This window comes from Artemia sp. Qi Xiang Cuo, chromosome 8 (assembly GCF_049724085.1).
Source record: "Artemia sp. Qi Xiang Cuo chromosome 8, ASM4972408v1, whole genome shotgun sequence".
NCBI lineage: Eukaryota > Metazoa > Arthropoda > Branchiopoda > Anostraca > Artemiidae > Artemia > Artemia sp. Qi Xiang Cuo.
The window spans coordinates 66,413,206-66,535,101 of NC_142801.1; the positions used below are offsets into that span (position 1 = coordinate 66,413,206).

At 35.4% G+C, this 121,896-nt stretch overlaps 3 protein-coding genes across 3 annotated transcripts; 1 reads left to right on the plus strand and 2 right to left on the minus strand.

The window, feature by feature from the left end:
• Positions 1-49,265: 49,265 nt before the first annotated feature.
• On the plus strand, positions 49,266-51,200 carry LOC148949720 (uncharacterized). The gene is made up of 2 exons (XM_089092763.1): positions 49,266-50,977; positions 51,008-51,200. The coding sequence occupies exons 1-2, from the start codon at positions 50,455-50,457 to the stop codon at positions 51,184-51,186; spliced, it is 702 nt and encodes a 233-aa protein (XP_088948889.1). The 5' UTR covers positions 49,266-50,454; the 3' UTR covers positions 51,187-51,200.
• A 12,197-nt stretch (positions 51,201-63,397) lies between these two features.
• Positions 63,398-97,930, minus strand: LOC148949721 (uncharacterized). Its single transcript, XM_089093680.1, has 5 exons — positions 97,913-97,930; positions 87,055-87,138; positions 66,293-66,823; positions 64,358-66,191; positions 63,398-64,294 (listed from the first exon to the last, which is right to left on the minus strand). The coding sequence occupies exons 3-5, from the start codon at positions 66,721-66,723 to the stop codon at positions 64,043-64,045; spliced, it is 2,517 nt and encodes an 838-aa protein (XP_088949806.1). The 5' UTR covers positions 66,724-66,823; positions 87,055-87,138; positions 97,913-97,930; the 3' UTR covers positions 63,398-64,042.
• Positions 97,931-101,099: 3,169 nt separating this feature from the next.
• Positions 101,100-101,483, minus strand: LOC148949722 (uncharacterized). Its single transcript, XM_089092766.1, has one exon. The coding sequence runs from the start codon at positions 101,481-101,483 to the stop codon at positions 101,100-101,102; it is 384 nt and encodes a 127-aa protein (XP_088948892.1).
• Between the last annotated feature and the right edge of the window lie 20,413 nt (positions 101,484-121,896).

Below are 121,896 nucleotides of genomic sequence, written 5' to 3' on the forward strand. Positions count from 1 at the left end.
AAGTAAAGGGAGTTACGACAGACGGCAGCCAAGACAGTAGAACATTAGATTGTCGATGTCGATTTGATAGTTCGAGTCCAAAATTATGTTTTTTTATATGGTTATATTCATTGTTGGGTAAAAGTTGCATTTGTGGAGAAAAAAGCCGACTTGGAATTTTATATTGAGAGGAAGTTCTCCAATCCTCATAAAAGAGTATATGCTAGGTTTTTTTTTTCTTCCGTTGTCGTTCGTCTAACAGGCTTAACCAGTGGCGGATCCAAGATTTTTTTTTGGGGGGGGGGGGAAATAGGTTTATCCAATAAACTTGCGTTAGGGGCAAGTTTAATTAACACAAACTTACTTTAATTAAGTAAATTACACTACTTTAGACTATGTTAGGGGGGCGCCCCCCTCGCCCCTCCCCTAGTTCCACCACTGGGCTTTACTGCTAGTAAATTATTTTGTAATCTTTTTTTCGAACCCCTCCCCCCCCTCCCGAGTGGAGAATGTAATCATTAGACCATGTAGCAGACACAACTAAAACCTCTTAAAGAACTGCTGATGATTTATTGATAACAGATGATAAAAAAAAGACAACAAGATGCAAATAAACCAACAAAATACAAGTAAACCAACTAAAAAAAGCAGCCAAGGACCTGAAGCCCCTCGAAAATGACATCACAACAAAACTAGCGTTATTTTCGAGGGGTTTCTAGCTCTTTTTTCCTACAAATTCCAACAAAATTCCTAACAATTTGTTTTCAAGATAACAATTTACTATTAAAACAAAAAAATAATTAACATTTCTGAATAAGCTAAAAAAGGGAATTATTCTCACTAGCCAATTTTTTTTTTTTTTATTTTTGCACTTATTTAGAATCCGATAAACAAGCGAGAAGTGAACTTTGGTTAATGCTAATGAAATAAAACAAAGTATGATAAAACCAAAATAGTTTTGAAACAAATTTGGGCTATATATTTGCACATTAGGGGGGGGGGCGGGGTGGAGATAATGTATAGCATATATTAAATATGTAACCTAACCTAGGTGCCTTTTTTTGCCCTTTCGACCCCAAAGAATTAATTTAAAAATTTGTCACGGAGTGAGCAATACTTACTAGGCAGCAAAAAACTGTTTTTCATATAGGATAGCAACTTTGAGATTTCGATGCGGTTCGTCTCGCTTGTTTATCGGATACTAAACAAGTACCGTTTTTTTTAAACATGTTTGTAAACCTTTGGTTAACGCACTACGGGCTATTTGGAGCCCTTTTAGCCTTTTTAGGGCACAAAATGTAGTTTCCCCTAAAGCAATTAGCCTATTAAAAAATGGAAGAGAATACAACCCCCTTCCCCTCCTCCAAACTGAATTCTCTTATTTAACTTGCCCATATTTATCAAAATCCCTCTAAATACCTCTTCGTCAAGAACGAATTTACTCACTCGGAAGCAAATACATCTGTTTCTGCCAACGGCTCTAACTCAACTAAGCAACTAACTAATTTTATTACAACATAAGAGAATAGAATAAATCAGCTGTGGACTAAACCATGTTTGTTGTTTATCGAAAGCACATCCAAACTTGCAGCTGAGTAAAATGATATGTATATCATTTCGTTTGTGTCAGTGCTTCCCAATGGGTTATATACTAGGTGCATTGGTGCACAGCAGAAACATGGAGTAAAACATGATCCATAAGCAGGGTTGCCAATTGGACATATTTTGTGTCCAAAGGACATATTCCTATGTGCCGGGACACAATAGGCCCGTTTTTTAGCACTAACATCTTACATCTAAGATCTTACATCTTTCTGCAAAGATTATCGTTTTTTAAACTCATCTTTCTTCTAAGATCTTACAGCTCACTGATGTTAGCAAAAAGTGTGAAGATCGCCACTGTTTTGCCATATAGAACAATGATGAGAGAACTTTGATGATCTACACATCATTGTTCTCAGACCGCTGATCAGAGCAGAATGATGAAAAACGTTTGCACAAAAACGACCAAAGATATAAGATCTTAGTTCAAAGATTTCACTTTTAAGCGTTTTCTGACAAAAGATTAAGATCATAACACATTGATGAGTGAAAAAACAGGCCTAATGACATAATAGGGCAAAAAAGGGACATATTTTGGAAATTTGGGACATAAAAGAGACATATTTTGCAAATTTATGACAAAAAATAGAATATTTCCCTGGTGGATACATATTTTTGTACAAAACGGTGGATACATATTGTGGATACATATTTTTTAACAAAAGAAAAAATTTGAATTCTTGATGATCTGGAATCAATTTTGGTATCAATAGATGCATAAAAAAAATTAGCTTATTGTGCTGATTCCAAACATATAATTTTTATGCAGTTTAATGTTACCCATCCAAGGCTACGGGCCTGAAAAAATTAACCAAATTTTTTAAAAAGGTGAAAAACACCCACTAAAAGTCAAAGGATCTTAATGGAAATCATTCCATCAGATTAAGCATATCAGAGAATCCCACTGTCATGGTTCCAAGCTCCTATCTATAAAAATGTGAAATTTTATAGTGTTTGCCAGAAGAAGGATCACGGATTCGTGTTTATTTGTTGTTGCTTTTTACAGGGGTGATCGTATCGAATCAATGGTACTAGAATATCGCAAGAGGGCTCGTTCAAACAAAAATTAAAAGATCTAGTGTCCTTTTTAAATGTCCTTTTAATTGGAGGACAGCTAGCACCCTTTCCACACCCTTTTTTCCTGAAAGTCGTCTGGTCAAGATTTTGAGATGGCAATTTTGTTCAGTGTAGTTGAAAGGTACAATAGATATGTTTTTGGAGATGACATGACTCCTCAAAACCACCAGAGGAAGGGCTGCAAGTTATGAAATTTGCCCATTGTTTACATATAGTATTTGTTATAGGGAAGTATACCAACATTTTCCAAGGTGGAAAGAACATCTTCTGGGGATGGATTTCTACAGGGAGAATTTCCCATTGGGAAGGGGAAGTTTCTGGGGGTGAACTTTTCAGAGGAAATTTTACATGGGGAGAATTTGCCAGAATTCGTATACAAAATTTGTGTTACTTGTCTTACTTTCTCGTTGTTGATTCCATTGTACATGTTGAAACACTTTGAGGGAATTGTCAGGGGGAAGTTTTCAGCGAAGTTGGAATTCTCTGAAATTCTCTGGGGAGAAACTTTCCAGGGGGGGGGGGTTCTGCAACTTCTCCAATGACCTTAAAAAGGATCAGAAACTAAATGAAAACAAGTCTTCCTTCAAATAAAAGTATGCTAAGGAGTGTTTTTCAGGCGGAATCGTAAGAAAAAAAATATGGAAAGAATTTGCAGCAGGGATGGAAATGTCCGGGGGTAATTTCCTAGTGGAAGAATTTTACATGGGAGGAACTTTATATAGAGGAATTTTTCGAGGGGGGATTTTCCACATAGGGGGTGGACTTCCTGCGATTATCTGAAAAACGATCAGAAATAAATAAAAAATAAATGTCTTTTCTACCGAAAGTTAAAAGCGACATTAAAACTTAAACGAACTGAAATTATAAACAAAAAATCGCGAAGAAAGGAAACGAGGACAATTAACAGCCAGTAAAAAAATTGAAAAATTATGCAAATATTTCGGTCAAGACCTCCGCTTGACCGTCCTCAGTGCAGAATAAAACTGATAAAAATATAAAAACCAAACCTTAAAATAAAAACACCAAACTAAAATTTTAGTACGAAAGGAGCTAGGAATTTTGCAAACTGAAAGACTTATTACTCCACAAATGTATAAATTATTTTACCCTAAAGGTTGTTCAGATCCTAAATTTTACGGGCTCCCAAAAATCCACAAAGATGTAGTCCCTCTACGCCCAATTGTGGCTTCTTATAGCTCTCCGACTGCCAGATTGGGGAAATGGTTGTCAACACTTTTTCGCCCCCTTATGCAAACACAAACTTCATACATAAGAAACTCCGTTCACCTTGTTGAAAAATTAAAAGACATTGAAATAAAAAAAGATACAATTTTGGCCAGTTTCGATGCCATTTCTATGTATACGTCTTGCGACATTAAAAAATGTGAACTAGCTCTTCAAAGGAAATTAGAAGATAATATTGATCAAATAGACTACAAAACACTGGATATAGAGACTATTATGCGTCTCGTCCGTCTTTGCACTAGTTCCTCCTCATATTTCCGATATAATAATCAATTTTTCACCCAAATTAGGGGTTTACCCATGGGTACAAGTCTTTCACCATTATTGGCAACTTTTTATATGGAATTCATAGAAATCTCTGCTCTGGAAAATTTTCCGATAAAACACCGTTTCTGGGGTAGGTTTGTCGATGATGTTATTTCTCTGTGGGAGCACGGAGGAGAGTCACTTAACTCCTTCTTAACTCATCATAACACTTTGGACTCTAACCTTCAGTTCACTTTAGAACTAGAACATAACCACAAACTTCCTTTCCTAGATGTTTTAATTTTCAATAAGTCTCCTGGGCTTGAATTTTCTATTTATAGAAAGCCTACGCATAACGATAGGTATTTGCATTTTTCCTCCAACCACTCTCCCTGCATAAAAAGAGGAGTTGTTATTTCTTTGGTTGACCGAGTAATAAGAATATGCTCAGAGCCTCACATAGACTCAGAATTGAACTATATTAAGGACATTTTATTTTGCAATGGCTACCCTATAAAATTACTTGAGACCATTATAGACAGAAGACGAAAAAAGGCAGAGGGGAGGGCATCATGTCCACAAGCCCCAACAGATACCGTCCCATTGGTGGATGATAAGAAACTTTTCACTGTTCTACCCTACATTCCTAAATTGAGTGACAAATTGAAAAGAATCCTTAAAAAACATAAACTTAGCGTCGCTTTTAAAAATTCAAATATTACACAGAACTTTTTTAACAACGGCAAAGATAAAACCAGCCCCATTCTGGGTAGTGGTGTTTATAGAATTCCTTGTTCTTGTGGCTGTTTTTATGTTGGTAGAACCCAACAGCAATTGGGGGAGAGGTTATCTGAGCACAAGTCCTCACTCGACAAGGCAATGAGGTTACGCCAAAGGCCTGAGGTTTTTGATTCCGCCTTGGCGCAACATGTGTACGAGAATCCACACCATTTCATTTTGTTTGACGAGGTCTCTATCGTTGCCCCCGTTAAAGGTCTCACGCAAGTTTTCAGGGAGGCAGTTGAAATAAAAAAGCACATTCACCAAAAGGTAGCTCTCAATAGAGACACTGGAGAAATTTTTCTAAGTCCCATTTATGACAAAATTATTAATTCTGATCATTTTTACATACATCCACAAAGTTATATTGTGCAATCGAATAGAGTCTCCGATAACAATCAAACTGGAAAGCGATCAGCCTTTAAAAGTGCTTTACGCAAAATAAAATTCTGAAATGCCATTTAGACTTGTGTTTTTTTATTTAATTACCCTTTCACCGTTACTAAGAAAGGGTCGTCCAATTTTAGTTTGGTGTTTTTATTTTAAGGTTTGGTTTTTATATTTTTATCAATTTTATTCTGCACTGAGGATGGTCAAGCGGAGGTCTTGACTGAAATATTTGCATAATTTTTCAATTTTTTCACTGGCTGTTAATTGTCCTCGTTTCCTTTCTTCGCGATTTTTTGTTTATCATGATTAGCCAGTGTGGTCTCAGAAATTATTTAACTGAAATTATTCCGTATATGAAAGGGGCTGTCCCCTCCTTAACGCCTCGCTCTTTACGCTAGAGTTTTTTATTGTTTTAAAAAATAAAGTTGTGAGACAGAGACGGGGATTACTCCCTCCTCAATATCCCTCTCTCTACGCTAATGTTTGACCTTTTGTCTAATTTTTTTTTGAGCAATTCTTGAAACACAAGGGCCGTCAAAACCTTTTTAAAAGCTCTTTTAAAAAAATTTAGCGTGAAGAGAGGGATATTGAGAAAGGGACAGCTCCCCTAATATACGGAATAATTTTTGATTGTTTTAAGTTTTAATGTTGTTTCTTACTTCAAGTAGAAAAAACTTGTTTTTTTATTTAATGAATGAAAAAGCGATAAGGTTACACTTTAATTTTTTACTTCTGAACAAGGCACATCGTGTAGAAAGGGTTGTCGTTGAAACTTCGAAAGCGAACTCGATTGGAAATTCTACGAGCTATACTAGTTCCCCATTATTAACATTTAAGATTTTTATGGAAGGGTTGGTTTTATAAACTTTGGAGGGGACTCATTGGATTGAGAATCAGAAGTTCTGGTGCCATTTTTAAGAGTCAGAAATGGTCAGAAGCAAACAAGCCACCCCCCTCCACCCACGTCTTCTTTTCCCTAGATACATCCAACAAAAACTTTGAGATAGTCATTTTGATGAAAATGGTCTGAAGAACATATAACAATGCCCTCAGCGTTGACAGAACCCCCTAAGAGCCCTGGGAGAAGGGTTGTAAGCTATGCCCCGGGGGCATACAAGGTTTTATGGAATGGATAGTCGCCTATCCCTGAGTTATGTGACCAATAGATGGTTATATATCATGAATGGTGAATTAAGATTTTGTTAAGATTTTTTTTTTTTTTTTTTTTTTTTGTTTTTGTGTTTATGGAAAAAAAATGAAAAGTTGTTCTTTTTTTCTAATTTATTTATTTTTTTTTTTAATTTATAATGGGTAAGTGGTAGACACAGGTAGAGCATTGTGTTTTCTTCAATTATATTTTTCTGGAATTCAGTAATGGAAACAGTAAGCCTGTATTGTGACAGGCTAGTGTTAGTGACAATTTTTTCACCTTTTTTGTATTCGTTTGTTTATTTATACTATTTTGTTAATATGTTTCTTATTATTTTTAGGTTATATTGTGTTTTTACTGGAGCTTCGATTATGTTGGAAACGGGACCACCGACCCTCCGAGTTATAGTAAGTTATTCAGTTGGTTAGGTTTGGTTGCAACTACCCTCCTTTTCTTTTATATATATATATATATATATATATATATATATATATGTATATGTATATATATATGTATGTGTGTATATATATATATAAAAAATGATAATTGTTCGTAATGATCGTTTGGATTGGCTTGAGAATAATCCATTGAGTGTTTCGGATTTAGGATTAGGGATACTTCACAGTGATTTTGATATGGGGGTAGATGATGCTTTTCCGAAGGTTAATTATAAGTGCCCAGTTGATTTACATACTAGACTGGCACCGGATAAACTTGGCATTTTTCATTTGAATTGTCAGGGGTTAAATAGTACATTGGATTATTTGTCGGAGCTGTGTATGCTATCTGATTTTCATATTCTTGCACTTACTGAAACATGGTTAATGAATAATAATTCTGGACTATTGGATATTTTAAATTATAATATGTATGTTAAGAACCGTACTCACCATCAGCATGGAGGACTTGCCCTGTATATTAGAACTGATTTGAATGTGAAGGTTAGGGATGATTTGTGTGTTAATAAAGACATGATTTTTGAGTGTTTTGTTACGGAGGTTGATAAGAATGGTGACCCATTTTTTATTGCTGTTTGTTACCGCCCCCCTTCAGCTAGTGTAGATTGTTTTTTGAAATTATTAGAGCAACAAATGGACCTTCTAACTCGTAAGAACATGCCGTGTTTTGTGTGTGGGGATTTTAACATTGATTTGAAATTGTTAGCATCAAATTTAAAAGCCCAGAATTTTTTGAATTTAATGTTAGGTTATGGGATGCATCCTGCTGTAAATATTTGTACTAGAGTGACGGAGTCATCTTCATCTCTAACTGATAATGTATTTTTGAATGTTCCCCATGATTCGTCAAGTGTTGTGTTAAATGATGTTTCGGATCACTTTGGTTTGGCTATATTAGTTCCGGGTATATTCAAGAATATTAATATTAATTGTGATGCTCGCCCTAAGCCTAAGAAATTATTAGTTGATTCAAATACTATTTCAAGATTTAAGCTTAGGATAGAACAGTTAGACTTTAAATTTTTAAAAGAAGAATTAGATTTAAATTTGAAGTTTGAGCTTTGGTATGGTAAGATTAAGGATACGTTTTTGGAATGTTGTGAAGTGTCAGGAATACAAAAGAGAAGGGTGTCTCCGAAAAAACCTTGGATTACGAAGAGTTTGTTACAGTCAATTAATAGAATACGTTTTTTATATAATTTGTCAACAAGGAGCAATGATCCTCATGATACAGTAATATATAGAGTTTATAATAGTAGGTTAAATGCTGCACTCCGACTGGCTAAGGTAGAATATTATAAGGTTAAATTTAAAAAAGTTGAGGGTAACCCGAGTAAGACTTGGAAATTGATTAAGTCGGTGACTTGCCCTGGTAGCGTCTTGATCCGCCCAGATAATATGGGAATGAATAATAATGTTGCAGATGAGATGTGTAATCACTTCGCTACTATTGGACAGCGTGTGTCATCATCGGTGCCAGTATTTGATCAAGATGGAGATTTTCGTCAGTTCCTACCTGAAGATTGTGATGTGTCTGCGTACCTTAAATCTGTAACTATTGATGAATTATTTGATGTTATAAATAATATGAAAAATGATGCATCAGGAGGCGATTTTATTTCGTTGAAGGTTTTGAAGTCGATATTACCTGTTATATCTAGTAATTTTTTAGGACTGATAAATAATTGTTTAAAAGCTGGAATATTTCCCGATTGTCTAAAGTGTGCGAATGTTATCCCGATATTTAAAGAAGGGGATAATAATTGTTTTAGTGATTATAGACCGATTTCTTTACTGCCATTTATTTCTAGAGTGTTTGAAAAGTTGATTCATAGTAGGATGGTAAGTTTTTTCGAAAAAAGAAAATTTTTTAGTTCTAGTCAGTTTTGGTTTAGGAGTTATCATTCTACAGAGCATGGAGTTTTGTTTTTAACAACTTTTATTAATGATGCTTTAGACAAGGGTCTGAAGATAGCTTCGATATTTTTGGATATTTCTAAAGCATTTGACTCTGTTGATCATGATATACTAGTTCAATAGCTATATAGTAGTGGTATACGTGGTGATTTTTTAAATGTGATAGTTAATTTTCTTAGTGGAAGGACTCAGTGTGTCGTGATGGATGGAGTTACGTCTAAAATTGAATATATTTCGATTGGAGTACCTCAGGGGTCCGTGTTGGGCCCGGTGTTGTTTTTGGTTTATATAAATGAACTTTGTATAGCTTCAAGTAATTTGTCTTGTTCTTTGTACCTTTATAATGAATGTAATAAGGTAATTCTACAATGTTGTGCTGACGATTACTAAATCAATGTATCTGCTAGAACTGAGAATGAGCTGATGACTATGTTGAAACAATGTATTTCTTCGATTGAAAACTGGATGCGATTAAATAAATTGAAACTGAATCATAATACGTCGAATTTTTTGATTTATGGTAGAATTACTGGAAATTATCCATGGATTAATAATATAGAAGTATGGCACCATACTATTGTAAGATCTACTAGTACTAGATACCTTGGTGTTATAATTGATGAAAGCCTTAGTTTTAAAGACCATATTGCATCTGTTAACAGCAAATTGTCTCGTAATATTGGTATTATGCGTAAACTTAGGTATCTTTTTCCGTGTGAAATTCTGAGAATGTTGTATTTTTCTATGGTTCACCCATATCTCATTTACTGTTGTATGGTTTGGTCGAAAACATTCGTAACTCAACTTCATCCGCTCTGCGTAACACAGAATATGGCAATTAGAGTTCTTTATGGTAATCAAATTGACCTATCTGTATCGGTGAGGCATCTTTACAGCGAGTATAAAATTCTACCGTTGGCAGGACTATGTGCATTCTATAATGCTCTGTTTATGTTTAAATATTTAGCTTCGGAGTTACCATCATGTTTTTCAGGAATGTTTAGTCTTGCGTCTACTACTCACGATCATTTGACACGATCTTCTCAGTTGGTGCGAAGACCAGCTATGGTCACGTCTAGGTCTAGGTTTTCAATTCGCCATGTTGTTCCGTTAGTTTGGGAGAGTTTGCCAGAGGATTTGAGGAATGCTGGGGGTTTGCAGGATTTTCGTAAGTCGCTAAAGAACCATTGTTTTGATGTGTATATTTTGAATGGATTATTCCACGCCACCTAAGTTTTGTTTTTGAGGAGGGCTTAGTTGCAGCTGAATATGTTTATAGTTATTATAATTTTGTTGGGTGTTGTTTGGAGGTTCGTTGGTTTTCGGGTCCGGTAAGTTGCGCTCTAATTTTTTTTTTTTTTTTTTTTCTCTATTTGTTTTTTTGTTTTTGTTTTTCTTTTTTTTGTTTTTTTTCTGTGTTTTTTTTTGGTTTCTTGGTTTTTTGATTTATTAGGAGGGTTTTCTCCCGCACAAGCATTGCTTCAGGGAATCGATGATGTATATTTTTTTTTTAAATAAACCCAATGTTACTATAAACTTCAGATTGGGCTCATTTTGTCGAAGTTTAGTGCTATTTATAAGATTCAAAAGTGATTTGAGGACAACCCCCCCCCCACCATGCCTATCATTTCCGAAAATCAGCATCCAATCAAAATATGTAGACTTCTATTTTGTTCAGCATTGTTTACATGCCCCGAGGGCATGTAAAGTTTTTAAGCAATGGGTAGTCTATAAGCTTCAGATGGGGCTCATTTGATTTGAAATTGAAATTTCAATTTCCTTTTAAGATCCATCAGTGATATGAGGACAAATATCCGCACCACCCTGCACCCTCTTGTGAGACAGCCATTTTGATAGAAATCAAACAGTTCGTGGTAACGAACTGTAAGTAAGGAGCGACCCGGCTCAATGGTAACCGAAACTCTAGAAAACGGTATTTTGATACAAATAGATACATCATAAGAATCAGATTTTAATGCTGATTTCAAATATATAAGTTCCATCAAGTTTAATCCTACCCTACCCAAAGTTAGGCGCTAGAGAAAATTTGGCTGATTTTCAAAAAAATGAAGAAAGACGCCCTAAAATGTATAGAACCTTAATGAAAATCACACCATCAGATTCAGCGTATCAGAGAACCCTACTGTAGAGGTTTCAAGCTTCCACAAAAATGTGGAATTTTGCATTTTTTGCCAGAAGAAAGATCACGGGTGTGTGTTTATTTGTTTTTTCCCCAGGGGTGATCGTATCGACCACCCCTATGTGGGAGGATCTTTCCATGAAGGAAGTTTTCATGGGGGAAGGGACATTGCTATGAAGGGGACGCCGGGCTTCCCAGCATTATTTAAAAAAAGATCAGAAGTTTAATATAAAAAAACAAGTATTTCAACTGCAATAGCAGCAACATCGAAACTTCAAACGAACAGAAAATATTACATATATGATTGGGTTCACCCCCTTGTCAATACCTCGCTCTTTAAGCCAAAGATTTTTTAGTACTTTCATAAGAGCTATTTATTCTAATTAACGGCCTTTGTGATTAAGCGGTCATTTTTAAAGAATTGGAACAAAATTCGAACTTTCGCTTAAAGAGCAAGGTATTGACTAGAGGGCGAACCCCCTAATAAACAAATTAAAAATATATGAATATAGAAGTTCGTTACGTAAGTTAATTCGTAAGTTACGTATATTTATTACTAATAAAAACGTTCGTAAATAAAATTACACAAGTTTCGAGAAAGCCATTTAACTAAATAAAAGTAAATTAATATTAAAATTGTGTTTTAATTATTCATGTACGGTGAGCCAAGATCAAAACCTGCATTTATTCAAAAACGTTCAAAAATTAAATAAAAAAAACAAGTTTTTTAAACTGAAAGTAAGGAGCGACAATAAAACTTAAAACGAACAGAAATTATTCCGTATATGAAAGGGACTGTCCCCTCCTCAACACCGTGCTCTTTACGCTATAGTTTGACTCTGTCTCACAACTTCATTTTTTAAAAAAATAAAAAACTTTAGCGTAAAGAGCGAGGCGTTGTGGAGGGGACAGTCCCTTTCATATACGTATATTTATTACTAATAAAAACGTTCGTAAATAAAATTAAACAAGTTTAGAGAAAGCCATTTAACTAAATAAAAGTAAATTAATACGAAATTTGTTTTTTAATTATTCATGTACGCTGAGCCAAGATCAAAACCTTCATTTATTCAAAAACATTCAAAAATTAAATAAAAAAACAAGTTTTTTAAACTGAAAGTAAGGAGCGACATTAAAACTTAAAACGAACAGAAATTATTCCATATATAAAAGGGACTGTCCCCTCCTCAATGCCTCGCTCTTTAAGCTAAAGTTTGACTCTGTCTCACAACTATTTTTTAAAACAATAAAAAACTTTAGCGTAAAGAGCGATGCGCGTTGAGGAGGGGACAGTCCCTTTCATATACGGAATAATTTCTGTTCGTTTTAAGTTTTAATGTCGCTCCTTACTTTCAGTTTAAAAAACTTGTTTTTTTTATTTATAGTCCAAAGAATCCATATAACAATCCAGAGATAAATTCAGCAGATATAAATTCCTATAATGATTAAAACTCAAAACAACCATAAATTATAGGCCGCGCAATAGCACTGCTGAAATGAAGAGCGATGTGGGCACAGTATATTAGTATATTTGTTTTTACAAAGTCGTAAAAAAAACTAGTTTCTGAGATTTGAAGATGGACATAATTATGGACATATTATAGACAACAAATGGACATAATTTAGCTGAAAAGGACACATATTTGGATGTTCAAGGGACATATTCATTAATCAAAAGTTGGCAACCCTGTCCATCAGCCATGAGACGGTAAGAGCAGGTCAAGTGGTGTGATGTGTCTCGGCAGGAGGCTTAAAGCCCCTTTCATGCTTACCAACGTCTATTATTGTTCTTTTTTTAAATATCCGGGAGGGATGATTGAGAGGCGAAATGAAACAAACGAAAATACAAATACGGACCGGTTGCGCAAAAATGGCAAAACTTTGTATCTTGCAGTCGGTAGCTTAAAATTTCAGTTGAGAGGCACTTGGGTATCGAGAATTGGATAAAATTTTCGCCAAGATTGGTTGACTTTCAGGGCGAGGTAACCGGTTTTTGGAATAACACAAATTTACTTATGCTAATTACCTTTAATGAGTTCCTTCAAACTTAGTGCATTTTATGCAAATGAAATTGGTACTCGCTAAATATCCCGAACCCATTTGAGTTCTTGATCTGGGTAAAACCGGCTTCTCTCTGTATTTAAGTATGTACTTGGTAATGATCCTCTTAGCCTGACAGAGATAAACTACAATATAGGTTTGTTTTAATTAAATATTTAATATAAAGAGTTGGTATTTTGGTTAGGTTAGTTATTTAATATAATAAGTTCTAGGAGGTTTGCTTTCCATAATTCTCTGTTGTAGTTTCCATAATTTTTGTTTATGAAGTATTATATTTTCATCATATGTTAGTATATTTCTTCAGGATTAACCTAAATTCACTTCTTGGGTGGGATCAGGGTATTTAACAAGTACCATGAAACCTTCTTTATGGACGCTCTATAAGCTACTGTTCCTAAGTTTCCTAGGGTATAAGCTGAAAGATAATACAAATTGCATTTTGATTTTCCTAAGAATTACCTTATAATTTTTAATCGATAGCATCTTGGCCATCACCGGGCACACTTTTATTTCTTCGGTTAAACTTGGTAGAAACCAACACTATCTACAGAACAATCCCTTTCGCATGCATGCTAAATTTTGATAGTTTAGTTTTCATTGAGACCAACCTTGTTCTTGGACGTTTTTTATTTTTAAAAAATTTATGCAAATTTTCTTACAGTAAAAACTTTGATACTTCCTTGTTAGCTAGTACACACTCAAGAATTTAAGTTAGGTTAATCATAATGAAAGTATGATGAAAATATAATAGTTTAGTAACAATATTATGGAAACTACAACAAAGAATTGCGGAAGAGGGCCCAGACCATATTATATTAAATACGTGACCTAAACTAACCTAACCAAAATATAAAATAAATATTTAATTAAAATATAGCTACAATGTTGTAGTGTCCCACTGAGCCAAAGCTAATTGTCTGGTATAAAGACTGTGAAAACCGGTAAGTTAATAAATTTTATACGTTTAAAATTATCCTTAAAAGGAACTTCTTTTGATGCCAATTATTTTCATAAGAATTTTTTCTGTTTGAATGAGCATCAGCCGGTTTTCTAGGATCATTGGTTTGATACAATTACCTTTTTATAACCATAATTAGTAGAGAGGGGGGCGCTACTCGTGACGGGGCACCATATATGGGCATAGAGTCCCTAGGGAGAACACCTGTGCTGTCAGTCCCAATTTAGTCTAATGCTGACAGTTTCCGAGAACATGATTGCGTAATCGACTGGGAATTTGGAACACCTGTGCTGTCGACCTCAATTCCCCTTTCTTGAATCAACAATTCCTCTTAGAAACAACAAATTAATTCCCCTTTCTTGAAAGATCAATCAACCAATGACATCATCTGTCAGACATTAAAAATTTTCGCCTAGAAACAATTCTCCAGGAATAGATCCAGGTCATTAATGTCTTTGCCTCGGAAACAATTCTACTAGTCGAACTCCAAAAGATATTAATAAACATTGCCATGGAAACAATTCTCCACGAAACATCTTAGCGATGAATAGATTAACACGGGAATCAGGTTAATTTCAAATTTGACAGCGCAGAGATGCCAAAACAAAAGGAACACGCTGAAGTTACGATTAGGGGTTATTTGGGCGAAACCGTTTTAGACATTTTAGGGAATTATTTCGGTGAGAACAGTTAGAGACATTTTAAAAGATGATTTTAGAAGAGGATTTGAGGGTGAAAATCTGTGGTCGTTATACTACACAAGTTCCATTTGAACAGTGTTGTGAGGTCCTCTACCCCCACCCAAAAGGGTCCTCATACCCCACCCCAACCCCGAAGTGTCCTCATACCCCACCCCAACCCCCAAGGAAGCCCCTGGTCCTCAAAGGTCCACCGGGCTCCCAAAGGACCACCCGGACCTCAAGGGCCCCCCAGACCCCCAAAGGCCCTCCCCGGGCCCCCGAAGAGTCCCCGCCCCAGTTTGTTAATACTTTTTTGTGCACTTTATTATATCTTTTCAGAACAAGTTCCTTTCATAATGTCATTCCTTAACCCTTTTTTACAAGTTGAAGTACCAATCCTTTCACCAAAACTTTACTTTATAGCTTTTTGGATACCCCAACATCAAGCAATAGTTTTCAAAAGACATTTCAGAGCAACTTCTTTTCGTAATTTTCATTCTAAACCCATTTTCCAACTTGAAGTATCCTTTTTCTTTATCCCATCCTTTTCACCCACAACTTTACTTTACAGCTTTTTCGGATACCTCAACACCAAGAAATACGTTTCAAAAGACATTTCAGAGCATGTTCTTTTCTTAATGTTCATTCTAAACCCATTTTCCAACTAGAAGTACCCATCCTTTTCACCCACAACTTTACTTTACAGCTTTTTCGGATACCTCAACACCAAGAAATACCTTTCAAAAGACATTTCAGAACCAGTTCTTTTCATAATGTCCCTTCTAAACCCATTTTTTAACTTGAAGTACCCATCCTTTTCACCCACAACTTTACTTTACAGCTTTTTGGATACCTCAACACCAAGAAATACCTTTCAAAAGGCATTTCAGAGCAAGTTCCTTTCTTAATGTCCATTCTAAACCCATTTTCCAACTTGAAGCATCCATCTTTTTCACCCACAACTATACTTTACAGCCTTTTGGATACCTCAACACCAAGAAATACCTTTCAAAAGACATTTCAGAGCAGGTTCCTTTCTTAATGTCCCTTCTAAACCCATTCTCCAACTTGAACTGCTCATCCCTTTCACCCACAACTATACTTTTCAGCTTTTTGGATACCTGAACCCCCAGAAATACCTTTCAAAAGACATTTCAAAACAAGTTCTTTTCTGAATGTTCATTCTAAACCCATTTTCCAACTTGAAGTACCCATCCTTTTCACCACAACTTTACTTTACAGCTTTTGGATATCTCAACACCAAGAAATACTTTTCAAAAGACATTTCAGAGCAAGTTCTTTTCTTAATGTCCCTTCTAAACCTATTTTCCAACTTGAAGCATCCATTCTTTTCACCCACAACTTTACTTTACAGCTTTTTGAATGCTCAAACACCAAGAAATACGTTTCAAAAAGCATTTCAGAGCAAGTTCCTTTCTTAATGACCCTTGTAAGCCCATTTTCCAACTTGAAGTACCCTTCCTTTTCACCCACAACTTTACTTTACAGTATTTTGGATACCTCAACACCAAGAAATACCTTTCAAAAGGCATTTCAGAGCAACTTCTTTTCTTAATGTTCATTCTAAACCCATTTTCCAACTTGAAGTACCCATCCTTTTTACCCACAACTTTACTTTACAGCTTTTTCGGATACCCCAACACCAAGAAATACCTTTCAAAAGACATTTCAGAGCAAGTTCCTTTCTTAATGCCCCTTCTAAAACCATTTTACAAGTTGAAGCATCCATCCTTTTCACCCACAACTATACTTTTCAGCTTTTTGGATACGCCAACACCAAGAAATACCGTTCAAAAGAAATTTCAGAGCAACATCTTTTCCTAATGTCCCTTATAAACCCATTTTCCAACTTGAAGCATCCTTCCTTTTCACCCACAGCTCTACTTTACAGTTTTTTGGATACCACAACTCCAAGCAATACTTTTAAAGAGCCCTTTCAGAGCAAGTTCTTTACGTAATGTCCCTCCTAAACCCATTTTCCAACTTGAAGTATCCACTCATTTCACCCACCATTTTATTTTAAAGCTTTTTGGATACCTCAACACCAAGAAATACCTTTCAAAAAGCATTTCAGAGCAGATTCTTTCCTTAATGTCCCTTCTAAACCCATTTTCCAACTTGAAGCATCCATTCTTTTCACCCACAACAATACTTTACAGCTTTTTTGATACCTCAACACCAAAAAATACCTTTCAAAAAGCATTTTAGAGTAAGCTCCTTTCCTAATGTCCCCTCTAAACCCATTTTCCAACTTGAAGTACCCATCCTTTTCACCCACAACTTTACTTTACAGCTTTTTGGATACCTCAACACCAAGAAATGTCTTTCAAAAGACGTTTCAGAGAAACTTTTTTTCTTAATGTCCCTTCTAAGCACATTTTACAAATTGTAGAAGCCTTCCTGTTCATCCAAAACTTTGCTGTACATATTTTTGGATACCCCAACACAGAAAAATACCATTCAAAAGGCATGTCAGATTAACTTCTTTTTCTATGGTCCATTCTAAACCAATTTTCAACTTAAAGTACCCATCCTTTTCACCTACAACTTTACTTTACAGCTTTTTGGATATCTCAACACCAAGCAATACTTTTCAAAACACATTTCAGAGCAAGTTCCTTTCTTAATGTCCCTTCTAAAACCATTTTACAAGTTGAAGCATCCATCCTTTTCACCCACAACTATACTTTTCAGCTTTTTGGATACCTCAACACCATGAAATACTTATCAAAAGGCATTTCAGAGCAAGTTCCTTTCTTAATGTCCATCCCAAACCCATTTTACAAGTTGAAGCATCCATCCTTTTCACCCACAACTTTACTTTACAGTTTTTGGATACCTCAGCACGGCATTTCAGAGCAAGTTCCTTTCTTAATGTCTCTCCTAAACCCATTTTTCCAACTTGAATTACCCATCCTTTTCACCCACAACTTTACTTAACAACTTTTTGTATACCACAACACCAAGCAATTCCTTTCAAAAGGTATATCAGAACAGATTTCTTGCTTAATAACACTCCGAAACCCATTTTAGAAGTTGAAGCATCTATACTTTTCACCCAAAACTTTATTTTACAGCTTTTTAGATGCCTCAACACCAAGAAATACCTTTCAAAAAGGCATTTCAGAGCAACTTCTTTTCTTAATGTCCCTTCTAAACCCATTTTCCAACTTGAAGTAGCCATCCCTTTCACCCACAACTTTACTTTACAACTTTTTGGATACCTCAACACCAAGCAATACTTCTCAAAGGCATTTCAGAGCAAGCTTCTTTCTTTAAGACCCTCCTATACCCATTTTATAAGTTGAAGCATCCATCCTTTTCATCAACAACTTTACTTTACAGCTTTTTGGTTCTTTTGAATGTGACTATACCATGCAACACTTTTCAAAGACATTTCAGAACAAGTTCTTTTCATAATTTCCATCCTAAACCCTTTTTACAAGTTGAAATACCCATCCTTTTCACCCACAACTTAACTTTACAGCTTTTTGAATGCTCCAACATCAAGCAATACTTTTCAAAGGCATTTCAGAACAAGTTCTTTTCTTAGTGACCGTCTTAAACCTAATGGACAAGTTGAAGTACCCCTCCGTTTCATCCACAACTTTACTATAGAAGTTTTTGAATGCTCAAAGATCAAGCAATACTTTTCAAAGAAGATTTTAGAATAATTTCTATTCTCATTATCCTTCCTAAACCCATTTTACAAGTTGAAGTACCCATCCTTTACAGCCAACACAAAGCAATACTTTTCAAAGGGCATTTCAGAACAAGTTCTTTTCTTAATGTCCCTCCTTAACCCTATTTTACAAGTTGAAGTACTCGTCATTTTCACCCAAAACTTTACTTTACAACTTTTTTCTTAGAGTCCCTCCTAAAGCCATTTTACAAGTTGTAGTACCCATCCTTTTCAACCACAACTTTACTTTACAGCTTTTTGAATGCTCCAACACCAAGCAATACTTTTCAAAGGGCATTTGAAGTAGCCATCCTTTTCACACACAACTTTACTATACTGCTTTTTGAATGCTCCAACACCAAGCAATACTTTTCAAAGGGGATTTCAGAACCTGTTCTTTTCATAATGTCCATCATAAACCAATTTTACAAATTGAAGTACTCATCCTTTACACCCAAAACTTTACTTTAACGCTTTTTGAATGATCCAACACCAAGTAATACTTTTCAAAAGAATATTTGAAGTAGCCATCCTTTTCACCCACAATTTTACTGTACTGCTTTTTTGAATGCTCCAACACCAAGCAATACTTTTCAAAGGCATTTCAGAACCAGTTCTTTTCTTAATGTCCCTCCTAAACCAATTTTACAAATTGAAGCACCCATCCTTTTTACACACATCTTTACTTTACAACTTTTTGAATGCGCCAACACCAAGCAATACTTTTCAAAGAGCATTTCATAGCAAGTTCCTTTCATAATGTCAATCCTAAACCCATTTTAAAAATTGAAGTACCCATCCTTTACACCCACAAATTTAATATATTTCTTTTTTTAATGCTTCAACACCAAGTAATACTTTTCAAATGCATTTTCAGAACCAGTTATTTTCTTAATGTCCTTCCTAAACCCAGTTTACAAATTGAAGTAGCCATCCTTTTTACACACATCTTTACTTTACAGCTTTTTGAATGCGCCAACACCAAGCAATACTTTTCAAAGGGCATTTCAAAACCAGTTCTTTTCATAATGTCAATCCTAAACCCATTTTACAAGTTGAAGTACCCATCCTTTACACCCACAACTTTACTTTACAACTTTTTGAATGCAAAACACCAAGCAATACTTTTCAAAGGTATTTCAGAACAATTTCTTTTCTTAGTGACCGTCCTAAACCCATTTTACAAATTGAAGTACCCATCCTTTTCACCCACAACTTCACTTTACAGCTTTTTGAAAGCACAACACCAAGCAATACTTTTCAAAAGGCATTTCAGAACAATTTCTTTTCTTAAGCTTTTTATTTTTTCTGGTAAAATTAGAAATGAATTGTGTTCTTTGGTAAAATTCAGAAGAGATCTTGAACTTTTCTATCTTCTATGAAAAATTGAGCCTGCTAGTAGTATCTTTATGTCTAAAAATTCTTTTTCTTACATCTCTGACCTTTTTAATAGATATTCTGAATGTTTTACGTTCTATCATACCCTAAAAATAATGAACACTTAACAAAATAATGCATAAGATATTTTTAAAGAAATAATGACATGTAGAATATTAATATAAAAATATGTTAAATACATTATTATACATTATTAGTACACTTGCGCTTCACTTTCCGTCAATTCATCTTTATATTCATTTATGATATTGTCGGCTAGTGTCCTTTTTATTCTGCCTGCGATTTCACTGTCTATTGTCACATTATTTTTACATAGATAGCAGTTTTGACACATTGGCAAGATATGATTTATGATGTTGGTGCAGCTGTATGCATGCCTTCTTTTTCCCTTTGCTTTCATTTGAATGCTAACACCGGAAAGATAGCGATAAGATCTATCAACGGCTAACATGCTACCAGAACCATTAGCTAGAAGTTGTCCCTCTTCATCAACTATTATTTTTACGTTGGCATTCTCTTTGAGTACTACTTTCTCTGGTAATTTTACTCTCGCATATCCACCGTTTGCATGATGGAAATTCTTGGGTACTCCAAAGGAATCTAACTTTTCGCTGTCATGACAACGCATGCATACATTTCCAATAGTGTTACCACTTGCACTCGTTTCATAGTTCAGGTATTTCTCCTTGGCAGCATTCAACACGACGATGATTTTATCATGTGCACATACTTTCGTTGAATAATTCATCTTCACTTTTTACATATATGAATTGTGTGTTTATCCTTCCACTGCGTAAAAAATACTGATTTAATGCACGTATTAAACTAGGTAGTGTCGATAACTTGCCATAGAGTACCCATGGGAAAGCCGCGTCGTGCCTATGAACAAGCACAGAGTACGATTGGTAGAGCCGTAAGCATATTTCATGTCATTTTAAGATACTTTAAAAAGTTAAAAAAATACCATGTTAAAAAAATTCAAATTTATTTTAAGAAATGGGGGGAAGGGGTACCGGTGGTCTTTGGGGGCTCGAGGGACATTAAGGGGACCGAGGGCCTTTGGGGTTGGGGTAGGGGACCTCACGATACTGTTCAAATGGACCTTGTGTGTGAATATTCTTCATGAAGATATGGAGCTCCACTTTAGGTCTGAGTTTTCTCGAAGAAGTGCAAAAGGTACAAGATCTCTACTGAATTTTCTTAGGGGAATGAAAAAAAAATTAGCTCAGTTTTAAAATTTACCAATGAAAATGAAAAAGCTTTCATTTCAGTTCCTAATTTCTCAAAGACATAAGAGATTTAAAGTTCAATTCTAAATTTTTCCATAGAAGATAGGAATGGCTATACTATGATTGTGATTATTTACCATGATGATAAAAAGTTTCACTTTATTTCAGATTTTTCTTAATTTCAGTTTATTTATCTAATCACCAAAACAATAGTCTAGTTTAGTTATAAACAAATATTAATAAATAAATATAAACATTTCTCGATATTTAAGTTAGGTTAGGTTGACTTATCTTTTGAGCTCCGGATAATCTATGCTAAAATCAATTAAATATGGCAAAAAGATTAAATTAGGTTAGGTTAGACTAGATTAAGTTAGGATAGGTTAGGTTAGCCTACGTACGCGCGCGTACGTAGGCTGACCTAACCTAACCTAACTTAACTTAACCTAACTTAATCTAACCTAACCTAGTTTTATTTAACCTAACTAAACTTGCTCTAACATCAACTAACCTAATATAATCTTTTGACCATGTTTAAGTTAGGTTGGATTCGCTGATAAATGGTGCTAAGTATAATCAAAACTAAACTAAAAAAAAAATGGATACAAGTTTATAATTATCTATTAATATTTATTTATACCTAACCTAGCCTATTGTTTTTGGTGGTTAGATGAATGAAATGAATTAAAGAAAAATTAAAAATAAAGTGAAACTTTTTATCTTCATGGTAAATAATCACAATCATAGTATAGCCATTCCTATCTTCTACCATCATATTCAGCGTATCAGAGAACCCTACTGTAAAGTTTTCAAGCTCCTATCTACAAAAATGTGAAATTTTGCATTTTTTGCCAGAAGAAAGATCACGGATGCGTGTTTTTTTGTTTTTTTTCCAGGGGTGATCGTATCGAACCAGAAGTCATAGAAGATCACGAGAGGGCTCATTCGAACGGAAATCAAAAGATCTAGTGCTCTTTTTAAGTGACCAAAAAGAAAGAGGACAACTAGACCCCTCCAACGCATTTTTCCCCCAAAGTCACCCGATCAAAATTTTGAGATATCCATTTTGTTCAGCATAGCCGAAAATATGATAACTATGTCTTTTAGGATGACTTGATCCCCTCAAGTCTCTTGGGGGGATCAAAGGGTTATGTGGGAGGATCTTTCCATGAAGGAAGTTTTCATGGGGGAAGAGACATTGTTATGAAGGGGGCACCGGATTTCCCAGCATTATTAAAAAAAAGACCAGAAATTAAATTAAAAAACAAGTTTTTTAACTGAAAGTAAGGAGCAACATCACAACTTAAAACGAACAGAAAATATTACATATATGAATGGGTTCACTCCCTAGTCAATACCTCCCTCTTTAAGCCAAAGATTTTTTAGTACTTTCAAAAGAGCTATTTATTCTAATTAATGGCCTTTGTGATTAAGGGGTTATTTTTGAAGAATAGGAGCAAAATTAAAACTTTAGCTTAAAGAGCAAGGTATTGACTAGGGGGTGAACCCCCTAATATAGACATTAAAAATATATGAATATAGAAGTTCGTTACGTAAGTTAATTCCTAAGTTACGTACATTTATTACTAATAGAAACGTTCATAAATAAGATTAAACAAGTTTCGAGAAAGCAACTTAATTCGAAATTAAAAATCCTAGTTCCCCATTTAAGATTTTAAAGGGGATCAGAAAGCAACCTGCTACTTTCCCATGCCATTCTTAGCTACCCTATCCCAAAGACATCCAATCACAACTTTGGGTGTACCCATTTTATTAAAATAGTCGAAAGGTCACATTATTATGCCTTTGACGGTGACATAAGCCTCTAGGGTGATCAAACTGGCTTATTAACAATGTCTAATGAACAGCTAAGGGTATAAAATTAAAACTTTCAATTCGTGTAGAGGGGTTTATCAAACAACAACACGACACTATGCATAGTACCACTTCACAGTGGTACTGATAGTATTACTACGCAGTGCTACTGCTACCACAATTTTGATTGCTACTACTACTACCTGCGACTAGTACTAGTTACAACTGCTTCTACTACCTGCAACTAGTACTACAATTACTTGTGACTACAGTAACTACTAATTGCGACTTTCGGGTAGGTCCATATTTCGAACCATCCAGAGAACACAATTGTATGGCCCTGGTACCCCGCTCGAGAATTTTGGGGACACTTGCGTTAACCTTGTGACAAGGGTGTTCCAGAGTCTGAGGATCTGACCCCTGTACACTCTGAGGCCAGTAGCCCCTCCCCTCTGCAACACATTCATATATCCATATAACTGACAGTAAAGTATGTTTTGTATAGTTGGGAATTTTTTTCTTTTTCTCATTTACACAAATGAGGAAGGCTCATTTGATTGCTAGTTTGTATTTCCAGTGGTTTTTAATGGCCAAAACTGATTTGCAGGGTCAATGGCCTGTGCAGTTCCTGAGACAAGGGCCCAAACCTATCGGAATAACAAATATAAAGCATAGGTTTCCGGGAAATAGTTGACAGAATGTTGAACCTTTAACAACTTGTTGAAATAAGATTCATACGAGTTTTCAATCTGCCTTGTTTGAGGACCCAAAATCTGGGTATTATGCTCACAGTCCCTTTGAATGCACCACCCAAAAGTTGCTTTACTCATATTCCAAAATCATTGTTTAGCTACTCTAGAGTCTAGGGGATGTCTAAAGGAAAATTGATGTTCAAATTCGACGAAATAGATTAGTGAGTTGATACGGTCCATATACTAAAGATTTGGACATTTCCGTTAACAAAAAATTAAAATAGATTTTTTTGTATGTTTTGACTGCTTGAGCCCTTGAATTTTTTTTTCCCTCTTGGAATAATGGGCTAGAACAGTGGTTGGTAAAAGGTACGACCCCTGAGGCACATGTGGCTCTTTGGCTCCTTAATCGTAGGCTCTGGTGCAAATTCCCACGAACCGGTGTGCAAGATATTGGTTTGTTGCCACATGCGTGATACCAAGCACGGGGGGAGTCACGGGCTTTCCTAATTTCTGGCTGGTTGTGACTAGAAGAAGTACTTCCAATACAACTGTTCCTACCTTGAAAATAGGGGAGGGGGAGGAATTTAATATTGGAGTCTTTGTAGGACTCACTTTGGGTTACAGTTCTATTTCTCAAGGTTTAATTAACCAAGCAAGACTTGTGCGTTCAGGAGAAGGTAGAGTCGAAAGAAGGATATTTGCTATTGTAAATCCCTTCCTAAAAATTATATTTATCTAGACAAGTGGTTCCTAACTAATTTCAGGCCATTCCCTACCAAAACTTTTCTAAAATCTTGAAACCTTCCTCGTGGTATTTTCTTATTCAAAATTTTACGTGTATTCGCCTGTAGGAAGCTTAAAATGTCATTAACTTGGTATCTTTTTTTGGGGTCGTCCTATAGGCTTTCTTTATATTAGCCGAAAATATTATTTGGACTGCAACTGAACCCTCGTGTGAGTGAACCCCTTTCTACTTTCGCGCATCTAACCCCAGGTGCAATTCCTCCATGTACCTGAGCCCCCATTCGGCTGAACCCTCGTGTAACTGAACCTTCAAGCAATTGCACCCTTTGTAACTGAACCGTCATACAATTCAACCCCCATGCAACATAATCCATTTAACTGAACCCTCTTAGAGCTCAACCCCCGAGTATGAACCTTCGTGCAACTGAACCGTCATGCAACTCAACTCCCGTTTAATTGAGCCCTCGTGCAACTGAACCCCGTAAAATTTAACCCTGTGCAACTCAATCGTCGCTCAACTCAATACCCGTGCAGATCAGCCACATTCAGCTCAACCCTCATTCAACTCAACCTTCGTGTCATTCCAAATTTGGAAAAACCAACCCCCATATATTTCAACTCCTCTTCTATTCACCTTCTCTGCAATTCAACCCTCATTTAACTCAATCCTCATTTAACTCAGCCCTCGTTTACCCCAAACCTGACTGACTCGACCCAATTCAAATCAACCATATTCAGCTCAACCCTCCTAAAATTAATAATATAATTACAAAATGTGATTAAACTCGTTCTGTAAGAAGTGACAAAAGCTGACGAGAATGAAATGGCCTTTATTTCTTGGTTAATTCCTTTCTGTTTTTTCTTTCATCCCGCTTCGATGTAAAACTATTTCCCCTTCTAAAAAACAACAATTTATCCATCTGTACTATATATTTTAAAATTAGAAGAATTTTTCATGCCCAGGGCCCGAACACACTTGACGGTCATGGTTGCAGCAATAGCTGAACCAAAGTACAGAGAAAGCCCATAATGGCCAAAATCTTGAAGATACACTACAAAAATAAACACTATCTAATAAGAAAAAATTGCAGTTAATGCTGATTGAGGAGTGATAGCTATTATTTAAATTAATATTAAAAGTTTTTACGAAAAAAAAAATCTATGAACTTTTAAAAAGAGCCGGAAACACTGATAAGTCTCCCTTTTCTGTTTTATTTCTCCAGTATTTATAGGGCATTGGAATATCGTAATGAGCTATTTAATATTATTTGAAATCTAATATTCACATTTACAGGCTTTTTATGATTTCCTCATGACAACACCATCATGTTATGCCTTGTGCCATTTTATTTTATTTTTAGCGTCATTTCTAGAGTGTAGTGGCTTGAAAGTATAAAAGGTCTACTTCTGACACCTCCATGATCGAAAATCCTCATATTGGTGTCTAACCCCCCCCCCCCCTCTTGAATACTCCCACACCAATCACCTTTGCAACTGGAAGGGAAAAAATGCAAAAAAACTACCAAGAGAAAAAGATTTATCCGAATACGAAGCTGATTCGTTAGTGATAGAAGCTATTTATTTTCATTTCAATACTAAAATTAGTTACGAAAAAAATTCTTGGAATTTACGAAAAAGAGCTTGATACCCGAACGTTTCTTTACTTTCTCCTCTCCCCCAACACTAGCCTATCACCGGAACATCATGGGGGCACTGAAAGAGATAACCTTCTGAAGTTCTAGGTTCTAGAAATTTGTATTTTATTTCCCCCATTCTATAAGGATGTGCATGAACGGGTGGCTGGTTTGATATTACATAACATACTTCACCCGAAATTTCCAATAAAAAGATGATTGATTCTCTATTCAAACCTGCTTACAAGTAGCCTATAATAATCGCTAGTCACAATATTCTTCTTGGATTTTTTCTTTTTTCACAGAGTGAGCAATATCTCAGTAGATAGCGGAAACCTGTTTTTCACTAGGATCTTTGAAGTTCTATATGCGGTTCTTCCCGCGTGTTGCCCGGCTGCTAAAAAAGTACCAACAAGAGTTTAGTTAAATGGGGTTGAGTTGAGTTCCACGGGGGCTAATTCAAACGAGGGTTCGGTGAAATGGGGTTTAGTTGCACGTGGGCTGAGTTGCACGGGGCCCAGCATAAAGGGGGTTCAGTTGCCCGACGGTTCAGTTAAATGGGATTCAATTACACGTTGGTTGAGTTGCACAGGGGTCTAGTTGCACGAGGGCTCAGTTAATAAGGGTCGGGTTGTATGGAAGCTCAGTTACACGTACATCCCTTTTATACAATGTATAACGTCGTTGCAACACTATCATGTTTTTTTTATGCTCCTTACATGCATGAGTACGACGCAGTTCATATCAAAAAAATATTATTGAATAAACGCTGTAAAGTCAGCCGAAGGGTGCACATCCCGCCCACAACCCCCCCCAAATATTGCCAAGCCCCATCGGTGGGGCATGTGCCCCACACTGGGAATCAAGGATCTAGACCAAAAACCTCCCAAGAGGACAAAAAGCCCGTAAAAGGTTTTATCCTAAAATAAATGCACGAAAAAAAAAATACAATTTGATTTTTCCAGGAAGTAATATATTTCGGTACTGGTGCATTATGTGGGCACTGCTACATACTAACGAGAGACGATACCCGCCGAACGGGTTATTTACAAGAGACCGCTATAGAGAAATGGAATGCAAAGCGTGGTTTTCATTGCGTTTACGATATTTAAACTGTTGTATTAAGGGGTTTAGGGAGGGGGAAGGTACCTAGGTTAGGTTAGGTTACGTATTAATAATGCTATGCTCTGCCCCCACCCCTCCTTATGTGCAAGTATATAGCCCAAATTTGTTTGTAAACTATTATACATTCATCCTATTTTATTTCATTTCATTAGCATTAACCAAACTTGACTCCTTTAGCAATGCCCACATAATGCACCAGTACATATATTTCAATGCAAAGCCATTAAAACATTAAACAAAAATATCTACTAGGCCTATATTAAAAGACCGTGACTTGCAAGAACGCCATTGTTGAATACCGCATCATTTAAATGTATAACAAAATTGGCGGAATTCTTAGCTATTTCATTAGTGAGATAATCGGAAAATACACTGAGATTGCACCTTGGTTCCAGCTCTAGGCTGCATAAAATCATCCCAGCGAATCTTTGGTCTTTAAATAAGTAATGGATAGCCAATAAGGAGGTAATATTGTACAGTTAGGCCTAATCAAAACAAAAAACTACAAAATTCTGAAAAATAATTTTTTAAAATCCTAAAATACTCATTCCATTCCCAAAAGCAGTTTATTTTACTTTACCCACCTCCTACAGAGCAAATATATAGCTCAAATAAAAAAATTCCCCATTCATTTGATACACTAGAACTCCAATACCTAAACGCAAAGGTACTTATTCAAATTAGGCTAGCAGTCAAGGTCCCCCTTGGCTTGAGGTTCTAGGTTGCATAAAATCAAGACAAAAACTATTTGCCTGATGTCTGGAAAAGCCTTTATTGCATTTTGATTTTGTGCATGTTCTTATTAGATCCCCTTCCGACTAGAGAATAGCTAAAAATTCAAATTAGCCTATATTCACTCAGACACGAACACTAGATATGGCTGAAAAAGCAGATGGTTGAAAAAGCAGTTGAAAAAAGGTAGATAGCTAAAACAGCAGTTGATAAAAGTTAGATGATTGAAAAAGCTGGAAATAAACAGCTTGAATGACAGAATAAAAGTCAAACAAGAAGCATTTATCCATAATGTCTTGGAAAAATTCAGCTCTAAGTCAATAAGATTAATGCTGAAGCTTATTGATGATTACTTATTAATAAGGATTTCATAGGTATGATAGAATTTGCTGGAAATGTAAGGTTTCGTGAACCACCAATATAACTTCAGCCCCCGCCCTTTATCATAGAATCGGCTGCATCCCCCCCCCCCTGGAGAAGAAGCTACGTACGCCCATGAACACTTTCCATTACGTATATGTACCGTCCCCTCCTCCAAACTAAATTCTGTGAACGTGCCTGTATTTAGTTAAATCTCATTGTAGGCTACACCTCTCCCGCCATAAACGAATTCACTTACTAGGGGATAAATGTATCTTCACTGTCCAACGGCTATAACTCAACTAAGGAAAATTGTAATGAACCCTAACGAAATACAAAAATGTGCTGTGGACTAAACCAAGTTTGTTGTTTATCAAAAGAACATCAAAGCTTGCAGTAGAGTGAAATGATAAGTATATTATTTCGTCTGCATCAGCGGTTCCCGATGGGTGATAAACTAGGCTCGTTGTTGTACACCAGAAAAGACTGAAGGGAGTGAACAGAACATAATTTGCACTTTACTGAAAAAAATACAAATGAATATGCATTGTCAGTTTAATATACATATACTGATATTTAGTAATCAAAATGTTTATATCATTTGATTTATTAATGTTATAAAAGTAAAAACATTTATATTTTTTCACTAAAGTGAAAATTATGTTCTGGCCTTGGGAAGGCATAGGGGTTTTGAGCTCAACTTATGTTAATTTCTGCTCGTTTTGAGTTTGAATCAGTTATTTATTGTAATTTCTGTTCGTTTTGGGTTTCATTTATTTATTGATGCTGATTTGTGCTAGTTTCACGCTTGGTAGATTATCTAGAGCTAGTATAGAAATATATCTATAGAAATGAATTACTATTTTTTTTTTGCTTGGTAGATTATTTTATTTTATTTTGGCTCATTTTTTGTTTAATGGAGTTCTTTACTTTTCGGTGAAAAACTTATTTTGTGGAAAAAGTTTTTTAATTAATTCCTGTTCGTTTTATATTGACATAGTCTTTTCAGGGAAAAAGAAAATAACACTTTAAATCTTTTCGTTTTTTAAGACTTTGTAGTTTGGCCTTCTATTTGTATGCTGGAGAAAAATTTTCAGCAATTTTTAACAACATACACCCTTTTAAAAATCTGGGCACAAATAGTACTGTTTAATTTAGTTTCATACCTCCTCTAGTTGACCGAAAATGGAAAACTTGATACCATTCGCAAAACAATCTGTTTACTTTCTTTGATAGCATTGATACACTTACGCTATTTTAACTTGGTTAAATTTTAAGAGCAGAAGTAGCCACGAAAGTTTGAACTTAATACCCTCAGTCATTCTTGGGATACTGCTGAGATGTATTATTTGGAATTAGCAATATCACAGTGCATTTTGATTTAATCTTATGGCAACATTTAGTTTTTAAACATAATGGGCAAATGGGAGGGTGGGCGTGGGAGGGTGGGAGTGGAATGGGAATTAGTTGCCATCCAATCACTTTCTACTATTAAAAAGGGCATCAGCCCTTTCTATTTTCAATCGAATGAGCCCCTTTTGAAGTTCCCACGACAACTCCTTCGATACGAAGTGCCCTGGTCTAAACGACACCAGCAACAACAATTATCACTAATCACTTTCGACTATTAAAAATGGTACTAGCCCTTTGAATTTCAAATCGAATGAGCCCTTTTTCAAGTTTCCACGACAAAGATTTCAATAAAAACCTTATATACCCCCAGGGCATAACTTATAATCCTTGCCCTGAGGGTTGTGGGGGAGTGTCCTCCTCAAAAACAATTTTTTTATGCAGAAAATATCTACCCTGAAAGAAATAAAAATCTCAAAATTTTGATTGGTTGTGTGGGGGGGAATTCGGGGCGTGGGGGGGGGGGCTATCAGCTGTCCCAACAAGTTCGATTATTAAACTGTGCACTAGCCTGTTAACTCTCAAATTGAAATAGCCTTTTTTTAAGTTTCTACGACAAAGCCATCTGTAAAAACCGTATATGCCCCCAGGGCATAACTTAAAACCCTTGCCCTGAGTGTTGTTGGGGAGTGTCCTCCACAAAAATATATTTTCTATCTGGAAAATCAATTACGCTGAACAAAATGGTTGTCTCAAAATTTTGATTTTATGTGTTTGGGAGAATAATGAGGGCGGGGGCTAGTTGCCCTCCAATCACTTTCGACTATTAATAAGGGCACTAGCTCTTTGAATTTCCAATCAAATGAGCACCTTTTGAAGTTTCTACGACAACGCCTATAAAAACCTTATATACCCCTAGGGCATAACTTAAAACTCTTGCCGTGAGGGTTGTGGGTGAGTGTCCTCCTCAAAACATATTTTCTATCTGGAAATAAACTATGCTTAACAAAATGGCTATCTCAAAATTTAGATTGGATGTGTTTGGGTGAATGATGGGCGTGGGGTTGGGGGGGGGGGCTAGTTGCTCTCCAATCACTTTCGAATATTAAAAAGGGCACTAGCCCTTTGAATTTTCAATGGAATGAGCCTGTTTTGAAGTTTCTATGACAACGCCTTCTATAAAAAACCTTATATGTCCCCAGGGCATAGCTTAAAACCCTTTGCCGGAGGGTTCAGGGGGAGTGTCCTCCTCAAAAACATATTTTATATCTGGAAATCAACTAGTCTACGCTGAACAAACTGGCTATCTCAAAATTTAGATTGGATGTCTTTGGGGGAATGATGGGCGTGGGGGGGGGGGTTAGGTGCCCTCCAGTCACTTTTGACTATTAAAAAGGGCAATAGCCCTTTGAATTTCCAATCGAATGAGCCTGTTTTGAGGTTTCTAAGACAACGCCTTCTATAAAAACCTTATATACCCTCGGGGCATAACTTAAAACCCTTGCCCCGAGGGTTGTGGAGGATTGTCCTACTCAAAAAGATATTTTCTATCTTCAAATCAACTACGCTGAACGAAATGGTTATCTCAAAATTTTGATTGGATGTGTTTGGGGTTATGAGGGGCGTGGGGGGGGGATAGTTGCCCTCCAATCACTTTCAACTATTAAAAAGGGCACTAGCCACCCTAATTTCCAATCGAATGAACCCTTTTCGAAGTTTCTACGACAACTCCTTCGATACGAACTGCCTGTCGAAAAAAGAAGAATGCCCTCAGGGCATAACTTAAAACCCTTGCTCCGAGGGTTGTGGGGGATTGTGCTCCTCAAAAAGATATTTTCTATCTTCAAATCAACTACGCTGAACGAAATGGCTATCTCAAAATTTTGATTGGATGTTTTTGGGGTTATGATGGGCGTGGGGGGGATAGTTGCCCTCCAATCACTTTCAACTATTAAAAAGGGCACTAGCCACCCTAATTTCCAATCGAATGAACCCTTTTCGAAGTTTCTACGACAACTCCTTCGATACGAACTGCCTGTCGAAAAAAGAAGAATGCCCTCAGGGCATAACTTAAAACCCTTGCCCAGAGGATTGTGGGGGAGTGTCCTCCTCAAAAAGATATTTTCTATTTGGAAATCAACTACGTTGAACAAAATGGCTATCTCAAACTTTTGATTGGATGTGTTTGGGGGAATGATGGTCGGGGGGGGGGGCTAGGTGCCCTCCAATCACTTTCAACTATTAAAAAGGGCACTAGCCACCCCAATTTCCAATCGAATGAGCCATTTTCGAAGTTTCTACGACAAATCCTTCGATACGAAGTGCCTGTCGAAGAAAGAAGAAGAACAAAAAAAAACACATAGTGGATACATCGTTCTTTACTTAGGCAGCGCTAGTGCGCTGCGTTTGATTGTTATTTTTCTTTCTACTAGATAATTTGCAAAGAAAACTATGAAGTTATTATTATTATTACTGCTGTTAAGTATGTTGCATGGTGTGGTTTTCACTATTTTAGTATGGACAGCGCAAGCGCTGCTTTTATTATTTACCGCTCCAACGGCCGTCGCCGACCCGTGCCACCACTCGCCACAGTGGTCTTGACCGCCTCAGCTGTTGACCACCACGCCGCCCACCGCAGCGGCGTCGTTCCCGCCAACGAGGTGCCCACCGCAGCGGCGCCATATCCGCCACAGCAGTCTGCCACCAAGCTTCCCACCGCAGTGGCACCGTTCCCACCACTGCGGTTGGCTGCTCGGCGGCGGACCGCTACGGTGGGCACAGCGCCGCTACGGTGGGCGTCTCGGTGGCGGACACAGTGCCGCTGTAGTGGGCTCCTCGGCAGTGGCCGCTGAGGCGAGTTGCGGTCCAGGTCGGGGAATGCCGTTGAGGCGGTAAACAATAAAAGCAGCGCTTGCGCTGTTAATACTCAAATAGTAAAAATCACACCATTCAACATACTTAGTAGCAGCACTATTTAGCAATATAATAGCCATAAATTTGCAATATTCATTATACCTTCATTGTTTTCTTAGCAAATTATCTAGTAGAAAGAAAAATAATAATAATAAATAGAAGCAGCGCTTGCGCTGTCTACACTAAATTATAATGAAAATCACACCATAGTTTCATCTTAATGTACTCAAAATGGAGAGTAATTACCATATGAAAATATTTATCATAAGAAACACCTGTCTCCACCCCTTCTACAATTCATAGGATTTACTGTAGAAAATAAGTTGTTAATCGGACTGGACAAATTAACAGCTTCTTTTCCATGAAATTAATACTAAGCTTATGTGCAAATTTAACCCCGCCAGTGTCACCTCCAAATTTTTCATGCCAAAATTCTCAAACCTTGGCTTATAAGCCTATGGAAATATTAAATACATAAAACTTTATTTCTGAAATCTATAACACAATGTACCTATGATTTCCTTGGAGATATTAGTAAATCTGAAAAGAATTCAAAAACAGTGAATCCCGCTAGTACTAATAGAATTCCAATTTTGTTTGCGAGTCTTCTATGTATAATAGTTTGCTAATAACTATTTCAGAGGGGTGGGGGGTCTTATGCGATTGAAGACCAATATGAAGTTGTTATTGTATTTCTTAAAATACATAGGTTAATTTAATTATTAATGGTTTTTACCGTTGGCTTCATATATTATAACATTGGTGTTTGATAGTTTTTACTTTAGTGCACCATGAAATTAAGATATATGCATATTATCATGAATGGACTATTCGATATGAGTTCCTTTATATTCTATATATGACGCTTAATTGTGCCTATTAGTTAATTAAAATTGACGTCTTTAAACACAGGGTTGTTTTCGTCTTTTCTTTTTTTTTCTTTTTTTTCATACACTTTGCTAACAGATGAAAAATATATATAGGTTCTTAATTTATTGGTCTTGTTATATCGTAATTGGCTATTGACAAAAAAAAACAATAAAAACACTTCATTCTAAACAAATTGTTGATGCAAAAAGATTTATATGGCCTTAATTTAGGTGTATTATAGGTACAAAAAGATATATATGTATATATATATATATATATATATATATATATATATATATATATATATATATATATATATATATATATATATATATATATATATGCCATGAATAGCCCAGTAGAGATTTGATTAAAATATTATATGTTTAAAACATCTTAATACCTTCTTTTTACAATATTGTGAAACCGTTACCCAGATAAGTTTCTCGTACGAAATGATTTTAACTTCACAATAATATAAAACAATTAAGTTTTATATACCGCATTTTGCAAAGTCTGATTTCCATGTCTCTCGGTCGCATTTCCAAGGACTTTATAACAAAAGATTACGTCTTATTGTAACTTATTACATTTTAATTAGGTGAAAACTGATTTCAACCCACCAATAAGTGCACAACAAAACGTAAATATATTTTAATTTCATTTAGGGAATAAAGGTAATTAAGTCTTTATGCCCTATGCCATACTTAGAAAAACTTTAGGTAATATCGCGCTTGATAATAAGTACCTCTACCACGTGGCGATAACTCTGCCCGGAAGAAGAATAAGTCGACACATTAAATGTGGATATGTTTTTTTAACATACTTGAACGGGAAAATTTAATCTCGACTAACAAACCTTTGTATTCCAGGTTGTATGCACAATTCTGAAATACCCTGAAATAAGGAGTTTATTCCTACATATTCTAAAGATATTATTTGAGCAAACATCAAAATACAACTCTTCACTCGATTCAACTTGATGAATAGCCATCAAAACAAGCAATTAAGAAAAAACCGCCCTCAATATAAAACAAATTAACTCCCTATAAATCAGTCGAATGCAAGAAAATAATAGGTATTTTAATAGCAGGTAATCAAAGATGAATAAGATATGACAATAAATAAAAGTGCCTTACAGTCTAATAACTTATTATTGCCCTATAATGAGAATTAAGGCCTTGGTTTCGATAGCCTTAAAAGATAAGTTTATATTTTCAAACTTCGGCCATAATGAAATTTGTTTACGTTGAACCACTGATGCTTAAAAAGATTGTTAAAAAAAATTTGTTAAGTACAGATACTTAAAAGATTGTTGGATATGAGGATTTACCAAGTATAGAGATCGAATGCCCACATTAAATCCTAAATGAAAATTTTAGAACTCCTTCAAACTGATCGCCAGTTCTCGCATTAATTAAAACATGCTAACGTAAAATATGCTACAACCCTTTCTTTAACGATATGAGCTCGAGAACCCACCCGAAACTATGTAAAAATACACTTTTAGCTAAAAATCAGTAGGAATACCCCTCACACTTCGGGAGGTAATGAAATTAATTTTTTTTTCTTCAATGAATAACGAAAGTGCAATATGCATGGCAAATCTGCTCTTTAAGAACAAAATAAATAAATAATCAGCGAACAACCCCATGAAACACTTGGAAAATGATGTAGGAGGAATAATTCAAATAGCCATTGGATACGAGATAGTGAAAATGGATGGACCCCAATCATAAGAGGTCAGAGCCAGGGATAAGCGTGGTATATATTATCCCACAACGCAAGCACTTGACTCTTACCTTCCCTTGAGAAAATATTAAACAAATTACTGAATAATATTCCCAATGAGGGAGACACTGGACGTTGTAAAACCTATTGCTGACTTAGCTCGACTCTTTTTGGCGGGGATTTTAGTGAAATTTGGTTCAATGGCTGGTCGAAACTTGAGTGATGTATTTTCCGTTTGCCTGATGTTCCATTATCGGGTGAACGGAGAATGTATCGTTCTAGTGACTTGATTACGAGACTTGACTACACAACAAGAAATCGCTTGGCAAGTACTATAACTGCCTATTCGTCAAAATTCTTAAACAAATGGACCCTCAATAATGGGAAGCGGTGGCCACAGGTGGATGGTAGTAATGTCATTGTCATCCCATTCCCGTTCCCATTTGGCCCTAGCTCTCTATGAAAAACAACTATACAGATATGAGTTGTGATTACGTAACAAGGAAATAATTAAAGAATGGATGGATCCTCAGTCGTGGGGAGTTGTGGTCATGGCAACGGTGTTGGTGTCTACTATCCCTCTGCCGCCGCCCTGGTCTCTAACTCTCTGCGTGAGACAATTGTACAGTAGAAGAATAAATTACTGAATAATAAGGAGTTATAAAATTACAGTTAAATGAAATGACCCTACAACATGGGGGCCCTTTGGTCAGCTGTTGTGACCTGTGGTACGTTATATCCTATTTGCCATTACGGTCTGACCGGGGAGCTCTCATGAGAAAATCAACTAATCTCTCTATAAAAAGTGATCCGTAAGAATTACCCTACCTCACCCTTACCATTAGAAGAATCGCTTTAACAAAAATGACCATACGGGAATCTGGAATGGAGATGGACAAGAAGTCCGATACGTGTCGAGTACCTTTGCTCGGTGTGTTTTCACGGTTGATTATTTTGTGGGCAGACGCCCTGAAGGAGTATTTCCTTACGAAGAACAACTTGTACCGAGAAAAAAAAAATGTAAAATACTAATAAAAGTAAAATTTTATAAAATTAAGAAGGCCAAGTAAACAACTATAACTTATGATAAACATTATTAGATTGAAAGTGCATAGCTATTACGTAATCATTGTTATACCTTAAACTACTATAACTTAACATAATTAAATTGAAAATATGTTACAATTATGTAATCATTTACTATCCTTTGACTACGGTAACCTAACGCAAACCTTGTTAAATGAAGGGTATGCAGTTATTACGTAAATACTTCTATTCCTCAAAATATTGTGATTGTAGACAATTGTCATTAAACTAAGAGTTCATAGCTAAGCAATCGTCTTCATCATACCAAATGAAAAGATCTGATGAAACGAACTACGGTCTGAAACGTAAATCAAGACGATAACAACATAACTACAATTTGGCCGGTTAAATTTCTCTCCATACTAATAGACCATGGACATATGCTAAGAGATGAAAGCCTTCTTAAGGCCTTATACGTCAATTGTGTAAATAACACGTATCTAAATCCAATAAACCCTTCAACGGGATCCACTATCTTTCAAGTCACCCCAAGGGATTATAAAGACATTAAGAAAATAACACTGAACGTTTTCCAACAAGATGAAAATTTTGGAATCAAAATATTCCCCGGCTTAGATTTATTTGTGCAATAGACACTTTGCTGTTACAAATCAAATGTAAAATTAATTTTTTCCTTATTACAAATAAAACACGACCCTTTGTCATTATCTCAGTTGTGCCAGAAAGTCATTCGGCAAAATATGCGAAGGAATGACATAACTGCCACATTGGAGGGCCTGCACCTTCCAAACCAATTATTAGTGTATTTAATGTACTTAAATACACCTGAAGGCGATAAAACTAACGTAGTGTTTGAACTCAAATTTCTAAGTTCAAATGTATCCTCATGGGAAAAGTATCGACTTGCCAATATGCTGACATCCTCAAGTTCAAAGGCGGCATTACCTGATGATGCACCCATATTAAAATTAAAAGCCGATACCCATGGAAGAAACTGTATATATAAATATTCTCATTAAAACGAGTAAGAGAAAAGCCCTCCAATATTACCTGAAGTGTTGTGTCTAGATTAGTGAGTTACTATTTGAAAAGTGCATTATAGGAATAAACAAGTAGTGTATTAATAGGTTATACTCACAAATTTATATATATTAGTTCAATAAATTGACAAAAAAGGTAGTTTCTTGAAAATATCAGTACTCTTAAACCTGTATAGAACTTCAGGGAATTGAATTACGTTTGAATACACAAATAGCCAAGTGCAAGGTGGCACCGGAGAACAAGTAGTTCAGCCTCGACCTGAAGTTACCTTACATTCCATTCAAAGTATATATTCATTCTTGGTTAATATGGAGCTTTAAGAGCATCGAATTATGTCGAACGAATAAGTACCCGATGTATGAGGAAATACCGGTGAAAAGGTAGTTTGACCTCGACCTAGAGTAAACCATAATTGTAACTAATCTTGAAAAAATTAACTAGACGAAAGTCAATAGAAACTACCTTTCATTTCAGAACAATGGCCAAGGCAATTATTAACCCAGAGCTTATAACTATGAAGCATGCAAAAGAAAATGTGATATACTCAGCAGCAATCCTCATTGTGATTAAATGAGGGGAACAAGTCTTCAGGAAAAAATGGGACGTCAAATACGATTTAAGAAACTATGGCGAAAAATCGTATAGTTTTGGACTACGATTGGCAAATAAACCCAAATATCGATCCGTAACAGGAAAATTGGGAAGAAAATACAATGCGAGAAAGGATTAGTACCTTCAATATATGTAGAAGCCATGTGGTTAATGATGTTAGCTGTTCGCGTAATAATGCAATCTATATTAAAAACCCAAAAGAATAAAATCAAAAACAATATAAGAATAGATTACATTGCAGTATAAATTAACACATATTAATTTCAGAATTAGACAGGAAGGTGCAACTAACAAATTCAATCATAATTTTCATTGTTCACACAGTGGCCCAAGACGTCATAAGGCAGGGAATCATACCTAAGCATGGGAACTACCCCCAAATTAGTCATAATGCATGAGAAATATGAATTCTCCTATTCACAAGGAGACCGAAGATTATCACATACGTGGAACCGATGTGGAGCGTCTTCAGCTCCTTTTAAGGGAATCTTTAGTTATTCACGAGACTGAAGCTCATTGATTCCCCTAACCATGAAAATTTTGTTGATCCAAGTTATGGAAAATTTCTGAGACCACGGGGCCAAAACCCAAAGAAAGATCACACTAAACCAAATGAGACGCAGAACACAAACCCGGAACTCCCTGATAACCCTTAAGCCAAAAAAAAGGGAGGACATGATCAAGCGAATGGGAGTAGAGCTCCTCATTTGTGCCATGTCCAGTCCCAAATCTCTACTTATTCTTTGCGTAAACCCATGCAGCTGCCAAGACGAAATATGTATTTCTTAAGCAGCATGGACAAGCGTAAACAGTAAAGGCTTGAAAATTTATAGAAAATCGAAACCTCTCATAAAACCATGTAACCTACCTCGCATGTAGTTTTATATAATAGAAAAGTAAATGCTAAAGTAATTGAGTTTTGAATAACATTTAAAATATATTGAATATTGAACATGTGCCAAATGCACATATATATATATATATATATATATATATATATATATATATATATATATATATATATATATATATATATATATATATATATATATATATATATATATATATATATATATATATATATATAATCATTAAATCTTGAAAATCTCATATTGTGTTATTTTTCGTATCCACAATCATTTTTCTTATGATTACCGAGCTTACCTCATAGTAATCTAGTGTTGCTGCAATATGCATGTAAAAGCATGAAAATTGCTCTTATTCGTTTTATCTTTAAGTTTAACCTTAACCATATTAAGTTGATATTATTAACACGACCAATCACGACTATTATTTCAAACAATAGTCCCCGTATAATATTGTATAAATTATGTATTATTGCCGTATGTATTTTAACTTACGTAATTATATAGAACATATGATTCTGCCTAGATATTTATACTCCAGGAAGCAGAGTAGTCAGTGCAAATCCATTATTGGTGTACCAGCACGCAACACGGATACAACCCAGTAGCATCTACTCTCATCATTCGTCAACCACCGATAAGTACTCACCAAAGAAACCCCTGAAAACAATACCCTGATGACAATACAAGTCACCCAAGCCTAGTACCAGGTAACACTACCTCAACCATTATCGCCAAACCGAGAACCCCATATATATGTATATATCTAAATTAATGATTACCTAGAGAACCACCCCGACCAGTCATGTCGTAAAACTGCATAAAATCCGTCAATGACTATCCTTAGACGGCAAGGTCCCAAACATTAAATCCTAAGGACCAGGAATAACTCTGGAGTCAATCCCTCAAAGGTTATATATCTTAAGCCCCAAATCAAAGACAATATGTTGAAACTAGATACCAAGTTTAAGTTTTGACGATATCCAATCATAATTAGATGTCGTAAAACCAAACCATCCTCCATTAGAAGTAGAATCAAACGTGAAATACTTTGTGGGAAATATAAACTGTACGTGCAAACTTTCCCAAAATAAAGTGTCAGAGAAGAGACCAAACAGAGTTATCTTAGCCATAATCCCCATGACTAAGCCCTCAATGATGGTGTATCATTGAAACAAGAATCAAAGACAATGCGTCGAACATAGAATCTGAGATCAAGTTTTGATCCAACCACAATTGCCCTTACATATCGCAACACAGCCCTTTATTCAAATAAAAGAAGGACTAAAACGTGAACAATCTACGGGAAACATAGACTGTACGAGTATAAAATTTTCCCGAGGATCGAAGTGCACAAGAAGAGTTACCCAGCCCAGCGATCAAGATACCCATTTCATGTAATCAATTCCCCAAGGGTTATGTACCCAGGAAACAGTTCAACGAATCTATAACATCAACCCCTCGTATTTGACGTGACAGACCACGCACGGACAATTTTGTGCAAGTAGTCATACTTGTGAACAACGTAAACGCTTATCCCAAGGAACAAGTGCCAAAAAGTGAAACACCACGAAGACAAACCATAAACAATTAGCCTACCCAGTAATTAATCGAACGGAAGCGCAAAGTAAGAGTGACAACGTATGTGAGTATTATAGACACGTAAAATGATGAAGCAAGTGTGAAAGTTATGTATTTAACTTGTAACTTCAGTGAATATTGAGAAACTTTTCATAAAATAGATGAAAACAAGTGCAAGCTACATTATCCCAATGTTGCAATCAGACGTTAAGCTTAAACCTATCAATGGGTCAAACTTTTTATTTGCAAATTAATTAATCCATATATATCATTGCTCTTGAAGTCAGTTACTTATCGTATCAATATAGCGTCAGGTGGAAATATAGTATAGTATTAGAAGAGGTAAACGTGTACCATTTCAAGTAGTAAAATAATTGCAAAGGAAGAACTTAATTAATTCAAACCATGTAGAAATATTAGCATATCAGGTGAAGGTAATCTTAGTGTTAGGTGGAAGAAATAATGATTATATACGTAATCATATAACCCAATGTGTTAGTCAATAGAAACTCTTTGGCCCTTTTCGCCAAATAGAGTGAATAGGTGATGGACTTTAAGGTAATGTCTTCATATATGTAGTCTCATAAAGCAATCGGGAATATGAAAAAAATATATATATTTTACCAAAGCTGAGTTAATTCAAGTAATAAGTACCAAGTTAAATTCTTTTTAAAGCGAGATCAAAATTCGAAAAGTAGAAAGAGTAGCGGTAACACAAAGATGAGGACATCGTAAGAATGGGAAGGATGATATGTAATGGGATCAATTTTCAAAAACCTCAAAATTTTCCAATTAAAGTCGCCCAAGTAAAATAAAATCACCCAAAATATGAACCTGAAAATTCAAGTAACCTACAGATCGAGTAAGACTCAAGTGTTCAATTTAAAAATAGCGAAACAAATGTATCGTATTCAAACATACATTTTAAAAATCTTTCCCATAGAAAATGAAATAAATAAATCCGCCTCCGTGTCACCAAAGTATGCAATAAATATCAGTCTGACCAAATCTTATATGACAGGCGGCCAACAATGTAATTCAAATCTTAAGAGCTTGAATTTCCAAACTATAAAGATATGGTAGAATTTATTATACAAAAAAAGAGTCACTCGAGATACAAAATATTTTTGTGTAATCTAATTGCATTGTTCTGAAAACTAAGTTTAGAACTATGTATTACAATGTAATTAAATCGTATTGTCCTTTAATAACTATCACAGAGATAAATTATAAGTCTTCTGGAAACTAAGTGACAGGTCGCTAACAAAAAAATTACAATGTAAAACTTTGTTTTGTTGAGAAAAATTGTAAAGTGATATCTTAAAGTTATAAATCATATTAAAACTCAAGTAGCCAATTGGTATATCCGTATCCAAAAAAAATATAGGACATATTGTCTGAACCAATAGGACCAGTGTAATATACTTTTCAGCAACGCCTGAATGTAACCTCCGGTGAAATCGGAGGGTATAGTTGCTTAGAACTTAGCAATTTTTAGGGAGTCTATTATCAGTTTTATGTGCAGTCTAGAGGGAGTCTAGATGAGACTACCAGCTATCTATTATCAGTTTACAGTGAACCTTTGAAAACAGTCTAATGTAAGTGACTTATCTATTGCATCGTATATGCCCCAGTCTATAACATTGTATTAGTGCCTATTGACTGTGAAGTGATGTACCTATATTCCCGAAGCAACTTTGTACCGCTTATATGAGTAAAAAATAAATACATTAATTTCTTAATTTTATCTCTTTATGTTAGTATTTCTCAGGATAATTTGTCCTTGTGGCTCCAATCGCTCCCTAAGGAATCTGAATCCTTTCAATCTGATTTCGACTCAGCATGGCCATCAATAGATGCTTCCCATTTGAGCCGCTGATTTAATTCCCCGCTACATGAAGTTCCCCCTCTACTATGGAACGATGCTCGCGAATCACCAACCAAAATAATAATCGATAACCCACCTAACAAAATATTAATCGAAAACCCCCCCCCCCATTAATATATATATATATATATATATATATATATATATATATATATATATATATATATATATATATATATATATATATATATATATATATATATATATATACATATATAGAGAATTAACTGGAAACCCCCCCATTAGAATAAGAATAAACTTTTAATCGAAAACCCCCCCATTAGAAAATGTCAAATAATTTATGGGTCCAGGTTTGAACCCCCTCCACTTCTCGGGAAAAAAAATTTGTTAGGGTGATATAAATTATTTCATAAGCGCTAAAACCAAAAAGACTTTTTTTTATCCCGCCCCCGCATATAACCAAAGGGACTAGGCATATGCTTCTCGGAAAAATTCTAGTGAGTGAATAATTTTTTTTAATGTAACCAATCAGGTTTAATTTTTTTACCCTATACCAATTTAGCTCTAAATTAAAATCTATGCTTTATCAAATTATAATTGAACTCAATTTAGGTTTTTTTTAAATTACAGCCAAGGCCGTATCCAGTATTTTTTTTCAAATGAGTTTTTAAAAAGAATTTTCTTGGGGGGGGGGGGGGGTTACAAAAGAAGCCTAAAAAATCATAAAAAATTTGTCTATATTCATTTTTGTCATGTTTTTACGAGTCTAAAAACATTTCGGGAGGAGGGAGGTCAACCCTCTCCCCGTAGATACGGATTATAGCTGCATCATCAGTAAAACTAATAATACTTAATTGTAATTACGTTCATGTTAGAGCGCCTATAGATTTCCTTTCATTTTGTTTGCAGTAGCATAACCCGATAAATGTAAGGCTTTGAGGTGGAATTAGAAGCAAACGTTAGAGTGAACGCAAAAAAAAGAAGAAATTTTGTTTATTCCATGTGCTTTTTTACCTTACAATAGCAAGGACTCTGGCAGAAAATTTTCCCAGGTGGCAGGGCAAACATTGAAATATCACTTGTGGCTGGGTGACAGGGAATATGTTTCAGGAATTTTTTATCATAGGAACAAGTTTATTGTTAAATGCTTTTAGGGAACAACTCTCAAATAAAAAGATCAATTAAATTGCCTGAAAAATAAAACAAAATACAGTAAATTTTGGATTCCTGGCAAAGGGATCAATTTATTTAACCACAATAAATTTAACTATTATGAATTTAATCTTAAAAGGAAATAAAACTCAAACCCAAATTACAGAAAGATTTATTACTTCCGTAGATTATAACATATGTAAACTTGTATTCACAGGTTTCTTTATACTATCGAAAGGTCTGCAAAAAAAGAGGAGATGTCAAGACTTCATTCTCTTAGCGTAAATTCTAAATTTCGATTGTGCTGCGATAGTTTAAAATGTGTTTCTTCCATAGCAGAATAATTCTTCCTCCCTCGAAGTTGAAGCGTTCATTCTTACAGACATTTAAAACAATAGAGTATGGAAAGAAAAACATAATTTAAACTTACTATACAGCTGCCAAATCAACCCTCTTCTTTTTAATGTCCTATTAAACTAAATAAAATGAACAGGTTCAAAAAAATTTCGTCACAAGAGAATCTTATCCAATAGTTTGTGAAAAAAAAACAGAAGTAAAAAGTGACTTGGAAGAATATTCACCAAGACTAAAAATGGAATTCTCATGACAGTTGCTACACCGGCAGTATTGGCTTCTACGCTGCCTCTAAATATATAAAATTCTTTCAGTTTACTGTTACCCACCCAAAACCAAAAATCTGAGAAAATTTGCCTGATTTTTGAAAAAAAGGAGAAACATTCCCCAAAAAGGAAGCGATCTTATTGAAAATCCCTTTATTAGATACACCATATCAGAGAACCTGACCACAGAGGTTTCAAGCTCAAATTTTTAAGATGCGGAATTTCACTTGGATTTCACTACAGATTGGGTCAGAAGAAAGTCTTGTTTTCTTCAATCAATCAACCTCTTATTTCTAAATAAATGAAGAAACAAAATAATTAACATGAAGATTTTAACTCAAAGCATTGCTTGTGCGAGTCACACCTGATATTGGTAATCAAATTTATATCACACTATGAAATGAAAAGAGGAGAGCTGATATCATAAGAGAGGGATAAACAATTAGAAAGGAAAGAATTGAGAAGAGGTGGAGTCAAAGAAAGAAAATGAGAAGATGAGATACAAAAGAAAAATTGAGACATTAACTCATGTACTATCAAATACTGTGTAAGAGAGGTATTGTTTTTGGAGTGAGCCAAATGATTTTATGGATTTAATAGATTCATTAATTGAGTTCCACACAGAAATACTTCTATAAACTGGAGTGTTGAGACCTTGTAAGCCTTCTTCTCGGTAGCATAAAATTGTACTGGTTGCAGCAGAGAGCTCTTCCTCGATGAATTGTGCTACAAAGTTTGAAGTACCTAGAAAGACCTTGAGAAATTCTATTCGATATTGCAGAGTATGCTAAACGCAGATTACTAACATTAATTATCTCTGTTATATCTATTGTTTCAGTGTCTCTGTATAGGTCTGTTGAGGGGTATAGCCTGGGGAGGCAATATGTGGCCTTGACTGCACGGTTTTGTGATCTCTTTAATGATTTTAGATGAAATTTGAATGTTTTACCCGATACAGAACAGCAGTAGCTCAAGTAGGGGAAGACAAAAGCATTATAAAGCATTTCCATCGTGTCAGCACTTAAAACTAACAGAAATTATTCCGTATATGAAAGGGGCTGTCCCCTCCTCAACGCCTCGCTCTTTACGCTAAAGTTATTTATTGTTTTAAAAAATAAAGTTGTGAGACAGAGTCAAAATTTTGCGTAAAGAGGGAGGCATTGAGGAGGGGACAACCCCTTTCATATACGGAATAATTTCTGTTCGTTTAAAGCTTTAATATCGCTCCTTACTTTCAGTTAAAAAAAACTTGTTTTTTTCTATTTAATTAAGGAAAAAGGCAAAATTTATACGATAAGAAATTTTAAATTTGAGCTCATGAACAAGATTAAGCTGCCGCACCTGGTGCAGTTCCACCGCGCTTTGCATAGACCCTAAAACGCTTGGTGATGTTTCTTCACGTTTTCCTATTGCACATGTTTTCTCTCCGAAAGAGTGGCGATGAAAAAATTAACGTTTTCTTTTACATTGCTCTTATTTTACAGCGTTCATTCTTGAACTATTGAGGAAAACGGCGAAATTTATGAAATAAGAAATTTGAAACTTGAGCTCATAAACGAGATTAAGCTCTTTTTATTAAGTTCTTTTATGTTGTTCTTTACTTTCATTAAAAAAAAATATGTTAGCAAAGTGCGCAGAAAAAGACAAAAAGAACCCTGTGTTTAATGTTGTCAATTTTAATTAACTAATAAGTACCATTAATAAGTGCAATAATTAAGCTCTTTTGAAGGCATCCCGAACAGCAAAACATCAAAATGTATTACACTGGTAATTTGAAAATTAGAAGAAATAGTCTAAGTTTAATGGTCTAAATTTTACTATTTGTACGACCGTTTTGTTTATTTTGTATTAAAGATCATAGTTGAAATGAAAAAAAAAATTATCAGAGTCGAAAATCATGCAGTTCCATATTACTTTTGAAGAAAGGGTTAATCTATAATTATTTTGAAGAAAGGGTTAAAAAAAATTATCAGAGTCGAAATTCATGCAGCTCCATATTACTTTTGAAGAAAGGGTCGGTACTTGTCGGTTAGCTGGAACACATGCGAGAAAATAAGTTTGGTTACTACTAATGAAATAAAACAAAAGAGAAATGTATTAATCTACCGCAGTAATTTGAAAATTGGAAGAAATAGTGTAAGTCTAGTGGTTTAACTTTTACTATCTGTATAGCCATGTTGTGTATTTTATACCAAGAATTTATTGCTTGAATAAAAAAAAAATATATCAGAGTTGAAAATCATGCAGCTCAAAGAAAACTTTCAATTTTCAGATGAGCCCTCTTTGAAGTTTATACGAACACTCCTTTCATAAGAACCCTATATTCCCCCAGGGCATAACTTATAACCCTTGCCCTGAAGACTTTGAGAGGGGGGTGTCCTGCTTAAAGATATAATTTCCAGAACTTTCAACTACGTTGAACAAATAAGCGATCTCAAAATTTTGATTGAATATTTTTGGGGAAATGGTGGGCGTGGAAGGGGTGTTAGTTGCCTTCCAATAACTTTTGACTGTTAAAACGGGCACTAGTCATTTAAATTTCCAATCGAATGAGCCCTTTTCGAAGTTTCTACGAAAACACTTTCTATAAAAAGCTTATATGCCCCCAGGGTAGAACTTACCATCATGGCCCGGAGGGCTCGGGGGGGGGGGAGTTTCATCCTCAAAGACTTAATTTCCTGAATTTTCAACTACGTTGAACAAAATGGCTATCTCAAAATTTTGATTGGATGTGTTTGGGGAAAAGATGGCCGTGAGAGTGGGGTAAGTTGAACATCAATTACTTTCGACTTTACTAAGTAACTTTACTAAAGTTACCCTTTCACCTTACTACCCTTTCACTTTACTACCCTTTCACCGTTACTAAGAAAGGGTCGTCCACTTTTAGTTTGGTGTTTTTATTTTAAGGTTTGTTTTTACATTTTTATCAGTTTTATTCTGCACTGAGGATGGTCAAGCGGAGGTCTTTACCGAAATATTTGCATATTTTTTCAATTTTTTCACTGGCTGTTAATTGTCCTCGTTGTCTTCCTTTCTCCGCAAATTTATGTTTTATCATGATTAGCCAGTGTGGTCTCAGAAATTATTTACCTTATATGCCCCCAGGGCATAATTTGCAACCTCTGCCCTGAGGACAGTGTCCTCCTCAAAAACATTCTTTCTATTTGGAAATCAACTATTTAGAACAAAATAGCTGTCTCAAAATTCTTTCAAGGATAGACCATTAAAACTAAACTCTTGGGAAAGTCTAAGCAATAGCTTTGCCTTGGCTGGAAAGAATGTTGATGGTAAGTCTTGTTGTGTCTTTTTTTTTATTTGTATCCCTAGGCTAGGATAAGCTTTGATAAACTTTCAGCACTCTGAAAGCAATGCTATGAAAAATGTACTCAGTTATTTTTCTTCAAAGACCTGAATAAAAACTAGCCTAGCTCAATCTGACCTAGGTATTGTCAGGTATTCTAACCTTTGAATGTCTTGATAAATACTCTTTGGCTCTGCCTTTTCAGCACTAAACCAATTATTGGAACAATGATTCTCAAATGAAAGAGATTTAAGATCATAGAGAAAAAAAAAATGAAGACTTTAAGATAATATGTTTCGTTATGTAGTAGTTTTATAAGGGCTACCTTAGGGATATATCCAGGATCATTAAGGGAAGACAAGTTGCATTGTCAGAAACACAAACATGATATATGAAAAGAACATAAAACAAGGAATCCAAAAATATGTTTTAAGTCTATTAAGCTGTTTTCTCCTATCAAACTACTGATCTATAATGCTAATTTGTATCCTAGGCTTCTGCCATTTTTCATGATTGGATTCAATATGGTCTATTTGAGGCTAAATATTTTTTCTTCAAATGATAAAATTGTACAATATGACCTTAAATTTTGATTGGAAATAAGTACAAAAGCATTACAAGCCAAAATAATCTTTATAGCCTAGGCAATAGGCTATATATTTTAATTTTACAACAACACTTTATTTACATTTCTAACATGTGGAACTTGTATTTAAAAATAGTTTTTAATTTTAGAAGTGGTTTAACTTTTTTGAGGGAATTCACTACAAACAGCATATTAACAGTAGGCTACGGTAATTCTATCTGTTGTATCTAAATACATTTAGATGGATTTGTTGACACAGAAAGATAGGTCTATATCAACTATGAAACTTTAGTAAGAATATAAATAAATGATGAAACCATTTTGTACAAAGATTTGAATGACACAGTTAGATTATCTTTCTTATCAACAAAGTTTTTGAATTATAGGAGGATATGCTGAGAGTAGTAATATATTTTTCCTCTTTCCTTGTATTGTTCCGTGCTCTTTTGCTCTGCCTGTTCAGAACTAAACCAATTATTGGAACAATTATCCTCAAATGTAGTAGATTTAATATCATAGAAAAAAAAACTACTTAATAGAAATTTTATAAGGAATATCTTATGGATATATCCAGGACCATTAAGGGAAGATAAGGGGCATTGTCAGAAACACCAACATGATATATGAAAAGGAAATACAACATGGAATTTCCAAATAATTTTTTTAAGTTTATTAAGCTGTGTTTTCTTGTCAAGCTAGTAATCTATAGTGCTTCCTTGCATCCTACTGCCATTTTTCATGATTGGGTCCAAGATGAGCTATTTAAGGCTAATTGTTTTTTCTTAAAATGATAAAATTGTACATTATGAGCTAAATTTTGATTGGAAATAAGTACAAAAGCATTGCAAGCCAAAATAATCTGCAAAGTTTTGTTTATAGCCTAGGCAATAGACTATATATATTAATTTTACAGCAATACTTTATTTACATTTCGAACATGTGAAACTTGCATTTAAAAATAGTCTTTAATTTTAGCAGTCGTTTAACTATTTTCGGGAGAATTCACTAAAAAGAGCATATTCACAGTAGGCTACAGTAATTCTTTCTGTGGTATCTAAATACATTTAGATGGGTTTGTTGACCCAGATAGCCTATGTCAACTACCAAATTTAGTAAGAACATAAATAAATGATGAAATAATTTAGAAGATTTGAATGTTGCAGTTAGATTATCTTTATTATCAACAAAGTTTTTAAATTATAGCAGGATATAGTATATTCTTTAAAAATTGATAATTTAATTCTCCTATCTATCTCCCTATTTTCAGATATACTGAGAGTAGTAATATCTTTTTCCTCTGTTCTTTTATTTTTCCGCTTGCTGTTGGCATAATTTTTGTGTTTAATATTGTGAAGACAGTAATAAAGGTGCATTTGGTAAAGTATGCAGGGCCTATTGTGACATGTACCTTTGTCTAAGAGCCTAAAAGAGATGTGGATATCCTTGTATCTGCTTTTTTCCCTTTTTCTGTATAAAAACTGAATTTTGACTGAATTAGGATGGCTGGGCTCAAATTTTGAGCCCAGCCACCCCAAGGATAAGTTATCCTCCTGCTTTTAACAAGTTTACTCCCTTTAAATCAGAAACTAACACAGTTACAGAGACTCATCATGCTTCATTTGCTAATATTGTAATTTTTTGATTGCAAAAACATATAATAACTAAAAAACTGATTTATAACACTTTACAAATCTTTTACCAAACACAAACAACATTTTCTCAGTATTTTTCACAAATAAGCTGCAATAAAAATTGGGCTATAAAATGAGTATGTTTAAAGTTTAAAAGTTGAAAAAACTAATATTGTATATTTTGATTGCAAAAACATATAATAACTAAAAAACTGATTTATAACACTTTACAAAGCTTTTACTGAACACAGTACAAAAAAAAAACACGCAGAAACATGCATCTTGCTCTTTTCCCCAAATAATTTTTTTTTTTCCAAAACAAAAAGATTTTTTGTAAGCTACCCCAGTAAGGCTTGGTTTAACTATCTTCAAGGACAGTTGATAGATATTATTTCAGTTAGTACAGTAACAAATGTTTTGTTTTTGAATATAGGCAAAGTGCTTGTTTCAAAAAATTAAATTCAAGACACAGTATGTTTTCCTTCTTTTCTAATTGAGCCTAGACTTTCTATGGTCTAGAATATACTTATTTTGGTGCTCCATAGAATTTATTAGCTATGAAGTTCTTGCTACTGAGGAGAAAAATCAACAACATTTTCTCAGTATTTTTCACAAATAAGCTGCAATAAAAATTGGGCTATAAAATGATTATGTTTAAAGTTTAAAAGTTGAAAAACCTAATATTGTATATTTTGATTAAAAACATATAATAACTAAAAAACTGATTTATAACACTTTACAAATCTTTTACCGAACACAGTACAAAAGAAAAAAACGTAGAAACATGCATCTTGCTCTTTTGCAAAAAAAAATCTTTTTCCAAAACAAAAAGATTTTTTGTAAGCTACCCCAGTAGGGCTTGGTTTAACTATCTTCAGGGACAGTTGGTATAGATATTACTTCAGTACAGTAACAAACGTTTTGTAATTAAATATAGGCAAAGTGCTTGTTTCAATAAATTAAATTTAAGACACAGTAAGTTTTCCTTCTTTTCCAATCAAACCTTGACTTTCTATGGTGTAGAAAATATTTTTTTTTGGTGCTCCATTGAATTTAGGAGAAAAATCAACAACATTTTCTCAGTATTTTTCACAAATAAGTTGCAATAAAAATTGGGCTATAAAATGAGTATGTTTAAAGTTGAAAAAGTTAGTAATAATTGTTATTTTTTCTAGTTGCTGAACTTATGAAAAGATGGGGAGACTTGAGGGACCGCTATGTCCGTCTAAAGAAAAAAGGGAGATCTCCTCCAAGTGGCTCTGGTGCATGTGCAAGCTTAAAGCCAGATGAACTAAAGCTTGTGCAAAGAATGAATTTCCTTTCTGAACGCATAATTGAAAGGAAACGTAAAACAACAGGAAATAGTGACCAAGATCAAAACATTTCAGGGGAGATTTATTCAGAGAATATAGGAAGTGTCTGTAGTGAGAATCCTTCGGACTATACTACAAGTATTTTTGCCACTTCTCCTGATATGGATGTTTCAAAGGCTCCAGTTAGCAGCCAACAAAATAACTTTTATGATGTGAATGACATTAATTTTATTGCATCTAGTGCAGAAAATATTATCAACAATACGGAAACAGATATCCCAAGTTCCGAAACTTCTAGTAGGCAGCAAATATATTCATCTACAAGCCAGAATGAAAATCAGAAAAGAAGAAAAACTGGTCCTGCAGATAAGACAGATCTGAAAGAAGCCCTTGATGGTTATTTTAAACAGTAAACAATTGAAAAAAAATATAAGCCAGGTGAAGATCAGCATGATCCAGAGTGGTACTTTCTTCAATCACTTTTACCCCATCTAAAAAAAGTACCAGAGGACTCAAAGTTAGAGTGCCAGATGGAAATTATGAAAGCAATCAAAAAATTTATTTATCCATTCATTGTATTTCCATTTTTTAGTCAAACTCAATAAAGCTTTTTCTTTTTCTCTTTGGTAAGCATTAAATTGTATGAAAAATTAGCTAGTAGCTCTAAAAAATAACAAATATTCCAGCAATGTAAATAATTATCAATAATAATACTAGTACCACAATAAAAACATGATACGAGAAAATAGTTCTAACATTTTTATGGCTTTGTTTTGAAATGTAGTAACTGTTTTTAGATTTTCTTTGAAAAAAAATAATCTACTAGCTAAATTAGGTATTTTAATTATATTGGAGATGGCAAAAAAACAAGGTAAAGAGGCCCTTTTTAACATAAAGTAAATAAAAATGTGTAAAAAGGCATGCCTGCCATGAAACTGTAGTTAAATAGGAAACCATCAAAAATTTAGAAACTGCCACGCAATGCCCTTTCCCTTTGCCAGGGTACACTTCCAGAAGATGAAACTAAATATCTAGCCAGATTATCTCTAAGGCATTGGGAATTTCTTGAAGCATTATTGCTTCCAAACTGTCTGCCTTCAGATAAGACAGAGCTAGTTAATGTTTCTTGTTGATCAGTCTGAGTTACACGAGTCTGGACTAGAAAATTATGCAAACAGAGACAAGTTGAAACCAGTAATTTTGCATTTTCTGGCTGGAGAACAATCTCAGTCCAAAATATTCTAAATCTTTGTACAAAAATACCAAATGCATTCTCAATTGATTGCCGGGCACTTGAAATTCTATAATTGTAGATTTTTTGCTCTTCTGAAAGCCTATTCCCAGGGTATGGGCGCATTATGTAGTCTTTTAAAGGGAAGGCCTCATCAGCAACAAAGTAATAAGGAAAGTTTTCATTAGTTCCTGGCAATGGGGTGGGGTTTGGAGGTTTAATTTGACCACTCTCTATTTTTTGACCAAATTTGGATCTTGAAAATATCCCACCATTGCTCTCACTCCCATATGCGCCAACATCTATAAACTTAAACTCGCAATTTGCATCGCATGTAGCTAGCATAACTATACTGTGATATTTCTTATAATTGTAAAATTGGGAGCCTGCATTATATGGACACTGAATTCTTATGTGTTTACCATCCATGGCTCCCACACAGTTTGGAAGGGATGTTTTTGTTTTGAATTGTTCACTTATTTTTCCCACATCACTTCTGTCAGGCAGTCTTAAATGTTCATCCTTTAGAGCTTCATAAATAGCATTGAAAACGTCTTTTATTATGCCAGATACTGTAGACAGGCCAACTCTAAAGTCATACTGTAATGATGTCATTGACATACCTGTGGCAATATATCGAAATGTTAATGCCAACTTTATTTCAGGTGGTATTGGCTTCCGAAAGTTGGTATGATTTTTTGTTAGTTTGTCTTTTACTTTTGCTAATATTTCAAAATACTCATATTTTGTAAACCTTGTGTAGTTTAAAAACTTCTCCTCGTCATGAACAAGCAACATATGCTTAACCAAGGCAATCTGGCCCTTCTCCTCTCTTTGATTGGGCGGACCCACATTTTTCTCTTCTTTCTGAAAAAAAAAACAGGGTATTAATGGAGGTAAGTATTATTCCTGCTGCCAACCAGAGGTCTAAATTGATTTGGATAGGAGGAAGTACATTACCCAGACTATTGATTGCTCAACAACTGCTTTGCCTAGTATGAAAGACCCTACTCAAATGAAACGTTATTAAATACCACAATGTTTTACCCTTAATTTTACATCTTCACAAAGCCTCTGACCTCTCAAGATAGCAAAAACATAGCTATTGCTCCTATGAAATAATAGTCTTGACTAGAACAAAATAATGTACTAGAATTTTCCTTGGAAATAAGAATCTGCAATGGATTTCATTGAATATAAAGCCATTATAATATACTAGGCGTGAGAAAGCCTAAGAAATATCCCTGTTCCTACTTGACCTTAATTATTACTATCATCGAGCAATGGCCAGTAAACACAAAAGGAACCCTGTAATTTTTTTTTCAGATTTAGATTATTAAGTGTTACCAAAAGAGTTAGTAATGAAAAATCTTAGTAGTTGGATTAATATAATATAATTAGTTAGGCCTCTTAAATGCTGACTGATGACATTACTTTAGCTTCTTTTAGATGTTAAGACTAATGGTATAATATATTTGAAAAAAGGCACATGTTATTAAAGCATTTATTAAAATCTTTCTGTCATAGAAAACAAATAAGAACTTTGAAAAAATGCAAAATAAGGTTTTGTTAAAATTAAAGCGACTGAAAAAAATGCAAATTATTAATAAATATAAAAGAATGAAATTCGCAATTTACAACATTTACGAAAAAACAAGCAAGAAAAACGGGTAGAAAAATATATATATATATATAAATAAACAACCCACAAAACCAACTTATTATGAGTTGTTTTCTTATTTATTTACCTTAAAATATTTTTTTCTTCCTGTGTTTAGTTGTTCTTTTTTTATGTGTGTTATTTTTCTTAAAATATTTTTTTTTCGTTTTTTCATGGGGCCGAAATATTCGCAATATTTTTTTAATTAAAGTATTGATTTCTTTTTATTCATTTCTGTTTCACTGCTTTATTAAAATTAAAACCCATTTTTTCTTGCTTGTTTTTTCGTAAATGGAAAAGCAGCAGGAAATTATTTAAGTTTACAACATTAGTTAGGATGAATGTTAGGATATATGAGTAGATGCCCTTTTTTATACTCTTTCCTAATCCAGTAATTGCTTGTGGGGAAAATTATATTTCAACCACTTACATGCCTAAAAAAGTTCTAGGCGTTTACCCCCCAGAAAATAATCCTTGTTGAAAGTAATTTATTCCCAAAAATCTACTCCTCATTGAAAACTCACCCTGACGATCACACCCCCCCCCCCTGTCCTGCCGAAAACGCCGCCCAAAATATACCTCTGTTTTCCAATAACGAATACTATATGTAATCAATTGACAAATTACATAACTTCAAAGGCCACTTAAATATCTACAATGTGTTTATCTGATTTTTTGTAGTTTGGGAGGGAGGGAGATACCTCCCTCCCTCGTTTGGGAGGAGATATATCAGATAAATATAGAATTAGTTCTAAGGGAAGGTGAAGGTAGAACTTGTTGTAGTTGTATTTCCCCCAAAGCTGTAATTAATATTTTTCTTGGGGGATGGGTACAAAAGAAACCTTAAAAAACGCATAAAAATGTGATATTGTTATCTACTCCCTTTATGCTTTCATGGAATATTTCTAGTCTACTCTGCTATTATGAAAGTATTGAGTAACATTAAACCCCAAAATGAGCAGAATTCATTCAGAATTTATTTATTCTGCTCATTTTGGGGTAACATTAAACCCCAAAATGAGCAGAATTTATTCAGTATAGGTGGGGACTACCCCTTCCCGCTCCACACCTCAACTTAATGCAGAGGATGATCATTAGATCAGAAATTGAAAGTTCCAGTCCTTTTATTTTAAGTCAAAAGTGATTTTCGAGAAACCAGCAGTAGGGGGGGGGCAGGGTGCTTAATGAAAGAAAATTTTTCGGGGGAGGGGGTAAATGCTGTCCACTGGCTAAAAGGGCTCAAAACAGCCCATAGTAACCAGAAATTTAATATCCTGTTTCTAAAAAATAGTTGCAGGAATTTTGCAGCTGCAAATGGCAACTTTTCTCAACATACAGTTTTTTTTAAAAACATTCTTTTAAACTTTTGGTTAATATGGAATGGTTCACCTTTTAGGGTTCAAAATGAAACTTCCCCCTAAACAATTATTGAATTAGGGAAGACCTGAATTATGTTGAATATTTACAGAAAACTTAAATAAATAGGACAACATACTTTACTTGTTGATTAGATTCTTCAAGGATAGCTACAGCAGCGAGTACCAAATCATCTTCACTGTCACTGGTTATTTGTGCCATGTTGTGGAATTGAAACCTTTTGCGAATTATGATTGTGATGGTTTTGTACGCTGAAGGTGCATTATTCTATAGAAAATTAACGTTGCAGTGTGAAGGGAAGATTTTTGATGTGAAGGAACATAAACGTAAGACCCGTAACAAGAAAATCAGAACTTACTAACATAGGTAAACTTCCATAATCATAGGCAGAACAATAAAGCTGCCAATGTAGAGCGATGTGGGCACAATATATTATTTATTTGTTTAGACCAGGGTACTTCATATCGAAGGATTGTCATAAAAAATTTAAAAAGGGTTCATTCAATTTTAAATTGAAGGGGCTAGTGCCCTGTTTAATAACCGAAAGTGATTGGAGGGGAACTGACACTCCTCCCACGCCCACCACTTCCCCAAACACATCCAATCAAAATTTTTAGATAGCTATTTTGTTCAACGTAGTTGAAAGGTCCAGAAATTATGGCTTTGAGGATGATAATCCCCCACAGCCCTCTGAGCATGGGTTGTAAATTATCCCCTGGGGGCATTTAAGGTATCTTTTGAAAGGGCGATCGTATAAACGTCGGAGAGGGCTCATTGGATTGGTAATCAAAAGTTCTAGTGCACAGTTCTAGTCTGAAAAGAGCTCATTCGATCGGACATTGAAAAGGCTAGTACCCTTTTTAATAGTCAAAACTGATTGGAGGGCAGCTAACCTCCCTCCCACGCCCACCATTTCCCCAAACACACGCAATTAAAACTTTGAGATGGCCATTTTCTTGAATTTAGTTAAAAGGTGCGGAAGCTATATTTGAGAGAATGACCCCCCCCCCCCCCCCTCACCCTAAGAGCAAGGATTGAAAGTTATACCAAGGGGACATATGAGGTACATATGGAAAGGGTAATCGTAAAACTCCAGAGTGAGCTCATTTGATTGAAACTCAGATGTTCTAGTGCCCTCGGTGGATTCCCCCCATCCTTCACCACCTAATTTCCTGAAATGCATCTGATAGAAATTTTGAGATGACCATTTGTTGTCATAAAAAATTCGAAAAAAGCTCATTAGATTGGAAAGTGAAAGGATTAGTGCCCTTTTTAATAGTCAAGTGATTGTAGGGCAACTATACCCCCTCCAAAGCCCACCAGTTCCCCAAACACATCCAATCAAAACTTTAAAATTGCCATTTTATTCAACGTAGTTGATAAGTCCGGAAATAATATCTTTGAGGATGACAAACACCCATCCCCCTCCCCTCCCACACAAAGAGTCCTCAGGGTAATGATTGTAAGTTATGCCCGTTGAGGCATATGAGATATATAGAAATGACGGTCGTATATATTTTTGAGGGGGCTCAATAGATTGGTAATCAGAAGTTCTAGAGCCATTTTTAAGACTCAGAGTGATCAGAGGGTAGATACCCCACACCTCGTATTTTCCCGACATGCATTTGGTAGAAATTTTGACATGGTCATTTATTGTCTTAGAAACTTCGAAAAGAGCTCAATCGATTGGAAATTGAAATGATTAGTGCCCTTTTTAATAGTCAAGTGATTTTCGTCAAGTGAAAGTTATCTCAAAGTTCTTATCGGATGGGTTTGAGGAAAAAATTGTGGAGGGGGGGGGGGCAAGTTGCCCTCCGATATCTTTTGACTCTTTAAAAGGGAACTATAACTTTCAATTTATAATCAGATGAGCCCTCTTTGAGGTTTATAACGCCTGGTCCTGTGCCCTGGGGGTTGTATCGATATCGAATTTTTTTTATCTGACCCTTGAACTATTTTTAACAATATTGCTATCTCAAAATTTTTATCGGATGCTTTTCAGGGAAAAGGGGCTTGAAGGGATGGGGTTGTTGCCCTCTGATCGTTTTGACTCTTAAAAACTGAACTAGAACTTTCATTTTCCAATCAAGTGAGCCTTTTCTGAACACTTCCTTAACAACTATATATGCCCCCCAGGCATAACTTACAACGCCTACTCTGGGCCCTGAAGGATTGTGTCGACCCCGAAGTTTTGTAGTATGATCTTCAAACCAATTTGAAAAAAAATGACTCTCTCAAATTTCTTATCGAATGGGTTTAAGGAAAATAGAGTATAGAGGACTAGGGCTAGTTGCCCTCCGATCTCTTTTGATTCTTAAAAAGTGAAAAAGAACTTTCAATTTCTACGACCAAGTTTATGCGAGCAATCCTTCAATATGAACCATATATACCCCTGAGCATTCCTTACAGCACCTGCCCTGGGCCCAGGGGGGTTGTGTTAATACACGAGTTTTCATTAACTCCCTTCCATAAGGAAGGGAGTTACTTAAATCCCCTACACGTATACCATATACGTTCCCAGGACATAACTTAAAACGCCTACCCTTGGGCCCTGGGGGATGTGTAGACACTGGACTTTTTATTGTATGATTCTTGAACTATTTTTAACAAAATTGTAATCTCAAAATTTTTATCAAATGCATTTGAGAAAAAAATGGCGTGCGGGGCTGGTTACCCTCCGATCTTTTTGAACTCTTAAAAAGGTGAACTAGAACTTTCAATTTCCAGTCAAATGAGCCCTCTCTGAATTTTATAGAATTCCGTCCAAAAGAACCATATTTGCCCCCAGATCATACTCTATATAACCAGCCCCTGGAGGGCTTGTGTCGTTACCGGAGTTTTTATATGATCTTTGAACTACTTTTAATAAAGTGTCTTTCTCAAACTTTCTATCGGTTACATTTGGGAAAAGAAGGGCGTAGGAGGGAGGGGGGCTAGTTAAGACACATAAATTCAGACATGCAAACCAACAAAGACAGGCACTGGGACAAGCATAAGAACCGTATATTTCCCCAGGGCATAACTTGCAACAACTGCTCTCTTGCCCTGGGGGGTTGTGTTGACAAAGGAGCTTTTTATCTGACCTTTGAACTATTTCTAACCAAATGGCTATTTCAAAACTTTTATCGGATGTATTTGGGAGAAGTTAACCATGGAGGGAGGGGGGAAATAGTTGCTCTTTGATCTCGTTTGACTCTTAAAAATTGAACCAAAACTTTTAATTTTCAATCAAATTAGCCCTCTCTGTAGTTTATACTGTAGGCATAAGTTACAACGCCTCTGTAGGCATAATTTACAACGCCTACCTGAGCCCTTTAAGGATTGCGTCAACCCTGGATATGTTATATGATCTTTGAACCATTTTTAAAAAACGTGGCTCTCTCGGAGTTTTTATAGGATGGGTTTGAGAAATATACGGCGTGGAGATGGAGGGAGGCTAGTCTCCCTCCTACATCTTTTAACTCATAAAAGGTGAATGAAAACTTTAAATTTCGAATCAAATGAGCCCTCTCGGAAGTTGATAAGAGCATCCCTTCCATAAGAACCATATATGCCCCCAGAGCATTCATTATAGTGCCTGCCCAGGGCCCAGGGGTGTTGTGTCGACACAGGAGTTTTCCTTATCTGACGTTTGAACTGTTTTTAACATAATGGCTCAAAATTGTCATCGGAGGGGATTTGAAAAGAGGCGTAGGGGAGGAGGGTAGTTGCCCTCGGATCTCTTTTGACTCTTAATAAGTGAATTCCATTTACCATAAAATGAGCCATCTCTGAAGTTTATACGAGCATCCCTTTCATAAGAACCATATATGCCCCCAGAGCATGCCTTACAACGCCTGCCCCGGACCCTGAGGGTTGTGTTGACACCTAAGTTTTTGTTATCTGTTTTTGGAACTGTCTAATAAAATGGTCATCTCAAAATTTTTCTCGGATACAGTTGGGAAGAAAGGAGCGTGGATGGGGCTAGTTGCTCTCCAATCTCTTTTGACTCTCAAAAACTAAACTAGAACTTTCAATTTCCAATCAAATGAACCTTCTCTGAAGTTTTTACGTAAATCTCTTCCACAAAAACTATATATTCCCCTAGGGTATAACTTAAAATCCCTGCCCTCAGCCCCTGGGGGGATGTGTCGACCCCGGAGTTTTCACTATATGATTCTTGAACTTTTTGAAAAAAGTTATCTCAAAGTTCTTATCGGATGGGTTTGAGGAAAAAATTGTGGAGTGGGGGGGGGGGGCAAGTTGCTCTCCGATATCTTTTGACTCTTTAAAAGGGAACTATAACTTTCAATTTCTAATCAGATAAGCCCCCTTTGAGGTTTATAACGCCTGGTCCTGTGCCCTGGGGGTTGTATCGATATCGAATTTTTTTTATCTGACCCTTGAACTATTTTTAACAATATTGCTATCTCAAAATTTTTATCGGATGCTTTTCAGGGAAAAGGGGCTTGAAGGGATGGGGTTGTTGCCCTCTGATCGTTTTGACTCTTAAAAACTGAACTAGAACTTTCATTTTCCAATCAAGTGAGCCTTTTCTGAACACTTCCTTAACAACTATATATGCCCCCCAGGCATAACTTACAACGCCTACTCTGGGCCCTGAAGGATTGTGTCGACCCCGAAGTTTTGTAGTATGATCTTCAAACCAATTTGAAAAAAATGACTCTCTCAAATTTCTTATCGAATGGGTTTAAGGAAAATAGAGTATAGAGGACTAGGGCTAGTTGCCCTCCGATCTCTTTTGATTCTTAAAAAGTGAAAAAGAACTTTCAATTTCTACGACCAAGTTTATGCAATCAATCCTTCAATATGAACCATATATACCCCTGAGCATTCCTTACAGCGCCTGCCCTGGGTCAAGGGGGGTTGTATTAATACACGAGTTTTCATTATCTGACCTTTGAACTATTTTTAAGGTAATGGCTATCTGAAAATTTTTATCGGATGAGATTGGAAAAAAGGGTGTGTGTAGGGGGGACTAGTTGCCCTAGTTGTGTAAGGACAAGTTTTGTAGCAGATAGATCTGGTGAAAAGAGGCAGAGGGGAGGGGCTTATTGCCCTCTGATATCTTGACTCTTAAAAAATGAGCTATAACTTTAAATTTTCAATCAAATGGGCCCTCTATGAACTTTATATGGGCATCCTTTCATAGGAGCCATGCAAGCCCTCAGAGCATAGCTTGGAACGCCTGCCCCTAGACCATGAGGGGTTTTATCGACATGAAAGCTTTTCTTTTCGATCGGTTTGGATCGGTTTGAAATAAAGGGCACAGGGGTGGGGAGGGGGTAGTTTTCGAATTTCAATCAATTGAACCCTCTCTAAGGCTTATACGAGAATCCCATTTATAAGAACCCTGTATGCCCCCAGAACGTAATTTACAACGCCAGCCCTCGTACCCTGTTTTTTTTTTTCGACATTTGAGTTTTTGTTATCTCGTCTTTTGAACTATTTTTAGAAAAATGGCTAGCTAAAAATTTAATTGGAGGTATTTGGGGAAAAACGGGTGTGGGAAAGGGGCTAGTTGCCCTCCAATCTCTTTTTAATCTTAAAAACCGAACTAGAACCTTCAATTTTTAATCAAATGAGCTCTCTCTGAAGTTTGTACGGGTATGTCTTCTATAAGAACCATATATTTCCCCAGGGCATAACTTACAGGGCTCTGGGGGGTTGTGTCGAACCTGGAGTTTCCATTATATGATCTTTGAACTATTAAACAAATGGTTATCTCAAAGTTCTTATCGTATGGGTTTTAGGAAAAAGAGGACGTGGAGGGGGGAAGATAGTTGCCCTCCGACCTCTTTTGACTCTTAAAAGGTGAACTAGAACTTTCAATTTCCAATCAAATGAGCCCTCTTTGAAGTTTATACGAGCCTCCCTTCCATAAGGAAGGGAGTTACTTAAATCACCTACACGTATACCATATACGTACACAGGACATAACTTAAAACGCCTACCCTTGGGCCCTGGGGGATGTGTAGACACTGGACTTTTTATTGTATGATTCTTGAACTATTTTTAACAAAATTGTAATCTCAAAATTTTTATCAAATGCATTTGAGAAAAAAATGGCGTGCGGGGCTGGTTACCCTCCGATCTTTTTGAACTCTTAAAAAAGTGAACTAGAACTTTCAATTTCCAGTCAAATGAGCCCTCTCTGAATTTTATAGGAGAATTCCGTCCAAAAGAACCATATTTGCCCCCAGATCATACCCTATATAACCAGCCCCTGGAGGGCTTGTGTCGTTACCGGAGTTTTTATATGATCTTTGAACTACTTTTAATAAAGTGTCTTTCTCAAACTTTCTATCGGTTACATTTGGGAAAAGAAGGGCGTAGGAGGGAGGGGGGCTAGTTAAAACACATAAATTCAGACATACAAACCAACAAAGACAGGCCCTGAGACAAGCAAACACCCATCAAGATACCAAGGCAAAGAGAGTGAGCCACACACTGGAAAAAGAAAACACCTGACCAGATACACAGGCTAATAGAATGAAAGAGACAAAAACGCATACAAACACATAAATACAGACATAAGAACCAACATAGACAGGCACTGGAAAAACAAACAACCACCCAGACACAGGCAAAAGGAGTGAGAAACATAAAAACATACAGATTCAGAAATACAACCCGACAAAGATAGGCACAGGGACAAGCAAAGACCCTTCCAGAAACACACAGGCCTAGAGAGTGAGAGAGACAAGAACAGATAAAACCACATAAATTCAGACATGCAAATCGACAAAGACAGGCACTGGGACGAGCATACACCCGCCTAGACACACAGGTAAAGAGAGTGAGAGAGACAAAATGCATACAAATATATAGATTCAGACATACAAACAGATAAAGATAGGCACTGGGACAAGCAAACACCTGCCCGGATATATATATATATATATATATATATATATATATATATATATATATATATATATATATATATATATATATATCTAGGAAATGATTCCGTCTGACACTGCTAGGCGCATGGCGATCCCGTATGCTTTGGTGTGCACGTGCTCGTAGCTTCAGTTGGCATCCAGCCATGACAACGAGAATATCTCGGTGCTTTCCGTTTTCCCAATATTCTAATTTAAAATGTGTACTGCAATTTTAAATCCCGACAGTTATAAAGTGTGGTTCGTTATACGTTTTTGTTAGCAAACACCAATAGAAATTCATCGGCAACTGTGCAAAGTGTATGGCAACGACATAATGAATCGGTTTAAAATGGTCAAACTAATGTGCATGATGAAGACAGGAGTGGTTACTATTATGTTAATATGATGCTCAGGAATTTTATCTGTGGCCTCCACTTCACACCTCTTTAATTCATATTTTAATGCTGTCTCCACTTTCTTTACATTCCTTTTGTTTTCTTATAATCTATCACTCACATAATTCTTGTACAAGCCCCTTCTCCTCTCTATTAAACATAAAGCTTTTTCACTACTATTCCTTGGTCTAGTCCTAACTTTTTAATCTAAGACACCATCAGCAACTTCACATATTGTTTTTCTAAAATTATTCCAACCACCATTCACATTGTCAAATTTTATACTCTTAAGTTTAACGTTCAACCGTTCAAGGAAAGTTTCTCTCAAATTCTCATCCTGGAATCTACCAGCATCATAACTTCCCTTGGAGTATTTACCCTTTTGTCATTTCAGGTTTAAATTACACCGGGACACTACTAGATGGTGATCTTTATTTTTAACATCAATAACAGCTCTCCTATATGCCCTAGTATCTTGTATTGATCCTACCAGTCTTCGGTTTACTATAATATAATGAAAAAGGTTTGCTGATTTACCATCACTTGAATAGGGTGTTAACTTATGGGCCATTTTATGACCATATAACGTATTCGTTATAACTAGATTATTATACCAACAAAATTGCGAAATTGCCGTTTAGTTTGTATGAAGTATTCGAAAGTCTTTTACATACTATAGTGTAAAAAGTCTGTTGCACTTCTTATTTACTGTGAAACGCGGCAACTTTGTTAGAGTCAAATAAAAAACAGCCGAATCAAAGTGAAATATATATTGACTGTGGGCAACCCCCTCCCCAGCTAAAGTACCCCGGGTAACTTACCTTGACCGCCTCCCCACCTCCCTGTGAATGGCTCTTTTCACTAATTTTTGCCAATTTTTTTTTTACTTGTATTAGTTACACATAATAGTAACTTAAGAAAATTAAAACACACCTCAGGATTCTTTAAATCAACTGTAATTTCAACTAACATATTTAAAGAGCCATATCTAAATTGTGCTGTCTTTTGACGGGTCATAAAATTTTATTTTAACCTACTTTCAAGTTTTATATTAGCTCTTACAAAATACATTTTTTTTTTTAAATAGAGAATTATTCTAGTGGATATGTTGTCTTTTAAGATACCTGATAGCTTTATTGACAAAAAATAGCCTCCTTTCGTTTCACAAAAGCAATAATTAGTTACTTTTCTTTCTAGTGCTACTTATGTTCTACTCACCTTTCTGGATAGTTAAGTCTCATACTGTGATCTGTCTATTAAATTCTTTTTTCAGCCAAAACATCTTTAAATTTACTATACGATTTAATATATGAAAAATTACAGAACAATTTATATAGGGAAGTACTTTGAACAACATTAATAGCAGTACACATAGTTCTTACAACTCATCTTTTCTTTTCCGCTTTTAATAAGTGATTTTCAATTTCTAAGTCCAAGCTTTTTGCCAATTGTTTATTGAATATTTTCCATATCTGAGTTCACGGTATATACCCCTATGCCTTTAACATGTTACTCGTAATCTTCTAGAAATTGCTCTTGCACATAAATTACTTTAAAATTTCTGAAAGAATAACTTTGTTTGAAGCACTTAATTATGCTTTTCCTCTTTAACTGATAAAATGAGGCACAAAAGCATCTATTAAATTTTTCAAGTCTTCATTACTTAGATAGTTCAATACTTTTTCAGCACATGCATATGGTACCTCAGTAAAGCCATCAAAGAGAGAATCGAAACATCTATTGGCTGGTAAGAAAAGTTATTCCTTAGAGCACAACAATTCGCAGATCTTAACATTCCTCTTAATCAACTGCAAACTCAACTAACATATAGAGAGAGCCATGTGTAAGTTTTGCTCTGATTAAATTTGTGTTGTCTTTCGACTGATTATTGAATTTTATTCTAATTTTATGCTAGTCGTGGCTCAAACTGACGCAATGAGGCTCAAAAGCATCTATCAAATTTTTCAAGTCTTCATGACTTAGATAGCCTAACACTTTTTCAGCACATTCATATGGTAACTCAGTATAGCCGTTAAAGAGAGAATAGAAACATCTATTGGCTGCTTCAAATATTCTATTCCATTCCATACCCTTTCTGAACTGACTTTTCAGCATACTACCATATATTGGAAATTGTATTTCATAGTCTGCTGTTTTATAAACCTCTACATTTTTATTCCTCGTATACGCTGTTAAGGAGCTTGATCCTTGTTCAGTTTTATAAACCTCAATTACATTGTTATTCCTCATGTACGCTGCTACGGAGCTTGTTCCTTTTACCAAAATGTCGTAAAAAGAGATATTAGAATTAACAATATTCTCCCTCTTCATGCTTGCTAGTTCTTCCATACATTCATCCTGAAACATACTTTCATATTCATCATCAGAATCAATTGTCCACCTTATGGTTTTTATCGACTGTATATTTTTTTCACTTACATATAAATTTGCCATTTTCATTTTAACTATGTGGCAAACAATATGTTCAGCAGTTATTTCCCCCGAAAACTTTCCACGATCAGAATCAAAGTAATCAGAAGCATCAGAATCATAGGTGTTAACGCTACTATAAAATGAACTTATCCCAGCAGCATTGTAATCAATAGCTGTAAGACCATATCTACTCGTAATGTTAATGTCACACCCATGTTCCAGAAGCTCTTTAACAGCTTCTATACAACCGTTATAACAAGCGTAGTGAAGTGCTGTTCTTCCATCATTGTCTCTACAGTTAACTCTAGCACCATATTTTAGCAACAGTTTTACGATGTTATCGTGATGATTTTTAGCTGCAATGTGGAGTGCAGAAATTCCACCGTTTTTCTTAACATTTATATCAGCTCCTTTATTCAAAAGCATTGTGCAAATTTCTACATTTCCTATAAGAACAGAGAGAATTAGAGGCGTATCTCCATTTTTTTCGGCTAGGTTGACATTTGCATTATATTCCAAAATAGTTTCAACAACTTTTCCATGTTTGTTTTGAATGGCAAAATGAAGAGCTGTTTCGCCCTTTATAGTTTGAGCGTCAACAATAACACCTCTGCTTAGTAGTATTTTAGCTATAACACCCTTAGTCTTGGCCGTTGCACATTTATTTGAAAATGAATCCCAACCTAAGGGGTTGCAAAATTTACATATATGTCTATCTTGCAACGCAATAAAGTGTAATGCTGTTCTCCCACATTTATCTTTAGCGTTAACGTCAGCGTCACATCTTAAAAGAACTTCAACGATTTTTATGCATCCTGTTTTAACAGCACTGAACAAAACCTCAGGACTATCTTTTAAATTTGCTTTATTAGCTAAGAGAAGCTTGGTAAGGTTTAAATCAGCATTTTCAATAGCATAAAATATTGGTGTTTTCCCAATTTCATCTTTGGCATTCATATCAGCTTCATTGCTTATCAATAAATTAGTCACTTCTTCTTGTTTATTTTTAACTGCAGTATGTAAGGGTGTTAGACCTTTTGTGTGTCCTCTGCAACCAACTAACTTATTAACATTAGCACCATACTTTAAAAGGTCTTTAACGATCTCTACATATCCTTTTTCAACCGCAGCATGCAACAATTCAGTATTATTTGTATCTTCGGGGTTTACAATAAAACCATATTTTAAAAGAGCCTCAACAGCCCTAGACATACAAGGATTACCACAGATAGCAATTTGCAGAGAGTTTCTGTTGCTTTGATTATTCAAATCTGGGCAATACTTTAAAATATCCTCAATAATTAGTAAACTTTCCTTTTCAACAGCGAGATGCAGTGCACTTTTGCCATTTTTATCCTGATTGTCAACTTTAGCTCCATACAGTAAAAGACATTGCACAATGGTTTGATTTTTATTAACAAGAGCAATATGAAGAGGGGTGTTGCTATCTTTATCTCTAGCATCAAACTGTAAAAGGAGTTTGACAACGGTTTGGTTTTGCTTTGCAACGGCCATATGAAGAGGGGTTTTGCTATTTTGCTCTGTAGCATCAACATTAGCACCTCGGTCTAAAAGCAGCTTAACAATTTCTATACTGCCATTTTCAGCAGCGTAGTGCAGGGGTGTATATTGTGTATATAGTTTAGTGCAGTCAACATAGGCTCCATATTTGAAAGAAATTCAACAGTTTGTGAACATCCTCTAGAAGTTGCTAAATGAAGAGGACTTGCACCATAATTTTGTTCTACATTTACATCACTTCCATGCTTTAGCAGTAATTTAGTTGTTTCTACATTTTTATCACTGTTTTTTATCGAGCAGTGAAGTGGAGTTTCTCCAAGCTTATTTTTTGCATTAATCCTAGATCCCTTGTCTAGAAGCATCTCAACAACTTCTGTATCACTACTATCAGCGGCTAAATGAAGTGGCGTTTCAATAGGCTTTTCATTTTTACTATTTACTTTACAGCCATAGTTTAAAAGTAATTTAGCAATTGTTATATGATTGTGTTTTAAAGCATCGCGAAGTAGCACGTATCCTTCTGACCATCCTTTTGAGTAAGATAGCCCAAAGGAACTGATTAGCTCCCTTGCTTTTTCTAGTTCTCCTTCACGAACCGCGTAAATTAAACTGTAGTTAACATCAAGGTTGTCTAGCATGGCTACTTTACTCCTTGTCAACAATTGTTGAAGTATTGATGATTAAAACTGCTGCCCTTGAATTGGATTCTCTTATCAAGATATATTTCCTTTATTTCACCTAAAAAAAAAAAAATTATAGATTAAAATGACTTGTTTGAGGGTGGGCTGCGTAGGTGAGTTGTTCCCTCCGATAATATACAACTCCGGCCGCTGTGTATGTGACCAAAATCCACAAAGCTTTTGTTATTTTTTTCACCCTCAAATAAGTGGATTTCTTCCAATGGGTACTATAGTTTAATGGAACTCTTATTGGTTTGTCATAGAAAGGCTGTATGGTCTTCGAAAATACATTGTTGTTTGTTATCAGTTAAATAACTAGGTGATTAAAATCACTAACAATAAAAATAATTCCCTTATAAATGTTTACAATTAGATGTTTAGGTAACTCTACTTAAATTTAAATTATCTAAGGAATTTTCAATTTTTAAATAGGGACCATCAAAGAGGGGCACCCAAAGAAAGCACTGCCCCACCTACCCTGAAACAAAAGAGGAGATTCAAAGTGTCCTCAAAAAGGTATAGAATAATATGTCTCTCAGATTTATTTCGTATTTTATAAATAACTATAAATCACATAAATACTTCTCCACTTCAATTTGTTCAAAGCTTCATTCTCTGCCCCCTCTCGTGGGGTTCTTATTTCGTTTGAATCCTCTATTACGACTTAATCGTTTAATCTTAGATTAATAACCAAAAGAATACTCAATGAGCAGGGGTTTCGATAGTAACATTAAGTTTTTTGTTGCTTCAAAATTATGATGTTTTTGGAGGATGTGACCCAGCATTGGGGTAGAAATTATTTGTTGTAACATTTAAGGGTGCTCCTTTAATTTGAGACTTAAAGTTCTAACATCCCTCTTTAAAGGACTACAAGGGGTCTAGTGGAACTCAGCATTCCTTCTATGGCCTTTTCTTATTTGTCACTATGAAAACTGATCAAACAATCATTTTATTCTAAAATTTCGAAAGAGCAAATGCATAGGCCATACATCTAAGGTCGACAATCATATCAGAGCCAAATAACATAATGAGCAATAATAAAAATCGATGAATTAAAACGCGAATAAAATGACACAATAGCCTGAATAGCACAATACTGAAAACCAAATATATTTTTAACATTTCCTCTTATAAAATTTTTGCCTGGAAAAGTAAAAGAAAATTGGTGGGATTCCTGAAACTAACGTTTTTATATATTGAACATTCGGTCTATTTTCATTAGTGCTTTCGAGTTATCTTAATTATCATAATTTGTTTTGTTTTTTAACAGAGAGGGAGCTGTAAACCTAAATCGAAAGGGTTTTTATACTTCCCAGCCATTCCATTCTAGAAATAGCTCCGAAAAACAGCATTTTAGGTGACACTTGGCACTTTGCGACGGAGTTAATAAGAACAATTATATAAGTGGCACCTAGGTCGATACAGAAGCTTTTGAATAATGCATTAAACATCATTTTACGATATTTTTGTATCCTTTTAATCCTGGCAGACAAAAGAAATGAACAAGGATAGGCGCATTAACCATGGAAAAAAGCAACTTTCCCTGTTTTTCCGTTATAGACCTTTAAGTCTCCAGTTAAGAATTTTATACCCTACGAAAGAAACTGTCAATTTTGGAATTTGTATTTCTTACCATTTAGACCCCCTTTGGACAAAAATTAATGTTTTTTAGCACGAAATTCCCTTAACTTTGTTTTTAGATGATTAGAATAATTTTGAGGTAGGTAACTCTACTTTAAATTTAAATTATCTAAGGAATTTTAAATTTTTAAATAGTGACCATAAGAGAGGGGCACCCGAAGGAAGCGCTGCCCCCATACCCTGAAACAAGAGAAGACATTCAAAATGTCCTCAAAAAGCTATAGAATAATATGGCTCTTAGGTTTATTTTGTATTTCATAAATAACTATAAATCACATAAATACTTCTACACCTCAATTTGTTCAAAGCTTCATTCTCTACCCCCTCTCGTGGGGTTCTTATTTCGTTTCAATCCTCTATTACGACTTAATCGTTTAATCTTAGATTAATAACCAAAAGAATAATCGACGAGTAGGGGTTTCGATGGTAACATTAAGTTTTTTGTTGCTTCTAAATTATAATGTTTTTGGAGGATGTGACCCAGCATTGGGGCAGAAAGAATTTGTTGTAACATATAAGGGTGCTGAGGATTTGTTTTTTTTAACATATAAGCAGTTGAGGATTTTATACCCTGCGAACGAAACTGTCAATATTGGAATTTGTATTTCTCACAATTTAGAGCCCCTTTAGAATAATTTTGACGTAGGTAACTCTACTTCAAATTTAAATTATCTAAGGAATTAGCAGGAGACTAATTCCTTAAATTATCACAAAATAGCAGGAGACATTACTTTGCTGTGGAATAAATTCTAATGTTACTTTGAAAAGGTGTTAAATGTTGTGATTTTCACTTAAATATAAGCTCTCTTGACATATTACGATCGATATTTTGTTGCAATCATCCATGCTTACGAATAAAAAAAGCAAATGGAACAGCAGACACACCAGCCCTATCTATACTAATATTATTTTACTTGCTTGTCAAGATGGGAGACTGTAATTCAACTGTATTTGAATTCAAACTAAGAGGGTACTAAAGTTCCGATTTTGACCCTGTGGGATCTATGAATAGTTCTTGTACAAAATTCCCTTAACTTTGTTTTTATAATAAAGTAGTTATTGTTATAATTATCATTCTTGAATAAGCTCAAAATAGCAATTTTACTTAGCGAACATTTATTTTCTATTCGTTCTGTTTGTTTCAACTGAACATTTATAACCGAACATACCTACGAAAATTGGTTCATTTTTTCCTTTTTATTTTATGCTTGGTAGTACCTGAATTTGGTTAAAAAAACAAACATGGGTTTGAGCAATTGGAAAATGTAGTTGAGTATCTAAAATGTATTGATAGATAAACGAAATCTTGGACGTATAACAAATATAGTATCGGCAGCATCAAATATCAGTGATGAGTATATTAAACTACAGGATACTATCGGTTTTACTGTCCTGCAGATATCCTGCAGTTTTACTATTGGTTTTAGCATCCTTCATCGGTAGATATGGTGAATAATGGTTGCAGTATTAGCTCCAATGTAAGGGACGCTTCACAGCCCACAGTAACCCAAATTTTAAATGTATTCAAAAAACGAAATTGTCAAGTATACTATAGTAGAGAGGCCTCTTAATCTTCGACACGAAATGACCTCACACCAATTTTAGCATGGATTTACACAATAGGCATATGATGGAAATCGGACGGAGAATTCTATTGTATCATGAGGGGAATTAAGAAACCAAAAGGCTTCTTTTCTTTAGGGTGAGAGACAAATTATTACTTCGAGTCCAAATGTGGAATTATTATTTCGAAGCCTTAATAGTGCAATTATGACATCTTAGATAATTTTCAGAAATTCAAAAAAGATACAATGGGATTAAGAGGGATTGATAGAGATTGAATATATTTAACGCGGGAATTGTTTTCTGGAAATTTTAAATGTGTCAGTGCATAGTTGCCGAAACAAAGCAACCTTCAGAAATTACTAGACGTTTTAGGGGATTATTTAGGCAAAACAGATTGATGGCTTCCTTTTCTTTGAATATTCTCGTTTATTTGATTGAAATAGTTTAATAATAATAAAAAATTAAATAATAACCTCCCGTGATCTAAGTTCCAGTATATTTCAGTTAAATGGCTTCTTTTTCTGGAAATATTTTTGTTTATTTGATTGAAATTGTTAAATGATAAGAAATTAAAATAATGATATTCCGAGATCTAGGCTTCAGTGCGTTTCAGTTAAAATGTCTTCTTTTTCTTTGTTTATTTGATTGAAATTGTTTAATAATAATAGAAAATAGCGTAATGAGCTTCCGTGATCTAGCTTTAGAGGATATTTCAGTTAAATTATTTTATCTTTGAATATTTTCGTTTTCTTGATTGAAATTGTTTAATAATACTAGAAAAGAATGTAATGAGATTCCGAGATCTAGGTTTCAGGATATTACAGTTAAATATCTTCCTTTTCTTTGAATATTTCGTTTATTTGATTGAAACTGTTTAATAATAATAAAAATAGCATAATAAGCTTCTGAGATCTAGGTTTCAGGATATTTAAGTTAAATGGCATCTTTTTCTTTGAATATTCTCGTTTATTTGATTGAGAATATTTAATAATAATACGAAATTAAATAATGACCTTCTGAGATGAAGGTTTCAGTAGGTTTCAGTTAAAATGTCTTCTTTTTCTTTGAATATTCCCGTTAATTTGATTGAAATAGTTTAAAAATAATAGAAAATAATGTAATGAGCTTCCGAGATCTTGGATTCAGGAGACTTCAGTTATTTTTTTTTCTTTGACAATTTTCTTTTACTTGATTGAAATTTTTCAATAATAATAGAAAGGGACGTAATGAGATACCCAGATCTAGTTTTCAGGATATTTCAGTTAAATATCTTCCTTTTCTTTGAATATTCTCGTTTGTTTGATTGAAACTGAATTCAAACGAGATATAAGATGCTGTAACACAGGTCCTATTTTAAACTTAGCTTGGAATTATTATTTCAAAGTCTGAATAGTGTAACTAAAGAATCTTAGACAATTTTCAGAGATTCAAACGAGATGTAAGATGTTGTAACACAGGCGCTGTTTGAAATCTGGCTTAGGACTCTTTATTTCAAGCCAGAATAGCATAACTAAAGAGTCATGGATAATTTTCAAGAATTAAATGGTGATTCAAGATAACTTAGCTTGAAATTATTATTTCGATATCTGAATAGTGTAACTAAAGAATCTTTGATAATTTTCAGAAATTCGAACGAGATACAAGATGTAGTAACACAGGCCCTGTTTGAAACCTAGCTTAGAATTATTATTAAGAAGCCTGAATTGTGTAACTAAAGAATCTTAGATAATTTTCAAGAATTAACAAGGTGATTCAAGATACTGTAACACAGACCCTGTTTAAAACTTAGCTTGGAATTATTGTTTCGATGCCTGAATAGTGTAACTAAAGAGTATAAGATAATTTTCAGAACTTCAAACGAAATACATGATGTTGTAGGAATAGTTTGAAGGTATAAAGAAGGAAAGCTTCAAAGGACAGCAACTTTCACTAAAGATCAACATCATGATTTTTTCTAATTTTTTATTATTTGAATTGTGTTGTTAGTTTCTACTTAATTGGTTCAAACAAACATTGTGGAATTTCACTGTCCTTGGTACTTTGAATCGTTTTGAATAGTTTTAACGCAGAGAGAAGAAAAGCTTTAGAATAAAGATTCTATGGAGATGATTTGTTTATGTCTTCATTTAAGAGACTAGTATCAGTGACTTCAGGTAGAATTACGGTAGAATTTTAGTAAAATCGGGGTTGAATTACATGTAATGATGATTATTTGATGATTCGCTTACATATTCATTTAAGAGACTAGTATCAGTGGCTTTGGATATAATTACAGAACAATTTTGGTCGAATTTGTTAAAATTATGCGCAATGTCAATAATTTCTGAAGAAAAATGGTTTACAAAAAATACGAAAATAGAACTATTACTAACAATTCGCTGCAACATAAGGCCACCCGAGGCCAATACAGGTACGTTTTATCAAGAAAATATTTGAAAATATCTTGCTAGCGAACCGTAAAATAATGTAAAACCAACAAAGTACTGCATAAAATATTTTTATCGAAATAACAACATGTAAAATATTAACATAAAAATATATTACATACATTATTATACATTATTAATATCATTGAACTGGTTTGGACATTTTGATTCTGTTCCTTAAAATAATTCATCATGCTCACTATTGATACTAAAGTTACTCTCTTCTCCTAGTTCATAACCTGTAGAATAATCATCAATCCATTTTGTGTCATGTAAAATTTTTACAAGAGTGTCACACACAGATTCAATATGCATTGCATCTTTGATGTTATTGGGTTCATAGATTTTACGATCAATAGTAGCAACAATGTTAACATGTACTTTATTTTCCGTTAATTGATTTTTATATTCATTAGTAATATCTTCTGCCAATGTCCTTTTTATTTTACCTGTGATATCACTGTCTATTGTCACATTATTTTTACACAGATAATAGTTTTGGTACATATACAAGATATGGTTAATGACATTAGAGCAGGAGTTGTAATAATGTCTAACTTACGCCAATACCATATCTATAGCATTTTCATTTTGTATCTCGAAAAATAATAAATGTGTTTCTTAAGTATATTTCATGTCATTTAAAGATATGTAAAAAAATAAAGTATAGCTGGGAGAGTCACATAGTGTCTGTGAGTAAGCATTTAGTACCACTAATACAGGCGCATAAATAAAAAATAAAAAAGGTTGAATAATTTTTCAAGTCCATGTCTTACATTTCAACGAATAAATTCCAAAATGAACTTTGGAATATCAACCGAATGTAACTGTGTCTTGAAAAACCAGGACTCAGCACTACAAAAATATACCAGGTCTTACATTTCAAGGAATAAATTCCAAAATGAACTTTGAAAAATCAACAGAATATAACTATGACAAGGTAAACCATGAAACAATATTTCAAAAATATTTAAGTCTTACGTTTCAAAATAAAAATTCCAAAATAAACTTCGAAACATCAACAGAATGTAATAGTGATATGGTAAACCATGACAAAACACTACAAAAATGTTCCAAGTCTTACATTTCAACGAATAAATTCCAAATGAACTTTGAAACATAAAAAGAACATAACTATGACAAGGTAAACCAAGACACAATACTTAAAATATATTTAAGTCTTACATTTGAATTAAAAAATTCCAAAGTGAAGTTTGAAAAATCAATTGAATGTAACGGTCACTAGGTAAATCACGACACAACACTACAAAACATGTTCCAAGTCTTACATTTTAGCGAAAAAATTCCAAAATGAATCTTTGAAACATCAAAAGAATGTGACACTGACAAGATAAACCATGACACAACACTAAAACAATATTCCAAGTCTTACATTTCAACAAAAAAATTCAATATGAGCTTTCAAACATCAACAGAATCTAACAGTGACATGGTAAATCACGACGAAACACTATAAAATATTAAATGTCTTACATTTCAACGAAAAATTCCAAATGAACTTTGAAACATCAACAGAATGTAACAGCAACAAGGTAAATCACGACACAACACTATAGAAATATTCCAGTTTTACATTTCAACGAAAAAATTCCAAAATTAACTTTGAAACATCAAGGGAATAAAACAGTTACAAGGTAAATCAGAAGACACTATAAAAATATTCCAAGTCTTATATTTCAACGAAAAAATTTCAAAATGACCTTTGAAACATCAACAGAATATAACAGTGACAGGGTAGACCACGACAGAACACTAAAAAATATTCTATCTTACATTTCAACGAAAAAATTCCAAAATAAACATTGAAACATCAGCAGAATGTAACAGTGACAAGGTAAATCCCGACATATCACAAAAAAAACATTACAAGTCACACATTTCAACGAAAAAATTCCAAAATGAACTTGAAACATCAACAGAATTCTAAAACTGACAAGGTAAAATACGACACAAAACATATTTTTTATAGTAATATTCTACATGTCGTTATTTCATTAAAAATATCTTATGCATTACTTTGTCATGTGTTCATTATTTTCAGGGTACGATAGTACATCAAACGATTAGAATGTCTATTCAAAAGTCAGAGATATAAGACACGGAATTTTCAGAGATAAAGATACTGCTAGCAGACTCATAGGGGATATATGAGAAACTGAGATAGGTTAATAGAACTTATACCAAAGTCTGAGAATGGACCAATACTAAGCAATACTTTTCAAAACACATTCAAATTTTAACTAGAAATAACAGTTTTTTTTCTTAGCAGTAACAAATTTCTTCTAATAGCCCCTGGTTTTCCAACAAAGATAACAAATCTCTCATAGAGGTAACGCTTTTCCGTCAAAGATAAAAAGTTATCTGTAAGAAGTAACGAGTTTTCTGTCAAATATACCAAATTTTTTTTTAGAAATAATAATTTTTTCGTTATGATAACAAGTTTTCTTCTCGAAATATCAACTTTATTTCTTTAATACCAACAAACTTTTACCTAACACTTTCAAATTACTCTTAGAAGTAACATTTTTTCGCCAATGATAACACGTTTTCTGCTTGAACTAGCGAGTTGTCCAGCAAAGACACCACATTTTTCTTTGAAGTAACAATTTTTTCATTTATGATAACAAATTTTCTGTCAGATGTAGCAAGTTTTTCTTAATTCTACCAGAAATAGCATGTTTTCCTTAACACTAAAGAATTTTCTCTTCGAAGTATCAACATTTTTCCTTAATACTAGCAAACTATTGCCTAACACTATCAAATTTATCTTAGAAGTAACATTTTTTGCCAGTGACAACGCATCAAAAGAATGTAACTGTGTCATGGTAAACCACGACACATCACTGCAAAAATATTCGATGTCTTACATTTCAATGAAAAAAAATTCCAAAATTAATTTTGAAACATCAACAGAATGTAGCAGAGACAAGGTAAGAAAAGGAATTTTCAGAGATAAGGATACTGGTAGCAGGCTCATAGGAAATATATTAGAAACTGAGATAGCTTAACAGAACGTATATCAAGGTCTGACAATACCCCAATACTAAGCAACACTTTTCACAAGACACTATTCTTTCGTATCTCTCTTGGGGCTGTCAGATCATCACCTAGAATAGACATTATTTTATTCATTTTTGGGGTCTTCCGCACTTTCTGTCCGCCAACGAGCCGACCGCCACAATAACCGTCCCCCACCCGCACCGAAGAGGTCCATTCTAGACCACTGTGACAGTCAAGGCGGCTATGGCCGAAGGCTTGGCCGGTACGGGTCGGTAGGAAGGGACCGCTGCGGCGGGTACGGCACAGCTGCTGTTCGCGGATCGGCGACGACCGCTGCGGTGGTCAATGCCACTGCAACCGAATGCCAGCCTAGTAGGAAGGACCCTTGGGGTGTCGGTAGGGGACGGCCGTTGCGGTGGTTGTTTCGGTGGCAGCCGGAAAGCGCGGAGGACCTCGACAAATTAATAAAATAATATCTATTCTAAGCGATAATGTGATAGCCCTATGAGAGAAACGATAGAATAATGTCTTTTGAAGAGTATTGCTTAGTGTTGGGGTATACTCAGACTTTGATATAAGTTCTGTTAACCTATCTCAGTTTCTAATATATTCCCTATGAGCTTGCTAGCAGTATATTTATCTCTGAAAATTCCTTTTCTTACCTTGTAGATGCTACATTCTGTTGATGCTTCAAAGTTCATTTTGGAATTTTTTTCATTGAAATATAAGACATTAAATATTTTTGTAGTGTTGTATCGTGGTTTACTATGACACAGTTACATTCTGTTGATGCGTTATACCTGGCAAAAAAATGTTACTTCTAAAAGAAATTTGATAGTTTAAGGTGATAGTTTGTTAGTATTAAAGAAAAAAGTTGATTTCAAAGAACAATTTATTTCAAAGAAAAATTTGCTATCTTTGATGGACAACTTGCTAGTCCAAGCCAAAAACGTGTTATCACTGGCGAAAAAATGTTTCTTTTAAGAAAAATTTGATAGTTTTAGGTAAAAGTTTGTATGTATTGAAGAATAAAAAAATGATACTTTGAAGAGAAAATTTGTTAGTGTTAAGGAAAACTTACTACTTCTGGCAGAAAACTTGTTATCATAACGAAAAATATTTACTTCTAAGAGAAATTTGATAGTGTTAGGTAAAAGTTTGTTGATATGGAAGAATAAACAGTTGATGCTTAGAAGAGAAAATTTGTTAGTGCTAAGGAAAACTTGCTACTTCTGGCAGAAAATATTTTATCATAACGAAATAATTGCTACTTCTAAGACAAATTTAGTATCTTTGACAGAAAAACTTGTTACTTCTAACAGATAACCCGTTATCAATAACGAAATACCTGTTACTTCTAAGAACAATTCGATATCTATGACAGAAAACTTGTTAGTTCCAACAGATAACGTGTCATCATTAACGAAATACCCGTTAATTCTAAGAACAATTTGGTAACTTTGACAAGAAACTTGTTACTTCTAACTAATAACTTGTTGTCACTGACGGAAAATTGTCACTTCTCTGAGAAATTTGTTATCTTCGGTTGAAAACTTAGTGCTATTAGAAGAAACTTGTTGCTGCTAAGAAAAAAAGCTGTTACTTCTAACAGAAATTTGAGTGTGTTTTGAAAAGAATTGCTTTGTATTGCGGCATGCGCGGACTTTGGTATACGTTCTGTTAACCTATCTCAGTTTCTAATATATCCCCTATGAGTCTACTAGCACTATCCTTATCACTGAAAATTCCTTTTCTTATGTCTACGACTTTTTAATGGACATTCGAAGCGTTTGATGTGCTATCATACCCTAGAAATAATGAACACATAACAAAGCAACGCATAAGATATTTTGCCTGAAATAATGACATGTGGAATATGAATTTAAATAAGTTTTGTGTCGGGTTTTACCTTGTCAGTGTTACATTCTGTTGATGTTTCAAAGTTTATTTTGGAATTTGTTTCGTCGAAATGTATGACTTGTAATATTTTTGTAGTGTCGTGTCGTGATTTATCTTGTCACTGTTACATTCTGCTGTTGTTTCAAAGTTCATTTTTGGAATTTTTTAATTCAAACGTAAGACTTGAAATATTTTTGTAGTGATGTGTGGTGATTTACTATGTCACAGTTGCATTCTGTTGATGTTTCAAAGTTCATTTTGGAATTTATTCGTTGAAATATAAGATTTGGAATATTTTTGTAGTGTTTCGTCGTGGTTTACCTTGTCACTGTTACATTCTATTGATGTTTCAAACTTTATTTTGGAATTTTACGTTCAAATGTAAGACTTAAATATTTTTCAGGTGTGAAAATATAAGACAAGGAATATTTTTGTAGTATTGTGTAGTGGTTGACCTTATCATTGTTATATTCTGTTGATGTTTCAAAGTTCATTTTGGATTTTTTTTTGAAATGTAAGACTTGCAATATTTTTTGTATTGTTGTGATGGGGTTTACCTTATCACTGTTGCATTCTCTTGATGTTTCAAAGTTCATTTTGGAATTTTTTCGTTGAAAAGTAAAACTTGGAATCATTTTATACTGTCTCGTGATTTACCTTGTCACTTTTACACACACTTGATGTTTAATAGGTCATTTTGGATTTTTTTTTTTCGTTGAAATGTAAAACTTGGAATATTTTCATAGTGTGGTTACGTGATTTACCTTGTCGCTGTTACATTCTGTTGATATTTTAAAGTTCATTTGGAATTTATTCGTTGAAATGTAAAACATGTAGTATTTTTATAGTGTTGTGTCGTGATTTACCTTGTCAGTGTAACATTCTGTTGATGTTTCAAAGCTCATTTTGGAATTTTTTGTTGAAATGTAAGACTTCGAATATTTTTGTAGTGTTGTGTCGTGGTTTACCTTATCACTCTTCCATTCTGTTAATGATTCAAAGTTCATTTGGAAATTCTGCATTGAAATGTAAAAATTGGAATATTTTTATAGTGTTGTGACGTGATTTATCTCTTCGTTGTTACATTCTGCTAATTTTTCAAAGTTCATTTGGAATTTATATGTTGAAATGTAAGACAAGTAATATTTTTATAGTGTTGTGTCGTGATTTATCATGTCACTGTTACATTCTGTTGATGTTTCAAAGCTCATTTTGGAATTTTTTTAATGAAATGTGAGACTTGCAATATTTTTGTATTGTTATGATGTGGTTTACCTTATCACTGTTGCATTCTCTTGATGTTTCAAAGTTCATTTGGAATTTTTTCGTTGAAAAGTAAAACTTGGAATAATTTTATACTGTCTCCTGATATACCTTGTCACTTTTGCATACCCTTGATGTTTCAAAGGTCATTTTGGATTTGTTTTCGTTGAAATGTAAAACATGGAATATTTTCATAGTGTTGTGACGTGATTTACCTTGTTGCTGTTACATTCTGTTGATGTTTCAATGTTCATTTGGAATTTATTTGTTGAAATGTAAGACATGTAATATTTTTATAGTGTTGTGTCGTGATTTACTTTGTCACTGTAACATTCTGTTGATGTTTCAAAGCTCATTTTGAAATTTTTCGTTGAAATGTAAGACTTGCAACATTTTTATAGTGTTGTGTCGTGGTTTACCTTATCACTGTTACATTCTGTTAACGATTCAAAGTTCATTTGGAAATTCTTCGCTGAAATGTAAAACTCGGAATAGTTTTATAGTGTTGTGATGTGATATACCTTTTCTCTATTACATTATGCTGATTTTTCAAAGTTCGTTAGGAATTTTTTCGTTGAAATGTAAGATATGTAATATTTTTGTAGTGTTGTTTCATGGTTTACCTTATCACTGTTACATTCTGTTAATGATTCAAAGTTCATTTGGAAATTCTTCGTTGAAATTAAAGACTTGAAATATTTTTGTAGTATTGTGTCGTGGTTTACCTTGTCGTTATTACATTCTGTTGATGTTTCAAAGTTCATTTTAAAATTTTTTGGTTGAATTGTAAGACTTGGAATATTTTTGTAGTGTTTCGTCGTGGTTTACCTTGTCACTATTACATTCTATTGATGTTTCAAACTTCATTTTGGAATTTTTAAGTTCAAATGTAAGACTTAAATATTTTTCAGTTGTGATTTCATGGTTTATCTTGTCACAGTTATATTCTGTTGATGTTTCAAAGTTCATTTTTGAAATTATTGGTTGAAATGTAAGACATGGACTTCAAAAATTATTAAATTTTCCTTATTTTTTTTTATTTATACGCCTGTATTAGTTGTGCTCTATGCTTTCTCATAGACAATACGCAACTCTACCAGTGATACTCTATTTTTTACATTAGTTAAAATGACTTGAAAAATACTTTTAAGACATTTATTACTTTTCGAGAAACAAAATGAGAATTCTATAGATATGTTAGTCGTTATTTTTACTAATAGAAAAATAGTGTTCGTAAAAGCACTTTTCTTTTTTTCTGACTTGGTATTTTTGGACTTGGAAAATTATTCAACATTTTTTTTATCATTAGTATTTCTGTTTTGTGGCTGTACCAATGGTACTCTATGCTTGCTCGTAGACACAACGCGGCTATCCCTGTGGTACTCTACAGCCGGTCATTTGCACTACCTAGTTTATTGCATGTATTAAATTAGTAATTTTCACACATTGGAAGGACAAACAGCTGTATCATATTTAAAAAAGTGAAAATGAATTTATTGAGGAAAGTTAGTACACACGACAAAATTATCGTTGCGTTGAATGCTGACAAAGAGAAGTATTTGAACTAATAAAAAACAAGCATTAATGGGAATCTTATAGGAAATTAATGCATGCGTTGTCATGAAAATGAGAAGCTAAATTGCTTTGGACTACCCATAAACTTCCATCATACAAATGATGGATATATGAGAGATTCTTTCACAGAGAAATAAGTGCTCAAAGGGGATACAGACATAAAAATAATTGTCGATGATGGGGGACAACTTCTTGCTTTTGTTAGCGTTAACATTTTACCCGTTGATGAATAATATCGTCATCTTTCTGGTATTAACGTTCTAAAGAAGACAAGAGGAAGAATAACTCCTGCAGGAAGTTATGCAGGAAGAACTCCTGCACTAATGTCATTAATCATATCTTGTCTATGTGCCAAAACTGTTATCTGTGTAAAAATAATGTGACAATAGACAGTGATATCACAGGCAAAATATAAAGGGCATTGGCAGACAATTTAACCAATGAATTTAAAGGTGGATTGACAAAAAATAAAGTGCATTTGAACATGTTGCTACTATTGATCATAAAGTCAATGAACCCAATAATGTCAAAAATACAACACATATTGAAACTGTAAGTGACACTTCTGTAGAAATTGTGTATGACTCAAAATAGATTAATGACTATTCTACTGGTTATGAACTAGGGGAAGAGAGTAAATTTAGCATCAAGAGAGAGTATGAAGAATTATTTCACGGAACAGAATCAAAATTTCCAAAGTTGTTCGATGATATTAATAATGTATAATAATGTATGTAGTATATTTTGGTTAATATTCTACATGTTGTTATTTCAATAAAAATATTTTATTCATTGTTTCATTGTTTCGTTATTTTAGGGCATGCTATCAACTTATTTTCAGATATTTTCTTGATAAAACGTACCTGTATTGGCCTCAGTTGGCCTTATTTTACAGGGAACTGTTAGTAGTAGTTCTATTTTCGTGTTTTTTTTTAACCATTTATCTTTAGAAGTCACTGATACTAGTCTCTTAAATGAAGACAGAAACAAATCAAGTCAAGTCAAGTCTTTAGAAGTTTCTGACATTGTGTATAATTCGAATAAATTCTACCAAAATTGTACCGTAATTATATCGAAAGCCACTGATGCTTGTCTCTTAAATGAATACATAAGCGAATCATCAGAAATTAACGAAATTACTTGTAATTTCACCCCAATTCTACTAAATTTCTACCGTAATTCTACCTAAAGTCACTGATACTAGTCTCTTAAATGAAGACAGAAACAAATTATCTCCTTAGAAGCTTTCTTCTAAAGCTTTTCTTTTTTCTGCCTTAAATATATTCCTATGTAAAATGACTCAGAGTACCAAGGACAGTGAAATTCAACAATGTTAGTTTGAACCAGTTAAATAGAAACTAACAACACAATTCAAATATTAAAAAATTAGAAAGAATCATGATGTTGATCTTTAGTGAAAATAGCTGTCTTCTGAAGCTTTCCTTCTTTCTACCCTCAAACTTCCTACAACATCATATATCACGTTTGAATTTCTGAAAATTATCTAGAATTCTTTAGTTACACTGTTCAGGCATCGAAATAATTATTCCAAGCTATGTTTTAGGCAGGGTCTGTGTTATAGTATCTTGATTCACCTTTTTAATCCTTGAAAATTATCTATGACTCTGTAGTTACGCAATTCAGGCTTCAAAATGAGAGTTCCAAGCTATGTTTCAAACAGTGCCTGTGTTACAACATCTTGTATCTTGTTTGAATTTCTAGAAATTATCTTATATTCTTTAGTTACACTATTCAGGCTTTGTAATATTAATTCCAAGCTAGGTTTCAAACAGGGTTTGTGTTACAACATCTTGTATTTCGTTTGAATTTCTGAAAATTATCTAAGATTCTGTAGTTACACTATTCAGAAATTGAAATAATAATTTCAAGCTAAGTTATTTTGAATCATCTTTTTAATTCTTGAAAATTATCTATGACTCCTTAGTTACGCTATTCAGGCTTTAAAATAAGAGTTCCAAAAAGGACCTGTGTTACAGCATCTTGAATCTCATTTGAATTTAGTTTCAATCAAATAAACGAGAATATTCCAAGAAACAGAAGAAATTTAACTGAAATATCCTGAAACCTAGATCTCAGAAGCTCATTACGTTATTTTCCATTTTTACTAAACAATTTCAATCAAGTAAACCAGAATATTCAAAGAAAAAAAAATTAACCGAAATCTCCAGAAACTTTGATTTCGAAAGCTCATTACGTTATTTCTTATTATTATTAAACTATGTCAATCAACGGGAATATTCAAAGAAAAAGAAGGCATTATAACTGAAACCTCCTGACACCTATATCTCAGAAGGTCATTATTTATTTTATATTATTACTAAACATTTTCAATCAAATAAACGAGAATATTCAAAAAAAAGAAGCCATTCAACTGAAATATCCTGAAACCCAGATCTCAGAAGCTTATTATGTTATTTTTATTTTTATCAAACAGCTTCAATCAAATAAACGAGAATATACAAAAAAAGGAAGATATTTAACTGAAATATCCTGAAATTTAGATCTCGGAAGGTCATTACATTATTTTCTGTTATTATGAAACAATTTCAATCAAGTAAACGAGAATATCCAAAGAAAAAAAATTAATTGAAAACTCCTGAAACATGGAAGCATATTACGCTATTTTCTATTGTTATTAAACAATTTCAATCAAATAAACGGGAATATTCAAAGAAAAAGAAGAGATTTTAACTGAAACCCACTGAAACCTAGATCTAGGAATATCATTATTTTAATATTTATTATTATTGAACAATTTCAATCAAACAAAAGAAAATATTCAAAGAAAAAGAAGCCATTTAACTGCAATCTACAGAAACCTAGATCACAGAAGGCCATAATTTTATGTTTTATTATTATTAAACAATTTCAATCAATTGAACGATAATATTCAAAGAAAAGGAAGCCATCAATCTGATTCGACCAAATAATTCCCTAAAATGTCTAGTAATTTCAGAAGGTTCCTTTGTTTCGGCAACTGTGCACTGACCCATTTAAAATTTCAAGGAAACAATTCCCGCGTTAAATATATTCAATCTCTCTCAATCCCTCTTAATCCCACTGTATCTCGTTTGAATTTCTGGAAATTATCTAAGATGTCCTAGTTATACTGTTAAGGCTCCGAAATAATAATTCTACATTGAGACTTGAAGGAATAATTTATATCTCACCCTAAAGGAAAGAAGCCTTTTAGTTTCTTAATTCTCTTCATGATACAATAGAATTCCCCGTCAGATTTTCATCATATGCCTATTGCGTAAATCCATGGAAACATTTCTTAGAATATGGTGTGACGTCATTTCGTGTCGAATGTTAAGAGGCCTCTCTACTTACTCTTTTGTTTTATACGATGCTATTTACGTTTCATTTCGTTTAAGAAATGGTAACTGTTATTTCCTTTGTTTGGTTTTTCCAATATTTTAGCTTCTATGTCACTGATGTGTTTTTTTTCTCCTGCTTAAGGGAGAGATTGGAATATCATGGAGTTGCTTACTGTGTATTTGAGAGAAGGTACTACGTTTTAAGCGTCTTTCATAATTTTGTCTTAATAACACGACAATGAAGTGCCATTAGGCACCAAAAATGGCACTTCTTGGTGTCCTTTCTCCAGTGAAAAGGCAAGGATAAAGGGTACCATTATAATTTTGACTGTTTAGAAATCCTTAACTAGAGGTTTACAATCCTTCGCGTTCGAAAATTCCCTGCTATCTCGTATAGATAGTGTAAAAGTTTCAAGAAAAATGTCTAATCAAATAAATATTTCGTCCAAATTAATTCTAGACATTAAATTTTTAATTATGAATATTCTAATTGAATTGTAAAAGTGTGAACAAGTATAACTTAAAAAGCACGTAGCAGAGATTAACAAAAAAACATTTACATACACAAAAAATCAACAATAGTAATAAACTGTAATCTATCAAGAAATAAGGAATGGAAAATTGACAAATCAAATATAAATCAACTAAGAATTTGATAACATAAACTATGTATATCTTAACGGTTAGCAGCAATCAGAAAAACAATTTTCTAGGAACTTTGAAATATTTGAACTGGGTCCCAAAATCCAAGACCATTACGTATTTTGCAGGATACATTGTAACCATAGAAACATTTTTAATCACTTTTAAAAAAGGTCCGAAAGAGGTCCTGCAGAAGAGGAGGGGACCCTATACTCTGGTTACTATTTATGTCTTAAAGACTTGTTACGTATTACTTGATGTTTTGAGTAATCTGAAAAAGACTTGCCGGAATTCTCCTGTTGTAGAGACATCTCCCCTAACTTCCAAAAACATATTCCACGTTAGCCTGTATAATATCATTGCAAGGCAAAGATTAACCCTTTCTAGATGACCGTATGTGGTAAATGTTCTAGCTGGTACATTTTCATACAAGAGATTAACATATTGGTCAAACGAGCTTGGAGGGTTGGTTAAAACCCACCTCCTAAACACTAAAAATTATATAAATCATCTCTATATGTCTATTCTCTTTAAATATACAACAGTTAGCCTATAAGAAGTACTTTTCGTGGCAAAAAATAAAGAAAGTTAACCTACTAAAACAATTAGTCAAGGCCATTAACGGCTTGAGAAAAATTACAACTTGGTGAGAAATTCTTAACTAAATACCATCAAAGGACAAGATGTTCAATCCTTAGTGTAATTTTCTAATCCATTAGACTTTACTTCTTATGATATTGGAAGCATTAACCCTAATACTGCAAAGTAGCTAATGTCTTTTGATCCTGGATATACATTCCTTAGGGTTCTGACTCAAGAATAGATTAAAACTAAAATTGAATATACTCGGGCCTGTACAGAAGAAGTCGAACCATTGGACCGTGCCTGCTTTCTACCATATCATAATGGATAATTCTGCAAGAATATTTATCATGAGAAGTAACCAACAGTTTACAATATTTGTAAATGGTAATACTCCATGGTACCAAACAATGATACCACTCCATTCCCTATTCAACGTTCTTTCCAAATATTGTCTCTACAGTGGTAATTGTGTTTGGCGTTTTCTATGAGTCTGATATAGCCGTAGGTTATTTACAATACTTGGATAAATGTAGATTTAAATGGAACCCTGAAAATATATTTAGATATAATAGAAATTTCATCCAAGTTGTAAAATATGAACATTGCCATTTAGAGTGGACATTCATGCTGGATTTCAACTCAACAGAAGGAAAAACTATTAAATTCTGAAAATAACTTTAAAATGTTCAAATTAATTAGTTTTTGACAAATTACAATATTCAGCCAAATTTTCGATGAGCAGTAGCTTTGATGAACAAGTCTTTAATTATATTTTAACTACATAATTTAGGCAGACTGGGAGGGCTATGGTTGTTAGTGGTTGTTAATATGAATGGAAATATAGCACGACTTCTGATCTTCTACGCGGCTGAAGCCATCACAACCTCTACAATCAGGTTTTCTTATATCTAAATACATTGTATATACATGTTTAAATACATCAGCACATTATGTATAAATAGAAAAAGAGATATCAATATTTCAATCACTGGAAACAAAACTCCTTGCCGCACTTGCCACCTCTTCTCCCCCCCCCTCCCCACAGAAATATTTTAGGCATCTGCCCCCCGCTCATTGACCTAAGACCCATCCTTCATATTACGTGATCTCCAATAGCACATCACTCAACATAATTTCACAAAAAAATCAATTGAACCAGCTCATAGTCAAATCGAGTTGCTAGATAGATATCCATATTGATCATTTTATCATTTTTTCTTTTTTGAATACGTGACTTTTAGGAGCGAATGCGCCGTCGTGTGTGCAGCACTACTTTCTCTGAAGCTAGGAAGCTCGATATATATTTTTTGATATTTTTAAATCAATTGTTTAAGTCAGAATTTTCAATCCTATTAAACAGTTGAAATTTCAACTGTCTAAGTCAGATAGCAACTTGGTCCTCCTTGGGGCCAAATCTTGGTCTGGAGCCATAAAATGGCAGAAAACGCCACTTTCGTGCGATACAGTATTTTTGGCCACTTCAAAAAAGCACTAGAACTTTTATTTTTTTAAATAGACCATCCCCTGAGCTTCTAGGACTATCATTTCGATATGATCACCCCTATAAAAAAAGAACTGAAATTCCATGCATTTCAAGAAAATATTCTAAGGCTCTTTGCTTTTAATGCATCAAACTTAATAGATTTTATATATTTGAAATCAGCATAGAAAGCCGATTCTTTTGATGTATTAATTGCTACCAGAATTTCGTTATTTACGGTTTTGGTTACTATTGTGTTTCACTCCTTACTTTCTCGAATCACACTCCTTACTTTCGGTTCGTTACGACGAACTGTTTGCAAAGAGTAGTGGACGATTTAGTTTTTCTCCCTGCATTCCTATCCGAGACAAATAGCCTTGGGAGGGGTATATGATGATGTATTTAGTTTTATTATTTTAATTTATTGTTGATATCTTTCATCAAAATGAATACGTTTAAAGGAAGAATGTAAATTATTTTCCAAGACATACAACTTTTGTAATTGTCTTCCGTGACGCAAAAGAGTCAAATAAACCAAGAAGAACCAGAACAAAGAAAGTACACAAATAAAAACATACAGGTTTACTTTTATTTATGAAAGTATAAAGCCAGTCAAGTATCTTATACTCAGCCTATGAGATTATGGAATGATATGAAATTACCCACATCGCCAAAAGTACTAGTATTATGTCTTAAGTTTTTTTTATAACTTTTATATACCCTTTTCTTCAAAATTCAAAACTGCTAAAAAGATAAAAAATTAAAAACATTTAGTAATCGAGAAACAGAAAGATAAAATCGAATGTAACAGAGAGACAACAAACGTAGAATGTATTTTTTTTTTGCTTACCGCTTGAAGTTTGAACTAAGCGGTCTTCCACGATATGAACTTTGTTATGTGGAACTTATCCTTATTTATTTTCTGACCATTTACCTGTAACCAAAAGAAATAGATAACTTCGAAACCAAATTCAGTACTTAGGTGTTATAGTGACAACACTGTTCTTGATCTGTAATTAAATAAAAGTAAGGATCGAAATTAAAATTTAAAACGAACAGAAATTATTCCGTATATGAAAGGGGCTCTCCCCTCGTCAACGCCACGCTCATTACGCTAAAGCTTTTTTCTGTTTTAAAAAATAGAGTTGTGACAAAGAGTCAAGCTTTAGCGTAAAGAGCGAGGCGTTGAGGAGGGGACAGCCCCTTTCATATACGGAATAATTTCTATTTGTTTTTAGTTTTAATGTCGCTCCTTACTTTCAGGTAAAAAAAAACTTTTTTTTTTAAATTAAATTTCTGAACTTTTTTAAATTGGCGCAGGTTTTGATTTTGGCTCACCGTACATGAATAATTAAAACGAAATTTGCATATTAATTTTCCTTTTTTTGGCTAAATGGCTTTCTCGAAATTTGTTTAATTTTATTTACGAATGTTTTTATTAGTAATAACAATATGTAACTTACGAATTAACTTACGTAACGAACTTCTATATTCGTATATTTTTATTATGTGTATTAGGGGGGTTCGCCCCCCTAGTCAATACCTCACTCTTTACGCTAAAGTTCGACATTTTTCCAATTTTTTAAGAATGACCTCTTAATCACAAAGGCCGTTAATTAGAATAATTAACGTTAATTAGAATAATCATATACGAAATTGTTTCTGTTCGTTTTAAGTTTTGATGTTGAAGTTTTTCAGTTGAAAATTTGTTTTTTTATTTAGTTTCTTATCGTTTTTTTAAATAATGCTGGGAAATCCGGCGCCCCTTCATAGCAATATCCTTTCCCCCATGGAAAAATTCTCCCACGTATACCCCGATCCACCCCCACTACCAGAAATAATCCCCCCTGAAAATATCTGTATACTCCCAATAACCAATACTGTATGTAAACATCGGGAAAAGTTCATAACTTGCAGCCCATCCCCGGGGGAATGTGGGGGATTAAGTCATCCTCAAAGGCTTGGTTATTATACTTTTCGACCATGCTGAATAAAATGGCTATCTCAAAATTTTCATCGGGTGACTTTGGGAAAAAGGAGCGTGGGAGGGGGCCTAGTTGCCCTCCATTTTTTTGGTCACTTAAAAAGGGCACAAAAACTTTTAATTTCCGTTCAAATGAGCCCTCGCACGATATTCTAGGGCCACTGGGTCGATACGATCACCCCTGGGAAAAAACAACAAAAAAAAACAAAAACAAATGAACACGCATCCGTGATCTTTCTTCTGGTAAAAAATACAAACTTCCTCATTTTTGGAGATAGGAGCTTGAAACATCTAAAGTCAGGTTCTTTGATATGCTGAATCTGACGGTGTGATTTTCATTAAGGTTTTATGACTTTTGGGGAGTGTTTCTCCCTTATTTTCGAAAATAAGGCAAATTTTCTCAGGCGCGTAACTTTTGACGGGTAAGACTAAACTTGATGAAACTTATATATTTGAAATCAGCATAAAAATCTGATTCTTTACTACTCCTGTACGTACTAAACGTACTCTTTTATATACTGCTAGTTTGGTTAATGCTAATAAAATAAATAAAATAGGATCAATATATAATAGTTTAGAAACAAATTTGGGCTACATATTTGCACATTAGGGGTGGGGGGGGGGGTAAAGCATAGCATATATTATTACGTAACCTAACCTAACCTAGGTACCTTCCCCCCCTTAAACCCCTAAAAAACAACAGTTTAAATATCGTATACGTAATGAAAACCATGTTATACAATGCATTGCCCTATAGCGGTGTCTTGAATTAACCCGTCAAAACAGGTTTTTCGTGACTGGTTTCCGTTGCAGTATATAAAAGAGTACGTTTAGTACAGGAGTACTGATTCTTTTGATGTATCTATTGGTATGAAAATTCCTTTTTAGAGCTTCGGTTACTATTGAGCCGGGTCGCTCCTTACTTACAGTTCGTTACCACGAACTGTTTGATGAAACCGGTTTTCTGTGTCCACTCGGATATAATCAGCTTAGCCTGAGCGAGAGAAAGTACTGTGCAGGTATATTTTGATTAAATATTTAATATATAGAGGTGGTTAGGGCTAGGCTAGGTATTTAATGTATTGCGTTCCAGGCGGCCTGCTTTCCTTAATTCTCTGCTGTGGTTTCCACAATTTTGTAACTAAAACATTATGTTTTCACCGTATTTTGGTAAATTTCATTATGATTAACCGAACTTCACTTCTTCAGTGTGGTCGCTTTAATACGTAAGTACCTCAAATTCAAAGGGTGACTCACTTGACGCTTTAGCGTACATGAAGATGCTTGGAGGCTACATAGTGGAAGACGCCAACGTCTGTGTACTCCGCAAGCCCAATAGCAGTTCCCCCATGGCCAGCACATTCATATCATTATAATCAATTGTGCGGCACGTTTTGTAGGTGAGAGTACTTTAAAAAAAAAAAATTAATTTCATACAGTACCAAAATGTTTCCTCCTGAAGTTACAATGGCAAAATAGTATGATCAATGCAAACGCATGGGATTGTAACATTTAGCAAAACAGCGCTGATTTAGAAAAGAGTGATTTACCTACTATGTGTTCTTTTTTAGCCTCATTTGGGAAGGATTGTCGTAGAGACAGTTCCATTTGATTGCTAAATAAAACTAATAGTTTTTTTATGGGTCAAAATCAGTTCAGAGGTAGAATGACAGTCCCTGATAGGTGGATCAAAATTTATCCAAACAACAAATACAAACTATAGAATTTCTGTAAATATTAGATAGAAAGCTGGACCCTTAACAACTTTCTTAAACCAAAAACCGTTAATGGATTTCTATTCTGCCCAAATTCAGGACCCAACTTCTGGTTTTTGTAATCTGGGTTTTCTTTTATGATAGGCCATTATTTCCGGATACTTCCCCATTTCCGTTCGGATCTCGCTCGAACGGACGTTTTTTAATAGGCTATCTTACCTTGTGGGGAAGAAAAGATCTGTATTGCAATTAAAAATTTTATCCAAGATTTATTGACATCATGATCAGTTACACCTAATTTCCCTTCGAGGGGCTGGCAAATTTCAAGAGTTCTGCAAACCAGGTGGCGCAGACGACAAGACAGAAGTTTGTCACAGGTTACAAAAAAGGGCGTGGCGAAAGTGTACAACTAAGTAACTTCATGATTGAGATCCCTTGTTTTATATTAGAACCACTTGCTTTCTTCGGATACCACCAGATGGCTAATTTTACACTGCATAGGCCTAAACAGACAATCTTTAAATTAGCCAACCAGCCAACCATTATAACAGATAAGTAACAAATTTCCAGCAAATTTTTTTAACAAAAAATTTTAAACAAATTTTCAACAAAAAATTTTTAACAAATTTTCAACTGACATTTTTAGATAACAGCCTTTAGCGTGTTCCTCCCCCAAACAATTCTTGGTACTCATGCATTATAACTAAACCAGCGCTATAGACTGTACAAGGAAACAAGAGAAACGGGTATTTGCTAGACAAATTCATGGCAAAGCGTTGTTTCTCATTCAGTTTACAATATTTAAACGATTGTTTTTTGGGGTTTAGGGGGGGGGGGGGGGAAGAAAGGGACCGAGCTTAGGTTACGTATTTAATAGGCTATATGGTATGCTTTACCCCTACCCCCCTAATGTGCAAATATATATCCCAAATTTGTCTATAAACTATTATATATTCGTCTTATTTTATTTCATTAGCATTAACCAAACTTGGCTTCTTCGCAGTGCCCGTATAATGAAGGAGTACCGATGTATTTTACAAGGTTTTACCTTTATAACACAAAGGTTTTTAAAGGTCAATTCCCTCTAGAGGGAGGAGTGAAGGTAGGTACTTCAAAAGCCTTCCCGGGAGATAATGTAGTCTCTAGATACATCCTTGAAAGTTTTATTTTCCTATCATAGGCCTAACCCCTTTCGAAGATAGTGAAAAGTAAGTCGTCTAGAATTTTACCAATCCCGTAAAACGAACTAGGCCAACAAATCAAATGACTTTTTATATGGCCTAGGGCTTCATATAAGATCTCAATATGGCCCAAAGCATAGCTCGAGTTCTTGGAACTGTTTTCAAAACTAGGCGTATAGGTTGTCATTCTTGAACTCTTTCTCCACTTAGCTCATCCATTTTCCAAGCTAGTGAAAAACCCTTCACCTACACTTTTAGTTGAAAAATAGCCGACTTTGGGGATTTGAATTCTTTTGATTTTGAATATTTGATCATAAAGAACCTTCTCTCTGAAATTAAAATAATCAAGCAACATATAAGTTATAAATTTCAGTTATGTTCAATAAAGCTGGTTTCAGCTGAAATACAAAGCCATTTGACATTAAAAGGGATTCACTTACTTGACTCCCAAAACATTGCTCATCTGTCTAGTGTCTTAACAACTTCAAAACCCGACTAAAGAAAATTGGTTATCTCTGATGTTGAAAATCAAAACATCAAAACTTGCAACCGAACGAAATGAATCTTACCTGTTTTGAAAGAAGGTTTGAAGGAAAATAGGGTAGATTGATATATCACGTTTTCAACTGTTTTTCGATTATTAACAAGAGCATTGCACTAGGTACCGGTTCACAGGAAGCATGGATGTAAAACGAGATAGCAGCTGAGAAGGACATAAGTCAGGGGTATCATTTGAGGGGGGTATAGAAAGACCGTTCTTACAAGAAAAATTATATGCCAGTATCATGGAAATGCATCGGAATAGAATCATTAGAAACAGTCTACACGCCAGGAGTGAAGTTAGGTTAATTCTAATGAAATAAAACAAAATAGGATGAAAATATAATAGTTTATGAACATATTTGGGCTATATATTTGCACAATAGGGGGGGGGGGGTTAAGCGTAGCATATATTAAATACATAACCTAACATAGGTACCCTTTTTTCCCCCTTCAACCTCAAAAAACTAAGGTTTAAACATTTGTTACGGAGTGAGCAATACGACACTAGGTAGCGAAAACCTGTTTTTCAACAGAATCTTTGAGATTTCGATGCGGTCTTTCTCGCGTGCCTGCCGGATTCTAAATAAGTAGCGCAGTCTTATTCCAAGGAACATGTTGACTGGGTCAGTGTCTTTTATTAATCAATCCAACAGCAAATCATATGACCGATCGACTACATAAATTTAATACTCGAAAATGCGTTGAATTTTAGGTAATTTCGAGAATTTTAAGAAACTGCCAGTAGTAGAGAACCTTAAGCATTGAATCTATTAAATATTTAATCGTGTTTTTTTGGTACTTTTCGGTTATTGGAAACACTCCCAAGAATTGAAGATAGGTTAATCCTAATGAAAAATAACAAAACAAGATGATGAAATAATATTTTAGAAACAAAATTATGGAAACCTAACCCAACCTGATGTAGCCTAGGCTTATCCCCACCCCAGCCCCTAATGTGCAAATATATAGCCCAAGTTATACAAGCCCAATGCATTGTATCATCCATCACTTGTTTTTGTAGCTATGAAACCGGTTTTCTGAGATGCAACCTAAGCGTAATTCTTGAATGTGTTTCCAATAACCAACAAGTACCGTTTTTTTTCCGGTCACTTTATATGGAAGGGGTGGTCGTGGAAACTTCAGACGGGGGTCTTTTAATTCAAAATTTAAAATCCTAGTCCCCCATTTAAGATTTTAAAGGGGATCAGAAAGCAGCCTGCTACTTTTCCATGCCATTCTTAGCTATCCTATCCTAAAGACATCCAATCAATCACAACTTTTGATGTACCCATTTTATTAAAATAGTCGAATGGTCACATTATTATGCCTTTGAGGGTGACATGAGCCACTAGGGTGATCAAAGTGGCTTATCAACAATGTCTAAGGAACGGCTAAGGGTATAAAGTTGGAACTTTCAATTCGTGTTGAGTGGTATTTCAAACAACAACACGACACTATGCATAGTACCACTACACAGTAGTACTGCTAGTATTACTACGCAGTGCTACTGCTACCACAACTTTGATTGCTACTACTACTACCAGCGACTAGTACTAGTTACAACTGCTTCTACTACCTGCAACTAGTACTACAATTACTTGTGACTACAATAACTACTAATTGCGACTTCCGGGCAGGTCCATATTTCGAACCATCCAGAAAACACAATTGTATGGCCCTGGTACCCCGCTCGGGAATTTTGGGGACACTTGCTTACACCATGTGGCATGGGTGCTGCAGAGTCTGAGGATCTGACCCCTGTACACTCTGAGGCCAGTAGCCCCTCCCCTCTGCAACACATTCATATACCCATATAACTGACAGTAAAGTATGTTCTGTATAGGTGGGATTTTTTTTTATTTTTCTCATTTACACGAATGAGGAAGGCTCATTTGATTGCTAGTTTATATTTCCAGTGTTTTTTTAATAGCCAAAACTGATTTGCAGGGTCAATGGCCTGTGCAGTTCCTGAGACAAGGGCCCAAAACTATCAGAATAAGAAATATAAAGCATAGATTTCCGGGAAATATTTGATAGAATGTTGGACCTTCAACAACTTGTTGAAATTAAGATTCATACGAGGAGTTTTCAATCTACCTTGTTTGAGGACTCAAAACCTGGGTATTATGCTCGCAGCCCCTTTGAATGCACCACCCAAAAATTGCTTTACTCAGATTCCAAAATCATTGTTTAGCTACTCTAGAGTCTAGGGGATGTCTACAGGAAAATTGATGTTCAAATTCGTCGAAATAGATTAGTGAGTTGATACGGTCCATATACTAAGGATTTGGACATTTCGGTAAAAAAGAAAAAGAAAAAAAGATCTTTTTCGTATGTTTTGACTGCTTGAGCCCCTGAATTTTTTTTCGCTCTTGGAATAATGGGCTAGAACAGTGGTTGGTAAAGGTACGACCCCTGAGGCGCATGCGGCTATTTGGCTCCTTCATCGCAGGCTCTGGTGCAAATTCTCACCAACCGGTGTGCAAGATATTGGCTTGTTGCCGCATGCGTGATTCACAGCACGGGGGGAGTCACGGGCTTTTCATAATGTCTGGCTGGTTGTGACTAGAAGAAGTACTTCCAAAACAACTGTTCCTACCTTGAAAATAGGGGGGAAGGAATTTAATATTGGAGTCTTTGTAGGACTAACTTTGGGTTACAGTTCTATTTCTCAAGGTTTAATTAACCAAGCAAGACTTGTGCGTTCTGGAGAAGGTAGAGTTGAAAGAAGGATATTTGCTATTGTAAATCCCTTCCTTAAAGTTATATTTATCTAGACAAGTGGCTCCTAACTAATTTCAGGCCATTCCCCGCCAAAACATTTCTAAAATCTTTGAGACCTTCCGCGGGGTATTTAAATTTTGTTATTAAAAATTTTACGTGTATTCGCCTGTAGGAAGCTTAATGCCATTAACTTTGTATCTTTTTTTGGGTCGTCCTATAGGCTTTCTTTATATTAGCGGAAAACATTATTTGGACTGCAACTGAACCCTCGTGTGAGTGAACTCCTTTCTACTAAACCCTCGCGCATTTAACCTCAGGTGCGACTGTACCTCCATGTACCTGAGCCCCCATTCGGCTGAACCCTCGTGTAACTGAACCCTCAAGCAATTGCACCCTTTGTAACTGAACCGTCATACAATTCAACCCTCATGCAACAGAATCCATTTAACTGAACCCTTTTAGAGCTCAACCCCCATGTAAATGAACCTTCGTGCAACTGAACCCTCATGCAACTCAACTACCGTTTAATTGAGCCCTCGTGCAACTGAACCCCGTAAAACTTAACCCTGTGCAACTCAACCCTCGCTCAACTTAATATCCGTGCAGATCAGCCAAATTCAGCTCAACCCTCATTCAACTCAAACTTCGTGTCATTCCAAATTTGAACAAACCAACCCCCATTTGTTTCAACTCCCCTTCTATTCACCTTCTCTGCAATTCAACCCTCATTTAACTCAATCCTCATTCAACTCAGCCCTCGTTTACCCCAAACCTGACTGACCCAACCCAATTCAGCTCAATCCTCCTAAAATCAATAATATAATTACAAAATGTGATTAAACCCGTTTTGTAAGAAGTGACAAAAGCTGACGAGAATGAAATGGTTCATCCGAAAAAGATTCATCCGAATACGAAACTGATTCGTTAGTGATAGAAGCTATTTATTTTCATTTCAATACTAAAATTATTTACCAAACAAATTCTTGGAAATTACGAAAGAGCTTGATACCCGAACGTTTCTTTTCTTTCTCTTCTCCCCCAACACTAGCCGATCACCGGAACATCGCAGGGGCAATGAAAGGGATAACCTTCTGAAGTTCTAGGTTCTAGGAATTTGTATTTTATTTCCCCCGTCCAATAAGGATGTGCATGAACGGATGGCTGGTTTGATGCTACATAACAAACTTCACCCAAAATTTCCAACAAAGAGATGATTGATTCTCTATTCAAACCTGCTTACAAGTATAATAATCGCTAGTCACAATATTTTACTAGAATTTTTTTTTCACAGAGTGAGTAATATCTCAGTAGATAGCGGAAACCTGTTTTTCAATTGTATCTTTGAAGTTCTATATGCGATTCTTCTCGCGTGTTACCCGGCTGCTAAAAAAGTACCAACAAGAGTTTAGTTAAATGGGGTTGAGTTGATTTCCACGGGGGCTAATTCAAACGAGGGTTCAGTGAAATGGGGTTTAGTTGCACGTGGCCCAGCATAAAGGGGATTCAGTTGCACGACGGTTCAGTCAAACGGGATTCAATTACACGTTGGTTGAGTTGCACAGGAGTCTAGTTGCACGAGGGCTCAGTTAAATAGCGTTTGAGTTTCACGTGGGCTCAGTTGCACGAGAGTTCAGTTAATAAGGGTCGAGTTACATGGAAGCTCAGTTACACGTACATCCCTTTTATACAATGTATAACGTCGTTGCAACACTATCATGTTTTTTTATGCTCCTTACATACATTTGAGTATGACGCAATTGACATAAAAAAAAATTATTGAATAAATGCTGTAAAGTCAGCCGAAGATGCACATCCCGTCCACAACCAATCCAAAATATTGTCAAGCCCCATCGATGGGGCATGCGCCCCCCATTGGGAATCAGGGATCTAGACCAACAACCTCCCAAGAGGACAAAAAGCCCGTAAAAAGTTTTACCCTAAAATAAATGCACGAAAAAAAAAAATACAATTTGATTTTTCCAGGAAGTAGTATATTTCGGTACTGGTGCATTATGTGGGCACTGCTATATAGTAACGAGAGACGACCCACCAAACGGGTTATTTACAAGAGACCGCTAAAGAGAAATGGAATGCAAAGCGTGGTTTTCGTTGCGTTTACGATATTTAAACTGTCGTTTTAAGGGGTTTAGGGGGGGGGAAGGTACCTAGGTTAGGTTAGGTTACGTATTTAATATATGCTATGCTCTACCCCCCCCCCTTCTAATGTGCAAATATACAGCCCAAATTTGTTTATAAACTATTATATATTCATCATATTTTATTTCATTAGTATTAACCAAACTCGACTCCTTTAGCAGTGCCCACATAATGCACCAGTACCTATATTTCAATGCAAAGCCATTAAAATATTAAACAAAAAAATCTACTATATTAAAAAGACCGTGACTTGCAAGAGCGCCATTGTTGAATACCACACCATTTAAATGTATAACAAAATTGGCGGTATTCTTAGCTATTTCATTAGTGAGATAATCGGAAAATTCACTGAAATTGCACCTTGGTTCCAGCTTTAGGCTACATAAAATCATCACTGCGAGTCTTTGCTCTTTAAATACGTAATGGATAGCCAGTAAGGATGTGTTATTGTACAGATAGGCCTAATCAAAACAAAAAACTATAAAATTCTGAAAAATAATTTTTAAAAATCCTGAAATACTCATTATATTCCCAAAAGCAGTTTATTTTACTTTACAGAGCAAATATGTAGCACAAATGAAAAAAAATCCCCATTCATTTGATACACTAGAACTCTAATAGGCTACCTAAACTCAAAGGGACTTATTCAAAATAACAGTCAAGGACCCCCTTGGCTTGAGGTTCTAGGTTGCATAAAATCAAAAGACAAAAACTATTTGCCTGATCTCTGGAAAAGCCTTTATTGCATTTCGATTTTGTGCATTATTAGATCCCTTCCGACCAGAGAACAGCTAAAAATTCAAATTAGCCTATATTCACTCAGCCACGAACACAACAAGCAGGACCAATGAACAACGCAGGCTCTGTAACACTTTCATGGGCGTACGGAATGGGGGCGGAGGAGGGCGGCTGCCCCCCTAGAACTTTAAATTTACCCTAGATATGGATGAAAAAGAAGATGGTTGAAAAAGCAGTAGAAAAAAGGTAGATGGCTAAAACAGCAGTTGATAAAAGGTAGATGGTTGAAAAAGATGGAAATAAACAGTTGGAAAGCCAATAAAAGTCAAACAAAAAGCAATTATCCATAATGTCTTGGAAAGATTCAGCTCTAATTCAAGAAGATTAATGCTGAAGCTTATTGATGATTACTTATTAATGAGGATTTCATAGGTATGATAGAATTTGCTGGCACTGTAAGGTTTCGTGAACCGCCAATATAACTTCAGCCCCCACCCTTCATCACAGAATCGTTCCCCCTAGAGAAGAAGCTACGTAAGCCCATGAACACTTTCCATTACGTACATGTACCGTCCCCTCCTCCAAACTAAAATCTGTGAACGTGCCTGTATGCAGTAAAATCTCATTGTAGGCTACACCTCTCCCGCCATAAACAAATCCACTTACTAGGGGATAAATGTATCTTCACTGTCCAACGGCTATAACTCAACTAAGGAAAATTGTAATGAACCATAAAGAAATACAAAAATGTGCTGTAGACTAAACCAAGTTTGTTGTTTATCAAAAGAACATCAAAGCTTGCAGTAGAGTGAAATGATACGTATATTATTTCGTCTGCATCAGCGGTTCCCGATGGGTGATAAACTAGGCTCGTTGTTGTACACCTGAAGCATGGGCGTAAGCATGATCTATTCTGTAAACCATGAGACAATAAGTAAAGACCGAAGGGAGTGAGGGCTGCAACATCATTGGAGGAAGGGTAAGGGCCTTATTATCAGAATTTTCAAAAATTTTTGAAACATTCACTATAAAAATGTACGCATTCTTAAAATGGAGTAAATAACCACTGTTTGCAATCTCGGCATAGGATTTCTCCGTTGAAATAACCAGTTTGACGAGTGTGTTTAGCATCTTCCTTATACAATATATCGCGTGGCAAAGAGCTAATAGAACAGTACCGTCTTTTCTTCTGAAGTACAAAACAACAGAAATTAAACAGCCAAATTAGCAAAAATCACACAAAAGAAGACAATGCATATTGCGTTCTGATAGTCCTAACAATTATCTTTTAATTTTCAGTCGACAGCATCTTGGTTACAATTGTACAACTTTTATCTATGAAGAATATATTGAAAGAAATCAAAACGTATCTACAGAACAATTCTTTTCGTATCTTAAAAACGGCTCTATATATTTACACTTATTTTAAAATGCCCTTCAATGATATTGTATAACCACTGGTTTGGTACATTCACCCCTAGAAAAGATAAAATGAGGAAAAAATTTGAAAAGACGCATGAACAGCTACACCAAGGAAAAACAAAAGAAATTTTGTGTTTTTTTTTCAGTCTGGGGATCGGAACCTCCCAAAAGGGCTCTTGGACGCGCTGAATTTGATAGTTTAGGTTTCACCGAGACCGCCCTTGGTCTTAGATACGCTTTTTCTACTTATTCCAATTTATAAAAATTTTCTTACCCTAAGAACTTCTTATAGGTAATTTCAAAAATTAATGAGTTTTATATATTTGAACTTACCGTTTTATTTATTCATGAATTTTTTAAATTCTCTTGATTGATATTTTATTTTTATAAGAATCACATACTTTCGGTTCTTGGTTACTATTTACAAGGGTATAGTTTTCTTACCACAAGCAGTTTGACAAGGTATAGGTTACCCTGTCCAATTTTCTTCTAAAATTAATCTATGAACTCTTCATATTAAAATTGCCTGTTTGTGTAATAGCTCTAGCATGAGGGGCTGCATTTGTCACGTTACGTCTGGAGACAGTATGTCTCCTGAAACAATAACTTCTCAATCAGCCACCATTATGGATATTGGTATTACCTTCTTTGAAAAACAAATTAAAGTTTAGGGTCGAAAAGCAGGAAAGAAGAAGACTGGCAAACCCCTTTTATTGAGGATTAAATAAAAAAATAAAAAAATTCAACTGAAAGTAAGGAGCAACATTAAAACTTAAAACGAACAGAAATTATTACGTTTATGAAGGGGTTCACAACTTAGTCAATACCTCGCTCTTTACGCTATAGTTTGAATTTTGTTCCAATTCTTTAATAATGACCCTTGAATCACAAAGGCCGTTTAGTTGAATAAATAGCTCTTTTGAAAGTACTAACAAGACTTAGCGTAAAGAGCGAGGTATTGACTAGGGGGGGGGGGAACCCCCTAATATACGTAATAATTTCTGTTCGTTTTAAGGTTTAATGTTGCTCCTTACTTTGAGTTGAAAAAAACTTGTTTTTTTTATTTCTTTTCGTTTTTTAAATAATAGCCTACTGGAAAATCCAGTGGCGCCCCCTTCATAGCAATGTCCCTACCCCCATGAAAAATTCCTCCATGGAAATATCCTTTCACGTAACCCCCTCTCCCCGAGCCTGCACCAGAAAAATACCCCTGAAAATGTCTGTATACTTCACAATAACAAATACTATAAGTGAACAATGGGCAAAGTTCATAGCTTGCAGCCATTCCTCCGGGGACTGTGGGGGATCAAGTCATCTTCAAAGACATAGTTGGTAGATTTTTCGACTATGCTGAACAAAATGGTTATCTCAAAATTTTGATTAGGTGACTTTAGGAAAGAATGGGCGTGGGAGGAGGCTTAGTTCGGTTGATATGATCACTCCTGGAAAAAAACAAAAAAAAACAAAAAAAAACAGTAAACACGCATCTGTGATCTTTCTTCTGGCAAAAAATAGAAAAATTCCACATTTTTGCAGCTAGGAGCTTGATGAAACTTATATTTTTTAAATCAGCATAAAAATCCGATTCTTTTGATGCATCTATTGGTATCAAAATTTCGTTTTTTAGAGTTTCGGTTACTATTGAGCCGGGTCGCTCCTTACTTACAGTTCGTTGCCGCTAACTGTTTGATATGTTCATTTTAATTTCATTGCTGATCTTCACTTAATACTGAAAAGATTATTTTTTATTTAATTACCGAGATGGATACTCATGGTCCTGAAGCCCCAACAAGAGCATTATTAGGGGGAGGGAGGCACAAGTGCTACCAACTGCTTTTTTACCATGATTTAAGTTGGGATGTCTATCAATATACTGTTTTCATGACTTTCTAAATGGTATTTTGCCCCCCCCCCCTCCTTCTGGGGTTCCTGTCATGGTCTCAAGAATACCTGTCTATTTTCATTGTTTTGTTTCCTTTTCATCTCGGTTGTTATTATTGAAACAATTTGGTAGAAAACTGGGGGATGTAGATTGCTCAAAGGAGATTTTCAGTCTAATGATCTTTTCAGTGGAAAAAACGAGTTTGTAGTCTATAAAGAAATAAAAAAAATTCTTGGTGGACGATTTGAAAACATCATTTGTATTTTGGAACGAGTTCGTCGGCCTATAGGAATCAACATATAAAATGGTGGTCAGGACTATTTGTCTTTTCTAAGCCCTAATGTATTTTTTTTTTTTTTTTTTTTTTTTTTTTTTTTTTTGTCAAATGAGCCAATTTTGAACATCTACAAAGGACGGCACGGTGGGAAGAAGAGAGACATGAATATATTTTCCCAACATATTTTTCTCTGATTCCCGATTTGCCCGAATTTCGTTTTTCCAGTTCCATCACGGTTTGTGGCTTAATTCCGGTTTCATTTTCATATGAACTTACTTAACTTGGAACTTAGTTCCTTCTGAGCCATCGGTGGCGCATAGGGCGTCGACGAAGCCTCTCCACTCGTCCCGAAGCAATGCAACAGCGGTGACATCTTCCCATTCAGGTATTAATGAGGTCTCAGCCATCCTCAGATCTCGATCGAAAGTTAGCCGCAAAGTGTTCTTTGGACGACCTCGTCTTCTTCTGCCAACTGGTTTCCAGTCGTACGCTGTCCGAGGAAGGCGGCCTTCTTTCATGCGGAGTACATGGTCTAAATATGACCACCTCTTCTTCCTCAGAACAGCAGTAATGAGAGGCTGTCCCGTTCTATTCTCGATTTCAATGTTACTGACTCTCTGTTGCCAACTTATGTTTAAAATTCTCCTCAGGCACATATTTTCGAATGCAAGAATTCTCTTTTAGAGCTGCTGATTCATTTTCCAGTACTCCCTAGCGTAGAGGAGTATGGAGAGCCCATTGCTACTGAAGAGACGTAGCTTCAGTTACAAGGAATATTTGCTGCTTCTCCAAATGGGCTTAAGTCTAATGAAAGCACCAGTTCACTGACCGATTCTGCGTTTAATCTCTGTCATTATTTCACCATCACAATCGATCCTACCACCCAGGTATTTTAAGTCCTTCACCTGTTCTAGAATTTTATTCTTGTGCTGCAAAAAAAGTGGTGAGCTTGCGATGGAAATTCGTTTTGATGTGTCTATGTCTAGGACTAACCTGACATTTTCTGTAATTATGTCATGTAGTTGCTGCAGCCTTTTTTTAGACTCTTCTAGCTAAACTACGTCATCCCCAAAATCTTAATCACAGAGTTACTTGCCGCTTACTCTTATGCCATATCCAGAGTTACGTCTTAATATGTAGTCGACTACAATTACAAAAAGAAATGGGGAAATTATAAACCCCTGACGAACACCCAATATTATCTTGAAAAATCTGGTTTCATTAATTCCGGTGATAACACAGCACCCGGTCTCTTTGTATATGGATACTTTCATGCTCACTAGGCCTACCGACATCCCTTAACACTTCAGGGCTCTTAATAAACATTCTCGGTCAACTGAGTAAAACGCCTTTTCGAGACACAATGGTGTGCGATAATTGGAGAGGCATCAGCCTGACATTTTCATATGATTCACCTATTAATTATTGAACTTTTGGAGGAATATAACTTCATATTTTAAGCTTTGGACCAAATACCAATGAAAGAGAGATGCTATTGAATACAAAAAAAAATTGTTAATTCGTAAGAAATTAAAGAGCTAAGTTTAATCCTATATATAACAAACTAAATCTACCCTACATGTTAAGAAAGCTACCATTCCGAACCACATCCTGGCCCACTTCTCTTGGACATTCTTGATTATGGGCATATGTTGTTCCATTAATTTATTAATTAATGAACTTCAACTTGGAACTTGAACTTATAAAAAGGAACTTGACAATTAAAAGCTAAGCTTATGTCATTTTGGCAAATAATTTTAACTTTTTTAAAAATACTTTTTGTGGATGAAAATTATATAATTTTATCTTCTGTTAAATGTTGCGTTATGTTTTCGGGGGAGGTTTCACAAAAATACTTTGAAATTTGTTTTCAAAGTTTGTTTGAAATTTTTTTGCATATATTTTTATTACGTTTTTATGAGTCAGAAAAAAAATTTGGGGGGGAGGGGTCAAACCTAGTTCACCCCCGGATACGGCCTTGTTTGTCTGTATTATTTATTCATTATATTTATATTATTCTTTATTTTTGGTCACGAGGACTCTTTCTTTGGTTGGTTTTATATTTTTACAGATCCTAAGAAAATCAAAACAAACTAATACCTCAAAAACTATCACCATAATACCCCAAGCCTTTTTTTAGATCCAGGACCAAACATCACCTCTTTTCCAAATAAAAACCTTATATGTTAACTACGGGCGATTTACATACCTTACAGTCCTTGTCCCAGGGTTTATGGGGGTTTCGTCAACACTGGAGGCATAGTCATTTTACCTTTGGACTATTTTGAACAAAACGGCTACCTCAAAATTTTGATAAGATACAGTTGGGGAAATGAGGGTGCGGAAAGGGGGATGGTTGCCCTCCGAACACTTTTGACTCTTAAAAAGAGCACTAGAACTTTCGATTTCTATTCGAATAAACCCCCTCCGAAGTTTAGATGACCACCGCTTTCATAAAAAAATAGAAAAATAACAAAAGAAATAATAATACATCGAAGCCTTATGGCCCTTTACTATAGGTAATAATAGTATGTTACCACCAATATATATCTTATCAATCTCATACTATCTTATACCCCATAAAATTTGAAAAGTACCTGAGATAGTAAAAAAAGGAGGGTCCAGCTTTGTTAATAAAGACTGGCCCACATAAGTTATGAGCTTTACGTTTTTGTCTTAGGGTTTTCCCTATTGTCTTATAATTTCGTCTTTCTTTCCACTTTTCTAATTTTTTTAGCTTTTCCCCGCATTGAAGACGGCAGGGGCCAACTCCTATGATTTATCGATCACTGATAATTGTTTTAGGGGGAGTGAGTGGTATCGGGCCATTGAGGGTCAGGAGTCAACTCCCATAGGTTTTGGAATAAAATATTGTTAATAAATTGTTCTTTTTTTTGTTTTTTCTTTTTTGGGGGAGCGGGGGGGGGGGCTGAGCCATGCAGAGAAGGCCAAGGGTCAGCTCCCTTAAGTTTTGGAATAAAATAGCGTCCATAAGCTTTTTGAGTGGGGGTGAGGAATGGACTTATCTTAACTTCGAACTATTTTCAAAACCCTCGCAAAAGAACCTTATATGCCCCCAGGACGTAACTTACAACACTTGTCCCCGGGCTCTGCGGGGTTGTGTTGACCCTTATTTACTTGTGTTACTTATTTTTAAAACAAAAGTCTATCTAAAAATTCGCTCGGATGGATTTGGAGTAAAAAGGGTAGAAGGACTAGTTGTCCTTTGGTCCCTTTTGACTCATAAAAAGGGAACTGGAACTTTCAATTTCCAACAGAATGAGCCCCCGATGAACTTTATACGATCATTCCTTCCACAAAAATAGCCTTATATGCCTCGGGGCATAATTTTCAACACCTGCCCCGGGGTTCTGGGGGGTTGTATAAACCTCTTAAGTTTTTTAATGTGATCTTTGGTCGATTTGGACAAAAAGAAAATCTCAAAAATTCAATCAAGCGAATTTGGGGAAAAGGCGGGTGGTAGGGGGGGGGGGTCTGGTATTTACCATCATATTACTTTTTACTCTTAAAAAGAGAACTAAAAATTTCTATTTCTAGTCATTTGAATCCCCTCAAAAGTTTATCTTTACCATAAAAACCCTATATGTCCCAGGCATAAGTTAAAACCCTTCTCCCGGGACTTTCTTGAACTGGAACTTTCAATTTTCATCAGAATGAGCCCCCGATGAACTTTTTACGATCATTCCTTCCACAAAAATAGCCTTATATGCCTCGGGGCATAATTTTCAACACTTGCCCCGGGGCTCTGGGGGTTGCATAAACCTCTTAAGTTCTTTAATGTGATCTGTGGTCGATTTTGGACAAAAAGAAAATCTCAAAAATTCAATCAAGCGAATTTTTTGTCTTAGGGTTTTCCCTATTGTCTTATAATTTCGTCTTTCTTTCCACTTTTCTAATTTTTGTAGCTTTTCCCCGCATTGAAGACGGCAGGGGCCAACTCCCATGATTTATCGATCACTGATAATTGTTTTTGGGGGAGTGAGTGGTATCGGGCCATTGAGGGTCAGGAGTCAACTCCCATAGGTTTTGGAATAAAATATTGTTAATAAATTGTTCTTTTTTTTGTTTTTTCTTTTTTGGGGGAGCGGGGGGGGGGGCGGAGCCATGCAGAGAAGGCCAAGGGTCCGCTCCCTTAAGTTTTGGAATAAAATAGCGTCCATAAGCTTTTTGAGTGGAGGTGAGGATTGAACTTATCTGATCTTTGAACTATTTTCAAAACCCTCACATAAGAACTTTATATGCCCCCAGGACATAACTTACAACACTTGTCCCCGGGCTCTGCGGGGTTGTGTTGACCCTTATTTACTTGTGTTACTTATTTTTAAAACAAAAGTCTATCTCAAAAATTCGCTCGGATGAATTTGGAGTAAAAAGGGTAGAAGGACTAGTTGCCCTTTGGTCCCTTTTGACTCTTAAAAAGGGAGCTGGAACTTTCAATTTTCATCAGAATGAGCCCCCGATGGACTTTTTACGATCATTCCTTCCACAAAAATAACCTTATAAACAAAAAAAAATTTTTAAACACGAAAAACGGGTTTTAATTTTCTAACAAGCAGTGAACTACAAAACAATTAATTATGCACAAAAGCTCCGAATATTTCGGCCCCACATCCGGGAGCCTTTCTCAACGGAAAAAAAAAATAAATAAATAAAGCAAAAAAAAAACAACTTAAATTACATTACAATAAAACATACTAAACACGTAAAGAGAACAGAAAGCAAAAACGAAAGAAAAATATAAATAAATAAGAACAAAACTCACATATTAATTAAACACTTCCATGCACTGAATGTCTTTCAACTGGCCTCCTCTCAGTATATAAATGGAAATATATTAAATAAACACTTCCATGTACTGAATGTCTATATTGATTCTACTCGCCTCCTCCCAGTATATAAATTGAAATATATTAATTAAACACTTCCATGCACTGAATGTCTTTCAACTGGCCTCCTCTCAGTATATAAATGGAAATATATTAAATAAACACTTCCATGTTCTGAATGTCTATATTTATTCTACTCGCATCCTCCCAGTATATAAATTGAAATATATTAATTAAACTCTTCCATGCACTGAATGTCTTTCAACTGGCCTCCTCTCAGTATATAAATGGAAATATATTAAATAAACACTTCCATGTACTGAATGTCTATATTGATTCTACTCAGAATCAATATAGACATTCAGTACATGGAAGTGTTTATTTAATATATTTCCATTTATATACTGAGAGGAGGCCAGTTGAAAGACATTCAGTGCATGGAAGTGTTTAATTAATATATTTCAATTTATATACTGGGAGGAGGCGAGTAGAATCAATATATACATTCAGTACATGGAAGTGTTTATTTAATATATTTCCATTTATATAATGAGAGGAGGCCAGTTGAAAGACATTCAGTGCATGGAAGTGTTTAATTAATATATTTCAATTTATATACTGGGAGGAGGCGAGTAGAATCAATATAGACATTCAGTACATGGAAGTGTTTATTTAATATATTTCCATTTATATACTGAGAGGAGGCCAGTTGAAAGACATTCAGTGCATGGAAGTGTTTAATTAATATGTGAGTTTTGTTCTTATTTATTTATATTTTTCTTTCGTTTTTGCTTTTTGTTCTCTTTATGTGTTTAGTATGTTTTATTGTAATGTAATTTAAGTTGTTTTTTTTTTGCTTTATTTATTTATTTTTTTTTCCGTTGAGAAAGGCTACCGGATGTGGGGCCGAAATATTAGGAGCTTTTTTGCATAATTAATTGTTTTGTAGTTCACTGCTTGTTAGAAAATTAAAACCCGTTTTTCGTGTTTAAAAATTTTTTTTTGTTTTTAATGGAAAAGCAGTGTGGTCTAAGAAATTATTTAATAACCTTATATGCCTCGGGGCATAATTTTCAACACTTGCCCCGGGGTTCTGGGGGTTTGCATAAACCTCTTAAGTTTTTTAATGTGATCTTTGGTCGATTTGGACAAAAAGAAAATCTCAAAAATTCAATCAAGCGAATTTGGGGAAAAGGCGGTTGGTTGGGGGGGGGGGTCTGGTATTTACCATCAGATCACTTTTGACTATTAAAAAGAGAACTAAAACTTTCGATTTCTAGTCATTTGAATCCCCTCAAAAGTTTATCTTTACCATAAAAACCCTATATGTCCCAGGCATAAGTTAAAACCCTTCTCCCGGGACTTTCTTGAACTGGAACTTTCAATTTTCATCAGAATGAGCCCCCGGTGGACTTTATACGATCCTTCCTTCCACAAAAAACCTTATATGCCTCGGGGTATATTTTACAACACTTGTCCCGGGGTTCTGGGGGTTGCGTAAACCTCTTAAGTTTTTTAATGTGATCTTTGGTCGATTCTGGACAAAAAGAAAATCTCAAAAATTCAATCAAGCGAATTTGGGAAAAGACGGTTGGTAGGGGGGGGGGGGGAGGGGCTGGTATTTACCATTAGATTACTTTTGACTCTTAAAAAGAGAACTAAAACTTTCGATTTCTAGTCATTTGAATCTCCTCAAAAGTTTAACTTTCAGAGGCAACGCTGTAGCGTTGCCTATAGTAAAGGCCATTCGGCTCCAATGTTTTATTATTATTATTTTTTTTTTCCAGAGGCACTTCATATGGAAGGGGTCGTCGTAGAAACTTCAAAGGGGAATCATCCGATTGGAAATCGAGAGTTCTAGTGCCCTTATTAATAGACAAAATGATTGGAGGGCAACTAGCCCCCCCCCCGCCCATAAGTCCCCCAAACACATCCAATCAAAAATTTGAGATAGCCATTTTGTTCAGCGTAGTTGATTTCCAGATAGAAAATATATTTTTTAGGAGGACACTGCCCCACAACCCTCAGGGCAAGGGTTTTAAGTTATGCCCTGGGGGCACATAAGATTTGCTGCTCTGAAGGCGCTGTCGCTGCTCTGAAGGCGCTGCTCTGTGCTGCTCTGAAGGCGCTGTCGTAGAAACTTCAAAACAGGCTCATTCGATTTGAAATTAAAGGGTTAGTGCCCTTTTTAATAGTCGAAAGTGATTGGAGGGCAACTAGCCCCCCCCCCACGCCCATCATTTCCCCAAACACATCCAATCCAAATTTTGAGATAGCCATTTTGTTCAGCGTAGTTGATTTCCCGATAGAATATATGTTTTTGAGGAGGACACTCTCCCACAACCTTCAGGGCAAGGGTTTTAAGTTATGCCCTGGGGACAAATAAGGTTTTTTATAGAAGGTGTTGTCGTAGAAACTTCAAAAAGGCCTCATTCGATTGGGAATTCAAAGGGATAGTGCCCTTTTTAATAGTCGAAAGTGATTGGAGGGCAACTAGCCTCCCCACGCCCATCTTTCCCCCAAACACACCCAATCAAAATTTTGAGATAGCCATTTTGTTCAGCATAGTTGATTTTCAGATAGAAAATATGTTTTTGAGGAGGACAATCCCCCACAACCCTCAGGGCAAGGGTTTTAAGTTATGCCCTAGGGGCATATGAGGTTTTTATAGAAGGTGTTGTCGTAGAAACTTCAAAAAAGGCTCATTTGATTAGAAATTTATAGGGATAGGGCCCTTTTTAAGAGTCGAAAGTGATTGGAGGGCAACTGCCCCCCCCTCCGCCCAACATTCCCCCAAACACATCCAATCAAAATATTGAGATAGCCATTTTGTTCAGCGTAGATGATTTCTAGATAGAAAATATGTTTTTGAGGAGGACTATCCCCCACAACCCTTAGGGCAAGGGTTTTAAGTTATGCCATGGGGGCATATAATGTTTTTGTAGAAGGTGTTGTCGTAGAAACTTCAAAAAAGGCTCATTCGATTGGAAATTCAAAGGGCTAGTGCCCTTTTTAATAGTCGAAAGTCATTGGAGGGCGATTAGCCCCCCCACGCCCATTAGTCCCCCACAACCGTCCAATAGAAATTTTTAGATAGCCATTTTGTTCAGCGTAGTTGATTTTCACATAGAAAATATGTTTTTAAGGAGGACACTCCCACCACAACCCTTAGGGCAAGGGTTATAAGTTATGCCCCGAGGGCATATAAGGTTTTTTGGAGAAGGCATTGTCGTAAAAACTTAAAAAAGGCTCATTCGATTGGAAATTCAAAAGGCTAGTACCCTTTTTAATAGTCGAAAGTGATTGGAGGGCAACTAGCACCCCCCCCAAGCCCATTATTCCCCCAAACACATCCAATCTAAATTTTGAGATAGCTATTTTGTTCAACGTAGTTGATTTTCAGATAGGAAATTTGTTTTTGAGGAGGACACTCCCCCACCACCCCCAAGCCAAGGGTTTTAAGTTATGCCCTGGGGTATATAAGGTTTTTATAGAAGGCGGTGTCGTAGAAACTTCAAAAAAGGCTCAATCAATTGGAAATTAAAAGGGCTAGTGCCCTTTTTAATAGTCGAAAGTGATTGGTGGGCAACTAGCCCCCCCCCCCCACGCCCATCCTTCCCCCAAACACATACAATCAAAATTTTGAGACAGCCATTTTATTAACAGTAGTTTTAAGGTTTGGAAATTAGGTCTTTGAGGATGACAACTCCTCGACAGCTCTCAGGGCAAGGGTTGTAATTTAAGGATTCTCCGAATCCTTCATATTATTTTTTATGGAAGGGATACTCGTATAAACTTTAGACAGTGCTCATTTGATTTGCAATTAACAGTTTTAGTTCTATTTTTAAGAGTCAAAAGAGATTGGAGGGCAACTAGCCCCCCCCCCCTATGCCCATCATTCCCCCAAACACATCCAATCAAAATTTTGAGATACCCATTTTGTTCAGGCGTAGTTGATTTCTAGATAGAAAATATGTTTTTGAGGAGGACTATCCCCTACAACCCTTAGGGCAAGGGTTTTAAGTTATGCTATGGGGGCATATAATGTTTTTGTAGAAGGCGTTGACGTAGAAACTTCAAAAAAGGCTCATTCGATTGGAAATCCAAAGGGCTAGTGCCCTTTTTAATAGTCGAAAGTGATTGGAGGGCAACTAGCCCCCCCACGCCCATCATTCCCCCAAACACATCCAATCAAAATTTTGAGATAGCCGTTTTGTTCAGCGTAGTTGATTTTCACATAGAAAATATTTTTCTGAGGAGGATACTCCCCCAAAACTCTTAGGGCAAGGGTTTTAAGTTATTCCCTGGGGGCATATAAGGTTTTTCGTAGAAGGCGTTGTCGTAGAAACTTAAAAAAGGCTCATTCGATTGGAAATTCAAAAGGCTAGTGCCCTTTTTAATAGCCGAAAGTGATTGGAGGGCAACTAGCCCCCCCGCCCCCGGCCCATCATTCCCCCAAACACATCCAATAAAAATTTTGAGATAGCCATTTTGTTCAGCGTAGTTGATTTTCAGATAGAAAATATGTTTTTGAGGAGGACACTCCCCCACAACCCCCAAGGCAAGGGTTTAAGTTATACCCTGGGGGCATATAAAGTTTTTGTAGAAGGCGGTGTCGTAGAAACTTCAAAAAAGGCTCATTCAATTGGAAATTAAAAGGGCTAGTGCCCTTTTTAATAGTCGAAAGTGATTGGAGGACAACTAGGCCCCCCCCCACGCCCATCATTCTCCCAAACACATACAATCAAAATTTTGAGACATCCATTTTATTAACCGTAGTTTTAAGGTTTGGAAAGCTACGGTGTAAGGGCACTATGAATTTTAATTTGTAATTCAACGAACCCCGTTTCAAAGTTTATGCGACCACCTCTTCCACATAAAGTGGCCCTGGAAAAATAAATAAGTATTAATTCATTGAACCCTTAGTAGAAGGCTATCTTATACTCCCATTGCCCACCCCTGCTGCCACCTACAACTTTTTTTTAACTTCTAATTTGGACATAGAATCCCTAGGGAGAATTCGTGGTTTATGGAGTCAATGACCTCTTTTTTCCAAGGTTGAGGTTGTTGTTGTTGTAAGTGCATGGTTTCAGTGAATGTCAATGTCGATTTATTTGTTGTTTTGGGCAAGTGCACGCTCTCAGCGAATGTCAAGGTGTCCAGAAATAGGAAACACTATTTGTTGTTGTTGTTGTTTTGGACATGTACATGCTCGAGGCGAATGTTATGAGTTTCCAGGAAACAGTTAGATCACGTGTTTCCTTCTCAGCCAATCAGCGAGTCGGATACATATCCTTTCTCAGCCAATCAGAGGGCTCGCAAACATATTAGCGACGGATGGAATATAAGGAAAGGGTTTTTTGCTATAGTTTTTATTAGTCTGTGAATCGGATTCAAAGAGTGAGAACAGTTTTGACTTTACTCATTTGGATATATATTTGTGTTGATGATGACGAATGGAATGTTTACCCTCTTAGAAGTTGATAGTGGAGTCTAAGGTAATAATACAAGAGCACCAAACATTGCGGTGGAAACCACGAAAGGATCACGTCTTTGTCTGGAATGGGATGCAGTATATGCAAGATATGTGATATCCTTGAGCAAATTTAAAATGGAGGATCAATTATGTTTTGCCGCTAAAGTTGACATAGCACATGTGAATAGACTTCAATGTGCTTTAAGTGCATTAGTGAAACATATCGAAGACAATAAACTCTATCGCTAATTGTACATGCTCTGTATTATTGATGTTGTTGTAATTATTCAATAAAAATGTTTCGAAATCGAAAATATTTTCCTTCTTTTCTGGTTAGGTTAGACTAGGGGCTGACGAACCAGGGTTAGTCTAGAGTCAGAAGTCGGAGTGAAAGGATTGAAAAATGAATAAATTTGAGAAAGAGAGAATTAGATCAAATCTAGTGTTTATGGAAAAACATTTGATTTTGGATGACGATTTTCTCTAGTTATCTCTTAAACGTAGGATATTCTCTTGTCAGGGAACACTTGACAATATAATGAGGAGTGATTCTCCCCCATTGGACTATTGTATGAAACTTTTAAAATGTGACTCAAGTGCTTATAGTCAATTTATTGATATATTAATTGAAACAAGGCGGAATCATATCGTGGATACACTTTTGAAAACATTGCCAATGGATTCAATGTAGATGGCTACTCTCAACAGAGGTAACGTAACAGAGCTACTCCTCTCCCCCATTTCCACTCATTGAATTTATGGAGCAAGGACTATCAGTACCGCTTTAGTTGCGAGATAGTCAACATGAGAAACCAAAAAATTTCTATACATATCCCGTGTGCTTGTACACTCTTGGCAGTTAGAATCAATGTGAGAATTGTGCAATTATAGACGACTATCATGAAAAGTGCAAATTATGTAATCCCTGTAAATTACATAGAGGCTATGAAGTACAAATTAAAGGATATAATTCATGTCTTTAAGAGGTGTGGGACTCTCACCCTAGAGGGCACCTGTGCTCCAATCGTCACCATGATAAATGTGATCAGTGGGAGAATACTTACTCCGCTATGATTGGAAAGAATCCTAAACGTGATTTTAGTTTATTTCTACAAGATTGGTATCGTCGTGGATTTAAATTATTCTGGGAAGAGGAATCTGGTCTACGATTCAACTGTTGGGGTTACAAGACAATTTGGTTTCTACGTCATCGTTGTGATGACACTGCCTACTATGACTATAAACCAAGTGATTTTTATTTGGCAGTTACCGAATGTGATTCACCATTTGAAAACATTGTATGTGATATTGCTTCAAATAGACAGATTGAAACTCATGAATTTCATAATATGAATGCAAATAGTATCATTGACTATACAAAGAGATATGACAAGAGTGAAGTTACATTGTACTGTAGAAAATGTGACCATTTTTTTGCAGTCAATCAAGATCAATATACAGTGAATCCAAATGATTTACCAGCATTAGTGGTTCACGACAGTTGCCTATACATCGATGAAGAAATCTAAAGTGAAGATTTAAAGACATTGTTGTAGATATATATTCATTTTATTAATAAGCAAATTCACAAACATTTTTTAAGCACTTTACTCTTAGGGCACTGAAATCAATACTATATAGGGCTGAGAGGATATTTTCCACTGAAAAGTCATTCAGACGTGGATTGTCAACATAAATGTGGAGAAACTGCTTGTAAGTATAGCCGCGACATCGGAACACAAAATATAGTAGTGCATGGAAGCCAAAGCTTTTAGTCGTTAGATCCTGAACCCTCTTCCGATTTTGAATAATAGTTTTCCCACTGCTCTCAATATAGTTGCTGATGTGAGGCGTGTAGAATGTATAGGGTAGACCCAAAGGATCAAAAAATTGAATCGTCTTCATTGTTTGAAAGATGCACAGCCAATGACCCGTCAACACAGTCGATGGACTGCTATTAACAATAATCAAGGTATTGTTGACACTTTGAATTTTTCCAAGAAAGTCCGAGGGCAGACAATAGGGTTTGTACTGGGACATGTAGGGATCCATATTAAATATATTGATTATTTGACTGGTGTTCATGGCGCCAAGTCTAGTAGAACACTGCCTTCGGGAGTGATTTCCCAATAGGTTTGATATTGATTTAATGAGATTAGTGCAATACTCTCAGCCAACTGACCGTTAAATATATAATCTAACCGTAAAGTTTCTGTACTAACTCTACTCATTTCTTGTGTACCAGACACATCAAAAATAATAAGACCGTGTGATCTAAACACCACTTATTTGGAAATACTTTGTTCGATAAGTTACAAATCGTGAACTACAGCTAGCAAGGTCAACTTATATAATGGAGTATAAGATCTATCAAAGTTTCGATTCTAGAGTGGAATACCATTTACTTTGCACACAAGAGATGAAAGTCCAAACATCTCGAATTTATGTGGGCATTCAGTCGATGATCCTATTGCACTGGCGCTTTTTACAAATGCCAAAGCGAGTTTTGACGAAATTTCACCATTGATAAAGGATGAATCGGTGAAGGTGCGTGAGCCCATTGCAATATGACGTTGATTGGTGATTGTATGAGGAAGAAGTAGTTTAATATTGTTGCCATTGGCTCTCAGTTTTTCCACTGCTAAAGCAACAGAACTCATGACCTGTTCTTTGCGTACATGAAGTATTGCCCAGGTGAGGGAGAGACTTACATCAGGATTGAAATGAAGTTCTTTTCTCAATATGAAATTGGAGGATGCAAGCGTTAGTTTTATATCCACTTTAACATTGGGTGGCAGCCATTGGGGTATATTAAATATTTCATGATATATTTTTCCAACTAGATATAATTCACTAGCTGTAGCATTTTTAAGTGCATCTGTACTTTCACTATTAGCAATATATCCATATCAATTGCAGGTGCATCTCAATTTCTTTTATGACTTGGGTGTCATCAACATGAATTGCATAGATCTCGTATAGTTTGAGAGATTTTTGCTAGTACTCACCAGCGTACCATTTATATAAACACTGATTTGACGAATTATATTTTGTAATATACAATTTTCACAGGATATTCCTTCGGCTTGAATTGGCATAGCATTATCGGATTTTCAGACTTTCATTTGCAAATCTATAAATGTTGAAGACATGTACATAAAGTAGTCTTCATTGGAATAAATTTGAAAGTGGATATTATCAGAGAGTGGTTGTTGTTGATAAAATTGTTAATAGTATCAATGCTTGACACTAACATAAAAATTTTCAGCATTTAATATATTCAATGAGGATGTGATTGAAGGTTGATAATACTTATTCGTTATGTAGGACATTTTAGGAGAAGAAATCTAGTTTCGATCTAACAATTTTCTTCCTGGGGCTTCTTCTTCTGTTTACAGCACGTGTCGGCTTTTTCCTTCTTTTCTTTGACAAGAGGGATAATGTCTTTCGTTTCCGACCTGAGTGGAGACTGATGAGTGATGCATTGTTTCTTGACCATTTTAAGCCTTTACCATTTTGTTTTAATCTCTCGCCAATGGTTCGCGCACTGGACCTAAGATTTTCCGAAGCACTTTTTTTAAAATCCTTGCCAGAGCCCCAATCGTATAGTGTAGAGGATGCAAAATCTGTCGCAGCCGGTACAAGATATTTTACAGTCAGTGGTAGTGAAGAGCGAAAGAGCTTAGTAAACCAACTGCCAAGACCGTAGCCAGACATTGACGAGCGACCTTTGTAATAGTCCATTCCATTGCCCTGTTGTCTTGGGCCAAGAGTATTAACATAGCAGTCAATATCAGGACAAGTAAATACCACTTTTTTATTAGACATCTTGCTTTTAAACGATGGCACGAAAATGGCATGTAATCACAGCCAAACCTTTTGAAATTGCTATGGGATCGCCCAATTCAGTTCTTAGTGTTAACTGACAGAGTTCCAAATAGGAAGTGTTTACGGGAATATACTGAAGTTGCTTTATATTGTATTGGTGAATATGTTCTTGATTGGTTTTTCGCTCAAGAACTCGTAGGAGGGGAACATTTGAATTACCAACCCGAGATGTTTCCACAAATGAAGCATAGAGAAATATACAAGTGTCTGTGGAGAAGGCAGGCGGATATTCAGCAAAAATGAAATTAGTGTTTCCGGCACATTTACCATTGATTATATGGAGCTTAAAGCCAAGATCATCCTTTAGATTATCATTGAGAATAACCTTTTCGCTGGCAGTAGGTGAACTAATGTAGATCTTACCCTCCTCCTTTGAATAGTTGAAATGAAAAGCTCCCTTTTTAAGAGCGAAAATTCTTTTATTAATAGAACGACATAAATCGTTCATACAGGTGAGTTCTTCGTAGGGTAATTCAATGTATGGATAATCCCTCCAATTGATTTTTTGAATTTGTTCTTGATCACCTGGTGGTGGTGGCCAATCATAGGGTCTAATTTTTATTTCATATTTACGATCTTTTCTCAGGATGTCGTAGGTATTTTTGAGAATACAGTCGACAAGAGCCACTTCATACTTTCCGTCGAATTTGATGGTGGGGGAGAGTTTCGTCCAAAAATCACTTGTTCTATTCAAGTCATTGTAGAGAGGATCAGAAACATTGGACAAGAAACTCACATAGAAATCATTGGGCAATGTTAATATCTTCAGCACTGACCCAAGAATCAAAATCAGAGTTGTATCCTAGCCAGCGAACAAGCAACTGTCTCTTTCCCCTACGAGTACGACTCTTTAATATCTTTTCAATTTGATCAATTTCGCTAGTGTTTCTAACTTTTTGCAGTTCATATTCATAAAAGCCGCCGAGAATCTCATCATCTTTGGTATCTCGCAAACGATAAGTTATGGGTTTGGTGTCTAGGATTTTGGACACTTTAAAAAGTTCGGTGCTCCATAAATAATTCCCGTTTTCAAAAAAATTGTTGGTTCGATTAATTTGAAAAATATCACCAACACTGAGTTTCTTCTTAATATTTTTTTTTCTTTTTCGCCATTGGAGTATTGCTTTAGAAAAGCTTCATACTTATTTTCAATGTAATGATCTTCCCAAGGGCTTGAGTTGGACAGAGATCGATGGGGTCAATGGTTGTATATCCGCATGATTTTATCTAAATCATGAATAAAAGCCGGTGTATTTTTTAGGGTACAATATCTTGAAATTAATAGACGAATCGTTCTTATTAATCGTTCAGCCAATGCAGCCTTTATCGGGCTGTGACTATGATAAAGTGTTGTATTATATTTCAAAAGAACCTTTTGCACATGGGGATTAACAAATTCACTGCCACGATCCGATTGAATTTTTCTATACGAATCCTGTTCTAGAATAATTTCAATGGCCCGAGCAACTTCAACACTTCTCTTCGATTTCAGTGGAATGGCATCTGCATAGCGACTAAAGACAATGATTGACACCAGAATATATTTGTATGGCGCATTGTGACTTCGTTGAACTGCGTACAAAGTTAAAAGATCAGCTTGCATAATCTGCATAGGGACAAAAAGTTTAGTTTGTCAATATCGTTTGCTACGAAGACTGTGATTCCAGTGTAGTGTGTAACCCGTGTTCATTTTCTAAATACTCTTTTGCTTTTTTCAATGTGGTGCCGGGGACAGCCTTAGAAAGTGTTTTGGTAGAACTTAAACTTCCCGCTTCACCAATATTTTCATAGACACCTTTCAGAACTTCATCCATTTTGAACGTAAACACGTAGTGTAATGAAACCTCTCTTTTTGCACACTACTGGGTGAATCAATTTGTCGTCGCTTTTAACTAGTAGCTTTAGGTGTTGTAAAATTAGTGGTACTAGTATTTTCAAGTATTGAATCTTCTTTTTCTTTTTTTAAATGATGTTGGTGTTGGTGTTGTTGGAGGACTGTATTCTCTTAGTTTCTTTAGAATTTGCTTATTGCCAATAAGACTTTTAGGAAAGTTTGATACACTTAGAAAGATGTATATATTATTGTCAAAGGATAAAAGTCCTTTACGATTCGTCACAAAATCACAAATTAAATCAACTAGATTATAAATTTTTCCCTGAATTATAATTCGTTTACCTGTGCTATCGACTTGAACTTGATGTTCATCAGCAGTTTCCAACATGAGATATGATAATACTCTTTTACTCTTTTCTCGATAAGTCACTGGCAATAGGTTTCCAATTTTTGATACAATTGAATTCAAGTCCTTCTCCTTTGATTGCAGTGCTGCAGAATCTTGAGATGTTTCCTGTTTAGAGGGATCGGTGGCGGCGGCGACGGTGAGTCTCTCACGTTAAGGTTTATGTTTGTCCACACGTTGCAATGCATCTTGAAGTACAAACAGTTTTTTATCATCGGCAATATTCTCATCATTAATGAATTTCCTTAGATTGTCTTCAAAATGTTCGACGGGCGGGAGGACAAGTTCAAATGGTGTCAATTTATAGGGTTTAGCCATTCTCTCTCTCTAGAGAAAACTGTTTACAAGTCCTGCAATTATTGGTAGTAAAAGTGTGAAACAGCTACCGCCCGCTTGAAGGAGCCGTTTTATTTTTAAATTTTTTCCTTTTTTTTACAAGACTAGGCGTGTACAGTGGTACGATGTTGCTCTGTCGGCTGTCTAACAACTTTTGGAAGTTTAGTTTTATCCTAAATCAAACCAAAAAGACGCTTAGACATTAGATGTGGTAGATCATTGTTGACCCCATATTCATGCATGACCTTCGTGTGCGATAATTTTGATGTGCTTGAATCGTACAGTAGAATCTACTGTTTGTGTAGCTTTTTAAGTTTCATGATTGTGATTAATAGTTTTTTCTACTTTTCACTAGAAGATATACTGTAATTTCATTGTCGAAAATGTCGGTGACTACACGAATATCCTCGGGTGTGCTCTGATTAAGATCCAGCAAAATGTAACCGTAGGGTTTGCTTGTCTCCCGTGTGTACGCTTACACCAAAAATTTTGGGGCGCCAGGGTATATCTGTTTTTTACGTGTTAGTCGAGAGATATAATCCCGCACGACTCGATAGATAATATAAATGTTGTAAGTCAAAGAAAGGGTTTGCAAACAGTTTCTCTGTTGAAAAAGTTTGTGCAGAACTCGGGCTATGAACATGTTTTCATGGTGGGATTGGACGGTAAACAGTTTTAGCATTTCCTTTGAGACCTGTTTAATGGATTCAGCTAAATCATCAATAATGAACCAAGAGTTCAATTCAATACTATTGTAAACATCAACTCCCCGTATGAATTGTATTGTTATGGTTGTGGCAAGTGCTTTTATTTGATAATAGGACTCTTGCCAAATACTATAGCAATAGTAGATTTTTTTTGTCTTTTCCAAAAAAATTTTATCACAATTTTTAATTATTTTTGTTAAGAGTGTTGTTTTCCCCGACATTGAGGGACCACACAGAAACGACCTGAAGGGTGTTTTAAATTGATACATGTTGCTGCTGCTGTTGACAACAGTTGGACTACTGTAACTAACTGTAAATCATACGTGTCCAATGAATAAGTAGTACTAGCAATAATTTTCCCATAGATCTATCTAGTACTGGTTAACAAGAATAACAACAATATTTCATGGCAGCATTTATTTCGGCACTGCATGAAAACAAATATTTGTTCAACATGAACTGCAACGATAAGAATAACACTTGTTCTACAAGAACAGTTGACAAAATTTCATGGCAGCATGAACTGCAATGATAAAAATGACACTTTATGTACAACATAAATAAAAAACACTTTTTGTCCATGAAGAGCAACACTTATTGTCTTTAAAAACACTTTTTGTCCATCATCAACACTTTTATGTACAACATCAGCACTTATTGTCTTTAAACACTTTTATATACAACAACAACAACAACAAGAGCACTTGAAAAAACAACACTAGAAAAAAAAAACACTTGAAAAACACGGGATAGCACAGTTGAACATTACAGTGACTTTAAAGGTGGGATCCCCCCCCCCCGGGCCGCGGGGCCGAAGGCCGGCCGGCCGCGGGCGGCCCCCCCCCCCCGGGAGCCGGCCGCGGGAAGGGCCCCCCCCCCCACCCCCGGGAACCGCGGTGGAAAAAACTGTACACAATAGTTGTCCGGTCACTGCTGCTGCTATAGGTTAGGTTGGGATTTGGTTAGTTGAGGTTATATTAGTTAATTTATGAACGGGTTGAGTGGTTAGTTGGAGCATTTAATTTATGAACGGGTTGGTGGTGGTTAGTGGTTGGGTTAGTTCAAGTTAGGTTAATTTATCCAGACCAAGTTGATTGCGATAGTCTATGCATTCGACTCAGTCTAAAATATGGTAGTGACCATGAGGTAGGACACGTACACCATTTTCGAGCACATAGACTTTGTCGGATATACACGACATTGCATTCTTTTCCACTCTCACAGTATAATTTCTATACTGTAGAGAGCGAATTGCAAGCACTTGTGCTCTCGGCACTAGGTTTTTTTCTACACAGTCTCTGTACACACTCATGTTGAAATTGCTCTTTACAAAGTGAGTAGGCACCCCTTTACACGCCTTCTTTTCATCCCCACTATGAGTTTCAACGCACTAAACTTTGGGGCCCGGGAACACCCCCCTGGATATCAAATCACTCCCCGTCTCTGATTTTAACATTAATAGTTGGTTGGAGGCTTGAAGTTTCACCAACTCGGGGTAGAGTGATGGATTCCAGTTGGCGAAATCAATCCGCGAGCTGATGTGTTCCCCCTTTTCTAAATCACCCAATAAATCTTCGGTCCCATTTACCTTTAGCAGCAGAGAATCTTTATCCCCATAGTAAACTTGAACTTCCCCCTCCCGTGGCCATTGCACCTTACACACATTGTAAAAGAACGACAACATGAGCTTTTTGGAAATTTCCAGTACTGAACTGCCGCCTGCTATATTCTTGTTCAGCACCACATTTTGCTTTGGCTTCTGTAGAAGAACCATGCCAGTCTCTATGCTCGTGAACGATGTAAAATTGGGATCGGCAATAATTCTTGCACACTCTAGAGGGTCAGTCACAACGTCGCAGCGAGATCTATTACGTACGCTTTCACACATTTTGCCAAACGCTGAATTTAGGATGAGTTTGTACATTTCCTTCTCCACCTTTGAGTTTGCCCTAGAGCGTTTATCGACAAAAGTATTGATAAACGTTTTCAAGTATGGTCGCTGATTGAACTGCAGGACCCTATGTATTTTGGTGATTTTGAAACCATTGTTCAACATCCAGTGCAAAAGCACATGGTGAACAACGATATTCTCCTTAGGGTCCAAATCAGCAATCAGTTTTTGTTTGGAGGGAGTCCAGTGCATCCCCATATCCTCAACCAATGATCGATTGTAGGGGCTCAATGAGTCCCTGCTCACGGGTCGATTGATACAGGGAAAAACAAAATCTTTGACTGAGTCGTGAAGCGCCAGCGGAATGTGACCGTCAATTTCAAAGAACCATCCTTATGGCCCATTGTCCTCGACTGTGGTAATGTCGGGGAACTCACAAGGATTCTCAAGCCATTGATAGTTCCCACACGGCAAAGAGTAGTGAGACATTGCCGAGGGGTAAAATGAGTTCATTTCCAAGAACACTGCATTTGACTTTGCACCGGTGCTGTTTTGTCCGCTCGGATCGGTTGACAAGACACGGTCCCCATGAAAAACATACCCTCCCCACAATGAGCGCTCTACAAAAAGGTGACGATCTACGTCGGTGATTAGGCCTATTTCCTCCCTACTAATTTTTAAAATCAAATCCATCACCACATGTGGTGTAGAAAAATAGTAGCCTATATCTAACCCGAACTCTGAATAGATTTGGTCTGTTTTCTTACAGACTATATCCAACAGAGTTAAAGCGTCACTGGCCAAGTACAGTCTGCAATAATCCCACCCATTTTCACAATCCCCCTTAGACCACACCTTCTTGGCAAACTCATATTCCTCGGCTGTGCATTCACTGCTGGTCAGTGAATTGTAAAAAGCTTCAATTGGAGGTAGTTTCACCTCGCTTAAGCTAGTGTCAGAACAGTAATAATCGTATGCATATACACCTTTACAGGTCAACAGGTCATACATTTTACTGTCTGAAAAGTGCTGTTTAAGCAAATGAAATCTATCAAAATTGTCACTTTTCTGCACTTGAATCAATTGACTCAATGCCTTGGGAAAAAAACTAAAGGAATCTAAAAACCTGATTTTATTCCAACACGTATGCCCATTATTCACTGCCTGCCATTTCAGCTCGAGAAGCAACAACTTCTCGGCCGATTTGGGAATAATGTTATTAGTAAATGAACTGTTTACTCATGGACTGTCTACTCCCAATCCCTCTCTGTGCATACGTGCCAGTGCTGGTACAATAAATTTTAAGTCATGATTAGAGTTGTGGATAAAAACAGGAATAAAAAACTGTTGGCTAACATTTAAGTTACACGAATGATGTGCAACCCCTCTAAAATTACTACCCCCGAGGATATTTCCTGCCACAAGTGATTATGATCTCTGACTTTCCCCCTCCCCCTCTTTTCCCTTTAGTGCCCTTATCCTCCTCTTCAAACTCCCCCGGGCAAACCCCATATACGTTTTGATCATTAATCATGAGAAGATCCTCTCCAGACAAAACCATTGGATAGAGGGCATTTCTCGAACGAGAAATAGCACCATTAGCCGTGCCAATTAGTTTAGTCAGTGCCTTGACCATACACTCGTTCTCATCCTATGTTTCTACTATTTCTAACAACCGCATCGT

Coding starts and splice junctions, on each gene's coding strand:
- LOC148949720 (XM_089092763.1), top strand. CDS start 50,455: ATGAAAAGATGGGGAGACTTGAGGGACCGCTATGTCCGTCTAAAGAAA. Junction 50,978..51,007: donor TCTGAAAGAAGCCCTTGATG/GTTATTTTAAAC, acceptor CAATTGAAAAAA/AATATAAGCCAGGTGAAGAT.
- LOC148949721 (XM_089093680.1), bottom strand. CDS start 66,723: ATGCTAGACAACCTTGATGTTAACTACAGTTTAATTTACGCGGTTCGT. Junction 66,192..66,292: donor GTAGAACAAAATTATGGTGC/AAGTCCTCTTCA, acceptor ATATACACAATA/TACACCCCTGCACTACGCTG. Junction 64,295..64,357: donor GGAATAACAATGTAATTGAG/GTTTATAAAACT, acceptor AAAAATGTAGAG/GTTTATAAAACAGCAGACTA.
- LOC148949722 (XM_089092766.1), bottom strand. CDS start 101,483: ATGTGCCTGAGGAGAATTTTAAACATAAGTTGGCAACAGAGAGTCAGT.